Here is a 142,940-nt window from a genome sequence, read left to right on the forward strand (position 1 = left end):
AATTTCTTGCATTAAAATGTTGAGCTTCTCCTAAACTACTTGTGCTGGGATTGACATCACATGCTTAGGGCTATTTAATCTGTTTTAAAGCCTTGTCTATATGTGGAGGGGAGACATTTTTAAGTTAAAACAAGTCCTCACTTTATTCTTTTCTGAGTGACCACATTTTATTCCCTCATTAAGCGAACTGAATGACCCATAGCAACACATGTGGATGTGGGAGTTGGGATGGCATTTACTTTTCATGGGATTCCATGAAGACTTTTGCCGAACACTTTTGCTATTCCCTAAATGGAATGACTGGGTAATTAAGCAATTTTTTGGAGAAAAAATTGAGTCTCTTAGGAGAATCTTGAGGATATCTAATGTGGATATGAACTTGTTAGAGGGATATGAGAAGATTACATAGAAATAACAGTAAAGAACAGATACAAACATGGCTGAGATCCTAATAGGTTATTATATACCTGGACATGCCAAGCTATATACCTGGAGGAGAAAAATTGAGAAACAAGCTTGGGCTAATAGTTATTTTGTTACTATAACAGTTTCAATGTTACTTTTTTATGTTTTCAATTCTGAATAGTATTCCCTCAGAGAGCTCCTAATATGATTCCCTACTATTTACTTTATTTCTTACGGTTATCTTCATTTTCATCCAAAGCAATGTTATTTTCTCAGATTCAGTCTAAACACAAACATGACATAGCTTTACTGAATCTGCAGATTTATGTCAAATTAATCACAGATGGAAGAGCATCCCATGGATGGCATCTAATTCCTGTATTCTCCAGGCAAATTACTATGTAATTATAAATGCATGATTTTTTAAATTTCCTGATTGTATTTATCAGGATAAATTATTCCATTTTAGGAAGTTTTGGATTCTAAAGCTGATTCGAGTATCTTTTAACAACTTCAGAGGTTTATTCTGTTTCCATAATGTGGTTTGTTCATTTCGGCTAAAATGATTTAGTTCTTTGAAAACATATCAAGTATGAATTATGAATATTGAATGATCCTTTTGTTTTGTTTTGTTATGTTGTTAAATTCTGTATGAGCTATTACTTTTAGTTCAACAATTTAAGAAATATTGAATGGAGGGCACTGTGCCAGACCCTGCAGGGAGATTTAAGGGCAGATGTCATTTCAGTTTATGGGTATGGTGGAACATGAATAATTTATTTCTCATTTTTGTTTTTTTTTATATTTTTAATTATTATTTTTAATATGTTGTCCGGGATAGATACTAGTTGCACATAGTACAAAATTCAAAAGATACATAGGTAAAAAGTAAGACAAATTCCCTTTCCCTGTCCATCAGGTACCCAGTTTATCTCCCTGGAGGCAACTACTTTCTCCTTTCCATGCCCTCAAACATGCACGTATATGTGTGTTCTCACCTTCGTACAAAAGATATCATACCATATTATGCTGCTTTGTACCCCCCTTTTTTCTTTAACTTACGAATATGTCTTAGAAATCTTGCCATATCTGGATATGTAGAGATGTCTCAATTTTTCTAACAACTGCAAAACATTTTGTTGCATGATGATGTCATACTTGAATTAACCAGCCTCTGATGGCATTTAGGTTTTTCTGGTCTTGTGCTATTATAAACAGGTGGCTGTGAGTTCTTTTGGAAATACATTATTTTTCCCTATACTTAACTTATTTTACATACAATGTCATATAAAACTGTATCTATATTCCTTAAAAATTTCCACAAATAAACACTGGACCAACTCAGAATTTCTTTTCACTCTTTTGGTTTTTTTTTTTTTTTTTTTTTTAACGGTTATTTATTTTTGAGACAGAGAGAGACAGAGCATGAACGGGGAAGGGTCAGAGAGAGAGGGAGACACAGAATCTGAAACAGGCTCCAGGCTCTGAGCTGTCAGCACAGAGCCCAACATGGGGCTTGAACTCACAGACCATGAGATCATGACTTAAGTCCTCACTCTTTTGGTTTTAAAAAATTTTAGCTTCTCAGTTTCCATGCACACAGATATTTTATTGAATTCTTTTTTCTTTTTTCTTTTTTTTTTTGGTTTTGAATACTTTGGAAGTTTAACTCTAGTATTTTGAAATTCTGGAAACCCTAGAGTGTATCAGAATATGGACATCTAACCAATAGCTTTGCAGGCCAGTGGTTCTCAAACTATCTGTGGTGAAGGACCAGTTCTTTTTCTTTCTTTTATTATTATTATTATTTAAAAACTCTCCAATCCATTATAGACCAGTAACCACTATGTTCCTCGCACCACATTCAATCAGGCCTCCACCTTGTCCCAAGAGACAAATTGCTAATCACATGCTTGGATGCTGTATCCATGTTAAAATTTCTAGCTAACACTCTTAAATTTCCTTTGTAGCACTGTCGTAGGACCCAAGATTCAATTCCTTCCAATCATGGTTTTTCCCAGCCTCTAGCAGAAAAACACTGTTTTGATGGAAGAACATCTTTCTTGAATAGGCAAAAGCAACAGTGAATAAAGAACAAATTTTGTTTTCATTGTCTTAAATGTACTCTTACCTGGCACTTCATTCTCTAAAAATTATGTTCACTGGGAAAAGTCCCTTGGTCAAATATATATTCATGATGATGATCATTAAAGCTTCTTATTCTATCTTTAAACAAACTCAGAATTGTGATTGGTCACAGAAAGATATGGAGACTGAGTACTGTTCTTTATTTTTTTCTTTCCTTCCTTCCTTCCTTCTTCCCTCCCTCCCTCTTTTTCTTTCTCTTTCTTTCTTTCTTTCTTTCTTTCTTTCTTTCTTTCTTTCTCTTCTCCTTTCTTTTTTTCTTTTCTTTCTGTGTGTGTGTGTGTGTGTGTGTGTGTGTGTGTGTGTGTTTTGCCACTCAGAGGCCAAAGGCCAGATTCTCATAATTTTCTGACTTGTCTGCCTCCATCTCCAGCAGGGGATGACTTTTTGCCACTTGACTCTTTACACAAAACTGCTCAGTGGGAGTCTTTCCCCCAACGGAGAAACAGAGTTGTTAGAGCTGGAATATATGTATCTACAATTACTTTAAACTTCTAAATGTATACTCTTCTGAAAGACTTTTCTTGGAAGGTAATTTTTTTTTGAGGAAAGGAATTTTAAAACATTGGATAAAATCCAATGCTTGAAGAAAAATAAGGAAAATTGGGGTGGGGAGGGAATTATGCCTTTTTGAGAGGCATAAGTAAATCAAAGATATATCTACCACACGAGTTTCAGGAGTGAAAAACCACCTATCTACTAATCTAGACAGTAATCTGGATGCAGAAAGGCGTGAGCTGGTAGTAATTGTCCAGTAGCCTGTCCAGAGCTGGGCATTGGACCAACCTGGACTTTTTGCCCCAGGATCAGTCTGTTGCTCAGTTGGAGGCTAATGAGGCTTCACTCTGAATTCCTAGCACCTAGGACATTACCTGGCTCATAACAGGCACTCTTGACTTTTGAAGGAATGGTCACAAGTCTTCCCTTGTCTTTTCTCTTACCATTCAGTTATTTGGCCCAGTGGATGGAAAGTGCATTCATTTTTGCTCCTGCTAATCACCAGCATGGTGATGACTCCTGACCCTCTATTTCCATTTGCTCTTTCAGTTGAGTCCCACATCTCCAGCTACTTACTAGGAATTTCTGTTAGGATATTTTACATTTGCTTCAAACTCAACATCTCTAAAGGAATTAATCTTCTTCCCCAAACCAGCCCTGCCTCTTCAAATTTCCATTGATGGAATATTACTGTCCTAGTTATTCAAGTGTGAAATTTTGTAAATGGATAAATCTCTGAATCCAACCAGTCACCAAATCCCTGAAGGTGTCTATCATCCATTCTTTCCTCTGAAGTTTTGTCACCACACTAGTTAATTTTCTTACCTCCTCATTCTAAAATTCTTGCCATTGTTTCTTCCTGCTCCTTTCCAACTAGCGTTGATGCCAAATGTATCTTTTTATTGTTGACATCACAGCTCTTACCTGCCCCAAATCCATTGTCATGATGTTCTACAGTATTGAATTAAATTTTTTCCTGCTGGCTTTCAAGATCCTCCATTTATTATTTCCCAAAATATAGATACCTTTAATTCTAGGCAAACTGACTTCCTCATCAACCATTGTGATATTGTGACTTATAATAAGAAATATATATTTGGTCTTCAACCCCTAGCACAGAGCTCCTAAAACCCTTGAAATTTCCAAACTGATGAAAGCAATCACGGTGTCTTTTGTTATGTTAATGAAGCGACTTTTGGAAGAAACCTAAGGGTGGGGCCTGGTTGCTAGGGAACCAATCTGGGGATTTAGTCCCTCACTCTGGACCTCCAGGGAAGGGAGGGGGGCTGGTGGTTGAATCAATTTCCAGTGGCAAATGATTTAAACAATCTTGTCTGCATAACAAAGCCTCCTTCATTAAAACCTGAAAGGATGGGGTTCAGAGAGCCTCCCAGTTGTTGCTAGGAGTATGTTGTTCTTAAAAAGAACACGGAAGCTCCTTTTCCCACTCCTTGCTTCCATCTAGCAGTTCCTGAGTTTTATCCTTTTCTAATAAACTGGTGCTCTACTACATAAAATGTTTCTCTGAATTCTGAGAGCTGCTCTAGCAAGTTAATCAAATCTGAGGAGGGGTTGTGGGAACCTCTGATGTATAGCTGGTTCATCAAAAGTACAGGTGACAACCTGAATTTGAGATTGGCATCTGCAGTTGCAGAGGGGATAATCTTGTAGGACTGAACCCTTAACCGGTGGTATCTGACTATAACTCCAGGCAGACAGTGTCAGAATTGAGTTGGATTGTAGAACACCTAGCTGGTATTGGAGCATTGCTTGTTGATATGGGGAACGTCCTACCCTGTCCTATGGTAGAATTGGGTGTGAGTCCCTCTTAACCATCCTAACCATCCCAGAACCTTCTCTGGTCCTGTCATTATACATAATCTCTTTTTTATTTGATTTCTCACCCATTGTATGTATCCAAATGGCACACATCCTCAAACTCCTGCTCAGATTCTTCTTCCTCCAGGGAGCTTTGTTCTCCACTCTGTCATATTTCCCTCTTTTTTATTTTTAATATTAAAAAAAATATTTATTTATTTTTGGGGCGCCTGGGTGGCTCAGTTGGTTGGGCTTCTGACTTCGGCTAGGGTCATGATCTTGCGGCTCGTGGGTTCAGGCCCTGCATTGGGCTCTGTGCTGGCAGCTTGGAGCCTGGAGCCTGCTTCAGACTCTGTCTCTGTCTCTCTGCCCCTCCCCTACTCATGCTCTGTCTCTCTTAAATATAAATAAAACATAAAAAAATAAAATATTTATTTTTGAGAGAGAGAGAGAGAGTCAACAGGGGAGGGGAAGAGAGAGAGAGACATAGAATCCGAAGCAGGCTTTGCCCACAAAGAGCCTGATGTGGGGCTCAAACTCACAAACCGTGAGATCATGACCTGAGCCAGTCAGTTGCTTAACCGACTGAGCCACCCAGTTGCCCCTCATGTTTCCTTCTTCTTGTGGGCATGTTGAGAGGTGAGACAAGGACAGTGAAGGAAATGGAGATTGTATATGGCAGCCACAACATTTTTTGGGAGCTAAAGGGATCACAGAGTGCTTCCTTTTACATTTTTTCTTATTTAATTTCTTAAAGGCTAGTCAAAGGAATTGGGAATATTTGGCTGAAAGAAAAGATGACTTTGTTTGGGGTCATGAGAGTTATTCTTAGTTTTTATGAGGACTATCATGCAGAGAAATTCTTATTCTGGGTACTTTAGAACCCCAGTCCTATGTGTAATCAGGATTATGTGGGTTAGGTTACCAAAAGGCAGAAACTTCATGTAATGTCTAGCAAGGTGGAACTATTTTTTTTTTTTAATTTTTTTTAACATTTATTTATTTTTGAGACAGAGAGAGACAGAGCATGAATGGGGGACGGTCAGAGAGAAAGAGGGAGACACAGAATCTGAAACAGGCTCCGGGCTCTGAGCTGTCAGCACAGAGCCCGACACGGGGCTTGAACTCACGGACAGCGAGATCATGACCTGAGCGGAAGTCGGACGCTTAACCAACTGAGCCACCCAGGTGCCCCGGTGGAACTATTTTTTGACAGAGAAACTGGACATGGGGAAATTTTCAAATGATTGAAAGCTGTTAGAGGGGAAAAAGTGGTCCTGAGATAGACCCAGTGTCAGGAAAGGTCATCAGCAAGACGGCTAAAATAAACTCACTATGAGGATCAAAAGAGATGAGATCAGAGGGGTGACCCTCGCATAGGTGGTCAAAAGGGAGAAGTTCTTTTGAGACCATGACGGGTGGCTAGCTCGACCTGTCCTGCACTGGCCATTCAGCTGTCGGGCTCGTACTCGTGGGTATGGAAGAGCAGCATCGTCACTTTGGTGGGGTACATCTTGATAGTCTATGTTTGCAGGACTTTTGCAAGATTGAGCTGTGCTCCATGGCAGTGTGGGGTGATGTGACCAGAGCTGGTGACATGATGCATGTGGCAGTGGTGGTGAGTAGAATTCCATTCTAGACTACTTGAGTATCAGTTGTGACCAGTGCAGAGCTCAGAATTTCCACATGGAAGGGGTTTGGGACAATCATCTCATTGAAGGGTGGTGTGTGTGTGTGTGTGTGTGTGTGTGTGTGTGTGACTGAATAGTATCTTATATGATATTAAGAGAATGTCTATAGTCTCTGTGAAAGCATGGGGGTATGAATAGAGATTATGGGACCACTGTGAGTCTCCCATCCCACCTCCCAAGGCCTCCATGGCTGGAATGACAGGGTCCTGGCTGGCGGGAACAAGTAGAACCTGCCCTTTAGCTGTGACCAGTGGCAATGACACTGGTCAGGTAGTGGTGAAGAGGTACTATTGTAGTTATGATAAGCTAAGCTGCTGTGACAAATGAGACTCCAAGTTAGCATGGCTGCAATGCTGCAGGAGTTTATTTCTTACTCACATAGCAGTCTAACATGGCTGTTCCTGGTTGGTGGGTATCTCTCCTTTGGGCAATGATTCAGAAATCAAGGTGTCTTTCACTAGATGCCCAGAGACATTGGCATTTAGGTAGGAGGGAACAGAAAGAGAAAAGAGGCACTGCTTTATAAAGCCTGGCCCTGAAATGGTACACATCATTCCTCCTCCTATTCTATTGGTGAAAATTAGTCTTATGTCCATATAACTGCAAGAAAGTCTGAGAAATGCGGGCTAGTCTTGTGACTGTTAGGTCCTGTGACTAAGGAAGGAGAGAAGGTTTGGATACATGCCTGGCAGTGTTTGCGTGGGTTTACACTGGGCTTCTGGTGCATCTGGGCTTGTGGTGGGATTTCCAGTGCAGTAGGGGTCACAACTGGGATGTGGAGTACAGCACGGATCATCCAAACTCCGAAGCTTGGTGATCCAGACATTCCAAGAACATTCTGCTCACAGTTCGCACATGCAGAAATAGGCTGTGGGTTGCTTTGGCACGTGTGGGGTTCCCCCTAACTGGAGATATGAAATATATGGATGCAGCCAGGATCAGATGGTTGGACATGAAGACTTCTAAGGTCCTCCGAGCACTGACTCTCTGATCCTGTAATCCTGTGTATTTGTAAACGTATAATATAATGCACACTTACTGTTATACTGATTTGTATTGTTCATTTTGGTGGCAGCCTAGTGTAACAGAAAGAACACTTGCCTAAGAAGTATGGTAGGAACCTGATGTCTAGTCCAAACTCATGGTTCTGGGCAAGTCATTTACCTCCTGTGCTTTAATGTCCTCATCTACAGAGGGTGGCTATGTTAGAAGAGCTCCCTGAAAATGTCTACTTCCTAATCCCTGGAACCCACGAACATGTTATCTTACGTGACAAAAGGGACTTTGCAGGTGTGATTAAATTAATAATCCTGAGAGCAGGAGATTATCCTGGATGACATGGGTGAGATCAGTGTAATCACAAGCACCCTTAGAGAGGAGACAGGAGGATCAGAATCAAAGGCTGGACATGTGATAGTGGAAGTGGAGGTTGAAACGATGCCCTTTGAAGGTGGAAAAATGGGCTTTATTGGCCTGAGGAATGCAGGTGGCCTACTGGGGCTGGAAGAGGTGAGGAAATAGATTGATTCTCCCCTAGAGCCTCCAGAAGAAAGGCAGCTGTAGCATGACCTTGAGTTTAGCTCAGATGAACCATTGCAGACTTCCTGCCTCCAGAACTGTAAGATAATAAATAAATGGCATGGTCTTTTTAATTTATTTTAAAATTTTTTTAATGTTTATTTTTGAGAGAAATGGAGAGAAACAGAGCATGAGCAGGGGAGGGGCAGAGAGAGAGAGGGAGACACAGAATCAGAGGCAGGTTCCAGGCTCTGAGCTGTCAGCACAGAGCCCAATGCGGGGCTCGAACTCATGAACCGTGAGATCATGACCTGAGCCAAAGTCGGGACACTGAACCGACTGAGCCACCCAGGGGCTCCCCTAAGTGGCATAGTCTTAAGCCACTAAGTTTGTGGTAATTTGTTACCATGGCAGTAAGAAACTAGTACAAACTCTAAGATTCTTTCTAGAACTAAAATATTGTAATTCTCGATTTCATGTATATTACTTACATGTCTTTGACTAGAATGAACTTTGAAGGCAAGGACTGCTTCTAAGAGTTAATCTTCTGTAACTCTGGCACATAGTTAAAGGGGCTTAATAATCATTGATTTTTTTTTTTTTTTAGTTTTACTGAGGTATAACTGACAAAATTGTAAGATATTTCAAATGTGTAATGTAATGACTTGATATAATTTACATTCTGAAAGGGTTTCCCCCCACCCCCCATCTGGTTAATTAACATATTCATCACCACACATAGTATTTCTTTTTTGGGAGGTGAGAAAATTTCAGTTCTACTCTGTTTGCAAATTTCAATTGTATAATACAGTGTTATCAATCATAGTTGTCATGTGATACATTAGATCCTCAGACCTAATTCATCTTATAGCTGGATGTTTATGTCCTTTTATCACTCCCAATTTCCTCCTATTTCCTCCATCCCTCACCCCCTGGCAACCACTTTTCTACTCGCTGTGTCTAGGAGTTAAGCTTTTTTTCTTTTTCAGTTGATATTTATTTATTTATTTATTTTTAACGTTCATGCATTTTTGAGATAGATAAAGAGAGAGAGAAAGAGAGAGAGAAAGAGAGAGAGAGTGCGAGCAGGGGAGGGGCAGAGAGAGGGAGACACAGAATCTGAAGCAGGCTCCGGGCTATGAGCTCTCAGCACAGAACCTGACCTGGGGCTTGAACTGACAGAATGCAAGATCATGATGTGAGCTGAAGTAGGATGCTTAACTGACTGAGCCACTCAGGTGTCCCTCAGTTGATTTTTTAAAAGTTTCTGGGGAAGGGTGCCTGGGTGGCTCAGTTGGTTGAGTGTCAGACTTTGGCTCAGGTCATGATCTCGCAGTCGGTGAGTTCGAGCCCCACGTCAGCCTCTGTGTTGACAGCTCAGAGCCTGGAGCCTGCTTCAGATTCTGTGTCTCCTTCTCTTTCTGTCCCTCCCCCACTCATGCTCTGTCTCTCTCTCTTTCAAAAATGAATAAAAACAAAAAAATTAAAAAAATATAAAGTATCTGGGGAAAGCAGAGAAGCCATGGTGACTATCAAGACTTTGGAGGTGGTCAGAAGCCATATGGACAACAGAGGGCTCTTCCAGATACCTCTTGATCTCTCATCGCTGGCCAAGCAATTATGTCTTTCTTTCCCACATCTTCTGGGGCCTCACATTTATAGGCTCACTTCTGCCCTATTCTCTGTAGCTGGCCCCAACTCTCAACACTGAGGCCCTGTCCAGTGTGGAGGATACATCCTTAGATCATCTTGGCCACCAATATGGCTCCTACATGTATTCTGGTAGCTGGACACTTGCCTCTGTGGTATAATGCACAGTGTTGGGTCTTTGTCCCTTGTTTCTGACACATAGCTTCTAAAACCCTTGGAATCTCCTGAGTGATAAGCATGTCCTTGCTGTGCTAAGGAGACAACTCTTGGCTGGGGGGCTGCTAGCTTTAGGATGGGGACTGGTTGCCAGAGAAGCCATCCAAGATTAGAAGCTTGGAACTTTCAACCCAACCTCACGAACTCCAGGGAGAGAAGAGAACCTAGAGATTGAGCTCATCACCAATGGCCACAATCACACCTATGTATTGAACCCCCCCTAATTGATGAGGTTCAGGGAGCTTCTGAGTTGGTGAACACATCCACATTCTGGGAGAGTGGTGTACCCCAACTCCATGGGGACAGAGGCTCCTGTGATACCTCTTCATCTGGCTATTCATTTGTACTTTTATAATAAACCATTATAGTAAGTATAACATTTCCCCAAGTTCTGTGAGTTATTCTAGAGAATGATCAAGACTGAGGGTCAGACCCAGGAGGGGATTGTGGGAGCCCCTGACTTTGTAGCCAAGTGAGACAGAGTGCAGGTAACCTGGGGACTGGTTTCTGAAGTGAGGGCAGTCTTCTGGGACAGAGGCTTTCACCTGTAAGGTCTGAGGCTGACTCCAGAGTGTCAGAACTGAATTGAATTGTAGGACACCCAGTTGGAGAATTAGGGAATTGGTTGATGTGAAGAAAAAACCTAACAGGCCTTATCTGTAGATGCAGTCTTCACCCTGAACTCTAGTTCTGGTGCCTGAACCTCTTGCCCAAGTCCAGGTTTGGTTAACTTGCCCAGATCATGGCCCCTGCACCCTTGGGCTTCTGCCTTGTTCCTGCCACTTCCTCTAGGACCTGAGGTCTTCATTTTGACCATCAGCCCAGTGTCTGTGTCCCTGTTGCCTGAGCCTGGCTCCTGATTGGTCTCTAAGCACTGTCTACTATCCAATTTCCTGCCATTGTCCTGTGTTCACATTAGCAGGGTAACTTTTCCCTCTGTTAGAACTACTTAATGCTGCCTGTCTGTCACATCTTTACTCCTCTGCCCCCAGACAGCTCAGTTTTCCAGAGAGGACTTCTAGCACTTAAGGAAGGGTTGTCCCACTGGAGCCTAGCTCTCTAGCGCACAAGGTCATCTCCTGGTTCTTGACTCTAACACTGTGTCCTAAGGCATTGCAGCCAGCAGAGTTATGCCCCAGGGGATTTTGAGAAATGACGTCAGCAGTGAACTTGGCCATCCCAGGACCTAATTAAATTAAGCTGTTTAGTGCCAGGGCTTGGCACATGTTTTAGCTTGGAAGTTAACAGGGCTGTCCCTGCAAGTCTAAGATGTAGGTAGAAAGAGATAGGAAGTCAGAGGAAAAATAAAGAGATTAAGAGGTAAGTGATGGAGCACACCACAGGGAGTGCCACAAACTTGACTTCTGGTACCTTCCCTGGCCTATTTTACTACACCAGCACGCTGAACAACAGGCTGTCATTGGAACAGGAGCACCACATACTCAGCTACAGGCAAAGTGCTGTTCTCAGAAAGCAAGAACACAATTGCATATGGAATCTAGTGGCCTCTTCAGCAAATGGGGTGGAATGGTGGAGAGAACATGGGGTTTGGCTTCAAACAAACCTGAGTTTGCATCTCAGTTCTGCTCCTTTTGAACTGAATAAACTCGGGCAAGCTAGCTTGACCTTCCAAAGGCTCAGTTTTCTCATTTCTGGTATGGGGATAACAGCACCAATTTCAAATGAGATAATGCAGGTAAAAACACCTAGTGATGTGCTTGACATAAAACAGGTGCTCAATAGATGGTGACTCTGCCCTTTCTTCCTTGTCACTGTTCCTTGTCACAGCACCGAGGCAAAATAGTCTTGGTGGCTTTGTGGAAACGTTTGTTGCTTTTCCTGGATACTGACTTAAAGCAGCAGATTTCTGCAAGCTGCCTGGTATCCAGGTGTCCTAAGGCCAGCCTGCATGCAGCTGCTATAATTGGCTCAGTTGCCTAAATGTCTCTTAGAGGAGGCAATTGCATGCAAACATGCTTATCAGGGTGGGTGGGCATATTTAAATCCTTGTGGGTATCTAACATCCAGGGCATTGTCATTGGAACTGCTGTAAAAATGGAGAAGCAAGGAGCTCCCATATTTGCCCCCTGCCCTTCTAAACCTAGGGAAGCTTTCTGGAAATCAGGTGGGTCTTTCCATGAGGAGTAAGTATTGCAAGCGTTGCAGGTTACGTTGCAAGCTTTTGCATGCACACATGTGCACACCAAAACCCAAGAAATATTTATTGGACTTCTGCTACATGCCAACCACTGTGTGAGCGATGCAATGGTGAGCAAGACACACATCATTCTCTCCTCTAATAGGGAAACACCAAGAGCGAGGATAGTCTGTCTACATATTAAAGCCTAGAGTCAGATGAAGAGCTTTCAGATATAGAATGAAAAACAGATTATGACTTGTTAATTGAGCACCTTTTGTTTTGCTCCTTGCTGACATAGCATACCTTTTTCAGAATTAATTTTCTCATTACATGATGTGTGATCAAAAGACAATTAGTAATTTGAACTGGAGGCAAATAAGCAATTGTCTACTGGTGAGAACTTGTACAGTTCTTGTTTGGAGAGATCTACAAAGCAAATGCATAGGCCGGTCCCAGGGGAGCACTGCAGACAGGGAAGGGTGCTGCTCTGGTATGGGGGGCTCCAGCGGGACTAGACTTTGAACTTTTGGCCTTTTGGGTGTAAAAGGAAGGAAAGTAATGTGGTTGCTGTCACCAGGAGAGACCCTCATCTAATGGCTAAAACACAGTCGTGGGATTTAGCTCTCATAAATTCTAACTCTCCTCTGCCAATGACCTGATGTGGGGCTTAAGCCAACCTCATCCTGCCTTAGTTCCCCCTTTCTATAAAATCAGAGAGCCAACCAAAGACTAAAGAGTCAGAAAACATGTATCCCAATCCTGGCTCCACCATGGACAGTTGAGAGAAGTTTGATTTTTGAAACCTCTGTTTCCTTCTGAAGGAATTCCTTCCTCCTTTTCCTTCCACTGTAGTCTGTCTGCTGGTTTGCAGTTCTTGAAATCAGAAACAAGACTTACTTTTTCGGCCCCTTGTAGAATAAGCCCCCAAATCATGCTTGCTGAATAAATGAATGAACCACAGCACTGAAGTTTGACTTCATCTACTGTCTTGGGGACCTTGGAGCTATACCTGTATGGACCTGCTAATAGCCTTTAAAGGCACCACTTGGGTTCCTTACAATGATGGGCATGTCAGTGAGGTTGGATGCTTTTTGGGGAGAGTGTACACGCTTAGTTCTTATTTATTTCATATGGACTATCTTCCTCTCTCAAAGGCCCTTTTTTAACCTGGTTTCCTCATCTTGTGGATCCCACTCCACTCCTGGATTCCACCCGGGGGGCATAACCAGGTGTGTTTTCTCTACCAAAGGACTGAGCCAGATTGGAAACTTTCTTTGCTACTGGTCATCTATGTGACTTTGAATGAGTTACCACCTCTCTTAGAATCTCAGTTTTCCATCTGCTCCATAGGGAGTATATTCCTATGTTGCTTCTATTTCCCCCAATGCAGGGTAGTAGTGAGAATCAAATGAGATGATTTTCTTGTGAATAGAGTTGGAAAACCAGAAGTGGTGATAGGAACCAAAGGCGAAATTTTTGTAATTGCCACTTACCAGCATCACCAACAACTTGGTTGTTTTTGTCTTCCCCACCACATCAGAGATGCCCACTGATGCCATGTAAAGAAAAATAAGGAAGCAGAGAACTAAAAATGCCTCTGTGGAATCGTAGAAAGTTTAAAGTTAATATACACCATTTCATATTCATTCATTCATTCATTTATTCATATTTCCATCCAGAAAGTAATTATTGAACATTAACTGTATACAAAGATAAATCAAACATGGTTCTGATCTTGTGGTTCCTTCAAAATGGTAAGAGAAGTAGTGCTCTTATCTTAAAAACCAATAATGCAAAGTAGAAAATGAAGGTATTCCTCTGATAACAGAAATATAGTTTGGTGCTATGATTGCACTGAAGGGGAGAGAGAATTTATCACCAAGGGGCAGGAAGGCTTATTATGAGAGATGGTTTCTGGCTGAGACTTGGATAATGGGGAGGATTTGAACCTACAGAATGGGATCGGGGAGGGAGGGCATCCAAGCAGAGAAATGGCTGGAGTAAACAGGTGCATTCTGAATAGCAGGCTTCTCTGTGACTTTGAAGTCCCCTTGGCCCCCAACCTGGGTTGTGCTTGAAGTCCCCTTGACCCCCAACCTGGGTCGTGCTCCTGGTTCGAGGCTTGCTTGTTTTCATTTTCTGTTGTTTTTAATTGTTTCCTTTGATCTTTCTTCAGTTGCTAAAAAATGGTCTGCTATCTCACCATGCAGTAGATTTGAGCATGAGAAACTCATGGTCCTTACTAGTATAACCTTGGCTCCACGTTATGTAAAAAGTCCATCAAAAATTCTTCTGAAATGTGAGGTTCGCTTCAAAGCGCTCTTCTGTTGACCAAGCCTTAGGAGGTGTCATGTCCAATCATCACTTCTCAGTTACTGGGCTTCCCCCCTCCTTGCTCTGAGATCAAAGGAAAGGAGAGTTCCATCATGCAAGTGAAAAGGAGTTTCACTGAGGTAACTGATGGGGAGCAGAAATTAAACGAAAGGGGTCAAGAAACTGCTAGTTCAGGGTGTGGGAAGAATCCGCAACTTGTTTGAGATACCAAGACAAGGTGGAAAACAAAGTGAGGCCACCACCGCATTCCAGATGATCAAACTTTGCTTTAGTGTGAATGCTTGAGAGATTATCATTTACAGGATTCATTGTGCTAGAAGCTGGGACCAATCCTCTTAAATTATACTGTGTGGCTCTTTCCTCCCACCACATTCAAGTAGCAAAATAAGCAGAGCAGGCATTTATAGAGTCTTAACCTGCATGTATATTGATGTATAAATTGGGCCACCTTAGAATATAAGAGGATTATTTTTAGATTTTGGATTTTGTGGTTGATAAATTTAAAAAAATGCATTCAACATAGAATTCTTAACTTTTTATTTGCCAAATCAAGGACATTAGACAAAAAGGACCTTGATAACTGCAAGCTGATTGTCATTATTTTAAAAAGAAAGAATACGGTGCGAATTGTTGGGAAGGGCGTAACCTCAGACTAAAGGGCAGTCCTTCCTAAAAAAGTACAGTGGGTAATCTTCCACCTATGCTTTTGTTCTAAAGTGTTTCAAATTGCCTCATGGTGAGCCCAGGTCATGGGTCTAGTCTTCGGGGACCCGTGTATCAGACTAGATCTGGCTTCATTAGTTTAAATGGGTTGAGGAATTTCATGGGTGCATGGATGGTTTTGAATACAGTCACATCAATCCCAAAAAGGTTTATTTTGTACTGGCATCACATTTCCTGGCACTTGGTGAGATGATGGTGTAGCCAGTTCACTTTTATTCTGACTCATTTGTGGGAAGGGAAATTTAATTCTCTGGGAACCCATGTTTGTATTAGTGTTAAATCATTTGTCTGCTGTTTAATGATTTATATACACAGTGCAAAGAGGTCCCAGAATTGCCTTCCTGATTGTTCCACACCCAACCTCCTCTTACCCGCTCCCCACCTTCATTCCACTCCAGGTTAGAGAAATAATTTAGTCTTGTGCCTTAGGGAATCTGTCTGAGACACTATTCTTCAGCTTACTCATTCCATATATATATATACATATTTATACTCTATTGATATTGGGCTTTTAGATGAATACAAAGACTTCTTGAGGGTGTTTAGATAGGTACTATGTGATATTTTGTACTAATAACATGCTGAACTGCTTCGCCTTCTTAACTCAGCAATTGGTCTCCTCCCAAACTTGATGCACCCCTTTTGGATTGTAAATTTTGATCCTCTGATTTATTCCCCTCCAGTTCATATGCCTAATGTGCACAGGGCCTTGGTGCTCATTAAAACAGAGACTTTTATTTGAAGGGTTGCTCTGACAGTGTGCTGATGGGACCTCATATATTACACTTCTCCACACTGGCCATCTATAATTTAGTATAGTGCTCCTATTCATGTAATGTTCAGCATTTGCCATGCTTATGAGTAATTGACAGTATACAATGGTATCAATAAATCAGATGGGCTAGGCCCTGTCCTTTATGATCAGTTTCCTTGTCTACCATGGAGGAAAGCTGAAAATCAGTGGCTGCCATTAACTGGGAGCTTTTCAGATCATAAAGTCAGAGAAAGCACATTTGTTGGCTTTTATTATTAATACATTTTGAGTGGCTGTTTCAAATAGATCTCCCTGGTTGGATAAAGAGACATGAAAAAAAAAAAAGATTCCCCTTGTTGTTTTTTTTTTAACTTATCTCAGTTCATTTCAAAGGAATGACTTATTTTGACAAAGTGAGTGAATTTGAGTTGTAATATCTATAATAGGCCAAATGATACAGGAGCTCTTGGGTTGTGTGATGTGGGGTGTATGTCACAGAACCAGCAAAACTAGGATTTATTTTCTTTAAATGCAAATCTGGAACAAGGTGGCTCGGGAATCACTGCACAGCAGTACCTAATAGTGTGTATGTAGCATGTCACTTACGGTAGCATGTCACAAAGTGCACTAGCATCTCTGGAATGCTCTTGTAGATGTTACATTGCCTAGGGATAGTTCTGGGAGTATATGTTTTTAAGAGAGGCATACCTCAAATTTCCATTGTTGGTCATGAGTACCCTACATGAGCTCAAAACTGGGTATTGTCTCTTCATAATAATTCTTCCTGACATTGGGAGAAAGATGTAGGGGTCAAAAGTTTGCAGGAGGAAATGCTTAGCAGTCTCCAAGGAAAAGGTACCCTCTGGTGCTTGAAAATTCCAGTGCTGTGAATTACAAATCTTTACGAAGATGAGTTAGATGGGATTAGAATGCATGAGGCAGTTCAGCCTCTGGATTTTATTTCCTGGCTATGCTATTATGTACCAGTAACATGATCTTGGGCAAGTTACTTCATCTTTTAGAATCTTAGTCTCCTTGTCTCTAAAACGGGGAGGAAATTCTTGCCTCATAAGGATGTGTTAAAGATGAGATGATTTGATACACACAAAATACCTGGATAAGTGCTGAATAACTTTAATTTTTCCTCTCCTATACTTCTGAAGAAGAAGTGGAGTCATCCAGCAGCTTCTGACTCTATAGACTCAAATCTCTTAGCATCCCTGAAAAGCAGTGTTATGGTTACAGATTAAAGATGGAACTCTGTATTCTGTGTCAGAAAGAATGCTGAGCAATTTAATTAGGGCTATGGCTGGCAAGGGTATTTTTTTATATCAACCTTGATATAAAATCATTTGTAACTGTAGGTAAAAATAAAATAAATTCTATAGGTAAATTTGATTTTTCACCTCTTGTTTTTCAGGTCAGAGACACTTTCTTGTATTGATATATGAAATGAAGTCATGGAGTCCTACTCAAGCTGGTAACACCTGTCTTTAACCTAAAAATATAAAGTTAACCCAACTTTACTTGGGAGTGCATAAGTGGGAATTCAGGTGTGTGTGGTCCTCACCTGTAACATAAGACAATAATGATTATTGTTTTCTTTTTTTTTCATGCTTATTTATTTTTGAGAGAGAGAGAGACAGAGTGTGAGTGGGGTAGGAGCAGAGAGAGAGGGAGACACAGAATCCAAAGCAGGGTCCAGGCTCTGAGCACAGAGCCTGAGGTGGGGCTCGAACCCACGAACTGTGAGATCATGACCTAAGCCAAAGTCAGATGCTCAACTGAACTGAGCCACCCAGGCACCCCAATGATTATTGTTTTCTAAGTAGTCAGTGCATGCTAAAAGCAGGAGGCTTTGGCTCCATTATTTTGACATTTTGATTCTTCCACATCTTTCACTTTGTTCTTTGCTCTAAAACTGCTAAGGTCTAAATGTTTATGTCCCCTGAAATTTGTATGTGGAAAACCTAACTCCCAAAGGTGTTGATATTAAGAAGTGGGTCCTTTGGGAGGTTCTTGTCATGAAGGTGGAACCTTCATGAACGGAATTAGTGTTCCTATTAAAGGGCTTCAGAGAGCTATCTCACTCCTTCCAGCATGTGAAGACAAAGCCAGAAATTAAGAGTCTGCACCCAGCGGGGACTTCACTAGAACCTACCCTACTGGCACTTTGATCATGAACGTCTAGCCTTCAGAACTGTGAGAAATGAATTTCTGTTGTTTATAAGCCACCCACCCTGTGGTGTTTTGTTATAGCAGCCTGAACAGACTAAGACAGAGACCAGTAGAAACTGTTGTTGTTTTTTTCTTTTTAAATCCAATTCATAATATTTTGACACACGTAAGCAATGCAAAACAAAACAAAACAATCGGCTAGCTAAAGAATCACTCTGACTTAAAGAACAACATCTGGGGGCGCCTGGGTGGCGCAGTCGGTTGGGCGTCCGACTTCAGCCAGGTCACGATCTCGCGGTCTGTGAGTTCGAGCCCCGCGTCAGGCTCTGGGCTGATGGCTCGGAGCCTGGAGCCTGTTTCCGATTCTGTGTCTCCTTCTCTCTCTGCCCCTCCCCCGTTCATGCTCTGTCTCTCTCTGTCCCAAAAATAAATAAAAAACGTTGAAAAAAAAAAAATTTAAAAAAAAAAAAAATAAAATAAAAAAAAAAAAAAAAAAAAAAAAAAAAAGAACAACATCTGGGTAGTTACATAGAAAACTGCAAAAACTGACCTGGGGCAAATTTGCCTGGGTAGTAATAATCAACACAAAATTTAAAAAGGCAGTGGCTAAAATCACACATGGTAATTTTTTGATTGAACAATTATGATGGAAAAATGAAATATTTGTGGAAAAATCTGGATCTGAGAAGCCTGAGGTAGAAAAATTGGATTTGGCAAAAATATCGGCCACAGGAAGACAAAACAAAATAACAACATGTCACAATGGCAGGTGCTACATTTTATAAAATTTAATACATGGATACAAAACTAATCAATGAGGGGTGCCTGGGTGGCTCAGTCAGTTAAGTGTCTGACTCTTGATTTCTGTTCAGGTCATGGGTCATGATCTCAAGGTTCTTGAGTTTGAGCCCATATTGGGCTCCACACTGACAATGTGGAGTCTGTTTGGAATTCTCTCTTTTTGTCCCTCCCCTGCATGCATGCACTCATGTGCTCTCTCTCTCTCTCCCTCTCTCTCTCAAAATAAATAAATAAACTTAAAAAAAACTAACCAGTGAACTAAATTTATGCTGTAAGTTTTATAAGAAAAATAATTAATTCCAATGAAAAGAAGTTTAGTAAAATAAAAATGAATATGGTAAAAAAAAAAAATATCATTTAACTAATCCAGGAATTAAATTCACTTAATGGAGTTCACTCTTTAAAGTACATCTTTATAAAGAGGTATTACTGTTGGTGCTACTCAGGCCTCCTATCTGTACATCAGGCTCCAGGGATATTGTGTCAGCTCAAGTTCCAAGTCCTTGCTATGACCTTGGCCCTCCATGGCCTGGCCCTTGGCCCCCAGTGCTCTCATTTTCTCCACCCAGCCCTGTGCCCTGTGCTCCAGGCTGCAGCTGCACTGGTCTCCTTGCTGTTTGTCCCACAGGCTAAGAATGTGTTCCTTGGGCCTTGGGCCTTGCCCTTTCCTCTGCTTGGAATGTTCTTCCTGTAGATATCACCAAGCACATTCTGCCACTTCCTGGTGGCCCCTACTCAACCATCACTCCTCAGGGAGAACTTGTGCTACCCACTCACTCTCTACTCTCTTACCCTGCTTTCTTTTTTCTCATAGTAATTGGTATTTCTATCCATTCATCTACCTATTTGGCCAGAATGTTAGCTCAGTCTGCAGGGTCTCAAAGACAGCGTGGCATATAGGATGCCCAACAAATATTGGTTGAACAAATTCTGCATCAAAATGTTTGTAGTTGTTAACACACACTGATGTTTTTTCTGAATCAGACTCGAGGTCCAGGTTGTCCATTGAGTCAAAATTGGAGGAGACAAGTGGTAAGATCCAAATATCCTGCATCACCAGAGCCTGTGCTCAGCATGTGTGGCCAACATTAGTGCTGCTGCTAACAGTTCTGATTTTCAAACTTCTGGGTATATGGGCAGGTTGAACTTCTCTCCCTCTTGCAGATGGGTGTGGCCATAGCACTGGAGTTGGCCAGTGAAATGTGAGCAGAAGGGACATGTGTCACCTCCAGCTGGAAGCCTTTCAGAGCTAAGTGTATAACTTTACAAGTTCATTCTTCCTGCTGTGGTGAATGGTGACGCTCCAGGCCATGGTGGCTTTGTTAGCTTTGGTCCTGGAGTGAGGATGGCATGGATTGGAGCAGGAGGCAGTCATCATTATTCCTACTTATCACCGTGGAAATTGAACTCACAGAGGTTAAGTAATTTCCCCAAAGTCACACAGCTACTAAGTGGCAGAACTAAAATTCCAGTTCAATTCTGGCTTTGTCCATGATCTGAGCTCTTAAGCATAGGCTTGTCCAACTTCTCAGTACCTTATTGAACGTGTGATAGTCCATATGGGCAAAAGCATGCTCCTAAGAGCTTTGGGAGCCTCATTCAAAACTAGAGAAGCATTGAAATCCTCTCAAAAGCAAGTGACACATCAGTGACCCAGAGAGAAGATCATTGGAATTGTAGGTATTGTGTTTTCTCTGTCAGCACATACAATGAACTAAATATTAAAACCCGCTTGAAAGTAATTTGAGTTTGATGACTTTGAAAGGGGGCTGAAATAATTCCCACCTGGGTAAGATTTTATTTATTTCACCTATCTCTATTTAGGAATTTCAAAAACCCCACTGGCTCTGCATTAAAACAAAACTGATTGAAAAAACAAACTGATCAACAAACCTATTTTAGGAAACTTGGCATATTCTCTCCCTATGTGTGAACTTAGAGGAAACTAGACTTTCTGAAGGTCATGGGAAGGCATGGACCAGGGCAAGGTGCAGCAGGAATATGCCTCAGATGCAGGTGGCTTCAGGCTTCAGGCTTCAGGGCTTGTAATGGTGATAAACTGACCCTGAAAACACAGTACAGACCTGGTGTAGGTGGGGGTAAGTAACATTCCTGCTTCTGAGTCCCTGTTATTGACACCCCCTTTTCTTTTTTTTTTAATTTTTTTTTAACGTTTATTTATTTTTGAGACAGAGAAAGACAGAGCATGAACGGGGGAGGGGCAGAGAGAGAGGGAGTCACAGAATCGGAAACAGCCTCCAGGCTCTGAGCCATCTGCCCAGAGCCTGACGCGGGGCTCGAACTCACGGACCGCGAGATCGTGACCTGAGCCGAAGTCGGACGCTTAACCGACTGAGCCACCCAGGCGCCCCTACACCCCCTTTTCTTTTAATGAGACAGGAGTTAGGCTTGTCATGGCTGGGTTCTGTTTCTCCAACAGTTTTTTTGTATTTCTACTCAGATGAATTATGATCTGAATTCAATTTCCAAGGCAGGGGAGGAGGGCTTCTTACTACTTACTCCATAGAGGACTATCCAGGCAAGCAGAGAAGTACTCAAACATGAAGAAAACTGCTTTTACAAATTTGGAATGCTATAGTTATTTCATTTGCATAAAAAAATGTGCTGTAATGACTTTACTTTGTGATATCAGCTGTAATGTGTGTATGAATGGGGTCTAACTAAGGATTGCTGAGTCCCTTCTTACGGGGCTGTGCAGTTAGATCATGGTTGTGAACAAGTTGATATGTGGACGATTTTTTATTTCCCCCATGTCTCGGAGCAGGATAGGACAGGGGAAGGCAGACACCCCTCCCCACCAGAGAAGGGTCAGAATATGACCCTTTAAAGGACTAGCCTGTCATAATGTAGTGTATCTCATGTTAGCATGGGGACATTCACAACCTGGGCCTGTAGCTCTGTTTCTCTTTCAGGTTGGACCTGCAAAATGCAGGCTAGTCTTTCAGCTACAGACTTGCACCCCTTGATTGAAATCCAGACTGTTAGAAGAGGTCTGCATGGCATGTCTTTGGACTCATGGTCCTCTGGACTGATGGTCCTAAAACAATGTAAGGTGAGCTGAGGAATTCCATGAGAGCCTCTTGGAATTCCATGAGCACCAAAGACAAAAATAAGGATCCTTCTTCTAACAAATCTCATTCTAAAGAAAGCCATCAGGACAAAAAGCAATTGGGGACACTAATAAAAAGCCGAGAGAAGAGAAAATCAATAATCTCTCATGTGTGGCTCTGTGGTCAGGAATCAGGTGGCTCTATCAAGTGTGCACATGTGAATGTGTGTGAGTGTACACACTAATGTAGCAGGAGAGTAGAGACAAGGGCAGAGAGATTGAGGAAGTTCTTGCCAAACTGTGTGTGACTGAAAGAGTCTTGTTAGGAAGTTGTGCCCTGAGAGGAGGAGGTGGTGGATTTGCTTTGAAGGGGTGAAGGGGTTGAGACTGGAAGGAGAGACAGTCCTAGAGCCTTGAGGTGACTCAAGTAGGGCTTGAGTAGGGGTGACTCTAGCACTTCCAGGATCCAATGGCAAGTGTTGTGGGGTCGAATGGTGTTCTCCCTCCAAATATGTCCCAAGTCCTCACCCCCAGTACTTGTGAATGTGGTTCTATTTGGAAATGGGGTCTTTGCAGACATAATCAAGTTCAGATGAGATCCTACTGGATTAGTGTGGGCTCTAATTCAGTGACTGGTGTCCTTATGAAAAGAGGGAGGGCATGATGTGACAGAGGCAGAGATGGAAATGATGCAAACACAAACTGAGAACAGGAATCAGGGAATCCCAGCAACCACCAGACACCAGGAAGAGGCATGGGAGGATTCTTCCCCCGACCCTTTGCGGGGGAGTGTGCCTCTGCCTATACCTTGACTTCAGACTTCTGACCTCCAGAATTGTGAAAGCACACATTTCTATTGCCAGAAATCACTTCATTTGTGATTTTGGTATGGCAGCCCTAGGAAATTAGGACAGCAAGTGATGGGCTGTTGGCTTCAGCCTCAGGGCAGCGGGTGATGGTGAGCACACCTCAGACTACAGGTGGACAGTGAAGCCTCAGAGATGCTGGAAAGGGAGGCAGTTGATGGTGGCAGTGGGTGCATGCTGGGAAGGGTTTGCTGATTAGTTCTCTCTGATTTCTTTTTCAATGAGACTAGGGGTTGGTTGGTTTGGCTGGTTGCAGGAGCAGTTAGCGCTAAGGTATTCAGGTAAGGCCTGATTTCTCAACCCCTGACCTCCATCACTCTTTGTGACAGATTGCATTTTCCAAAAGTGGCCACAGTCATAGCTCCCATCCCTTTGGAAACTTGCTACTCCCCATGACACAGTGAGGTCTAATTCCCCTCTCCTGAATCTGGGCAAACCTATGACTCCCTTGTAACTAATAGAATGTGGTCAATATGATGTGGCATGATTTTGAGGCTAGGTAATGAGAGGCAATGCTGCTTACGTCTGGTGCTCTGGATGTGGACTTGATCCTGAACCTGGAACCACCTCATAAGTAGCCCAGCTTCTCTTTAGCTGCCATGTTGTGAGGAAGGTCAAACTAGCCTACATGGAGAGACCACATGGAGAAGCTTCAAGACCCCATGAAGAGAGATTGCTGCTGGGCCATTTTCAAGCTACTCTTGGTCCCTTTCCCCTCAACTTACACTCTTCTCCCTTCAGCCACCATCTGATCCTGAGCTAAAGCCACCGACTACATTCTTCCTAAATTCCTGATGTGCATAAACTGTGAACAATAATAATTGTTGTTTTAAGCCACTAAGTTTTAGGGTGACTTGTTATGCAACAATAGTAACTAGAACCTCTTCCAATCTTTGTTCAAGGGCCACTTCCCATCTGAGAGCTTCTCTGATTCTAGATATCATGAATTCCTTCCTTAAAACTCTCCTTTCCCACACAGCTACTAGCTATTCCAGTTCTCAGCCTTTCCCTCCATCCAGAGCTCAGTTTTGCTGGTGCCAATCTCCATTTTCTTCAGTTTCCCTGGGAAGCCTCATACTTTCCATCCCTTTATTATTCAGAATTTGTTGTATCCCACTGTCTACCTCTATCCCTCGTACCACACCCATCTCAGCTCTCTCAGTAACAAAGAAGCCTCTAGGGACCAGATCTCACCCTTCATAAGGGGCATAAGGGGTTTGAGCTCCAGCAATGCTGATGAGGTTTCTCATATAACAAGAAAACATTATTTCAGTTAATCATGAACTCAAATGATAAGCACATCTGTCTTACCCACTGGAGGCTGTGTCTTATTCATCTTTGTACCCCTAGGGTTAGTTTATAGCTTGACAGAGTCTCTTGATGGAAGGAAGGATGGATGGATGGATGAGTAGGTGGATGAATGAAATGGATGGATGGATAAATGGATGAATGGAGAGAAATGCTTGTAAAACATAAAGTGGAATTTGCAAACTTGGGGCATATGTGCTACCATTTGCAAACTCTGTGCCCATGGAAGTCATGGTTAATAGATTTTAGCACTCTTTCAGGGGATTAGAAAGGCTGCCTTACACTGTTTTTGAACTATAAATAGAAGCTAGCAATCAACCATATTTTGTACTCTAGAGGACTAAAAGCATAAAGACTCTTTTTTGGAACTTCAATTTTTTAGAAATATTGTTAAGAAAGAAGTCAAAATTCTGTATACAACTGACTTTCTTCTGAGGTTTAAGCAAAGTTCATTAAACGAATATGCGTGTTCCTGTGCTTTTAATATGCATAGATTTCACATTAAGAAGAAAATGTTCTGACACTTTATGGCCTTTGCTGTTGACTGGAATGTGGTAGTCTTTAAGTAAAGAATCCATCTCAAAAGGGGACCAAATAATAAAGCAAAGTGTGGGATTCTGGAAGTCAATATGGTCAATAATGCTGTGTTGTTTACAACCAATCACTTACCAGGATGGACAGGGCCAATGGAGAAAGGAAATTACCCACCCACCCACATAATTGCACCAATTGCTAGAATCGGTTAATAGGCCATAGAAAAAATCAATCCAAGAGAAGCATAAAGAAATACATATGAGAGTAGAACTTCGTTTTTATTGGTCTTCATTCACAGCCACATTTGAGCACCTTACTCCTTATTAGCAAGATGACAGTTCTGACAAATTATCCTGTCAGTCTCTGCTTTGGTGCCCTGTTTTTATTGGGAGTGAGTTTTTTCTTTTCTTTACTTTCTGTGTTTTGATTTTCATAGCACTGTGCCTGGATTCTGTGGAATGGGAGGGGGTGTTATTAGGGAAAGAAAAGAAGCTTTTGTTGTGCAGTGACCAGTACCAGGGAGAGTGTCAAATTCCTTATGGAACTTGTCTCATCCGATAAACCTCCCACCGGCCACCAAGAAGTAGTTATGATTGTGACCTTCCCTCTACAGAGGAGGAAAGTGATGTTCTGAGAAGTTAAGTCGCTTGCTATACAACAAGAGAGGGGATTCAGATTCAGGTCTGGCTGTCTGAGCCAAAAGTCTTGCTATTTCTATTGAACAAGTCCTTGATTTCTTATCCAACGTGTTTGGGGCCAGATGTGTGTTGAAATTCAGTAGGGTCCAGAATGGGGACGTGATACATATCCCACATATTACTTACTACTCCTGGTGGGGATCTGGAACAACACCCTGTAGTCAAACCCACTCATATTTTAGCAGTGAAACATCAACAATGGAACTAAATAGGATAAATAAAAAGTAAAAATAGCCTTATTTTTTGGTTGCCAAATGATTCTGCACCTATCTTATAAAATTTTTGATTTTCAGAGCTTTGGGATTTCATAATTTTGGATGAGGGACTGTATTATACTGGCTCCCAGGAAAGAGTTTCCACACATTTGTCCTCTCTGTCAGGGAACTCTGAAATGGAGCAAGCTGGAGTTAAAAAACAAAACCAGAACCAGAAACCTGCTGCTGTTGGTCAGTGGCCGAATTTATTTGGCACAAGAAAGGAAAATGGCTTGGAGAACAAATTGGTAGCAGAACTACAATAGTCCTTCACTGGCCTCCCGGATACAGAGAAGTGGGGGTTCAGGGGTCTCCCATGAACTAATCGCATCCAGGTCCTTTTGACCTGTAATTCTAAACTGCAGTCTACACAGAGCAGCCATTTGGACCTCTCATGAAAGGAGACTCTGCTTCTCTTTTCATCCCCCTCTCTTGCCACCCCTTTCAGATATCTCCTCTGAGGACTGACGGGCTCTCAGAAAGCCACTGGTGTTTGTCCGGAGTAATTGGATTGACCCTTTGAAGAGAGGGTTAGTTCAGATGAAATGAAATTTTCAAGTGAAGGGCCAGATTCTCATCCTGGAACATCTGTAGTTCACTTGAAGGGTGGGTTTTCAGCCCTTGTTCTATTATTTCATTATTATCTCTGATATTAGGTACACTTATCAACATTTCTCCCACCCCCCATCTGAACTCCATCTCTTTTGCTGATATCATTTGACCACCTTCCCTGCCACCCTATAGTCACAGCTTGTTGGGCCAAGTGGGACCAATCTCATTTTACTCTCTTAGATTTTAAACATAAGACACAGAAGCTGAGTAAATCAGGTGGTTAAGGACTCTGGGTTTGTAAGGTCACATTGGGTTAGGCCAGAATCGTGGCCTCAGGACCCTGCCCTCACCTTCTCCTCATCCTGTCATGGTATAAAGGAACAGAAAAAAAGAAGATGATCCTCATAAAAGAGATTTTAATGAAGTTTATCCCAAAACAAGTGGAGAGGAAGAGAGAGAAGGGGAGAGAGAGAGCAAGAGGGAAAGAGTAAAAAAAAAATTAGTATTTAGGTTCTGTTAGCACTTGGTTTATTGACACTGTCTGGGTTCTCCAGAGAAACAGAACCAATAGAGGATCTATCTATCTATCATCTATCTATCTATCTATCTATCTATCTATCATATATCTATCATCTATCTATCTATCTATCTATCTATCTATCTATCTATCATCTATCTATCTATATCTTTACTATAAGGAATTGGCTCCTGTGATTATGGAGGCTGAGAATTCCAAAATCTGCAGCCAGTAAGCTGGGGACTACCATGGTATATAGTTCTACTTTGAGTCCAAAGGCCTGAGAACCAGTAGTGCTGATGGTGTAAGTTACAGTCTGAGTCTGAGTCTAAAGGCAGGAGAAGATGGATGTTTTGACTCAAAGAAAGTCAGGCAGAAATAAGTCTTTTTTAATCAGGCTTTTTTTTAATGCAGGACTTCAATAGATTGGATGAGGCCCACCCACACTGGGGAAAACAGTCTACTTTACTTGGCCTACCAATTCAAATAATAATCTCATCCAGAAACACCCTCACAGACACACCTGGAAATAATGTTTAGCCAAATATCTGGACTCCCCATGGCCCAGCGAAGTGGACACATAAAGTTAATCATCACAATTCTTGTAACAAATCTTTCTTCAGGGCAGGGTGCACCAAGTTTATCTAAAAGATCCAGAGATCAGGGATTGGTGAGAACCATAGGTTGAGAGTTCCTGGAAATGTCCTATCATAGTCCTCAGACATCATTCTTGGAGAAGCTGCTGGAGAACTTATCAGACCCCACTCTTCTCAACAATCCTCCCTTCCAAGCCAGTGTCCCTTCCCTGGAGGAAGTTTAGCAGTGGAGTGAAGCTCCTTACCTTTTACACATTTATTTTTTATTTTATTTTTTAAGTCAAAATCATAGTTATATTTTATTTATTTTTTTAATATGAAATTTATTGTCAAATTGGTTTCCATACAACACCCAGTGCTCATCCCAACAGGTGCCCTCCTCAATGCCCATCACCCACTCTCCCCTCCCTCCCACCCCCCATCAACCCTCAGTTTGTTCTCAGTTTTTAAGAGTCTCTTATTGTTTGGCTCCCTCCCTCTCTAACTTTTTTTTTCCTTCCCCTCCCCCATGGTCTTCTGTTAAGTTTCTCAGGATCCACATAAGAGTGAAAACATATGGTGTCTGTCTTTCTCTGTATGGCTTATTTCACTTAGCATAACACTCTCCAGTTCCATCCACGTTGCTACAAAAGGCCATATTTCATTCTTTCTCATTGCCAAGTAGTATTCCATTGTGTATATAAACCACAATTTCTTTATCCATTCACCAGTTGATGGACATTCAGGCTCTTTCCATAATTTGGCTATTGTTGAGAGTGCTGCTATAAACATTGGGGTACAAGTGCCCCTATGCATCAGCACTCCTGTACCTTTACTTGGGTAAATTCCTAGCAGTGCTATTGATGGGTCATAGGGTAGGTCTATTTTTAATTTTTTGAGGAACCTCCACATTGTTTTCTAGAGCAGCTGCACCAGTTTGATTCCCACCAACAGTGCAAGAGGGTTCCTATTTCTCCACATCCTCGCTAGCATCTATAATCTCCTGATTGTTCATTTTAGCCACTCTGACTGGCCTGATGTGGTATCTGAGTGTGGTTTTGATTTGTATTTCCCTGATGAGGAGTGATGTTGAGCATCTTTTCAGGTGCCTGTTGGCCATCTGGATGTCTTCTTTATAGAAGTGTCTATTCATGTCTTCTGCCCATTTCTTCACTGGATTATTTGTTTCTCAGGTGTGGAGTTTGGTGAGTTCTTTATGGATTTTGGATACCAGCCCTTTGTCTGATATGTCATTTGCAAATATCTTTTCCCATTCCGTCGGTTGCCTTTTAGTTTTGCTAATTGTTTCCTGTGCAGTGCAGAAGCTTTTATCTTCATGAGGTCCCTGTAGTTAATTTTTGCTTTTAATTCCCTTGCCTTTGGAGATGTGTCAAGTAAGAAATTGCTGTGGCTGAGGTCAGAGAGGTTTTTTCCTGCTTTCTCCTCTAGGGTTTTGATAGTTTCCTGTCTCAAATTCAGGTCCTTCATCCATTTTGAGTTTATTTTTGTGAATAGTGTAAGAAAGTGGTCTAGTTTCATTCTTCTGCATGTTGCTGTCCAGTTCTCCCAGCACCGTTTGTTAAAGAGACTGTCTTTTTTCCATTGAATATTCTTTCTTGCTTTGTCAAAGATTAGTTGGCCATACTTTTGTGGGTCCAGTTCTGGAGTCTCTATTCTATTCCATTGGTCTATGTGTCTGTTTTTGTGCCAATACACATGTGCCAAGACAGCATGCTGTCTTGATGATTATAGCTTTGTAGTAGACGCTGGGATTGTGATGCCCCCCGCTTTGGTTTTGTTCTTCAATATTACTTTGGCTATTCGGGATCTTTTGTGGTTCCATACATATTTTAGGATTGCTTGTTCTAGATTTGAGAAGAATGCTGGTGCAATTTTGATTGGGATTGCATTGACTGCATAGATTGCTTTGGATAGTATTGACATTTTAACAATATTTATTCTTCCAACCCATGAGCCCAGAATATTTTTCCATTTCTTTATATCTTCTTCAATTTCCTTCATAAACTTTCTATAGTTTTCAGCATACAGATCTTTTACATCTTTGGTTAGGTTTATTCCTATGTATTTTATGATTCTTGGTACAATTGTGAATGGGATCAGTTTCTTTATTTGTCTTTCTGTTGCTTCATTGTTAGTGTATAAGAATGCAACTGATTTCTGTACATTGATTTTTGTATCCTGCAACTTTGCTGAATTCATGTATCAGTTCTAGCAGACTTTTGGTGGAGTCTATCAGGTTTTCCATATATAATATCATGTCATCTGCAAAAAGTGAAAGCTTGGCTTCATCTTTGCCAATTCTGATGCCTTTGATTTCCTTTTGTTGTCTGATTGCTGATGCTAGAACTTCCAACACTATGTTAAACAACAGTGGTGTGAGTGGACATCCCTGTTGTGTTCCTGATCTCAGGGGGAAAGCTCTCAGTTTTTCCCTATTGAGATGATATTAGCTGTGGGCTTTTCATAAATGGCTTCTATGATGTTTGAGTATGTTCCTTCTATCCCTACTTTCTCGAGGGTTTTTATTAAGAAAGAATGCTGAATTTTGTCAAATGCTTTTTCTGCATTGATTGACAGGATCATACGGTTCTTACATTTTCTTTTATTAATGTGATGTATCACATTGATTGATTTGCGAATGTTGAACCAGCCCTGCAGCCCAGGAATGAATCCCACTTGATCCTGGTGAATAATTTTTTTTATATGCTGTTGAATTCGATTTGCTAGTATCTTGTTGAGAATTTTGGCATCCATATTCATCAGGGATATTGGCCTGTAGTTCTCTTTTTTTGCTGGGTCTCGGTCTGGTTTGGGAATCAAAGTAATGCTGGCTTCATAGAATGAGTCTGGAAGTTTTCCTTCCCTTTCTATTTTTTGGAACCGCTTGAGAAGGATAGGTATTATCTCTGCTTTAAATGTCTGGTAGAATTCCCCAGGGAAGCCATTTAATCCTGGACTCTTATTTCTTGGAGATTTTTGATAACTGATTCAATTTCTTCACTGGTGATGGGTCTGTTCAAGTTTTCTATTTCTTCTTGTTTGAGTTTTGGAAGTGTGTGGGTGCTTAGGAATTTGTCCATTTCTTCCAGGTTGTCCAGTTTGTTGGCATACAGTTTTTCATAGTATTCCCTGATAATTGCTTGTATTTCTGAGGGACTGGTTGTAATAATTCCCTTTTCATTCATGATTTTATCTATTTGGGTCATCTCCCTTTTCTTTTTGAGAAGCCTGGCTAGACGTTTATCAATTTTGTTTATTTTTTCAAAAAACCAACTCTTGGTTTCATTGATCTGCTCTACAGTTTTTTTAGATTCTATATTGTTTATTTCTGCTCTGATCTTTATTATTTCTCTTCTTCTGCTGGGTTTGGGGTGTCTTTGCTGTGCTACTTATATTTCCTTCAGGTGTGCTGTTAGATTTCGTAGTTGGGATTTTTCTTGTTTCTTGAGATAGGCCTGGATTACAATGTATTTTCCTCTCAGGACTGCCTTCACTACATCCCAAAGTGTTTGGATTGTTGTATTTTCATTTTCATTTGTTTCCATATATTTTTTAATTTCTTCTCTAATTGCCTCATTGACCCATTCATTCTTTAGTAGGGTGTTCTTTAGCCTCCATGCTTTTGGAAGAAAAAGTTTTCCAGACTTTTTCCTGTGGTTGATTTCAAGTTTCATAGCATTGTGTTCTGAAAGTGTGCATGGTATGAGCTCAATTCTTTTATACTTGTTAAGGGCTGTTTTGTGACCCAGTATGTGATCTATCTTGGAGAATGTTCCATGTGCACTCAAGAAGAAAGTATATTCTGTTGCTTTGGGATGCAGAGTTCTAAATATATCTATCAAGTCCATCTGATCCAATGTATCATTCAGGGCCCTTGTTTCTTTATTGATCCTGTGTCTAGATGATCTATCCATTGTTGTAAGTGGGGTATTAAAGTCCCCTGCAATTACCACATTCTTATCAATAAGGTTGCTTATGTTTGTGATTAATTGTTTTATATATTTGGGGGCTCCCGTATTCAGCATATAGACATTTATAATTGTTAGCTCTTCCTGATGGATAGACCCTGTAATTATTATATAATGCCCTTCTTCATCTCTTGTTACAACCTTTAATTTAAAGTCTAGTTTGATATAAGTATGGCTACTTCAGCTTTCTTTTGACTTCCAGTAGCATGATAGATAATTCTCCATCCCCTCACTTTCAATCTGAAGGTGTTCTCAGGTTAAAATGAGTCTCTTGTAGACAGCAAATAGATGGGTCTTGTTCTTTTATCCATTCTGATACCCTATGTCTTTTGGTTGGAGCATTTAGTCCATTTACATTCAGTGTTATTATTGAAAGATATGGGTTTAGAGTCATTGTGATGTCTGTAGGTTTCATGCTTGTAGTGGTCTCTGGTACTTTGTGGTCCTTGCAACATTTCACTCACAGAATTCCCCTTAGGATCTCTTGTAGGGCTGGTTTAGTGGTGATGAATTCCTTCAGTTTTTGTTTGTTTGGGAAGACCTTTATCTTTCCTTCTATTCTGAGTGACAGACTTGCTGGATAAAGGATTCTTGGCTGCCTATTTTTCCTGTTCATCACACTGAAGATTTCCTGCCATTCCTTTCTGGCCTGCCAAGTTTCAGTAGATAGGTCTGCCACTACTCTTATATTTCTATCTTTGTAAGTTATAGCCTGTTTATCCCTAGCTGCTTTCAGAATTTCCTCTTTATCCTTGTATTTTGCCAGTTTCACTATGATATGTCATGCAGAAGATCGATTCAAGTTATGTCTGAAGGGAGTTCTCTGTGCCTCTTGGATTTCAATGCCTTTTTCCTTCCCCAGATCAGGGAAGTTCTCAGCTATGATTTGTTCAAGTACACCTTCACCCCTTTCTCTCTTCTTCTTCTGGATTCCTATGATACGGATATTGTTCTGTTTGATTGCATCACTTAGTTCTCTAATTCTCCCCTCGTACTCCTGGATTTTTTTAATCTTTTTCTCAGCTTCCTCTTTTTCCATAATTTTATCTTCCATTTCATCTATTCTCTCCTCTGCCTCTTCAATCTATGCTATGGCTGCCTCTATTTTATTTTGCACCTCATTTATAGCATTTTTTAGCTCCTCATGACTATTTATTTCTTAGTCCCTTGATCTCTGTAGCAATAGATTCTCTGCTGTCCTCTATGCTTTTTTCAAGCCCAGAAATTAATTTTATGACTATTATTCTAAATTCTTGTTGTGCTATATTGCTTAAATCAGTTTTTTAAAAATTATTTATTTTTTTTAATGTTTATTCATCTTTGAGAGAGAGAGACAGACAGAGCATGAGTGGGGCAGGAGCAGAGAGAGAGAGGAGACACAGAATCCGAAGCAGGCTCCAGGCTCTGAGCTGTCAGTACAGAGCCCGATGCGGGGCTTGAACCCACGAACCGTGAGATCATGACCTGAGCCAAAGTCGGAAGCTCAACCAACTGAGCCACCCAGGTGCCCCTGCTTAAATCAGTTTTGATCCATTCATTAGCTGTCACTACTTCTTGGAGTTTCTTTTGAGGAGAATTCTTCCATTTCGTCATTTTGGGTAGTCCCTGCCGTGGCTCCAAACTGCAGGGCACCTCCCCTGTGCTGGCCGGAGTAACTTGTGTTGGTGGGCAGGGCCGCAGTCAGACCTGATGTCTGCCCCCAGCCCACTGCTGGGGCCACAGTCAGACTGGTGTGTACCTTATCTTCCCCTCTCCCAAGGGCAAGACTCACTGTGGAGTGGTGTGGCCCCTGTCTGGGCTACTTGCACACTGCCAGGCTTGTGGTGCTGCTTCGATGGGATCTGGCGTATTAGCTGGGGTGGATCCACAAGGTGCACAGGGGTGGGAGGGGCAGGCTTAGCTCACTTTGCCTTCGGTGGTCCCCTGCGGGAGGGGCCCTGCAGCACCAGGAGGGAGGCAGACCCGTCGGGGGGATGGATCCACAGAAGCACAGCCTTGGGTGTTTGCGCGGTAGAAGAAAGTTCAGTGATGGGAACTGGTTCCCTTTGGAATTTCAGCTGGGGGATGGGAGAGGGAGATGGCACTTACCAACACCTTTGTTCCCCGCCAAGCTGAGCTCTGTCTTCCGTGGCTCAACAACTCTTTCTCCCGGCATCCTCTCACCCTCCCCACTCTCCAAGAGCAGAGCTGTTGACTTTTAACATTCCAGAGGTTAAGTCCCACTGGCTGTCAGAACTCATGGAGTCCCACCCCTCTGCTTTTGCAAGCCAGACTTCGGGGGCTCTGCCTTGTAGGGCGGGCTGCCCCTCCACTGCCCTGGCTCCCTCCGGCCAGTCTGTGTAGCATGCACCTCCTCTCCACCCTTCCTACCCTCTTCCGTGGGCCTCTTGTCTACGCTTGGCTCCGGAGAGTCCATTCTGCTAGTCTTCTGGTGGTTTTCTGGGTTATTTAGGCAGATGTGGGTGGAATCTAAGTGATCAGCAGGACGAGGTGAGCCCAGCATCCTCCTACGCTGCAATCTTCCCAGGTCTCCACCTTTTACACATTTAAAGTGAGGTTGCACCGGATCAATGTTTCCCACAATATGGTCTGTGTACTACTGTTAGTGTACAAGATAATTTTAAAAAGTGCATGAGGAAACATTTCTTTTACCATTTGGGTATCTTCATGTGTATTAGACAAACCTGTAATGTATATGCTACATTAGTCAGGGTAAGTTAGGCCATGCTGTGTAACAAATAGGTCATTTTATAGTAAAAGATTAACTCAGCAGGTCTGGGTGGTTCAAACTCTAAACATTCCAAGGAAAGGTTTGATTGTTTCCTAGTTCTTGGGAGACAACCTCTAAGCCCTTGAAACAACCTGTCTTTTGAGAGTGTCTTTGTTTACCTGAGGTCTTGTGCCATGTCAGATAGTTTATATTCACAGTGTGATTTATGGTGGGGGTCATGGGCCACACAGTATCAGTTTGATCTCTGAAGGAAATGGAACGAGGGTCAGACACATGGGTGATCAACGCCCTGGACACAAGGCTTAGATGAATTTCCTTGGTTGGCAGTACTTCATGCATGTTGTCACTCTCAGTACTGGGAGAATTAGGTGATGTTCACATGACTGGATTGGGAGAAGATAACTGGATGCTTGTGCCTGGTCTCTCCTGGACTCTGCCCCGTGTGCCTCTGCCTTTTCTGATTTCTCTATCCTTCCACTATAATGACCTCTGTATGACAGCTTTCTAAGTTCTGTGAGTCGTTCAGTTGAATCACTGGATCCAGGGGTGATTTTGGGGACTCCCAGGCACAACTGAAAAATCTCAATAGCTCAATAAAAGAAAATGTTTTTGTTTTGTTTTGTTTTGTTTTTTGGCTGTTCATGTAAAGTCTGGTGCAGACCTGGATGCTCTTATGGCCAACACTCCTCTGAGCAGTTAGGGTGCTGGATGCTGCCATTTCAGAATACATTGTCTCTAGTCACACAAGTGGCAGAATGAGAGCAAGAGAAAGCAAGCAGGATGTTTTAGCGACCAGCTTTGTAAGTGTTTCCCTTCTGCCCAGATTGCATTGGCCAGAATCCAGTCATGTGGGGCCAACCTAACACAGGGAGGTTGGGAAGGGCAGTCTTCCTGTGTCACTAAGAACAGGAAATTAAATTGGTGAGCATCTAAGTAGTCATTATCATATACACCAAGTCCTTGACTCTATGGATATTAATGCTTAAGGCAAAGTCAATTTTACATAAGTATACAAAGTATGTTGGTCTATAGAAAGATACTGTAAACAAATATGCAGGTAATGCACAATATGACAAAAATCCTGAAGTTTGAGTAACACTAGACCAGATAACGGCCATGGGGACATTTTGATTACAATGCACTTCTATGATGATACCAACTTATGGACACCACAGTGTTCTACAAAGTTCTTGGGTCTGGCAGTTTACGATTTTAAGAGTTTGAAATTTTAAGTCAATTTCTCTTGAAATCTAGGAGAGGAAAAATTAATGGAAAGAAAACTTCGTTTTAAATATTCTGCTACGTCAAAATTGAAAGAACATTTAATTTTCATTCAAAATGTCCTTCTTAGGAGTGACTACAAGAAAAACTCTTTTCCAGTCTAAGTATATTATTTTTCTTTTTTTAAAGGAAGTTCCATCCCGGCCGAGGATAGAATATTCTCTTTTAAACTTCTGGCTTACTGCTGGTGTATGATTTAAATGGCTTAGTGAACATTTTCTTGTCAAAAGTAAAGAAGGATGTTTGAAAGCCCAGGGAAAACTTTTGACAGCTGACAAATCTTCTGAATGCAGTGAACTTATCAAAAGCATCTTTCTGGGTAAACTTTAGTTCACCTTGTAAGGCTAAAATAGAACAAAGACAAACAATGCAATAAATAAAATATTACAGGAGAGCTGTATTAGAAAATTAGTATTCTACACTGCCCACAATCACCTTGCTTGGAAATAACTTCATAAGACAGCAAAATAATTTAAGTATATCCAGGCATATAGAGGTCCCATAGGAGCCTGATCTTACAGAATTCTGTAATTTTGGAATCTGTGGAATTCAAGGGGCAACTTGTTCGTCCCCTCTGCCTTTGCCAGGGTTGCCTGAAAACAACCTATTTCAGGAGCTGATTGACCAGTTGTGAGTCCTTTTTCTCAGCAGCACCTCTTATCAGTCAATGTGTAGATATGTGTCACAACAACTTTAGAAGTGGAGGAGTAATGTTTAGCCAATGTTGTAGCCAGTTACATTTGATTTGTGGTTAGGTCTGCTATTTTGAAACAAAATGGCAGCTTTAAAAGTGTTGAAACAATTGAATTTCCTACACTTATTAAACAGCTCGTGGTGAGTTTGTGAGAGTATGGGGAAGTTTGCTGTGAGTGGCGGCCCTACTTAGTTCACAGTGCAATTACTCTACCATATCTTTAAAAATCTTGAAAAAAAACCACTCCAAAACTTGTGTCAGCTGTAGGTGGTATATGAGGGTACCAGTGAGATGCTCATCAATAACCCAGAAATAAGGTGGATTAATTAAATAGAAATAAATTAGACTAATTAAATAAAATTAAAAGGGAGGAGTTGGCCCATGGGAGTCTAGAAATAAGATTGCAGAATTAAGTAGAAATAAATTAGACTGCTCAAATAAAATTAAATGGGAGGTGTCAGCCCATGGGAACAGCAGCTCGACTTGTAATTTAACCAGTATTATTAATATAGTACAAGAAAGAGCAGATTTATTATAGCATAAAAAGTGGATTTAGGAGAAGAAAACTCTGCCAATACACGTATATCACTGTCTAGGGTAGAACACCTATTCAGGGGAAATCATAGCGAGGTACTCTTATAAACAATTATTATCTGGTTTGCATAAAACACCCCTTAGTACTGTCTACTCACACTGTATACTCTATATATGATCTTCTAATTACTAATCTGGCTTCCTAGGATATTGAAAATAACAAAACCCATTCCAGCTAAATTACACAGAAATGAAGTTTATTATAGGATCTGGGATAGCTCACATCCTCTCTGGGGGGTCCAGAGGATTGTGCTCGGGTGCTCTGGGGCCTGAAGCAGACCTCGTGATGGGATAGCTCCAGGGACAATCTCACTGTTGTCACCATGGTTAAAGATATGGGAGAGTGCACAGTTAATGGCTAGAAGGCAGATACTAAGTCATTGGCCACTGCTGCCTGAAAAGCACCCTCGATGTCATCCTCGTAAAAAAATCAGATTCTGCTCAGTGTTAGATCAAAATCTCGTGTGTGTGTGTGTGTGTCTGATTGGAAAAGTCTAGGTCATATGGCTTTTCTTTAGCTTCAAGGGAGTCTAGGAAAGCTTACTTTTGGATTCTACCTTGGAAGATGCCACTCACGAAGAGAAAAGTCTCCAAATATGGGAAGAGTAACAAAAATCCATCACATGGGAAAAGCCAGATAGGTGGGTTAGCCTTGTGGTCATGGGAATGCCATGTTCTCCATTGTAATGAACACACTGTTGGTTTCAATACTGGAGCATCTTCAATATATCCTCTGGGAGTAGTGGAAAAGCCCCAGTTTCCAGACCTGCAAAGCTGTGGAATAAACTTGAGACATGGTAAACTCCTCAATATAATGCCATGCTAAGTGAAACCCTCCACTGCCAGCCAACCAGCCAGCTTACTCTTGGCAACACCTTCTTGTAAGTTTCAACAACGCCTTAGATTGCATATAAACCAATCCCAAGGCCAAACGGCCTGATGTGAAAAGAAGCATGGGAACAGCTTCATCAACAAATGCTCTTTTGATTAACATGCATCTCTTCTTTCAATGCGCTAAGGTTGGGAATTGGGGACCATGATGGCTGGATTGATTGGTGGGTAAGGGGCCCACATAGAGGGGTATTGTGGGTAGAAGTGGTCTGCCTTGGGTGCGGCAATATCTGCAGAGAATTTTAAAGCAATAAAAGCAACTAAAAGCGGTTTGCTTTTTTCGCAGTTGGGCAGTTCTAAACCATGTCAGTGATAAAATACTCCTGTCCAAAAAAAAAAAAAAAAATCTTTTTGTTTGTCTGCATTCTAAAATGATTGTTAAGATTACTGTTGAGATTTAATAATACATATGTCAGCTTCAAATTAGCATGATTTTGTTTCTTACTCTTTAGTAAGGACTGTATTCTTCACGGAAGTTAATTTGGATTATATAATGGATCTCCAATGGGCATGGACTCAGTTACATGTTCATTTTGAGAATAAATGTGTAACAGTCTGGAGTTGTTCAAGCTGTTTTTGGGCATTGTATGTGTCTCCAACCCCTGTGATAGTGCATAGTCTGTATTTTTTTTTTTATTAAAAAAAATTTTTTTTAAATGTTTACTCAGTTTTGAGAGAGAGAGAGAGAGAGCACAAGCAAGGAGGAACAGAGAAAGAGAGGGAGACACAGAATCCGAAGCAGGCTCCAGGCTCTGAGCTGTCAGCACAGAGCCCGACGCTGGGCTTGAACCCACGGACCGTGAGATCACGACCTGAGCTGGACGCTTAACTGACTGAGCACCCCTCATAGTCTGTATTTAAATAGAAGATTCAAAATAAACAATGATAGCCCAGTGAACTAAAGATGAAAACTCAGAGCCCAAGTTATTTTAATTGTTAACCCATGGGAGTACTTGGAGATTTGGGGTTTAAAATTCAAAACAGTAACTGAAAAGCATAACACTTTTGTGCAGTAAGTCCAGATATTAGTTCTTAAATGAAAGATTTTACTAAATTTTGAATAACATCCTTAAAATAGCAATTTCTTCTTTTTAAATTAATCGTTCTACAACTAAAGAACAAATACATCAAAAAATGATGGTTATTACTCATACAACATGAGTATAACTGAAACTAATTTTGTTTCGTGGAGAAGAAGGTGTTAAAAAACTATCTGCTCCAAGCATCAAATATAGTAGGTTCTCTGTGAGGGGTGTCTTAGGTCGCTGCGAGTTGGAGTAATAATGCTATTTTCAGCATGACAGAGTGAATAATGAGTGAGATGCGTTCAACATTGGCCCTGTGGCACTCTTTCCAGCATTATTGCAAATATTATGCCTTAAACAAACAAACGAACAGAAAGTAAAAATAACAACAACAAATCATAGCTTCTGTGTTAAGGCAAAGAACTAACTGCAAAATTGATAATAGTAATACCAAAACATAGTGGCTGGAGGAAGTCACTCATTCACTTAGATCCTGGTCTGTTACCATCACCCCCAGGTTCCTACTTCAGTGAACAGTTCCCTTTTCTCGGTACCACCTCTGGGCTAGGCCCTGTATCGCTCACATGCAATCCTCCTAAGGAAGATCCTGGGGTCATCCTATTTAGCAGATGAAGAAACTCAGCAACAGAGAGACTAAGCCATTTGTCTGAAGGCTCAGAGTTAGCAAGTAGAAGGCATCCGGAGTGAAGCCTGTCTTTCTGGTTTCAAAGGCAGGTTTTTTTTCCCTCTCCATTGTGCTACTTTTATAGAACAGAAACACACCCCACATTGTCCAATGATCATTTATAGAATTTGCTGAAATCTTAATCTTGTGCCTATTATTCTTTTTTCTCGGAGCCCAAGGCTGCTTTGAACAGTGGTCACAGAGAGCGGTGAAGCAGAACAATACCCCAGCTCCGCCCCTCCTCCAGGCAATTTGCTGGGTGCTGTCTCTGCTGCCCTCAATGGGTCCTTCCCATGCCAGCTTCTTGGAGGAGGAAAGCAAAGCTCCAAGAGGAGAGGCGTTGCCTTAAGTTTCTGACCACAGATCAGCCGCTCTTTTTTTTTTTTTAATTTTTTTAAACATTTATTCATTTTTGAGAGAGAGAGAGAGAGAGAGAGAGAGAGAGAGAGAGAGAGAATGCGTGGGGAAGGGGCAGAGAGAGGGAAACACAGAATCTGAAGCAGGTTCCAGGCTCTGAGCCATCAGCACGCCATCGAGCCATCAGCCATCAGCTCGAGCACGCGGGGCTCGAGCCCACAAACTGTGAGATCATGCCCTGAGCCGAAGTCAGACACTTAGACTGAGCCACCCAGGTGTCCCAAGATCAGCCGCTCTTAACTGGTCTGCTTCACAAACCCTCGGGCACTTCTCCCTGCCAAGTGCTTCTATTCTTGTCTTGACCGAAAGGTTTAGACTTTCTTTGCTTTGAGGTTTCCAGTTTGGGGCTTACTTATTATTGTTCCTAGGGCCAGACAGCTGTCACAGCCTCAACTTCTGCTGAGCCCTGAGATGTCCCAGTGACTTTAAGGGAGGGAAGGGAAAAGGCAGGAGGCAGGATTAGAGGGAAGGAGGTTGGATCTCTCCTCCTCCTTCTTTCCCAGTCTGATGAAAGACCTGTGGGACTTCTGCTGCCTGCCATTTTTTAAATGTTTATTTATTTTTGAGAGAGGCAGAGCATGAGTGGGGGAGGGTCAGAGAGAGCTGGAGACACAGAATCCAAAGCAGGCTCCAGGCTTTGAGCTGTCGGCACAGAGCCTCATGACCATTGAGAGCATGACCTGAGCTGAAGTCGGATGCTTAACCGACTGAGCCACCCAGGCATCCCTGCCATGTTTTTGTTGTTTTTAGTTTATTTATTTATTTTGAGAGAGAGAGAGAGCAAGAGCAAGCATGAGTGCGCGCAAGCTGAGGAGGGGCAGAGAGAGAGGGAGAGAGAGAATCTCCAGCAGGCTCCGTGCTGTCAGTGCAGAGCTGCTGGCTGCCATTTAAATAATTTTTGTAGTTTCTCATTCTCTCATGTCATTGTTTAGATAGGCAACACGTTCGCATGGTTCAAATATCAAAAGGCATAAAAAGGCAGCCAAGGAAGTGTCTCTCTTCTCCTCTGTCTCACCCCCAGCTCTGCATCACACCCCAGGTAAGCACTGTTGCATTGCCGGTATGTACTTCCAGACTGGTTGTATGGGCATCCACGAAAATACAGGCAATTACAACGGATGTTGATGCCCAGCCCTTTTACAAAAGAATGGTGGCATTCTATACCACACTTTTAATTTAATCCTTCACTTTTAATGTAATGAGCTTTTCCATGAAGGGATGGGCTGGTGGGGAGATGAGGAGTATCTGACAGCTGTCCAGGGGATTTGCACAAATTACTCAATGAATTTATAGAGCAGTGAATCCGGGGAATGTCCACTAGTTCAGACTAGTAAGAATGTGCTGGACTTCTTTCTTTCTCATGTTTTAAATTCTTTTTCTCCTTCCCTCTTTCCCTCCCCTGCTGTATTCCTTCCTTCCTTCCTTCCTTCCTTCCTTCCTTCCTTCCTTCCTTTCTTTCTTTCTTTCTTTCCTCTCTTTCATTTTCTCTCTCTTTTCCCCCTCTTCCCTCCTACCTTCCTTTTATTTCAGTGTTGGTAAATTCTCTAGGTATTTGCTACTATCTTGATCTGTTCAAACATTGTCAATCTTTGCTGCTGAGCCATAATGTTCTCACTGAACAACTACCAGAAATTTGGTCTTATTGTACAATTCTTATGCCAAACAGAGATGGGTCTCTGCTGGCAGATGTCTTGCCTCAAAATGTGCAGATATGTTCCTGTTAGCTTTAGTGAGAGATTCAAAGTAAAGTTTGCCTCTTGGAATGAATCTGCCTATCAAGTGTAATTGTGCTTGGGTAAATATTCAGCAAATAAACTATTTCCGCTTCACTACTCCTGGGAACGTGAACTTCTGTGATGCCAGTTCAGAGGGGCCCTTTGAACTGCTCTTGTAAAAACACCATGTGGAGATTCTCCTGCCAGGCCAGCATTACCCAGCATTGCCAATTCTTACTCAATATTTTAATAAACATGTTGAGTGGAAGTCAATTGGCTAAACAAATTGAGGAGCGTGATCAATGTAGCAAGGCGAGGACAGGTCACGAACTCCCCCCCAAGTACCTGTAGACAGGGCACCCCTCTTCCCTCTGCCTAATGGACTGGTTCTGCCTGATTCAAGCATGGCAGACACCTGACTGTAGGGGGTGCTAGGAATAAATCTATTTTTAGTCCATCCATCCATTTGAAAATACTGTGGCAATAGTCTGAACAAATTTCTCGGAGGAGATTAACTTTTACATGGTAGTCCTTTGAATCTCCCGTCTGTGGGTAGGGCCTCTGGTAGAGCATTTGTAGACTTTCAGTCATGTTCAGATTATTGTGGCTGAGAGAGAAATGTGGGTGCCCAGGTCTCTTCCCTGCCTGCAGCAGCTCTTATATTTCTGAGCAATTTCTGGCTTTGGGTGGTTATGAGTGGAAAATGTTGGAGGAAGGGGGGACTTTAGCTTTCAGTGTATTATTCAGGAGTATTCCCCCTTTCCACAAGTGTGTTATGGTGAAAAATAACTTGATGTAGCAGGCTTCCACAGGAAGTAGTCTCCCTCACATGGGTCTTTACACTGTGGTGTTGCTGGGGAAGAGAGGGGGGGCTGTATTTAGTAGCACAGTTGGTGACGGTAAGACAAATGGTTCACCCCTAGGATTTCCTCTGCAATCCTCTTAGAGAGATGTGTGGGCCAGCTCTGTAACTCACCAGGGGTGATCCATCATGGTGGTGGATGGGTTTCAGGCTACAGTCTAGACAGAGAGAAAGAGAGCCAACGAGAGGGAAGCAGATTCTCTCTTGGATAAAGGCAGAAAGGCAGATGTTAATGATTAGCTTTCTTGTGGGTTCTGTGTCTCTGTGTGCACGTGAGAACTCAGGTTCCTAGGCATCCTTCCCTCCATGAGCTTTGGGGCCTCTTTGGTTTTGCCCCAGAAGGAAGGAAAAAGGCCTTTTTTCTGATGAGGTCAGGCTTTAGGTCGGGGTGGGGAATGGAGGGGAATCTGTCTTTTTCTTCCAAGGAGTGAATATCAAGTTTTAGAGTCTCAGGGGTTGGCTTGACAATTTGTTCTCTTTCCTCTACCTCTGCACTGAGGTCTGAAGGGCCCATGTAGAGCAGAGGGCTGTCAGCTCAGGGCCCTACCCTTTAAGGAAAGCAAGTTACTTTTTTTCTGGGGGCATCCATTGTCCAATCTTTTTCTACTTCCTGGAATTCTTACCACCATCTGAACCACAATAATCTGAACATGCCTGAAAGTCTACAAATGCTTTATCAGACACCCTATCCACAAAAGGGAGACTCAAAGAGCCACCTTAGCTTCTGGTGACATTGTGTCCTCAGGCAACTCAGGTCCCCATTTTTTGTACTATTTAAAGTCAAATGGAGCCAAGTCTTGCCTCGTCACTGCTTCTCTCTTCCTTCTGTGCCTTAGTCCTCATGACCTCTTGTGTCTCACTGGGGTTCAGACTTAAATCCATGTCATGTGGATGTCCTGGTTGCAGATGCCCCCTTGAAGATTTTTCATGTCTATTTCAGCCTTTCATGTATGTTCTGGAGCTGCTGCGGGACCCAGAGTTCCTGTTGTCACAGTCAGGTCACCCTGATATTCCTGGTTTAAAATGTGGAAGACTGTCCTTAATGGTTATAGTGGTTCATTTTTTGTTTTTTGGTTTCACCTGAGGCTGGGAGAACAGCATGCTAGAACAGAAGGAGCACTGGATTTGGAGCCCAACAGACGAGGATTTGAATGCTAGCTCCTGCACTTACTAGAAGTAGATCTTGGGGAGTTTCAGAATCTCAGGGCTTCTGTCTGTAACATGGGAGAATGATATCCACCTCTCAGAGTTATGATGGAAGTTCAGTGAACTAATGTACATCATCCGCTGGCACAAAGGAGACATGTGATGATGTTAGTTCATTTTTCCCTCCCTTTCTTTTCACCCATCCCTGCCCCCTTTTGCTACCACATTTTCACTGGCCTTCTCTATAGTTAGGATTTAACACTAGAATTAGAGGGTACTCTCTGTCTTTAGAATTAGAGACAACACTGCTGTTTTCCCCTGAGAGCTGTGACCCACTTTTCCTACACAATTTACACAAGTTGTGGTATAACCTCAGGGAGTATTAGGGTTTAGCATGTACGTTAAAAAATGTCTCCTATAGAAACAACAACTGTTGGTGAGGATGTGGAGAAAAAGGAACACTTCTGCACTGTTGGTGGGAATATAAACTGGTGCAGCCACTCTTAAAAACAGTATGGAGGTTCCTCAAAAAATAGAATTGGACTACCACACGATCCAGTAATTGCACTACTGGATATTTACCCAAAGAATATGAAAACACTAAATCAAAAAGATATATGCATCCCTATGTTTATTACAGCATTATTTGCAGTAGCCAAGATATGGAAGCAGCCCACATGTCCATTGAAGGATGATAGAGAAGACATGACATATATACATATATATATATATATATATATATATATATATGTACACACACACACATATGAATATGCACACACATACACACACATATGTATATGCACACACATACACACACACATACTGGAATATTACTCAGAAAGAAAAAGAATGAAATCTTGCCATTTGCAACAACATGGATGGATCCAGAGAGTATGATGCTAAGCAACATAAATCAGTCAGAGAAAGACAAATACCGTATGATTTCACTCATAGGTGGAATTTAAGAAACAAACAAATGAACAAAGGAAAAAAAAGAGACAAACCAAAAAACAGACTCTTAACTATAGAGAACAAACAGATGGTTACCAGAGGGAAAAGGGGGGGGGATGGGTGAAATAGGTGAAGGGGGTTAAGAGTACACTTACGACGAGCGCTGAGAAATGTGTAGAATTGTTGAATCACTATATTGTACACTGAAACTAATATAAAGCTGTATGTTAATTATACTGGAATTAAAAAAAGATCTCCTATAGATGTTTTGCCTTATGCAGTGATGGAAAGCCCATTTGTCTCTAGGCAATATGAAGGAGGCTTGGCTTCTGAACACACATAGGGATATCCTGGCAAGTACCATAGCTGACTTACTTGAATGAGGCAGGACATTCACATTCACTGTCCTTTGTGGTTATAGGATAGTGAGGTGGTAGAAAGTACAAAGGAATTTCAGGCCATACAGTCAGTCATGGCTTGGGATGCAGGAGTGGGGGTGCAATGATCTGATCGCCTTCCTGTTGTTTTTCTCCAGACTGGTCCTTTGTGCCTTAGACCTACAGCTTCTGCTTGGAGGGATTTGTGATGGAGACAGACGTGTGGATGCTTGGACAGGTCTGTAGGCATAGTCTAAAACGTGCATTCTTTTTAAAAATTTTTTTTAAATGTTTATATATTTATTTTGAGAGAGAGTGAGCAAGCAGGGGAGGTGCAGAGAGAGGGAGAGAGAATCCCAAGCCGGCTCTGCATTGTCAGTGCAGAGCCCAATGTGGGGTTCAAACCCACAAAACATTAGCTGACCTGAGCTGAAACCAAAAATTGGATGCTTAACCAAAGAAGCCACCCAGGTGCCCCTAAGCATGCATTCTTAATAGGGGTCATATCACTCCCAACAGCATGCAAAATGCTTCTTGGGGAACAAAAAATTTCCTTTCTGTGTATAAAGCCCAGGTATGCATACAATATATAAACTGCCATACTGTATATCTGTGATATTAAAATTTCATGAGGACTATTTAGAGGGAAAATGTCTAAAAACTCTCCTTAAGGGGGCGCCTGGGTGGCTTAGTCCGCTAAGCGGCAGATTGGTTTTTGGCTCAGGTCATGATCTCATCGTCGTGAGATTGAGCCCTGCATCGGCCTCTGTGCTGACAGCGTGGAGCCTGTTTGGGATTCTCTCTCTCTCTCTCTCTCTCTCTCTGCCCCTGCCCCTCTCCCCTCACATGCTCTTTCTCCCCCTTTCTCAATGAATAAATAAAATAAAATTAAAGAAACCTCTTCTTAAGGGGGAAATAATGAAAAAAAGTTTGAAAAACACTGGTCTAAGTTAGTGGTTCTCAACTTTGGTTGCACAGTAGAATTATCAGACAGGCTTTAAAAATCGCAATGCTTGGACTGCACCCCAGACCAATCAAAAAAGAATCATCTGGGTTCATCTAAAGCATTAGTATTTTTTAAACACTCCACATAATTCCAATGTGCAACCAAGTGTGACAACCCCTGCTGTGGATCCTTGATACTCAAAATGGACCAGCATGGTCCATGTCACCTGGGAGCTTGTTGGAAATGCAGACTCTCAGACCTCCAGGTGATTCTTGAGTTTATTGAAGTTTGAGAATCTCTCGGATAGATAAATATTTATCGCTAACAAAACCTCGGAGCACTTCAATGCAGCTGCATTCATGCAACGTCAGCATGTTTCCATCTGTTTCAGGACCTCATCGTTGGCCTTTGGAATGAGAGGCCTGGTATATCAGGAGTGGCCCACAGCTACATTTGTACTCTGACGCGTTGGGAAGCCCCCATGATCTGCGAAGAGAGCTATTCACAGCTCATTTCCAGGAAGGGGACCTATGTGAGCAAAGGGGTCAAGTCCAGTCAGCTGGAACTAAGTGAGGTAGGATCTCATTATTAAACCAGTGATGGGTAGTTCTTGGGCAAGAGGCTGATGTGTGGAAAGTCATGTTTGGGGCCAGATTAACTTGTCAAGTCTGTGGGACATAGAAGAGCAGAGAAAGTCTGGGAAGTTTGGTAAAACTGGGATTTTGTTCAGGTATCTCAGTGAAGTCTGCCATTCATGTCTTTGCTCATTCGTTCAGCAAATGTTTGTTGAGTAGTCACTATTTGGACTTGACCTGGCATTGTTGTTATGGGGAAAAAAGGAAGGATAAACACGGTAGACCTTGAAGGGAGAGCTTTGGAAGTAAGATCCAAAGGAAAAAAATACATGTTAAGAATCAGCCAGCCTTGACTAACTTAAAAAATACTGGCTTATTTACTGAAATCTACAGACACAAAAGTCTTTTTATTTTTTTTAAATTTTTTTTTTTCAACGTTTTTTATTTATTTTTGGGACAGAGAGAGACAGAGCATGAACGGGGGAGGGGCAGAGAGAGAGGGAGACACAGAATCTGAAACAGGCTCCAGGCTCCGAGCCATCAGCCCAGAGCCTGACGCGGGGCTCGAACTCACGGACCGCGAGATCTGACCTGGCTGAAGTCGGATGCTTAACCGACTGCGCCACCCAGGCGCCCCACAAAAGTCTTTTTAAAACCCAGGGATTACGGAATAGTTTTGCAGATGGATGGCTTGCAATGTAAGTAAAGACTTTAATATCATCTTTTTCATAATTTAAGCAAACAGACAAAATTTCTGGGGTATTTTCACTTCCTGATTTAGATGGACACAAGTTTGGATTAGGATCTCCCAATTTTTCTTTGCTTATCGCCACAAACTCTTCCTTGATGCATTGTGAAATGTTATTAGAGGGACGTAGTTTTGGTGGCTGTATCACTACTCAGGCTGACTCAGGTTGTAAGCTGATATATTACCGTGCCAAGCTGTCTGCTTCTTGGGGTTTCTGCATCTACTTGACTACTGCGGGGATAATTATTCTTAATTGTAGTTTCATAATTTAACCAATTTAAGGTTACCAGAATAAAGCCTTTGAAGCTATTATATGGCTAATGGTTTAGACATTTTCATATCTCTGTCTTTTGGGTGATAAATGTATAATGTGCTTAACTCTTCCACCAACATTAACTTCTCACATTTAAAATGTTGAATTAAACAATTTAGTGTCCCTGACAGTGTAATAGATTATGTTTAATAGGCAATGTCTAAAGCTGGACCTAATTCACCTCATTTTAGTTAATGTAATTTTCCCACAAGGGGTGTTCAGTGTAAATCTATCAGACACGTATGGATCTGTGTGACCTCGTAACAACCCCCCTGGAGGTTACACAGACTCACTCATCTCGCCATTTCAAGCTGGGTGGTAAGGGTGATGGGAAGTGGTGAGAATGAGGCAAGGGTATTTCACTCATTTCTTCCCTTAATCTTCGAAAACAAGGTATATTCAACATTCATAAAGAAACACACAATGGGCCTTAAATGCTGATACCGGGAACCATCTTTAATTATTCTTCAGTGCTGTGTATTTACAAGGTTTCGTAAAATGCTCCTTAAATTTTCTTCTCAGCACCATTGTGAGATTGGTCAGGTTTTTCCCCTCCTACTCATCTTTCAAACCACATACAGAACACCCAGAAAGAGTGGAGAAAAGAGGAGCATGGTCAGGCCTCTTCTTAGGTGGACATTCTCCTACCCTGGGCTTTCTATTATGAGTGTAGAGCAGTCACTCTGTGGTTAGATCCCTTAGGTTGGATACCAGCTCTGCCACTTACTAGATATTTGTTTCATTCATTCATTTGCTCATCCAATACACATTTGTTTGAGCACCACCTTCCAGGAGCCGTGAACTAGATGCATGCTAACTATTGACCTCATGTGGTCTACAATTGCCTCCAGTGGGTGTATTGATATACATGGATACAATGGATGCATCTCTTACCTGTCAAATAAGATAATAATACCAAACTCTTGGGATTGAGGTGAGGCATAAATGAGCTGGCAGTTACTCAATAAACAGTAACTGTTTGGGAGCCTTTAGCAGGAACTACTTAATACCATATGGATAGACAATGCTCCCAATGTAGGATTTGATGATATATTCTTCTTTGGGCTATGAGAAAGAATGGTGGTAAGTTTAAGGAATAAGAAGACAAACGTGTTTCCTGAGGCTTCGAATAAGGAAACTTTATTTTACAGAATAGAGTTTACAGAATAAACTTCCCAGAGCATCTTGGGAACACTGCCCACAAAAAAGCACTCAACAAACTTCTGCTGATGAAGAATTTCATTCCTTCAATGGTGAATACACTGGGGACCCAATAAGAAGCTTTGACTTTGTTTGCTCTGCAAGGGTTCAATGAACTAAAAGCAATATAGGATGCCTGTGCTTGCCATTTGGGCCATGTTTTTATTCAGAGTGGTAAGTTGGCAGGAAACAAGAATGCAAAGTATGTTGGGCTAATATCAGGAGATAAGGTTGGAAAGGTGGGCCTCAAATAACATGCTGAAGAGCCACTGAGGAGTAATAAACAAGGGGATGACATAATGAGATTTGTGTTTTAGAAGTAGCTCTTTAGGTGTAGTAGAAGGAGGCTTGGGGGCAGGCAGAGGTAGATTAACCAGAGTGGTGATAGGGGAAACATAGGACCCTGGTCAAGAACTCAGGTGAGCCATAATGGCCTAATATAGGAGCAGAGAGATTGGGGGGAGAGGGCAGATATTAGCGACATAAGGAATGGGGAACTAGGGGTTGGTGACTGATTTCATGTGGGGGTAAGTGAGAGGCTAAACTCTCTAGTGACTTCTAGGTCTCTCCTCTTAATGCATAGGTAGATAACAGATTGGATTCTATTAATTAAAAGATTGAGGTAGAGTAGGTTTTGAGAGAAAGATGATAAACTGAGATGTGCCTTTGGGACCTTGAGCAGGCTGTTGATGTGTGTGGCGGAGGGTTGAAACCGTTGAGATCAGGTGTGTCAAAAGAGAAGCAACAAAGGTCAAATTAAGAACCCCAGGGAATACATTTTAGCATTAAGAAGAGGAGGTGGGGGCAGAAGAGGACTTCATAAGAAGCTCTGTTCCTCCTTTGGCGTCCCCAATCTTGATGAATGGTACCCAGTCATTCAAGCCAGAGATCCAGATGCCATATTTGACTTCATTTTTTCCCAATCCCATAAAAACTAAACCTTGTGAAGTCAACCTTCGTAATTGTCCTATATCCATTTCTCTCTTCCATCCCACTGACAACTTCAGCTTATCTAAACATGAGTCTCTCTAAACGTGAGAACATTTAATTCTCATATAATTCCGTAGGTTGGGGGTAAAGGCTGTGATTCTGCATTTCTAACAAGCAGAATTTCCCCCAACAATATCTGATTAGGAAAGGTTTAAAGGAGTGGCTTAGAGGGGTCCTGGTACCCTGATGGTGCACATGATAAATGACTTGGATTTGTTTTTTTAGCAAGTGTTAACCACATTCCCCTTTAGTTGGTTTAGTGGCTCGGTGTTAGGGATGCTGAGTTACTTACTCAATTGGCCTTCTAGGCTTGCCAGCTGGACAGATGAATTTAATCTCTCCCTGGGGTGGTGAAATTGTCCTCAACTCAGCTTTGGGAGTGACTTGTTTTTACAAGTCCATTAAACCATTTTTCTTTTAATGTGCTGCACAAATGAAAGGGGTACCGATAGTTTCACAGAATAATTTCCTGAGATGGCATGTATTATAAATGTTTATGCTAAATGGAATTGTAATCTCAATGCACAGTTTTGAACTGGCTACTCGAAGAAATTCAATGGGGATTCTGTTTGGACAGCAAAACAACCTCTTGCATGAAATCAGCTGGGTTCCCATCTATGTATGCCCAGAAGTGGGATTACTGAGTCATATGGTGGTTCTATTTTTAATTATTTGAGGACTCTCCATTTTGTTTTCCATAATGGCTGTACCATTTACATTCCCACCAATAGCGCACAAGGCCTTTTCTTCACACCTTCACCAACTCTTGCCTGTTGTCTCTTTGATAATAGCCATTCTAACAGGTGTGAGGTGATATCTCACTGTGGTTTTGATTTGCAATTCTATGATGGTTAGTTGAGAGGTTTTTCATATATCTGTTAGCCGTTTGTATGTCTTTTTTTTTTTTTTTTTTTGAAAAATGTCTATGCATGTTCTTTACTCATTTTTAAAATTGGGTTGTTTCTTAGCTATTGAGTTTTCAAAGTTCCTTATATATTTTAGATATTCATCTCTTTTTTTTTTTTTTTTTTTTATTTATTTTTGGGACAGAGAGAGACAGAGCATGAACGGGGGAGGGGCAGAGAGAGAGGGAGACACAGAATCGGAAACAGGCTCCAGACTCCGAGCCATCAGCCCAGAGCCTGACGCGGGGCTCGAACTCACGGACCGCGAGATCGTGACCTGGCTGAAGTCGGACGCTTAACCGACTGCGCCATCCAGGCGCCCCTAGATATTCATCTCTTATCAGATACATGGTTTGCAAATTATTTCTCCCATTCTGTAGGTTGCCTTTTCGTTTTGTTGATCATTTCTTTTGCTGTGCCAAGCCTTTTAGTTTGATACTGTTCACTTGTTTATTTTTGCTTTTGTGTTGCCTGTGTTTTTGATGTCATACTGCCCCTAAATCGTTCAAGACCAATGCCAAGGGGTTTTCTCCCTATGTTTTCTTCCAGGAGTTTTATGGTTTCATGTCTTCATTAGGGTTTTGATATGCATTTCCTCATGACTAATGATGTTCAGCATCTTTTCATTGCATACTGGCTATGGGCTTGTCTTCTTTGAAAGTATGTTTAAATCTTTTGTCCATCAAAATAAATTGGACTGTGTGTCCTATTATTAATGAATTATAATACACATATTCATAAATATATACTCAATATAGATATAGTAAATATTCCCTCTGATTCTGACTTGCCTTTTATTTTCTTAAAGCATTTTTAATTAAGTTTTTATTTTAATTCCAGTATAGTTAACATATGGTGTTGTAGTATATGTATAATATAGTGCCTTTTTATTTTCTTAAAGGTGTCTTTTATAGAGCAAAACTTTTAAATTTTGATAAAGTACAATGTATCAATATTTCTTTTATAATTTGTGCTTTTTAAAGAAACCTTTGTCTACCCTAAATGTAAAGATTTTCTCCTATTTTTCATCTAGAACTTTTATAGTTTTACCTTTTAATTTAGATCTATGACCCGTACCAACTTAATTTTTGTGTATGCTTAAAGAAAAAGTTGAGACTTTTTTTCCTCTCTGAATGAGTATCTAGTTGTCCCAGGCTCCAGTATAGCTTCTTAAAGTGTTTTTTTAAGAAGCTTTTAAATGATGACCTTCAATTCTTGCAATTGCGAGGTCATACAATTACTAAATACGTGCAACCATTTACTTCCTGTGAACGAGAATGCATTGCATTTACTAGGTCTTTTTTTCATATTCAGTTTTCCTGGGCACACTTACTAACCCTTTGCAGTCAGGCAATTCTATCTAATTAAATATGAGTAGAAATACATGTGTTATTTTTGTCTGAGGCAGTGAGAAACCCCTGCATGACATTCCAACTTTCTCTCGCTCTGCATTGGCAATTAAGAAAGCCTTGTGTTGGAGGGCAGAGCCACAAGATTAAAGAGAAGTCGCCACTTGAAGAACCACTTTAAGTGTCACTCCAGGCCCACAGTGGCATTTGTGTGAGTGACAAGTACATTTTTATGTTTTAAGCCTCTAAGATTTCAGGATTAATGTTACTGCAGCATAGCTTACCCTATACTAACTGATATACATCATTCCCCCCACCTTTTTAGAAAAATAAATTTCATGAAGCAACTTCTCTAACAGCTTAACCAGCATTTATTGAAAAATTTCAGGCTAATGTAGTTTTGCCAAAAATAAGACAACTGAAGGAGTACCTCCATGATATGAGAGAATTTATAAGGACTAGTATAAAATGACTATTTGTCTGAAGGATGATTTTGGGAGAAAAACCTCACTGCATATTTGGCAATAGATCATTTGAATGTACAATAATATAATTGTAAACCTTGATTCATTAGGGGCACAATGCTATAGCTAAGGGATGGAAATATGTTGATGCTATGCCTAAATCTAATAGAGATACCAGGTAATATTAGATTAGATACCAGGTATATTTAGATATACCTATTAGATACCAGGTAATATCTCTATTAGATACCAGGTAATATTTCCTTTTCATAAATTACATTTGCTGCAATAGATGTTCATAGGAGATTCAGGCCTCAAGTATTTTCTGTATGTCTGAGGGCATAGCTGGAAGAAATCCTACAGAAGACTCCTATAGCTCCTAAAGTATACACTGTGAGCTCTTAATCTAGTATGTTGTAAAAGTCAAGTATAAAGTCTATCTTGATGCTCTGCCATTATCTCTAACATAAAACAGTGGAGTTAAGGAGAACCTCCTCTCACACACCCCCCCCCCCCAAAACCTTTCCCTTTTTCTGTTTTCTAAACAACAGGTTCATTCTGGTTTATTTCAAGACTGGCAGCGTGAATGGACAGAGTCCTGGATGGAAAGTTAAGAGTCATGGGCTCTGGGGCCAACAGTGAGTCCAGGGCAAATTGCTAACTCCTCTTTGGAACTTGGTTTCCTCATTTGTAAATCAAAGACTCTGTCTATATTAGTAATTCCCAATGGGGCTTACAAGGGGATACTCACATTATTTATGTTTCAAAAAGTCTAGCAAAAACATTACCTATTTTCTGATGAGGTTGCACAGGCTTAGTAAAACATTACATTTCTTGGCATTTTGGCTCTGAATTTTTGAACTCCACAGAGTAGCATTAGTTATCTCTTGCTGATCTAAAACTTAGTTTGAAAATTATGTATGTCTTTAATACCAAAAGTAGCTAACATTTATTGAGTGCTCACAGTGTGCTGAGTAGTGGTGTAAATATTAGGCCCAAGGGAAATCTTATTAAATTCCCCACAGCAGACACTAGTTTGGCCACATTCTCTGTCCTTTGGTTGCTAATTTCTACCTTTACTGTATTGAGGTCATCTGTCAGACCTGGCTTTCAAGTAGTTCCAAATAATGTAAGTGAAGTAGGGCACATATAAAAGTCACATTTCCTTTTTGTAAGAAGTCATTGTGAAGATGATAATGGAAATATTTTTTTTAATGTTTTTATTTATTTTTGAAGGAGAGAGAGAGAGAGACAGAGCATGAGCAGGGGAGGGGCAGAGAGAGAGGGAGACACAGAATCTGAAACAGGCTCCAGGCTCTGAGCTGTCAGCACAGAGCCTGACGCGGGGCTCGAACCCACAAACCGTGAGATCATGACCTGAGCCGAAGCCGGACGCTCAATCGACTGAGCCACCCAGGCACCCCAATAATGGAAATATTAAACCCATGAACTTTATACAGTGATCCTCTCTAAATATATATAGGAAATTGGCAAATTAAATCAGTTTTTTTTTCACTTGAAGTGACTTCGTTCACTATACAAATGAGGACCCTTCCTAGATGTTTAATAAAACAGGAAGAGATAGATGAAAATATACTTATTCCAGAAACCTGGAAACCTAGGTTTATCTTTGGTGCATAGCAAGGTGTTTGGTGGATAAGAGTGAAGGTAAGTGTGGGGAAGGAATAGTTAAAATGAAAATAAAATAAAATAAAATAAAATAAAATAAAATAAAATAAAACAAAATAAAACCCAGTCATCATAAAAGCAAGTCATAAAGGTCAGCCCAGATTGAAAGAGGAGAGAATTGGACTCTACCTCTCAATGGCAGAAGGAGTGAAAAATGTGTGGCCATCTTCAATTTACCATAGTGTTCACATCACAAACAGTGGAAACAACTAGCAAGAGAGCATTTATATGACTCCTGACAAATACATGTAAGAGCCCATGGTGCAGGCTATGGTCACGATGTGCTGAAGGTATGCAGAGTCAAGTAAGATATCACCAAAGGAGCTCTGGAAAGATTCCTTGTTCCCTGGGCTCTGTGTTAGAGCATCTGTGATTCTTTGTGTTTCCTGGTACTATCCTTAGTCTTTGAAAGGTTTGTAATTCATGGCACAGCAACTCCCAAGTGGATGGTGCTAAAATAATTATATAGCCTTCACAATTTTCCACCCTCCTTGCCCATTCTCCCAGAGAAGCACGTTGGAAAGTCACCAAATGAAACCAGTTACCGTTTTTACTTGTCAGTGTTAAGTGTTGCTTGGCTAGGGCAGCTGGGCAGTGGCTGTTTCCATGCCTATGTTACTGACACACTTCAGAGGCTGCTGACACTAGCATTAGCCAGAAACCACATGGGCTCATGTAGAATGCCATTGAATTGACCAACCAGGAGACAATGTCCATTAACTACAACAGGGTTTAGGGGGACATTCCCTTGTTCAAACAAGCCATTTCCCACCATCACCAGCTGGGCTACAGTTTCTACGGAGAAAAGCTTCAGAAAGGTATTTCCCAGAAGGTGGTGGCAGATAGACAGCTGACATTTGCTCACCAGCTTCCCTTCTCTCATGTTCATTTCTACTCTACCACCACACTCAGCCTCCTAAGGAATATATCCTCTCTTTCAAGGTCTGGTCTTTTTCTTCTGTATTCTTTTTTTTTTTTTAATTTTTAAATGTTTGTATTTATTTTTGAGACAGAGAGAGACAGAGCATGAGCAGGGGAGGGGGCAGAGAGAGAGGGAGACACAGAATCCCAAGCAAGCTCCAGGCTCTGAGCTGTCAGCACAGAGCCTGACACGGGGCTTGAACTCATGGACTGTGAGATCATGACCTGAGCTGAAGTCGGATGCTTAACGGACTGAGCCACCCAGGCGCCCCTTTCTTCTGTATTCTTAAGGTTAGCTGATATAGATCAACATCTTTTTTTTTTAATTTTTAAAAAATATTTATTTTGAGAGAGAGAGAGAGAAAGCATGAGCAGGGGATGAGCTGAGAGAGAGGGAGACACAGAATCAAAAGGAGGCTCCAGGCCCTGAGCTGTCAGCACAGAGCCTGACGCGGGGTTTCAACTCACGAACTATGAGATCATGACCTGAGCGAAAGTCGGACGCTTAACTGACTGAGCCACCCAGGCGCCCCTAGATCAACATCTTCTAAACAAACCTTATTAAAGAGCATAAAGCAAGAAGAAATCACCCTAGGAAATATGAATCATACAACCAACCCCAAGTTCAAAGGTATAGTCAGTTTACTAAGCCTCCAGACCAGCCTATCACCATCTGAATACCACCAAGTAGCCTGGAACATGGAGGTAAAGAATCACCCAGCCATACCCTGCCCTAATTACTGACCCACAAAATCATATGGTGTCATAATGGTTGCCACTTAACCTACTGAGTTTTGAGATAGTTCATTACATAGCAGTAAATAACCAGAACAACTGTTTAATCAACTGTAAGTTCCTAGACATTATTGGATTTTCTTTTCTTTTCTTTTCATTTTAACTGTTCTTTCCCCACAGTTACTAAGATAACTATAGTTTAGCTCCAGAAGGCTGGATTCAAGCTCCAACCTGCTGTTTTGTTCCTTCTTTAACTTGTTTTTCTGATTCTCAGAAAATGTGCTTATGTACCACCTTATTTGGTTCTCTGGACAAATGTAATAGAGACACATGAATGTTAACAATACTTCCCCTTTGATTTGACTTTAACTCCCATGTTGTGTGTTGCCCTCTCATCCATTGCTGCGTTAATCGCCAGGGGCAGGGCTGTTGAGTAGCTAGATATAGCAGGCCCAAGCTACTCGATACAGCTTTGAATTATTCTGTGACTCACTAAAGAGACATCTTCCCTGGTTCCCAGGATGTTGTAGGTACACAGGGTTTAGCTTGGTCATTGGAAGTGGGGGGTCTGGATTCAGATTACCTTTCTACTTGATTCTAGCTATATGACTTTTGAGCCTTAATTTCTCCTCTGTAAATGATGATGGTAATAATACATATTTCATAGGGTTGTTGTGAGTATTGAGTAGTTAGGTACAGTAGAGGGTACTTGAGAACAATTCTTGCCACAAACTCTTAGAGAATGTTAGTTGCAATGATGATGAGTACAGAATGCCTTGACTATGGCTGTAACTAAAGTATATGGTATAATAATGGCTTTTTGGACATGATCTTAGAGAAGGCCAGAGCTTTTATTCCTCCAGAGAGTAGCCATTTCTCCTTGCTTTTCAAATGTAGACAGTGGGGAAGGGGCAGTTTCAAATAGTATATAGCAAACTCTCTGCCGTGTGAGGGGGATGGGAAGCTGGAGGGTAAGGAGAGGGAAGAAGGAAGTTGACATTTAGAGTACCTGCTTTGTGCTGAGTCTTATGATCTATATTCTATGTCTTATATATAAAATTTATACACACACACACACACACTGAGGCACAGAAAGTTTGAGGAACTTGCACAAGTCATGTAACCAGTAATGATGGGGCCAGGATTCTAACCCAGGAATGTCTGACTGAAAATTCTGTGTTTTTCCTCCCCACCATATGGGACAGCAGGGTTCTCCAGTGCAGTGTGGAGAGGAAGAGGGCCCTGATGTCTACCCTTATCTAGCTGGGAAAATTTTCAAACTCTCAGAATAAAGATGATTATGAGAGACAAAACAAAACCCAGAACAAAACACCAAAAGTCTCCTCCAAACACACACACAAAACAACTCTATTTACATTCTAGTCTATCTTATGCTGTGCTGTGTTATAAGAGACTAGAATGTGAGTAGATTTTTTTGTCAAGTCCACAAGTCCACTCCACATTTGGAGTGTAGCTACATTTTTAAAAAGATGGATTCTGGAATGTCTCTTTGGTTAAAATTCACCATTTCTTTGACTAAAAATGATGTTGACAGAGTCGAACTTCAACCTGGTGGGGATGAGCCAGGAGTACTATTTTTCTAAGTGAAGGTATTTTTTGTTTGGGAGAGTCTTTTCGTGTTTTGTTCTGCTTTGTTTTGTCTTGTTTCCTTAACTATAAAGGGCGGAAAGGCGTACATAATGCCTCACACTCTCCTTGAGACAATTCCATAAGATTCCAGAGAGAGTTTGCCTCTCTATCTCTCTCTCCCCCAGATTTTGCAGCTCTCCTTGGAGGTTTTACCACTCAGATGTTGTGATCCTTTTTTCTCCCGATTTTACCCAACAAGATCCAAAGCTATTTATTTTTCCAGAAAATAAATGTGTGTCCAGAAGCGCCTGACCTTTTGTTCAGACTTTGGATATTTTGACAACCTTTGCTGCCAGCTGGTTTTAGCACAGAGATTTGGTGCATTTTCTCCCCTATATTGCTAGAAAATGTGACAAGAACAGCCTAGTGTCATCCTAGAGAGCTTATTCACCAGGACCCTGTATCAGAAGAGACCTGGGGCAGGGACATGATACTTGACAATATTAAGCCTCCAGAAAAATCTGTCTCTTCCTCTGTTCACCTGGTTCATATTCTGCTTCTGGTCATTGGAAGCCTGCCTCTTCTTTAGATACCTTCTTCTCTGCCTTCCTCTGTCAGCAGCAGACAGCAGAGGGTGGGATACTGCTTACCCATTAGTGAAAAACCTAAACATTCTCCTCTGGACCTTCATTAACAGATGAATGTACTCCTGGAGTAGGGTAAAGAGGATGGGATTTATAATTAGAGAATCTAAGTTTGAATCTTGCCTTTTTACAGATTGAATTCCTTGACAGTTTCAATAAACCAGGATTTTTGTATGAAGTGAAATATACTTTTGTTAGCACGTTATCTTAGTTGGAACAACCTTCTGGTCTACCTGGCAAATTCCTTTCCATTTGCCAGTGGCCCAGAGCCACTCTCCCTGCCTTTGTGACTCTATCCTGGACTCTGTACAAAACCCTATTTTCTGACCTGCTTACTGCCTATTCATTGACACTAGTAATATCCATCCTAACAGAAGTGATATTCCCCCCTAGCCACATGGCAAGCCTTGCCCTGTGCCTTCAGCAAAACAGCCATGTTAGGTAAAAACTCCCTAAGCCTAACTGTTGAACAAGAAACAGGGATTAGAAATAGGCTAGGGTTGTTACTTAAAAATCAAATCTCAAATTCTAAGCAGTTACCAGGGATATGTGTGCTGGATAGTATGTGGATTTTTGGCAAGCAGCGTTAAGCACTCACTCTGCAGCAGATGCCTCTTATGTCCCGCATCACATCCTCTTGGCCTATCTTTGATTTCATCCATAGTTCTGGATGAGTTCGAAAATGCCCCACTTCAAGAACATTCCCAGGGCTTTCTCTGATATCCTGGCAGCCTCCTCAGCCAGCATGAAAATGCATCCTGGAAGTGAGGCTGATATTCTCCAACACAACCCACAATCAAACTGGGGAGGAGGCCAGGAAGTAAATGCCCCAGCCCTCCATTGCTCAGGTAGGCGATTCTCGGGGCATTTGCTAGGTGAATCAGGTCCTGGCAGAATCAGTGCCCTGTTGCTCCCAGTTATGACTTTGCTGACACACTCTTACCTTGGCTTTTCTTCCTTCCTGGCTCTCTACTCTCTCTCCCATTCCTGCTTCCTAGGATCACCTCCTTTGGTAGGTGGAATAATGGTCCCCATGTACCTCCATGGCCCAATCCCAGATACCTGTGAATATGTTACTAGAACCTGTGAATATGGCAGAGGAATTTTGCAGATGTGGTTTTAAGTTAAGGATTCTGGGTTATCCAGATGGTCCAAGGTAATCACAAGGGTCCTTATAAGAGGAAGCATGTCCTTATAGGAGGGAAGCAGGACAATGAAAGCAGAGAGAGGAGTGATGTGGCCATGAGCCAAGGAATGCAGGAAGCCTCTAGAACTTGGAAAAGGGAGAGGATGGATTCTTTCCTAGATTGTCCAGAAGGAATGCAGCACTACCGACACTTTGATTTCAGCCCCATGCATTAGTCTCCTAGGGCTGCTGGAACAAAATAGTATAATTTAGGTGACTTAAAACAACATACATTTATTGCCTCCCTGTTCTGGAGGCTGCAAATACAAAATTAAAGTGTATGACTCATTTCAGACTTCTGACCTTTAGAACTGTAAGATAAATTTGTGTCATAAGCCCCTGAATTTGTGGTAATTTGTTACAGCAGCAATACAAAACTAATGCACTTTCTAAACTACCTGCACCTGAACCCTTATCTCTGACTGACTGCTTTCAAGTATCCCTGTATATGAGGGTTGGGAGCCTGGAAACCACATTTCCTACAATCCCATGCCACCGACATTCTGGAAGCCACTTAAGTTCTCCCTCTGAGGTATATTTGCATGGATTTGCAAATTTTCAAAAATTTCCATTTTTGAAAAATGGAAGACAGATAAAAAGCCTCGTTCTTCTCCTCTGGCAGGGATGGCTTCCCCAGATGTGAGGTTGTGCAGCAGCCTGTGGGATCCCCTGGCATTCACCTGTCTCAGGGATTTGGTAGAGCCAATAATTAGCAGCAGTTACTTTAGCATCCTGAACACTGGATGGTAGTAGTTATTTGACCCTGTGGTGGTTCTCTTGATTTTCTTTTTCTTTTGTCTTCTTTTTTTTAATTCTTTTGAACATTTGACTTTATTTTCTTAACATTTCCAATCAAGTTTTTTTTTACTTATTGAATTATATGAACTTTTTAAAAATAAACTTAAGGAAATCAGCTTTTTATTAGTCATAAATATTGCAAATATTTTCTCTTTTTTTTTTGCAGAAAGAACATTTGACAAGAGATATCCTCTTAACAACATTTTGAGTATATAATACCTTATCCTTAACAGTAGGCACTATGTTTTACAGCGGACTTCTGGAACGTACTTATCTCATATACTCATCTGTGTACCCATTGAAAAACAGCTCCCAACTCCCCCCCCTTTCCCCCATCTCTTGGTAACCACCATACTGTTGTCCACATCTGTATGTTTGACAATTTTAGATGCCTCATATAAGAAGAGTCATGCAGTATTTGTTCTTTTATGACTGACTTACTTCATTTAGTGTAATGTTTTTCAGGTCAATCTGTGTTGGTGAAAATGGTAGGATTTCCTTCTTTTTCAAGGCTAAAGAATATTTCATTATATATATATATATATATATATATATATATATATATATATATAATTGGGATATATAATTAGATTTAATATATATCATATATATATATATATATGTGTGTATATATATATATATATATATATATGCCCACACATATACACCACATTTTCCTTATCCATTTATCTGTTGGTGGACATTTGGATAGTTTCCATACTTTGGCTATTGTCAATCATGCCACCATAAACATGGGAGTGCAGATAGATCCTGATTTCGATTCTTTTGCATGTATACCCACAAGAAGATTTGCTGGGTCATGTGGTATTTCTCTTTTTAATTTTTTGAGGAAATTCTATCTTTTCCATGATGGCTGCATCATTTCACATTCCCACCAACTGCACAAGGGTTCTGATTTCTCCACAGCCTCTCCAGCAATGTTTGTCTTTTGTTGTTTTGATAACAACCATCCTAACAGGTGTGAGGTGATATCTAATTGTGGTTCTGACTCGCATTTCCCTGATGACTATTGAAGTTGAGCATCTTTTCATATACCTGTTGGCCAGTTGTATGTCTTCTCTGGCGAAATGTCTGTTCAAGTCCTTTACCTATTTTAAAATCAGGTTGCTTTTTTGCTATTAAGTTTTAGACGTTCCCAATATATTTTGGATATTAATCTCTTATCAGATTATGGTTTGCAAATATTTTCTCCCATTTCTATCGGTTTCTCCCTTTCACTCTCGATTGTTTCCTTGCTGTACAGAAGAAGTTTTTGGTTTGGAGTTGTCCACTTGTTTATTTTTGCTTTTGTTGTCCCTGCTTTTGGGGTCATCCTCAAGAAATCATTGCTGAGACCAATGTCAAGAGGCTTTTCTCCTATGTTTTCTTCTAGTAGTTTTAAGATTTCAGATCTTACATTTTAGTCTTTAATCATTTTGAGTTAACTTTGGTATATTGCGGTAAGATAATAGTCCAATTTCATTTTTTCATATGAGGATATCCAGTTTTCCCAGCGCCATTTTTTGAAGACACTATCTTTTTTCCATTGTGTGTTCTTGGAAGTCTTGTTGAAGATAATTTTCCTGTATAGGAATGGGTTTATTTCTGGGCTATTGTGTTGCACTGGCGTATGTCTATTTTTATGCCAGTATCATACTGTTTTGGTTACTGTAGCTTTGTAACATATTTTGAAATCAGGAAGTGTTCTCCAGCTTTGCTCTTCTTGCTCAAAATTGCTTCTGATAGTTGGGATCTTTTGTGGTTCCAAATGATTTTTAGAGTGTTTTTTTCTATTTCCATAAAAAATGTCTGGGATTTTGATAGGAGTGGATCATTTTGGGTAGCATGGCCTTATTTTTTTTAAGATTTTATTTTATTTTGAGAGAGAGAGAGAGCATGTGTGTGAGCAGAGGAGGGGCAGAGGGAGATGGAGGCAGAGAATCTCAAGCTGAGCCGAAATCAAGAGTCAGACACTCAACCAGCTGACCCACCCATGAGCTGTGGGTAGTATGGCCATTTTAACAATATCAATCATTCCAATCCATGAATGGATAAATTCCCATTTATCTGTGGCTGCTTTAATTTCTTTTGTCAGTGTTTTATAGTTTTCTTTTTGGTACTATTGTAAATGTGATTGTTTTCTTAATTTTCTTTTCAGTTAGTTTGTTGTTAGTGTTTAGAAATGCAACTAATTTTTGTATGTTGATTGTCAATCCTGCAACTTAACTGAATTTGTTTATTATTTCTAACAGTGGTTTTGTTTTGTTTTGTTTTGTTTTGGAGTGGGTAGAATCTTCAGGGTTTTCTATGAAAAAGTTCATGTCACCAGCAGACAGAGATGATTGTATTTTTTTTCCCATTTGGATTTTTAAAAAAAGTTTATTAATTTACTTTTGAGAGAGAGAGAGAGAGAGAGAGAAGGAGTAAGGGAGAGGCAGAGAGAGACAGAGAGAGAGAATCCCAAGCAGGCTCTGCAGTGTCAACACAGAGCCTGATGCAGGCTCTATTCAAACTCACAAACCATGAGATCATGACCTGAACTGAAACCAAGAGTTGGATGCTTAACTGACTGAGCCACTCAGGCACCCCTATTTGGATGTTTCTTATTTCTTTCCTTTGACTATTATTGCTCTGGCTAGGACTTCCAGTACTATGTTGAACAGGGTGGCTAGAGTGGGCATCCTTGCTTTGTTCCAGATCTTTTTAGATCTTAGAGAAAAAGCTGTAAGTTTTTCACCATTGAGCATGATGTTATTTTGGGCTTGTATATATGGCTTTTGTTGTGTTGAGGTAAGTTCCTTTTATACCTTATTTGTTGAGTGTTCTTATCATGAAAGGGTACTGAATTTTGTCAGATGCTCTTTTTTTTGCATTTTTTTTGCAATGATACAATTTTGTCTTCTGTTAATGTGGTATATCATATTTACTGATTTAGTGGTATGTTGAACCAGTTTTGTATCCCAGGATAAATCCCACTTGGTCATGGTGTATGATCCTTTCCATGTGCCATTTATTTTGTTTGTTAATATTTTGTTGAGGATTTTTGCCTCTGTGTTCCTCAGAGATATTGGCCTGTAGTTTTCTTTTCTTGTGGTGTCTTTGTGTGACTTTGGTGTCAGGGTGATGCTGGACTCACAAAATGAGTTTGGAAGTGTTCCTTCTTATTTTTTGGAAAAGTTTAGGAAGGATTAGTATTAATCCTTAATTGTATAGTAGAATTCGCCTGTGAAGACTTTTGATTTTAGGTTTTTCTTTGTTGGGAGGTTTTTGATTACTTTTTCAATCTCCATATTTGTTATGGGCATGTTCAGTCTTTCTTTTTCTTCTTCTTCTTTTTTAAAATTTTTTATTGTTTATTTTTGAGAGAGAGAGAGAGACAGAGCACGAGCAAGCGGGCGGTGGGGGAGGAGCAAAGAGAGAGGGAGGGACACAGAATCCAAAGCAGGCTCCAGGTTCCACGCTGTCAGCACAGAGCCCCACGCGGGGCTCGAACCCACAAACCATGATATCATGACCTGAGCTGAAGTCGGATGCCTAACTGAGCCACCCAGGCGCCCCAAAGCTTTCTCTTTCTTCTTGATTCAGTCTTGGTAGGTTGTATGTTTCTAGGAATGCATCCATTTCTTCTAAGTTGTCTGTGTATGATTGTTTGTAATAGGATCTTATGATCTTTTTTATTTCTGTGGTATCAGTTGTATCTCCTCTTTCCATTTGGATTTGACTTATTTGAATCTTCTTTTTTTCCTTAGTTTAGCTAAGGGTTTGTTGATTTTGTTTACATTTTTGAAACATCAACTCTTAGTATTATCTAGTTTTTCTCTTGTTTTTCTGTTCTCTGTTTCATTTATTTCTGCTCTAATCTTTATTACTCTTTCTTCTGCAAACTTGAGGCTTTTTTTCCGCTAGTTCCTTGAGGTATAAAATTAGGTTGTTTATTTGAGATCTTTCTTGTTTTTTAATGAAGGCATTTATCACTATAAACTTCCCTTTTAGTACCGCTTTTGCTGTGTCTCATAAGTTTTGCTGTGTTGTGTTGTGTTTTTTTTTCTTTCTTTCTTTTTTTTTTTTTTTGCCTTGAGTAGTTTTAAATTTCTCTTTTGATTTCTCCTTTGGCCCAATGGTTTTTTGAAAGTGTGTTATTGAACTTCCATTTACTTGAGGTTTCCCAACTTTCTTTTGTTATTGTCCCCTCCTCTCCCCTTGCCCTCCTTTTATTCTGCTTCTAAGCTGTCCCTGGTGATCTAGCCAGGCCAGTTCCCCCACTATTTTGCATGAGGCAAGACAGAAGTGGGCTTCTGTGGCAGAGCTCTGGAATGCTGGGGAAGTTGCAGGTCTACCTTGTTCTCTCCCCCAACGGAGAAATCAGAGAAATCGTAGCAGAGGGTATCCTCCTTGGGGCTGCACTGTGTGGGCTTGGGGGAGGGGCAATGTAGACAAAGTTGTTAGAGACCTAAAAGAGTGAGATCTCTGATTCTAGCGACCAAGAGGCTTCTGTTTCTGAAGATCCAATATGTCCTTCCTTTATCTCAGGCTGCCATGAGTTCAGTTGTATTTGTCAGGGAGGGTAGGGGCTGTGCAGGCGTGATTCAACTCTGGCAGCTGGGCTTTTGCTCAAGGTGATGTTGTCTCTGTTTCATTGCCCTCTCAGTCTATGTATGGTTGGCTGGGAGATCTTAAGACCTGAGAAAGGAAAGCAACATGGGGACACGGCATTGGTTTTGAAACTTTTGTTTTTAGTAACAGGACACTTAAGAAAAATAGAGCATGTGAGGGGTGCGTGGGTGGCTTAGTTGGTTGAGGGTCTGACTTTATTTATTTATTTATTTATTTATTTTCACATCCAAGTTAGTTAGCATATAGTGCAATAATGATTTCAGGAATAGAATCCAGTGAGTCATCTCCTACATATAACACCCAGTGCTCATCCCAAGTATTCTCCTTAATGCCCCTTGCTCATTTAGCCCATCCCCCCGCCAACCCCTGCAGCAACCCTCGGTTTGTCCTCCGTATTTAAGAGTCTCTTATGTTTCATCCCCCTCCCTGTTTTTATATTATTTTTGCTTCCCTTCCCTTGTGTTAACCTGTTTCGTATCTTAAATTCCACATATGAGTGAAGTCATATGATATTTGTCTTTCTCTGACTGACTAATTTCACTTAGCATAATATACTCTAGTTCCACCCACGTTGCTGCAAATGGCAAGATTTCACTCTTTTTGATTGCCAAGTAATATTCTGTTGTATATATATACCACATCTTCTTTATCCATTCATTCATCGATGGATGGGCTCTTTCCATACTTTGGCTATTGTTGATAGTGCTGCTGTAAACATTGGGTTGCACGTGCCTCTTTGAAACAACACACCTATATCCTTTGGATAAATACCTAGTAGTGCAATTGGTGGGTCATGAGGTAATTCTATTTTTAATTTTTTGAGGAACCTCCATAGTGTTTTCCAGAGTGGCTGCACCAGTTTGCATTCCCACCAGCAGTGCAGAAATGTTCCTCTTTCTCTGCATCTTCGCCAACATCTGTTGTTGCCTAAGTTATTAGCGTTAGCCATTCTGACAGGTGTGAAGTGGTATCTCATTGTGGTTTTGATTTGTATTTGAGGGTCTGACTCTTGATTTTGGCTTAGGTCATGATCCCAGGGTTGTGGAAACCATGCTGAGAGTGGAGCCTGCTTAAGATTCTCTTTCTCCCTCTGCCCCTCTGCTGCTCGTATGCATTTGTGCTCTCTCTCTCTCTTTCTGAAAAGAAAATAATAATAATAAAAAAGAACAAAATAGAGAATGTGAAATACCAACATAGAAAACAGATAAAGGTAAAACTGCTTTGGTTGTAATCAGGGAATGTGTGTGCTCAGTATGCACTGCTGTGCAGAAAACAGATTTGGTACAAACGCCAGATACCATTTCCTTACTTTGAGGGCTTGGGCAAATGTCTTTACCTCTCTGAGCCTCAGTTTACACTTTTATAATGGGCATAATCCATAGCTCCTGTTTCTGGAAGATCATGAGTGTTGAGCATAGCACATGTAAAGCTCTTAGCGTGACCCTTGAAACATATTAGGAGCTTTAAAAATGGTAACTCTTATTTATCATTTATTATTAATTTTTATAATTTATTTTTTCATACGTTAATATTATATTATCTCTCATTGAATTTTATTATTTATTTACTATCATATATTATTATCAGATGATAGGGCAGCTTAGCCCCTAGGCAGTCAGGAATAAGTAAGGTTTGGTAAAAGGAGGACAACAGAATCTCAGGGATTCTATCAGTTGACTATGCCCCCAGCAGTGCCGCGTAACAAATCGTCTCAAGACCCAGTGGCTAAGGCAGCAATCGGTTATTGTCCATGGACCTGCATTCAGCTAACCCTGGTTGAACTCTGCTTCTAGGGTCTCTTTGGCACCAGCAGGTTGACTCTCCTGGGACCAGTGGGCTAGCCTGGGCATATTCTTGTGATGGCAGTAACAGAGGCACAGGAGGGCAAGCCCAATCACCCAAGAAACATTTGATCTTGTCATGTACTAATTTTTTATTTGTCCAAACAAGGCACATGCCTGACCCAAACTTGGTGATCAGGGAAATAGACTCCCCTTCTTCCGTAGGAAGAATTTCAAAGACACGTGGCAAAGAGTATGTGTACAGGGTGGGGTGAATGATCAGGCCGTTAATGCACTTTCTCTCGGGGAGCATCTGGGTTTAAGGTGTCAGTAGGAGAGGAGAGGGGGATCTCATGAAGACCTGAGGAGTAAACAGAGATGTTGGAAGGGACCAGAATACTGCAGAGTTAGGGAAGCATTTGGAGAAGGGATATTCAAGAAGTGTCGGGTGCTTCAGAGAAGACCCACAAGGTAAGGTCAGAGAAGAGGGAGGAAATTGTTAATGTCAAAGGGAAATTGTTTATGACCTTGAGAGACTATCGAAACACACAGGCCAATTAATCCTTTAATAGCCAGGCTGTGCTGGCTGACCTGCTCCTATCCAGAATGAATAGGAAAGGTTTATTGTTTTCTTCATCAAAGGGGACAAAGAAAACTGGCAAATTATAATATTGACTATTCAGGATTTTTGTGTGCATTTTTAACGCATCTATAGTAAGACCTTGGATTGTGAACAACTTGTTTTGTGAGTGTTCTGTGAAACGAGCAAACATTTCTAAATATATTTTAACTTGATAAACAAGTGATGTCTTGCAATAAGAGTAGTAATAGGAGTAGTATATGAGGCCGGATGTCACATGATCACAGCTGGGCCAATGGTCTTGAAATTCACTTTGACTGATATACAAGTGCTTTGGATTACAAGCGTGTTTCCAGAATGAATTATGTTCCCAAACCAAGGTTTTACTGTATATGTTTTTCTGTGTAAACTGGTGCATTGAGCAACAATAAGCAGTTGGGCAAGGAGTAAAGTAGTATTTACTTCTTCAGCATGGGTGGTTTCCTAGCACATGCATATATGTATCTATATATATCCATATGTGTATTCTTTTACTTTTTTAAATGTTTATTTACTTTTGAAAGAGAGAGAGAGAGAGAGGCAGAGAGAGAGGGAGACACAAAATCTGAGGGAGGCTCCAGGCTCTAGCTGTCAGTGCAGGGCCCAATGTGAGGCGTGAACTCACAGACCATGAGATCATGACCTGAGCTGAAGTTAGACGCTGAACTGACTGAGCCACCCAGGCGCCCCTAGCACGTGCCCATATAGAAAGTGAAACTCGGTTCTGAAATCCACACTTAATTCAACTAAAAAAATTAGGAAAACACAATTATTGATGAACTCAGTGAGCAAGCCCAGTGCACACATCATGCCAAAAAGATATTACCCAGGACCATCTGCACCAGTGGTGTGCTTGCAGTCACAAAGCAGGCGTGGATTTTGAGGATTTGGTAATCAGATTGAGTTGATCGAGGGAAAATTCTGTGATTTCACACTCGCAGAGTCTCTTAAATTAGAATTGTAGTTGGCAATCACATGGCTACTTTTCTTCGCAGTCCCCATGCCAGAAGAACTTTTCCTACTTTGATCCAGGACTCGGAGTATCTGATTTGGGAATGCAATCTGCTTACAGGATTTTGTGGCTTTGCTTTTATGATAAAAACTAAACCTTGTTTCAGCTAGAGAAGAAAAGTCTTGATAAGATCTTAAGGGGTCTTGGAACCCATTTTTTCACTTTTCTTGACCGTTTTCTTGAAGACTCCTTGGGTTGCCATAAAATTTGTATTTTCACATCTTGAGTGACTTGTACAACTTTTATCAACCAGAGTGGGTAGAAATGACCAGAGTACAAATAAATGAAGAAAGGGACATACAGGAAAGTAAACAACACACATGAGACAGCACATAAAACTCTGAAGAGCAAGAGGCTGTACTCACTGGCTGCAGGAACTCACAGTGTGGGACACAATCCCCCATTGGTCAAGAGTGAGAGTCGGAAATGAGCCACCTTAGCTCTTTGGTGAGAGCTATGAACGGCATTCAGATTGTGAAAAATAAATGATGTGTTGTAGTGGACTGAATTTTATATTATATATGCACATGGCATATAATATAAACCTATCTATGTACATTAATATTTTTTTAATGTTTATTTATTTATGAGAGGGGGGGGGAGAGGGAGACTCAGAGTGAGAGTGGGAGGAGGGGCAGAGAGAGACAGAGACATAGAATTGGAAGCAGGTTCCAGGCTCTGAGCTGTCAGCACAGAGCCAGACGCAGGGCTTGAACTCATGAATCACGGGATCATAACCTGAGCTGAAGTCGGATGCTTAACTGACTGAGCCACCCAGGGGCCCCTATCTATGTATATTTAAAAACAGATGCCTTTGTGGGGCGCCTGGGTGGTTCAGTCAGTTAAACATCTGAGCGTCCGACTTCGGCTCAGGTCATGATCTCATGGTTTGTGGGTTCAAGCCCCATGTCAGGCTCTGTGCAGAGCCTGGAGCCTGCTTCAGATTCTGTCTCTGTCTCTCTGCCTCTCCCCTGCTCGTGCTCCGTCTCTGTCTCTCTCTCTCCTAAATATAAAATAAAAAAACAACAAAAAAATAGATACTTTTTTAAATATGTCATATGAACTTTTTAAAGAAAGAAATGATTTCAAAGACAAATAGTATTTTAACAAACCATTAGGGTAGGTGTAGATAGCTTTTCCCTCCTTAGGGTACTGCAATTTTGCATTTTCAACTGTGTTTTGTCACTAATCCTAAATTCTTGACTGCTGTCAGTTTAAGAGGAACACTTGCAGATAAGCTTGCAAAAACATCCAGACAAGACCCATTTTAAGTAGGGCAAGGGAGCTGAGTTGTAACAAATCGGGAACAAAACAAGGAAGAACTGACAGGCTCACTTTATGCTTGTGACTGACTTTGGGGGAGGAGGATTAACAGGGAGAGAGCAATGGTCACAACTTCCTGATTTATCCAGATCTGCACAGGAGGTACTCTGTTGTCATTCATTTTTGTTTACTTATTGGTTTAAAAAAAGTCATGTCAGAAAGCTCTGGAGATCATTTAACATGAATGCGATTAGCAAATAGGCTGCCTCAAACTGTTTAGATTCTGTCCTTCGAATTCCTTTACACTGGGCTTCTCTTTTTTGATAGAATTCAAATGCAAATGAGCTAATTTTTGTTGGCTAATGATTGGAGAGTAATGGAAAGGGATGTGGGGAAGCTTTCTGGACTTCATATTCTCAGCTCTGCCTCCATTGTCCAAAGTAGCAGTTACCCCTAGCTTATCTGAACACATGGTTTAGAATCCCTATGCTGCACTCTGTTTTTATGGTAATGAAGAGTGACCCAGGGTAGCCACTCACACCACTGCTATCTTGTTTTGCTTCTGGCACTTTGTCTTTTTTTTTTTTTTTTTTAAATGTTCATTTATTACTGAGAGACAGAGACAGAGCATGAGCAGGGGAGGGACAGAGAGAGGGGGAGACACAGAATCTGAAGCAGGCTCCAGGCTCTGAGCTGTCAGCACAGAGCCGGGGCGCGGGGCTCGAACCCACAAACCGCGATATTATGACCTGAGCCCAACTCAGACGCTCAACCGACTGAGGCACCCAGGCTCCCCTTGCTACTGGCACTTTGTATCTCGGAGCCACAAGATACTGGCTTGGGCCAGCAGCAAAGTACTGGGACAGCATCCCCTGCAGATGATCCCCTTTTATGTTTTGCTTTCCTTTGGTTTTAGAGTAAGCCATTACTTGGAAAAATTCTAGCTCCTTCTTAGTGGAATTAAGGAGAAAGCTTTCTGTGGTGGGGAGAACATGGAGGGATTCAGCACAAGGGCTAGGAGTCCTTACCTTCCAGCTTCCTGGTTTAGAGCAGGGAGACTGGATGGACAGACCACCCCATCTTGTGAGGAGTGGGTGGTAATGGGGAGAGCCTGGTGTACTGACCCTTCCTCACGTGAAGTTTTCCTGTATGTTGGTAATTTAATGATGATCACTTAACATTGGTTATAAAAAAAGAAGCCATTCTTCCTCAGATCTTTTTCCTGTAGCTGGTTTCTTGGGAAAATAAGGCAGCTTGTGATATTTCTGTATTGGAGCAGATTCATTCAGGCTAATTGAGGCGAGTTGCAGCTACTTTCGGGAGAATCTTTCGTTCTGTACCTGTCCCTGCCCCCCTTCATGATTGTTGATAAAGTACAATATTTAAAGAGTTAAAAACATGATTTCCATACAAATAGATCATTAAGCCGTCATAAAAGATTTAGGATACTGACAGGATGACAAAGCAGATACAAAGGTAGGCCTGAGGGGCTCCTGGGTGGCTCGGTTAAGCGTCCAACTTCAGCTCGGGTCAGGATCTCGGGCGTTCCCGAGTTCTAGCCCCGCCATCCGGTCGGGCTCTGTACTGACAGTGCAGAGCCTGGAGCCTACTTCAGATTCTGTGTCTCCCTCTCTCACTGCCCTTACCCCTCTTGCATTCTGTCTGTCTCTCTCTCTCAAAAAATATATATAAACATTTTTAAAAAAGGAAGATCTGAGAAACTGGTATTTCCATCTATATGTCTATCTGTACCTGTATGTACTACCTACATATATATGTAGTGGGAGGGGAAAGAGATCACTGGTGCAGGACTATGCACAATTAATACACAACTGGAGAGCATCCTGCCTGTAAGTGCGGAAATTGTGGTCTTTCCCAGACAAATTGTCATTTATCAGCGTACAGGTTAACAAGTACTTTTACCCAGTCTGGGACTTTATCCTAGTAAATGGGGAGTCAACCTTACGTGCCGGAGGGCAAGGCTGCTCTGGGTAGCCTAGGGTTACAGCCGAGCCCTTTCATTTAGCCTTGCCTCTGGCTGTTTTCACTCCGCTGTGGCAGACTGAGTGGTTGTGACAGGGACCACATGACCTGCAAAGCTGAAAATACTTACTGCTTGGCTCTTTACAGAAAGTTTTCTGACCCCTGGTCTAGAAACAGAGTCCAGTGAACTTTAAGTAAGCTTGAGAAATACTCTAGAATGAACCGGAACAGCGTTCCGGCTCTCCGATTGCTGTTATTCAAAATATATTCAGAGACAGTGACAGGACAGTGCTGAACCAAGTGCACTGTGCCACCGCCCAGCCTGCACAGCAGTGACGCTGCCTTGGCCCCACTCTCTGGAATGATCTCCCTGTTGTGTTCACCTCTGCACCCCAAGCACACGGAACATCTGATGCATGGTAGGCACTGGCCAAGTGCATTTGTGGAATGCCGTTCATTAGTTAACAGATTCTGTAACCAAGTGACTCCTCTGAAAATTTCACTTTTGAAAATTCTATTTTCGAAAACATCTATTGCATAACAAATTAGTAGGCACATATTTATGTGTATGAGCAGGTTATATTGTATGTTCAGTATATCTACTTTTCAGTGAATGTTCCCTTTCTTCATCCTTTTTTCTTTCTGCTCCGCAGACTCGATCATTTCAACCGTCCAGTTTTCACGTCGGCTGCTTCTTTCTCCTGCCTGCTCAGATCTGCTGTTGAACCCCTCTGTGGCTATTGCTGTTCTGGGCGAGGCAGGATCTTCATGCCCTGATACTGCTTATGGTTGTGTCCCTTGTATCCCCATGAGTCATGTTCTTTGGGGCCCCTTTGCTGGACACAGCCATTTCTTCTGGACCTTTCTGTCTGGGCCTGCTCACGGCACTGCCCTTGCACAACACAGGCTGCCACTTCTCTCTTCCTCTGCTTCTGCCGGAAGCTACCCCTCCTCCTGGTATAGATACCCCAAACTTCCCAGCAGGATGACATTCTGTGGAAAGGTGGGAGAGGAGAGCCAGCTTCCTTCCCATCACATTTGTTAGAGAATACCAAAGCTGTGTGTGTGTCTCAGGTCTCAGGGTCTTAGAGCACCCTGTGCAGCACCATTTGCAGGGTTTACCTTTGCTGACTTTCCCTTCTCACCCACACTCTTACATACCACATACATTTCAGACACAGATTAAGGTTCAGACATTATCTCTGTAACAATAGTAGGCTTTTCTGCCAGCTCAAGCTTGCCTCAATGTCCTTTTCTTAAGAATTCTTTTCCCACAAAGCTTTTTAGGCCTTCATGGGATAGAGTTTTCTGGAAGGCCACACCCTGCTGGCTTATCAGACAGGCTCAGACAGTTCTCCCCAGCACAAAACAGGCTGACTACACTTTCCCTGTTGTTCCATCCATCTCAGCTCCCTGACATCTAAGGACATACCTTGTTTTCCCTTAGTTTCCATCGAACTTTATTCAGACCATCTGGGAGCATCAGGGACTCAGTACAACGTAGAGTCTGTTTGTATTGTAATTAACCAAACTTATTTAACATGTTTTGATGTATTCAAGGTTTCATGTCGTTGCCGTGTTTGCTCAGAGACCATATTTAGGAACATAGCATATCTGTGTATGCGTATTATGTCATATTTGTCATGCACCAGGGTCATATTGGCTAGAAGAAGACAGAACAGCAGATCATGTTTAGGCAAAGATTTGGTTCCAGGCCATCAGCCACACAGTTGCAGGGGGGGAAAAGTGCCCATAAATAAGTACCAATAGGTTATGAATTTTAATCCATGATGATTAATCTACAGATTTTACATTTAAAAAGCAAAAAAGACCCCATATCAAAAATAAATGTTAGCTAAAACCTCTGACAGGGTTTTCAAAAGACTTTCGGAAAGAAAAGTTAACAATTCCACCTTAAAGCCAACACTGTTAACAACAGTATTTATACAGCATTTACCATGTGCCATGCACTGCTTTGAGCACATTGCAGTATAAACTCATTGAATCCCCAGAACAATCCTTGATGTAGGTACCGTTGGGCATTGTTCCCTAGGTCACATCTAGACAGGCTTTCCTGCTTTTTTGCAAATTTCTCCTGTTTGGAGAAATGAGCCATGCCATTTATTTTCCATTAAACTATATGTATAATTTTAAAATATGCCTGCAGGTCATGATTTTTATCCATCAGCAATCAGTAAATTAATGCAATATTTTTCTAATCATGATTTGCAAACCCATGGATTATTTACATAATAGTTCTCATAAGTTTCCCAGAAAATTTAAAGGGTTTATAAAATAATTTTATATTTATCTTAGAGAAGAGCAAATATAAGGATAATCTATCATTTTTTTTTTTAGATTAACGGAGCTGATGAAGAGAGTTGACATCAATTAAATAAGCAATTGGAAAGAGAGCAGAATCAACTTAGTGACTTTCAATTAGTTGACTTCTCAAAACCTGTTCACGTACACTGGCCAGCTGAAAGACGCAAACCATCCCATGTATTCATACATTATTCATATGCATCATTCTTTATATATAGTTAATGGCATGCATATGGCCTGGAATTTTTGGTTTGCTAACCATTCTGCCCTCATAAATATACCCATGATTGTTAAACCACATACCCTGATTTTTGTTTCAGAAGCTGTGGCCACTATATGATAGAACAAATGCCCATAACCACTATTAGGTGTCAGGATAATCAAAACTAGAAAGGTTTTCCCCAGTAAGCATTAAGTTGCACTAATTTTTTTCAAAACATGAAACATGAATCAAAATCTGCTTTGAAACCAAGCCACAATATGTGGAATATTTAGAGTCAATATTTCTGAAATAGGACCCTTAGGGGCACCAGAAGATGTCCCCTGGTAAGGATAGAGGGACAGGGGGATGAGAGGTAAGCAGGTGCATGCTTCATGAGTCTGAAGTTTCTTGGCACTTAAGGCAGCGTGTATGAGGCTGCTTTTGTGTTTAAAAGAAAATCTGGTACGTTTTTCAGATTTACTTCTTATCTTCTTTTTGGACGTCAAATATCTTTGGCAATTCCACAAATACATCTCCTGCAAGATAAAACATTAAAGTGCCACAAAGAACAAAAACAAGCACAGGAACAGAGATATTCTGGAAGCAAGTATCATTGGACACTTTGATTTTCATCTCTGTTCACCTGGTAAGCCAGGTGGTATAAATATGCATTTACCGCTTTACATATTATCAACAGGAAAGAGGAAGTGGAGAGTGTAGGGAAGGCAGGTGGAGATGGGCTTGAGTTCTGACTCCACCAGATCATCAGCCTTGGTTCACTGGGTCACCCATATGTTATTAAAAAACCCACAAATAGCCGAGAGAAGGAGAGGTAGGAAGCAGGGAGCCGCCCCCTCCTAAGCCCCTTTTAGAATAGGCCTTTTCAGTAACTGTAAGCTAGTACGTGAATGTGGTCATTGCTAGGCCGGGATGCATTCCTTGCTTTGGGAAGCAGGGGGACTGTAAGCCATGTGGAGAGTAATAACCAAATGTGGAGTACTCCCAAAGTGCCAGGCACTGTTCTAAGTGCCTTACATAGACCCATTCCTGACAACAGGCTATTAAGGTAGGGACTATTTTCATTAACTTTGTTTTGTAGATGAGGAAATGGAGACACTTGTGGCAAAATAAGTTGCCTGTAGCAATGCAGCCGAGGTCACAGAGTGGGCATTTGAACACACAGAAGTTCGGTTTCAGCACTGGTGTGATAAACATCTTATATCTCCCTAGGAGAAGGACACCGAGGGTGATGCCTCTCTGGGCTTCCTACCCACCTGCCAGGGGGGTCCCAGAACGCCTCTCTTACAGGTGAACCAGGGGAGCTGACAGCGGCCCTAACGACTGTTAGGGGAAATGACCAAAAGAATGTCTACTGGATGTCTGCACAGTCTTGCTGACCAGTGAGATAGAGAAGAGGAAAAAGCTCTTGAGTTACCACGAGATACCCCGTGAGATGTTAAAGTTCATGAGTTGAATTAAATTCTGTAGCAAAACCCAGAAGTTTCCAAATCTAGAATCTCTTTGCCTAGTTAAACTATGCTTTCTTCTTTTTATAGTCCTCAATATAAATTGCCTTGTGATTTTTTCTGATCCTTAAAGTAAAAAATTTTCATTGTAAAAAAAAAAGATAATCAAAAAAACGTAAAGAAGAAAGGGAAAATTCCCTGTAATCTCCCACTGAGAGAACACAGCTTTGAAAACATCATTGTTTATCCTCTTGGACTCCCCCCCACCCCCGCCATGCATTTATAGGCATATACAAATATACATACTAGATTAAAGTTTGGGGGAAAATGGGCCAGGATATACAAATCCTGTTTACCTGCATTTTTTTCACTTAATGTAATGTGGACATTTTTGCATGTGAGTAGATCTGGTTTTATACCTCCTTACTTTTAATCATCACAAAGTACTTCATTGTGCTTATGTTTCATAATTTACCTAAAAGTGCCACTACTAAATGATATGTTGGTTGACTTGTTTATTGATTTTGATTTATTGCTCTTTATTTTTTGATTTATTGCTATCATAAACAAGCCTGGAAGAGTTGAAGGCATATCTATGTAAATGTGACCCTCGAACAACATGCGTTTGAATTACATGGGTTCACAGATTATTTTTTGATAAATACCTTTCCATTCCATACTGTTAGTGTATTTTCTCTTCCTTATGGTTTTCTCAAGAACATTTCCTTTTTTCTAGCTTACTGTATTGTAAGAATATAGTCTATAGTACATATAGCATACAACATCTGCGTTAATTGTTTATGTTATCAGTAAGACTTCTGGTTTATGTTATCAGTAAGCCATTAGTTAAATTTGGGGGGAGTTAAAGTTATATGTACATTTTTGACTGCATGGGGGATGGGCTCCTAACCCTCCGTGTTGTTCAAGGGTTGACTGTACTTCTGTTTATTTCCTCAGAATAAATTCCTGGAAATAAAATCCTTTGATCAAAGAATATGTCCATTTTTAAGGATTTTAATGTAGTGTGTCAATTTCCATCTCCCTCCTATCCCCAGGCCCCTAGAAATTGTATTGGTTTTACCCTGGCCAGCCTGATGTTTCCCCACATAGTTGTCAATAGTTTGCTTCAATAACACTGGCTATTTACTCGAATTTTTACCAGTGCAATAAGTAAGATAAACAAACAAATAAATAAAATGGTATTTCATTGTTTTAATTTGCATTTCCTTGTTTAATAACACAGTTGCACTTTTTCTTAGGTCTGTTTACTAGTCACTTGTGTTTCTTCCTTTGGGAATTGACTGATCATGCCCATTTCCCATTTTCCTTTTATTTTTGGATATATGCTTTTTATATATTAAGAACAGGAACTCTTTGTCATGGACTATGTTAAAACTGTTTTTCCTATTTGTTGTCTTAGACTTACTTATGATTTTTCTAACCATATAAATATTTACAATATGTCAGTCTTTCCCTTCGGCTTCTGAACTCAAGCTTATGAATTTCTTCTCCATGTTAATATTATAAAAGCATTTACCTGTATTAATTTTACCTTAAAAATTTAATCCACCTGGGGGCGCCTGGGTGGCTCAGTCAGTTAAGCATCCGACTCTTGATGTTGGCTCAGGTCATGATGATCTCATGATTTGCGAGACGGAGTCCCACATGGGGCTCTGCGCTGACAGTGGGGATCCTGCTTGGGATTCTCTCTCTGCGTCTCTCTCAAAATAAATAAACTTAAAAAAATATTTAATCTATCTGGAATTTATTTTGGTATATGACATAAAGAACTGATCTAGCTAGTCCAGTTACCTTTTCACTGGTTAATCCATATTTTTTGTGTGTGCTTTGGAAATGTTTAAATTTTTTTAGGTGAGGATGGAAAAACCAGGATGTTATAGTTTCCGGGTAAGAATGAAGTCAAGGACCATTCATAGCGTCAGAACCACATGCTGTTTTCCTATCGGCGGTGCTGAATTCCCGAACTGTCCATCCTGTTCTTGTCTGCCTTGTCACCAAGGCCGCCTTTCTCTAAAATCTGGAAAGGTTTTCTTCTTTGACCGAAGCCTTGATGTGGACCGGGGGAACATCATGCTCTACCCTAACAATTAACTTGATGTGTCTTTGGCACCAGTGACAAAAAAGGAAGAGAGCAGAAAATCTTTCTTCTGAGTCCCATAGAAATGAAGCAACCAAGCAGATAATTGGCCCTAACCCAAGTTGAAAAGCCTTGTGGGAAGGGGAGCCAAGCAGGCTGTAGAGAGTGATGGAGGCTGTCTTGGTGCCACATCGTTGTACACACCTCATTAACTATCACGGCAGCAAGTTGGGTGGATCTCAGCCTGTCGCACAGCCCGTATCAAGTTCAGGATGTCTGGAAATATCAAACTTGGAAGGAGAGCACACAGATCCCCGCCTGATGTAATGGAGTGGCAACCCTTGTCAGGAAATTCTCACATCTAGCTGACTTAGGGTCATTGAATTTAGTTGGGTCGCCTCTGAACACTGGTGCCTGCAGCTTGCTCTTCTCCGCACTGTGGGCTGCATCAAACATTGCCCGCTGTGATTCTCATCTTTCACAAGAGTTCTCTTTATTTGGATAAAATGACCTCATGATCTGAACTGATTATAAAAATTAACAATGAGAGGGACAAACAGGATGTGGCATTGGACTTTCCAAAGATCCAAAGGATCCAAAGATCCTGGCAAGACCTTTCCTTTCTTTTCGAATAGAGGCTAGTTAAGGACATCGAATGTGGGGCACCTGAGCAGCTCAGTTGGTTAAACGTCCGACTTTTGATTTCGGCCCAGGTTGTGATCTCACGGTTCATGAGTTCAAGCCCCACCGTCAGGCTCTGTGCTGACACTGTGGAGCCTGTTTGGGATGCTCTCTCTCCCTCTCTCTAGGTCCCTTCCCTGCATGGGCATGTGCTCTCTCTCTCTCAAAAATAAATAAATATTTAAGAACAAATAAACAAAAACCCCTATAGAATTTGCTGTATTTTTTTCTTGTCTCTGTTTAACAGATAGAACCTTGTTGATTAATTAAATTCTATTCTAAATTCTGTTGCAGAAGAATGTACATTTCTCTCTACTTGGTATTCATTTATGCAGCTTTCGATTTGATTGATGTTTAATGAGCACATGCTATGTGAAAGAACAGAAACTAGGATTTGGGTCTGCCAGATACTGTTCTAGGTGCTTTTAAGCTACTTCCCCATGTAATTTGCATGAGAATTTTGTGAGAGGTATTACTCTACCCATGTGACATGTGGAGAAACCAAGGCCCAGAGAGGTTAAGTGCCTTGTCCAAGGACACCCAGCAGGCATGTGCTGAACCTGATTTCAATGTGTGTGTCTCAAGAGTTTATGGCCCATTTGTTCCGCCTACTCTAGCAAAGACTCTTCTTTTGAAAATAATCTTCTTATTTCTAATTTAATTGCTTTATTGTTGGAGAACATGACCTGTGTGATAGTCATTCTTTGAATTTGTTGAGGCCTCCTCTGTGACCTAGTACATGGTCTGTTTCTATAAATTCTCCGTGTTTACTTGAAGAGATGGTTGTTCTCTGCTATTGCAGGGTTACATGTATCCGTTAGACCAAGCTTGTTAACTTGGTTGTTTAAGTCTTCTGTATCTTTACTGACCTTTGGTATACTTGATCTATCAGCGTCTGTTAGAATTGTTAAAATCTCCCACCATGAGCATATATTTGCCAAATTCTTGTCATTTTTTTAGTGTTGCTTTATATATGTATTTTTGGCTCTACTCTTAGTTGCATACAAATTCGTGATTTTTACATTTCTCTGATAGACTGTTTTAGTCATTATTTTTTTTTTAAAAACTTTTAATGTTTATTTATTTTTGAGAGAGAGAGAGACAGAGCACGAGCGAGGGAGGGGCAGAGAGAGAGGGAGACATAGAATCCGAGGCAGGCTCCAGGCTCCGAGCTGTCTGCACAGAGCCTGATGTGGGGCTTGAACCCACGAACCATGAGATCATGACCTGAGCCGAAGTCGGAGACTCTGAACCGACTGAGCCACCTGGGGAACCCCCCGTAGAGAGAGACAGAGCATGAGCAGGGGAGGAGCAGAGAGAGAGGGAGACACAGAATTTAAAGCAGACTCCAGGCTCTGAGCTGTCAGCACAGAGCCCGACATGGGGCTTGAACTCACAAACTGCAAGATCATGACCTGAGCCGAAGTTGGACACCCAACCAACTGAGCCACCCAGGTGTCCCAAATGCTGTCCTCTAATAGCAAGTTTCACTGTGAGCACTGTTGGGCTGGACTTAGTTTTTGCCACCTTATTTCATGCTGTTTGACATTCTTTTACTTCATTTCTTTTTTCTCCTTCCCTGTACCTGATGGGCTGATAAACTTTCCTATATTCCCCTTTGACTTCTCTGCTTGTTTAGAAGCTAAAGATTGTATTTCCATTCTTTGAGTGGTTACCCTTAACATTTGAACATACATTCGACCATACAGCTTCCTAATAACATGGCAAATGTTGTTGTGTTTCTGTCCCCCTGCCCGACATGACAAGAAGCTCCAGGTGCTGGAGCAGCTCAGTAACTATCAGCCCAGGAGGTATTTTGTCTGAGTTTTGGCTTTACCTTTTGTACTGTCTCCATCTGTACGTCTCCTCACGGTCCATCTCTCTCTGTTTACCACCGAGTTTTCTCTCCCTCTTCTCGCCCACTCCTTTGCCATGGCTCCGTCTCTGCTCATCAGTTTGTACTTGTCGTCTGTTTCTGGTCCACAGACGTGTTTGTCCTGTGTTGGTATCTGGCTGTGACTTCTTTGCTTTACTTTAAAACAAACAAACAAAAAACTACCCCTGTTATGTAGTAGCAAAGGTGTGTCAGAACTTGAAGTCACAGAGCCATCCCGGGTGGAATTCTCCAGCATAATGCCTGCTGGTCTTAGGAGGAGCCCTCTGACTAAAAAGTGGAAGTCTTCTGTTGTTTTTCTTTTATGTGAATGACTCCCAATTCTATAGTCCTTTATGTCCACCTACGACCGTAGGCTGTTTACCATCAGGGACGTCTTTAGCACAGACCACACCTTTGTAAAAAGTCCAACCAGATGCCCAGGTAACTGCAGCCCTGTAGCGTGCAAGGGAGGGTCAGACTGCACTTCAGTCTCTACTCACCACTTCAGCAGGTGCCTTTGTGTGACACGTAAACTGAATCCCCCATACGGTGGTTCTGTTTATCAGCAACCTTACTAAGTAAATTATTAAGGGTTGCTAATAGTTGTAACAGTGCTTATAAACCACGATCACCACGTTGTTAGAACTTACTGATGTCACTTTCGGAATTCTTACCCCAAAGCCTGGTTGCTGTGTATTAATGCAGGGTTTTTCCTGTTCCTGTGCATGTACCGACCATCAAAATTCCCCTGGCACTTGGGTTCTGGTCAGAGAAGCTGGATATTTATTGTAGTAGATTATACTCTGTATTTTAGGCAGAATTCCGGAGGGATCCCAGATCTCTTACCATAACTTTTGTTATGCCATAAAAGTGGATCTAGGTAGAAGCATCAGGATAACCTGATTATTTTCATGGAAGCTAATAATGAAAACCAATAATCAAGAAAACTGCAGAATGCTAACAGATATTAATAGATATGTACTGGTATGTGTCTAACAATTGGTTTTCTGAAAAGAAAAAGCCTGATTTGTCGTATTTTCCCAATTTCAGTAGTACAGATACTTCCACTGTGACAGATTTCAAGCTATTACTGCACGGATAGCACTGAACATGGAGTTGGGAAAAGATACATAGGACATTGTCTCCAGCACCCCACTGGAGCATGTTACATGAACATTGCATGACATAAAGTAGGTCATTGATATTTGTATTCAAATTTTTAGTGATAATTTTGAAACCGGATTTTCATAGTTCAAAGAATAATCAGTCCAAAAAAGTATCCAGTAGGCAAACAATGGCCATAAACTTGAAGTCTAATGTTGAGCATGGACTAGTCCCAGAGAGTCAGTGGCTGCAGGAAAGAGCATATCTGAAGGGCAGCTGACAAAGCCTGTCTATAAATTCTTTTATCTGCAGCCACAAAAGATGAGTGGCTCCTACTCTGGACATATTCTTTGGAAGAGAATATCTAACTTGTATTTAGAAAATTGTAAGTGGTTTTCAAAGATACTATTGTGGGCACTGCATGTTCTCCATTTTTCCAATGTGCAGTGTCCTTTGTCCATTGGAATTTGGGGTATCTTTGCTTTGGTTATCTTACTTCCACCCGGCATTTGCTTGCCTTTCAAGAGTTGATCTGTAACCAAGTAGATTCCATTTTCGTGGTTCATATATTTGCGATAACTTGTAATCTGGTATACTACTTTGGGATTCATGGCTACCTTAACTCATCAATGTATTCTTTTTGGAGTTATGATGGCACGATGACTTTTACTTTCTTCTTTTCATTTGAGAATGTTACAGCATTTTCCTGAACTGAGCTGAACTGAGCATTGATGTTATTGACAGTATTTTGTGTCACTTAACGAAGTGGCAGACTAGAACACATTATTTACGCCACTGAATTTTATATGACTAGCAAAAATTTGGAGAAAGATAAATGTGAGGTCCTTTTCTGCACTCCTGCTTTCCTTTAGAATGTTTGGCTCTTTACCTAACAGAGGCGGGGACCTGGCAAAACTCTGCATCGAGCTGAATATATTTGTGAACTCTTACAATTTTACCTTGAATAATTAATATTTATCTTGAATATTTTAATAATTCCTTAGCACGTCTCTCTTCCTTTCTCCCCTCTTCCCCCACCTTTTTTTTTTTTTTTTTAACAGGTTGCCACAGTGACTACCCTGGGGTGGTTGGGTTTTTTTTCCCCCCTATATTGCAATGTTCCAGATTGAATTATGCTAAAAATATAAATATGGAATTTGCCTTCGTGCAAAGGTAAACCACTTCCGGTAGCGATGTTTTGTTTAGTTTTCAATGTTGGCGTAAAACATGCATTTTCATTGATTCCATACACCAGTCTTCACAAAAATACACAAATTGGAGCAGACATCAGAATTTAAGTCACCATTTTCCCAAATGGTAGTCCTCAGAATATTCATCTAGAGACTTTAATAGCTCCGGAATAAAAAAAGTGTTCTAGGATCAAATACGTTTGGAAAATACAGCATATTCTATTTTCTCTTGACAATTTACAGTACTTATTTACCTATGAAAGTTGGCAGTCTGCTAGTTAAAAGACAAAAACTAACAAGTCATGCAAACATACACACACGCGCCCACACACCATTTGTTTAACCCAATGTTTACCAAATATATTGAGAGGAATTGTTTTTCCCATACTCTATCTGTAAGTACCTTTGAAAGGAAGGTCTGTGGAATACCAGTTTGGGAAGCTTGCTCTAAACCCATCTGCCAATACTGACCGTATGTAGACTCCTCTGGGTTTTATTGTTGTATTTATGACGGAAATGTGGAGCATTCATTCTTACACTGTTTAGGCAAGAGGCCCTGAATGGAAAGCGCAAAACAAAGACTGAAACACAAAACTGAGAGTGAATCAAATTATTCTTGGATTCATTCATTTTGTTCACCTTGCATTCATCAAATTATTCTTGAACACTTGGGCAAATGTAGCTAAATCAAGAGCAGTTTTGCCTCTTACGAACCATTTCACGTGTATGCGAGAGGAGAAAGTTTTACATGTGTTTGTTTCATAGTCGATAAGAATTGTGGAATCTGCCAACGAAGTCTTGCCCTTGTTATTGTATATTGCTGTTTATCCAAAAAGTTATTAGCATTGCAACTTTATATATGCATCTATATAGTCTTTCAGAAGAGACTTAGCTGAGGACTTATAACTTGTGAATACACACTGCACAAGGCTAGAAACATCTAATCAGAGGGCTGAAATTCCTTGGGAATTAAAGCACTCTTCATGATCTTCATCTGGATAAAAAAAACAAATGAAAAGATTATAGCCCTTAGAACAGCTAAAGCCGGAAGAAATATCACTTCAACTAATTTAATGTTTGTTTAATCGTTTGTCAGTGAAAGTTTTGATGATATAGAAAATTATCCAGAAAACAATAAAATCTACCTAGAGTTACAACACCTAAATACAAATAGCATCAATATTTTGGGGGTTATTTCCTTTCAGTCTTTTTCCATGCATTAGTTTTTGTTCATTTTGTTTTGTGTTCAGACAGAGTGCAGAACCGTGTTTACTGTGAAAGTAATAAAGCTTTAACTTCCGAGTCACTCAGCTGCCAAAATATCCTTTGAGGCCTGGGGAGCCACCGCAATGTGCTAAAGTGGGCACACATTTTGGTAAATTTGGCAAAAGTGAGATAAATGAAGTGAAATTCATAAGTTTGCTGCTTTATTTCCACTCAGATTTCCATCCATCACACTTCTCACATCAGGTGGTGATGAAGGGGCAGCGGGGATTTGGGGGACTTGGCTAAGGGAAGTTGAATTGTGGATGCATTTACTCGGGGTTAGTTGGGGCAGGTTCAAATGGTTCACAGTGACTTTTGTAGAAGCGATATCCAGAAATATCCTTCTCTGTTGTCCTTTCTAGTATTTTGACTTGATATTTCAGGGCCAGAAGTTATATCAGATGTTTCCTATGGTGCCCAGCACAGGAAGGGTGCGAGTAATGGAGGAGAAACAAAATTTCCTATTTTTGGAGCCAAAAGTTAGTGTATGGGAGAGTCTTCAATCGGCAGACATGAACACGATTAAATTTTGATGCCTAATCTAAAGGAAGTTCTCTCTTTTCAGAGATATACTCAGTAATATAGCACATGCACTTACATGGTACAGTTTTGGGAGTTATATATTTTAATTTTATTCTTTAGTGATTATCGTAAAAAGATATAACCTGTATCCTTCACTTCAGAAGCCTAAGAGTCATCAAAATACCGATTTTCAAAAATAAAAAGCCCATGACCCATTAATCTAAATCTTGCTCTCCCATCTTCCATGGTTTTTGTTGTTGTGGTGGTGGTTGTTCCAGTTTATTCCATGTCTTTGTTCCATGTCTGTTTTAATTTCAAATTGTTTGTAAAACTGCCATCTGCAATTATCATCATCATTGGAATTACAAAGATATCTTACCAATTTTTTTTTCCTAAGAATGCTTCTTGTATCCGCATTTATTTCTCAGTTCAACTTTCTTTTTGCTGAGATATCTTTTTTTTTTCAACGTTTATTTATTTATTTTTTTTATTTTTGGGACAGAGAGAGACAGAGCATGAACGGGGGAGGGGCAGAGAGACAGGGAGACACAGAATCGGAAACGGGCTCCAGGCTCCGAGCCATCAGCCCAGAGCCTGACGCGGGGCTCGAACTCACGGACCGCGAGATCGTGACCTGGCTGAAGTCGGAAGCTTAACCGACTGCGCCACCCAGGCGCCCCTGCTGAGATATCTTTTAATCATCTTCCATTCTTGGTGCAGAAGTAGTGAATTATCTTGATCTTTATGTTTCTGAATATGTTTTTAGTTTTATTATTTTATTTAATTTTTTATTTTTTTGAGAGAGAGAGAGAGAGAGAAACCAAGCAGGGGAGGAGCAGAGGGAGAGAGAGAGATAGAGATAGAGAGAGAAAGAGAGAAATAGAGACAGGCACAGAGAAAGAAAGAGAATCTTCAGCAGCCTCTACACTTAGCTTGGAGCCCGATGTGGGGTTTGATCCCACGACCCTGGGATCATGACCTGCACGGAAATCAAGAGTCAGACACTTAACCGACTAAACCACCCAGGTGCCCCCTGAATATGTTTTTATTTTCCCTTCTCTCTGGATTGAGGGACTCATACTTGGACACGTTATTTTCCTTCAGCTTTTTTAAGAGATTACTCAATTGTTGTCTGCTGTTTATGGTTGCTGATGCGAAGCCCAAAGACAGTCTGATTTTTTTTTTTAGGTTATATTTTCTTTTTGGAAGTTTCTAAAATGTAAAACAAATGTTTCCGTTCTGTGATTGTACTATGATGTGTTCATACGTGGATTTGTGCAGTAAATTTTTTTTATTTCATTTTTAATTTAATAGACTTTAGAGAAGTCTGACATTTACAAAACAACTGAGCAGATAGTACAGAGTTCCCCCATACTTACTCTCTCTCCCGCCCCTCATAGGTTCCCCTATTATTAATTAATATCTTATGTTAGTATTTATAATTGATGAACCAATATTGATAAATTATTATTAAAGTCCATGGTTTACATTAGGATTCACTTTTTGTGTTGTACAGTTTTATGACTTTTGATAAACATAAAATGCCAAGAGCCTCCATTACAATATCATACAGAATAGTTTCATTGCCCTAAAAATCCTCTGTGCTCCACCTTTTCATCCCTCCTCCCTGCCCCAGACCCCTGGTAACTGCTGACCTTGTACTGTCCTTAGTTTTGCCTTTTCCAGAATGTCATGCTTTTTTATTTTCCCTTAGCAATATGCGTTTAAGTTTCCTCTGTGTGTTTTCGTGGCTCATTTCTTTTTAGAAGCAAGTACCATTCCATTGTCTGGATGGACCCCAGTTTGTTTATCCATTCACCTACTGAAGGACATCTCGGTTGCTTCCAAGTTTTGGCAGTTGTGAATAAAGCTGCTATAAACATCTATGTACAGATTTTTTTTGTGGACGTAAGTTTTCAGCTAATTTGGGTAAATGCCCAGGAGTGTAGTTGCTGGGAAGAAAAAAAAAAAAAAAAGGAGTACAGTTGCTGGATTGTATGGCAAGATTTTAGCTCTGTAGGAAACTACTAAACTGTCTTCTGCAGTTCACCATCCTGCATTTCCAGCAGCAGTGAATGACAGTTCCTGTTACTCCATATCCACACCCACATTTGGTGTTATTAGGTTTGGGATTTTAGCCACACCGACAGGTATGTAGTCCTACCTCATTGTTCCAGTTTGCAATCCCTTGTTGACAAATAATGATGAGCACATTTCAAATGCTTATTTGCCATGTGTATGTATTCTTCTGTGAGATGTCTGTTCAGACGTTTTTGCCCATTTTAAAATTGTGTTCCTGATTTTCTTATTGTTGAATTGTAAGAGTTCCTTGAATATTTTGAACTCAGGTCCCTTATCAGACATGTGTTCTGAAAAATGCTGTCTTCCTGGCTGTATCTTGTCTTTTGACTCTCTTATCAGTGTCTTTTGAGTATGGGACGTTTTTAATTTTATGGAGTTCAAATTTACCAGTTTTTTCTTTCAGGTACTGTGTTTTTTAAAGTTGTATGAAAAAAATCATCCCCAAACCCAAAGTTACCTAGATTTTCCTTTATGTTTTCTTTTAGAAGTTTTGTAGAATTACATTTTATAGTTAGGTCTATGATCCATTTTGAGTCGATTCTTATGAAAAGTGTAAGTTCTGTGTTTGAATTGTTTTTTGTTGCTGTTATTACATATGGAAATCCAATCATTCTAGCAACATTTGTTGAAAGACTATCCTTTCTCAGGGGCCCTGAGGGGCTCAGTCAGTTGAGCGTCGGACTCTTGATTTTGGCTAAGGTCATGATCCCAGGATTGTGGGATCGAATCCCACGCTGGGCTCCACGCTGACTGTGGGACCTGCTGAAGACTCCCTTTCTGCTTCTGCACCTCTTCCCTCATTTGTGCTCTCTCTCTCTCTCTCTCTCTCTCTTAAAAAAAAAAAAAACAAAAACAAAAAACTATCCTTCTCTATTGAGTTGCTTTTGCATCTTTGGTAAAAGCACTCAACAATATTTGTGTGGGTGTACTTCTAGGCTCTCTATTCTGATCTGTTGATTTATGTGTCTATTCTTTCACCGGTAACAACACTGTCTTAATTACTATAGTCATGTAGTACATCTTGAAGTTGGGTAGTGTCAGTCGTCTGACTTTGTTCTTAATCAGTGTTGTGTTGTCTACTCTGGGTCTTTTGCTTTTCCTTATAAACTTTCAGAATCAGTTGGTTGATGTTCACAGAATAGCTTGCTGAGATTTTGATTGCAGTCATACTGAATTTATAGATCAAGTTAGAAAGAATTCACATAATAATATTGTCGTTCAATCCATGGCACAGAATATTTCCCCTTTATTTAAATCTTCTTTAACTTCCGTGATCAAGGTGTTTTGGTTTTTTGCTTGTAGATCCTGTGCATATTTTGTTAGATTTATATCAAACTCTTTCTTTCTTTCTTTTGGTGCTATTGTAGATGGTATTGTGTTTTATTGAAGAGTGATGAGAAGGTGCATTCTTGCCTTGTTTCCAGTATTAGGGAGAAAGTATCAGTTTCACGCCATTAAGTATGGTATCAGCTGGAGGTTTTTGTAAATGTTCTTTGTCAAGTTTTATTATGAGTTGGCTGAGAATTTTTTTTTTAAGTTTATTTATTTTCTTGAGACAGAGAGAGACAGAGCATGAATGGGGGAGGGTCAGAGAGAGAGGGAGACACAGAATCGGAAGCAGGCTCCAGGCTCTGAGCCATCACCCCAGAGCCCGACGCGGGGCTCAAACACACGGACCGCGAGATCGTGACCTGAGCCGAAGTCAGACGTTTAATTGACTGAGCCACTCAGGCGCCCCCTTTTTTTTTAAATCACGAATAGTTGTTGGATGTTGTCAAATATTTTTTCAATGCCAATTGACATTATAATATGATTTTTTCCTTTAATATGCTCATGTAGTAGGTTACATTAATTGGTTTTTATGTTGAGTCAACCTTGCATACCTAGAATAAATCCTACTTGGTCATTGTGTATAATTCTTTGTATACGTTGTTGGATTTAATTTACTAATGTTTTTTTTTTTTTTTTCCAACGTTTTTTTATTTTTATTTTTGGGACAGAGAGAGACAGAGCATGAACGGGGGAGGGACAGAGAGAGAGGGAGACACAGAATCGGAAACAGGCTCCAGGCTCCGAGCCATCAGCCCAGAGCCTGACGCGGGGCTCAAACTCACGGACCGCGAGATCGTGACCTGGCTGAAGTCGGACGCTTAACCGACTGCGCCACCCAGGCGCCCCTAATTTACTAATGTTTTGTTGAGGATTTTTGCATGTATGCTCATGTAGCTTCCTTTTTTTGTAATATCTTTACCTGGTTTTGGTATTAGGATACTGTTGGCTTCATTGAGTGAGGCCTCTATTCTCTGACAGAGATTGTAGAGAATTGCTATAATTACTTTCTTAAATTTCTTTATTCTCTTTGCTTTTGGTTTAAATGGCTCTTATTTCTTTAAATGCAACAATAATATTTCATAATATTCTTTTATCATTCTTTTAATTTCCATAGAAACAGTGGTGATGACCTCTTTCATTTCTGATATTTGTAATTTGTGTTCACCCTTTTTTATCCCTTGGTTCATGTGGCTAGAGATTTATCAATTTTTGTGATCATTTCAATCAAGCAGCTTTTCTTTCAATATGAAATTTATTGTCAAATTGGTTTCCATACAACACCCAGTGCTCATCCAAAAAGGTGCCCTCCTCAATGCCCATCACCCACTTTCCCCTCCCTCCCACCCCCATAAACTCTCAGTTTATTCTCAGTTTTTAAGAGTCTCTTATGGTTTGCCTCCTTCCCTCTCTAACTTTTTTTTCCCTTCCCCTCCCCCATGGTCTTCTGTTAAGTTTCTCAGGATCCACATAAGAGTGAAAACATATGGTGTCTGTCTTTCTCTGTATGGCTTATTTCACTTAGCATCACACTCTCCAGTTCCATCCACGTTGCTACAAAAGGCCATATTTCATTCTTTCTCATTGCCAAGTAGTATTCCATTGTGTATATAAACCACAATTTCTTTATCCATTCATCAGTTGATGGACATTTAGGCTCTTTCCATAATTTGGCTATTGTTGAGAGTGCTGCTGTAAACATTGGGGTACAAGTGCCCCTATGCATCAGTACTCCTGTATCCCTTGGGTAAATTCCTAGCAGTGCTATTGCTGGGTCATAGGGTAGGTCTATTTTTAATTTTTTGAGGAACCTCCACACTGTTTTCCAGAGCAGCTGCACCAGTTTGCATTCCCACCAACAGTGAAAGAGGGTTCCCGTTTCTCCACATCCTCTCCAGCATCTACAGTCTCCTGATATGTTCATTTTAGCCACTCTGACTGGCGTGAGGTGATATCTCAGTGTGGTTTTGATCTGTATTTCCCTGATGAGGAGCGACGTTGAGCATCTTTTCATGTGCCTGTTGGCCTTCTGGATGTCTTCTTTATAGAAGTGTCTATTCATGTCTTCTGCCCATTTCTTCACTGGATTATTTGTTTCTCAGGTGTGGAGTTTGGTGAGTTCTTTATAGATTTTGGATACTAGTCCTTTGTCTGATATGTCATTTGCAAATATCTTTTCCTATTCCGTTGGTTGCCTTTTAGTTTTGTTGATTGTTTCCTTTGCAGTGCAGAAGCTTTTTATCTTCATGAGGTCCCAATAGTTCACTTTTGCTTTTAATTCCCTTGCCTTTGGAGATGTGTCAAGTAAGAAATTGCTGTGGCTGAGGTAAGAGAGGTTTTTTTTTCCTGCTTTCTCCTCTAGGGTTTTGATGGTTTCCTGTCTCACATTCAGGTCCTTCATCCATTTTGAGTTTATTTTTGTGAATGGTGCAAGAAAGTGGTCTAGGTTCATTCTTCTGCATGTTGCTGTCCAGTTCTCCCAGCACCATTTGATAAAGAGACTGTCATTTTTCCATTGGATATTCTTTCCTGCTGTGTCAAAGATTAGTTGGCCATACTTTTGTGGGTCCAATTCTGGAGTCTCTATTCTATTCCGTTGGCCTATGTGTCTGTTTTTGTGCCAATACCATGCTGTCTTGATGATTATAGCTTTGTAGTAGAGGCTAAAGTCTGGGATTGTGATGCCTCCTGCTTTGGTCTTCTTCTTCAATATTACTTTGGCTATTCGGGGCGCTATTTGCAGATGACATGGTATTATACATGGAAAACCCGATAGACTCCACCAAAAGTCTGCTAGAACTGATACATGAATTCAGCAAAGTCGCAGCATACAAAATTAATGTACAGAAATCAGTTTCATTCTTATACACTAATAATGAAGCAACAGAGAGACAAATAAAGAAACTGATCCCATTCACAATTGCACCAAGAATTATAAAGTACCTAGGAATAAACGTAACCAAAGATGTAAAAGATCTGTATGCTGAAAACTATAGAAAGCTTATGAAGGAAATTGGAGAAGATACAAAGAAATGGAAAAACATTCCATGCTCATGGATTGGAAGAGTAAATATTATTAAAATGTCAATACTACCCAAAGAAATCTACACATTCAATGCAATCCCAATCAAAGTTGCACCAGCATTCTTCTCGAAGCTAGAACAAGCAATCCTAAAATTTGTATGGAACCACAATAAAGCAGCTTTTTATTTCATTGATTTTCTCAATTTCTTTTAAATTTCATTCATTTCTACCTTAATTTATATTATTTCTTTTCTTCTGTTTGCTTTTGGTTTAAATTGCTCTTATTTTTGTAGTTTATTAAGGTGGAACATTAGATTATTGATTTTAGATTTATCTTCTTTTTTATACGTGTACTTAATGCTATCAATTGCCCTTTATGCACTGTTTGCTACATTTTTCAAGCTTTGTAAGTTTTATTTTCATTTTCATTTAGTTCAAAATATTTTAAAATTTCTCGAGATTTATTCTATGACTCATGTATTATTTAATAGTGTTTTGTTTAATCTACAAATATTTAATCTCCAAAGATGATTTTCAGCTATCTTTTCGTTATTGCTTTTTAGTTTAATTCCACTGTGATCTGAGAATATACTTTGCATGATTTCTATTCTTTCAAATTTGCCCAAGTGCCGTTTGTGGCCTGGAATGTGCTCTATCATAGCGAATATATCATGTAAGCTTGAAAATGCATACTCTGCTATTGTTAGATGAAATATTTTTTAGGTTTATTTATTTATTTTGAGAGAGAGAGGTAGAGAAAGAGAGAGAACAGGGAGGAAGGGCAGAGGGAGAGAATCTTTTTCAGGCTCCAAGCTCAGTGCAGATCCCGACAGAGTGCTCAACCTCACCACCATGAAATCATGACCTGAGCCGAAATCAAGATTCAGACACTTAACCAACTGAGCCACCCAGGTGCCCCTGGACGAAATATTTTATAATACAACTAGAACCAGTTGATTGATGGTACTTTTCAGGTCAACTACACCCTTACTGATTTTCTCCCTGTTTGACCTATCAATTATGAAAGAGGGATGTTAAAGTTCAAAGTGGATTTGTCTATTTCTTCTTGCAGTTCTGTCACTTTTTGCCTTATGTATTATGATGCTTTGTTGTTAGATACATACACATTAAGCATTACTGAATCTTCTTAAAAAATTGATCGCTTTTTCATTATGCAATGCTCCTCTTTATCCATGTAATTTTCTTTCTTTCTGAAGTCTGTTTTATCTGAAATCAATATAGCTATTACTATATATGGTGTCTATTCTTTATTTAACTTCTTTTGTGATGTTTCTTTCCTCTTTATATTAGTTCCATGCTGGTGTCCACCATTGAATGGTGGAAGTTTTCTTAGAGCAGCTGTTTGCAGAACAAAAGTACAGGGATAAGCTGGGATAAACTGGGAGAAGAGGAACGTTTGTAAGTTGCTTTGAATACTTGTCGTAGTACTCTACCTGGTTGGTGTGATTCTGCCTCTGGCTGGAGGAAATCATTCTCACTTCTTGGTCACGTGTTCTTATTTGGCAATTTAAACATTACTCATCTTCAGGTCATCAAAGCTGCAGCTCTGTGAGCCACCTGGGTTTATTCTAAATCCAGACTCACCGATAGCCTATTTCTTGCAAAAATAAGTCCTCTGCCTCTCTATGGAAAGTTCACCTGGCTTGTTCACACACCCTGACTTTCCTGCTCCAATCAGGGCACCTTTGTTACCCCTCTGGTGAATCATCTAGTCTAGACAACATGTTATCTCAGGGTCTGCAGAGCTCAGACTTCTCTTTCTGAATCTCTCTTTCCCTGGACACAGTTTCCAGTGCACTTGGTAGCCCTACTTCATAACCTGTGGTTCAAGGTTGAGGTGTTTCCTGGTTACACTTGTTAGTTTTAGTTACTTTAGGGGAGAGGAGTGAATAGAGACTTCTTTTCTGTACTATCTCAAATAAGAAATTAGCATAATACTAGAGAAAAAAATAGTCAAGTTTGACAACCATCATGTCAACATTATGAGGTAGGTTAACTGATCACAGTACTTAAGTGATCAGATACATTTCTCCTTTTTGTTTGTTTGTTTACTACTTTGGAGCTTAGATTTTTTTTCTAATTAAATCTAACAACCCAAAAGCTAATAATAAGGTTGACAAGCAAAGCTAATTCTTTGAGGTGTGTCCAGTGTCTAAATCAGAAAAGTCACCAGCCAGTAAATGTCAGTGTTGCTTTGCCTACTCCACCTTATCAATTCCTTTACTTTTTTTTTCAGGAATGATTTGTTTTTTACTTCAAAGATTAACTGTAAACATTTAGAATACATTTTTTTTTTCTTGGATTTACCCTCATGGAAATCAATTGTTAGATGAAGATAATTGTGTCTAAATAATAAAAACTAATTGAGGGTGCCTGGGTGGCTCAGTAGGTTAAGCATCCGTGTTGATTTTGGCTCAGGTTGAGATGATTCTCTTGAGATCAGGTTGTGCTGATTCTCTTGGGATTCTCTGTCTCCCTCCCTCTCTGTCCCTTCCCTGCTCTCTCTCTCTCTCAAAATAAACAAGCAAGCTTTAAAAAATGATAAAAACTAATTGATATGGAGCAGTTACTTTGATACTACCTATTGGTCTGTTTAAACTATTAACCTGAAAATAAGTGACACTTAGGGTGTATTTCTTTGCCAAGCATCTGAACCACCCAGGCTCTAGGGGATCCAATGATATAAAGTAGCACATTTTATAATAGCTACTGGGATTTTCATTGACACTTCCATATGATCAGTTCATGGTTGTCACCTTGCGTAGGTTGATCAACCTATTATGTATGTGCAATATTGTAATTACATTTCTTTTTGACAAGGATGCATTAAGTGTGGCCGTGATATGGGAACCCCTTTCAGCTTTCATTAATTCAATATAAATCCACAGTTTGCAGATTCAGCAGGATGGTGTCTAGTGGCTTAATTGGAATTGCTGGTCAAGCACATTGATTCTGCTTCACTCAGGTAAAGATGAAAGTAGCTGCAACAATAGATACTGCGTTTGAAGGTCATTGAGTTGTAGCGAGGCAAGGGGAGCAAGAGAGTAAGACACACACACAAAGTAATGGAATTTTTATTTGGTATCTGGGAAGCCTTGAGTGACACAGTACGAGCTGACCTTGAAATTTCATACTTTTGTGACTCATAGCATTTGCTTTTATATTCCAGAAAAATGCGATGATGCTTTAAAGGGAAATTAGTATAGCCAGTTTTACTCTCTGGAAGCTTACACCGGGTATGATTTATTTGTTGACTTTATGATAATATGGAAAATGAAGACCTGGTTAATTTCAGGTGAATCTGACATAAAAGGTAAAATCATTCTTTCATTAACCTCCTCTTGCTCTTAAGTACATACATAACGGGCAGGCAGCTCCAAATTCTTCATTTCCAACCACTATCTAGTGGATGCAACACTGCCCTGAGGTGTTCCCGCCGAGCACAGTGTCAGGAAGTGACGCACCACACACCCAATCCCTGCCCGACCATCCAATTCTTTCCCTTCACACAGTTCCAATACTCCCATCTGAGCACACTCTTAGTGGAACATCAAATTTAAGTACCAAAGCTGTGTTTTAGTTATTTAAAAAAGGAAGAGAACATCAGCTGTTTCAAATTTTAGACTCCAACTTAGGCAAAAAGAGAATTGTCACATCGTCTATTGTGTAGTCCTTTTCTGCAGAAATAACATCCGTAGGGGAGGAACAGTGAGTGTCCAGCGATGTAACATCAGTCTATAAATGGGAAGATTGACACCAAAAACATCAGATTACAAACATCTCACCAAAACCCCTCAGCCTGTAGAGAGCTCTTTATGGAGGTGGAATATGAATCTTTTCTCTTCTTTCTGCCCCTACATTCACGCTGATCTCAGAAATTCATTGCTGCTCCCTTTGTGCAGAGGTCTGTAAAATCAGAGGGTTCCCATTGCTAGAGCTTGAAAAGACAAGTAGAAATTAGCTTTAGCATATTTAACTCGTCTCGGCCCCTCCTTCTGACACCAAGGGTAACACGAGCATCTTACAGTTCGTCCTCTGGGGGCTGGCTTATGCCTGCTCCTGTTTTTTTGGCAGTGACTTGAAACAACCAAATTCTTATTACAATCCTCAGATTTAAAATTAAGTTCTGATCACGTCTTCTCAGGGCACACCTAAGAGGCGCTGTTTATCCCCAGCCAAATCAACTGTTTTCCCAAGTGGCCCATTCCTAGAAATGTTATTGTGCCTAATAACCAGCTCAAATATGTATTTTCATTTAATCTTTCCTTTTACCTCCATCTCACATGTGTTGCTGTATGTCACAAAGTCTCTATGAAGATCTGCTGTTACATCATTGTGTGAAGTACGAGCTGGGGTTTGTTTTAATTAAAAAATTACTTTTACTCAGATAGTGGCTGGGCTTGGAAATGTTCTCGGTTGCCCTGCGAAAGCCCCAGTGGAATGTGTGTGTGTATCTTTTTGCTTTTTGAGGATTTCCTATTTTGTGAGAGAACCCATTGCCTCTTTTTCTTCATGTGACAAATTGGTTTAGGCAGGTGGAGTCAAAGCGGGAAGAAGAAATTTCCAAAGGTGTTTCCTGCGTGCAAAAGTAAGCACAGGCTATCCCTCTGGGCACAAAGGCCAAGGGTGCATCAGAGTGACCTCCCTTTGCCCCTCTGACCAGCATACAAGAGTCTAGTAGCTTCATCTGAATGACAAATATCAAAGGGGAAGACGGCAGCCTCCATTTCGGAGCTTTTATAAACTTGGAGAATAAACAGGGGTATTTTGTAGTGTTTTATAATAAAGGGTCCTTTGGTGCTGATTCCGGGTTTTATTACATCTGTGTTATGTCCTACAAATAGTAACAGACATTTTCCTTTGCTGTACAACGTGGTGAGCCACTGGCCTAGACCAGAGGCAAATCTGCACTGCTTTTCAAATATCATTCTCCCTCTCAACCGCAGGAACTCTTTGGTTTCTATTATATTTCCGCCCTTTCATATCCCTGATGATACATCTGATGAAACTCAGTGGCCAGGTGTGTGAACATGGTTGAAAAGACCCATACGGGACCAGCGACGTCTCCCCACAGCGTGGGATGCTCCCCTCCCGAGATGTCCCACAGTCAGCAAGACTGGTACTGAGTTGTTTTCCCAACAGAGAAGATGGGTCATATGACCCCTTAGTACTTTTGGTCCTACTCCCTTTTTAACTAACCACACACACTGCATGATCTCAGGCCGGGGTGCATGACCGAGGGCAGAGTTTCCCTGCGTAGATTTTTCCACAGTAGACCTTTGCACGGAGCTGTCGGAATAGAAGAGTCACAGCCACCATTTTTTCCCCATTGCAATGGGATTATCTGGGCATATACTTCAGGGAACACGTGTGGGATTCCAGAGTAGGCCGGGCGGCCTCCGAACACATTCCCTGTCCTGTACTGGACACCAGGAACTGCATCCCGTCTGCTCCTGTAACAGCTCCTCACCATTTGCTCCACTATTCTGCTGCCTCTGCAGATTGCCATGGCTGAGAAGCAGCCCCAAGGAGTTGAGCATGGTGGAAATCCTTAGAGAAACAAGTACATCAGCAGTAGAGGCAGAGGAGGTGAGAGCTTTTGTTTTTCTCAAAAAAACAAAGAAACAAATAATGATGAGGGTTCCATATTAGAAGAGAAGGGACTTCTTGCAAGTTCAGGAGGCTGTATAAATGATACCTGTGTATCAATCCTTTTAGGGGCAGTATAATTTCAAGTGAATCTGCTTGGAAGATTGCATATCTCGTGAAGAAAAGGAATCTGACTTTTAGGAGCAGTGATAGTCTGTCACATAAAACATGCGTAGCGAAGAAGATCGAACCTGACATGGATCATGACCATGGTCGGGACCAGAGAAATGGTATCCCCGGGTCTCTCCAGCTCTCTGATCCATGCAGAAGTGAGTATAATTTTTAGAATACTTTCTCTTATTTCTGGGTTTAGATTCCCTCTCCCTTTTCTTTAGACCCAGGTTAAGGTTTCCAGTAGGAGATGGGTGTGGAAAGTTATGTGACCAGTGAGTAACTTAAGAAGGGATTTGGAAGAAGAGTCAAGAAAACTGACACTATCTTGTGAGCCAGGAAAATCATGGAAAGTTATCATTAAGCAACTACCATGATTTAACCTCACTCTTCCCCACCCTGCAAAGTGAGGCATATCATTCAAGTTGAGGAACCAGGGTTCCGAGAGGCTAGTAAATGGCAGGCTTGGATTTGAATCAAAGCACCACCCTCCGTCAGCCTTGCTTTGGTCCCACACTGTAAGTGGCTGCACATGGGAGCCTTGACCGTCTGGATGAGGCGTTTGAATCTCCCATAGCAAGCAGAACTTCATAAGAAGGCAGAAGCTAAATTTCCATGACCTTGAATTAAATATAGTACTTAAGCAGGAATTATGTCTCCCCTACTTTTTTCTTTACTGATGGAAGGGGAGAATAGAGAAGAGAAGGTGACTAGGTGCTTTTGGTGCTAAAATAGGACATGAGAACTCATGCTTCCGCTGACATCCTAAGATAGAAGACACGAAGTGAGGCATCAGACCGAGATGAACATGTTCAAAACAGGTGGCTGAGACCTGGGTGGGGTTCCCCTTCCCCCACAGGGAGTGAGGATGCAGAAAGGGATTTGGAAGGAAGTGTCTTCGGTGAAAATCATTGCTTTGCTATGAGTCCCCCCCTGCCACACCCTAAGAGGAAAGGTTGAGGAGAGATGCCTCTCCCTCCCCCTCAAACAAGTGGAGGGACATTGAGTCCACTCAGTGAACTTGATGTCAGTCTCAGCCACTGAATAGACAAGTGTCTGATTTAGAGCTGAAGAAGCAGAAAGCTTGCTTCCTGCTCTGATGGTGGATATGAAGGAGGGCTGCTCCTGCCCTGGGTACTTCCTCCCAGAATTTGTGGGGGCAAAGAGTGCGTGAGCATCTCCAGGACCAGATGCAGCCACACCAGAGGAAGGGCTGGCGTTTTAGACCTTGTCCAAGACGGGCCATTATAAAAGGGAGCAGACTATTTCTTGCCTCAGGTGGGGGGCACACAGGTTCACTCACTTAGAGACTTTTCAAGTGGTGCACTTATGTATATGTTATACTTCAGTCAAAACACCTTTTAAGAAAAGAATAAAGAAGCCTCATCAGAGAGAAGTGAAAGTATTGCTGGATTCCTCTTGGCTGAAGAAAGAGTCAACAGAAAGTTGGAGGAGAACGTATCAACCACACCAAAGAAGTTTCCGGTGAGTGGCCCTTAGGAAAGAGGGAGGCTTTGAAAGACCTCCCAGAATCTGTGTGAGAGGAAGAGGCAACTCTACGCACTGCCAGGGCCCAGGGAACCCACAGCCTGTTCTCAAGGGCACCACACCTCCCTCCAAGTCTGCTCTCCCATACTGGAGGAATCAGAAACCTGATTGGCAAGTTGGGGAAGAGTGACAGGGGAGGACAGAAGAATGCAACGACCCTGCCCCCTTCACTGACTGCAGCATTTTTTTCCCCTCTTCTTTTAACAACACATTCTGTCTAGAGAAGGGTGAGTCCTTGAAACTTGGAATGAACCTGGAAGCTTTTCTTAGTATGCGTGTTAGAAATTCGAAGTAGACATTCCAAGTTGTGTGTTGGGAATCAGTTGACTCTAAGATGTCCTATTCTGTAAGAGTGGCCAGAAAGGCAAGTTTCATCCAGGGGCAGGGGAAAACTAACACTGCTGAGCAAGTTAAAGGAACAGTGGGAGAAGAAAATAAGGCTGTTTTATTCTTACATACAAGATATCCATTTGTTCAATTTACTGGTTGCAGTAGTGTGAAAGGAAGACTGATATTGCTCCGAAGCAGTAACTAACAAAAGCCAACCATTGGAGATGCGGTGCCATACAACAGATCTATCATGCAAACCATAGACGTGGTTTAAAAATTTCTGGTAGTCACATTAAAATAGTGAAACAGACAGGTGATATTGATATTAATAACACATTTTTACTTAACCCAATGTTTCTAAAGTATTATCAGTTCAATGTGTAATCAATAGAACAATTTTTAAATAAGATAGTTTGCATTCCTTTTTAAGGATGATATTTTAAAATGTTTATTTGTTTTTGAGAGACAGGGAGACAGACCGTGAGCAGGGGAGGGACAGAGAGAGAGGGAGACACAGAATCGGAAGCAGGCTCCAGGCTCTGAGCTGTCAGCACAGAGCCTGATGTGGGGCTCGAACTCATGGAGTTCGAGATCATGACCTGAGCCGAAGTTGGATGCTCAACCGACTGAGCCACCCAGGTGCCCCATACATTCCTTTTTAATTTTTGCACTTACTCTTTGAAATCTGGGTATATCTTACACTTTCGGCATATCTTAGTTGGGGCTCGCTACAGGTCAAGAGCTCCATAGCTGCATGTGGCTAGTGTTTGCCAAATTCCATGTGCAGTTGTGGGATGTCTGATGGGGCGGAGAATGATCTCAGACAGTGGGTGAGAAGACTCCATGCTCTGGTGATGAAGAGGTTGAGGCAGGGTCTCCCAAGTGGGCAAGAGGATCATTCAAAATTCTGTCTGCACTTGTGTTGGGTCTGATGAGAAAGGATGGGAAGGAGACTGGGCAGAGCGGTAATGGGAGATGGAGAGCTGAAAATGAGACCTGCGTGGGCTGTGACTCTGCCATCACGTTGCCATTGGAAACTGATCGAAATCAGCCGGGAAGGGAGGAAACTGAGAGAATGTCTGAACCAAGGGAAGTCAAAATAAATTCAGCACCACTTTTCTGAAGTAATAACTATGGAATTTAAGTATTCATTAAAATGAGCTCAACGTGCCCCCATAGGGGCTGTTACTGGTTGTTGCACAAACCAGCGTGCTTGTCTGAAATAATATGTATCAGGCAGGGTGCTTATCATCACAGGCAGGGTAAGCATTGCCGTTGTTCTGGTTTTGCTGATGAGGGGAGTGAGACTTCAATAAAAGGAAGAAAACAATCAACTTCTTGCTGTAGAAAATTATCGCCGAGGGAACCCTGGAAACCACTGGGTACAGAAGTCTGCCTTCAGGGAGAGGAAATCTGCTGGGGGCAGTGGGGGTCAAGTTGCTTAGAGGTGCATGGGTAACCAGGGAGAGGTCCTCCGGTCTAGGTCCGCACATCTGCCGGGATATCAGCCTGTGATTGCAGGAGCCCCAGGATGGATCCCCTGTCTCTCCAAAGAATCTGCTGCAGAGCAGAAATAATGATGAGGTTTTGTGTTTTGTGTTTTGTTTATTTGTTTTATGAGATGTCAAGCCTTTAACTGTATGGAGAGTGAAAGGCCTTCTTGCAGTGGTGAGTTGGCTGGGAGTGAGGTCACGAGGATCTGTCCCGTGTAAGCCTCAGGATGTCTTCGATGGAAGAACGGGGTGAGTGTGGAGGAGCAGGGTCTTAGCAGTGAGGGCAGGAGAAGTGGAGGTGGGAAGAAAAGAAGGGAAGGTCAGAGGAACTGGAGGATGAGAACACTGGCCATTTGTGGAGGGCGCTGAGAAATTGGTACAGTGTTCATTTTGGTTGGCTCAGGAGAGTTGTTAGAAGAGAAATGTAGGGGGTGCCGAGGGAGTCCTTGGTAATATAAAGAGTTAGACTCAGGGGAAATCAAAAAGGAAAAAAAAAAAAACAACAGCAAAATTAGTGGTTTGAAATGGATGTCTGATAATCATCAAATGTTATTTAGAACTGTGGTTTTGAATGCAAGGAATTCAGAGAGTTTGTGGACCAGCGTCATTCAGCAGAAATATAATGCAAGCCACATGTGCAATTAAAAATTTTCTAGTAGCTGCATTTAAAAAAGTAAAAAGAAACAGGTGAAATTGATTTTGATGATTTATTTTATTTAAAGCAGTATATCTAAAATATTACCATTTCAACAAGTCTTCAATATAAAAGGATTAATGAGATAGTTCACATTCCTTCTCTCATACTAAACTATGTCTTCAAAAACTCATGTATGTTTTACTCTCCCAGCGCATCCCAATTTGGACTGGTCACACTTCAAGTACTAATAGCCACATACGGTTGGTGGCTACTATATTGGACAGTGTGGCTTAAAAAAATTTTTTTTTAACATTTATTTATTTTTGAGAGAGAGACAGAGACAGAGACAGAGACAGAGAGACAAAGTATGAGTGGGGGAGGGGCAGAGAGAGAGGGAGACACAGAATCCGAAGCAGGCTCCAGGCTCTGAGCTGTCAGCACCAAGCCCAATGTGGGACTTGAACTCACGGACTGTGAGATCATGACCTGAGCCAAAGTCAAACACTCAACTGACTGAGCCACCCAGGTGCCTCTGGACAGTGTAGTTTTAGATAGCTTCTTTCTGCATTGTCACCTTTTTGTCCTTTATTTAATAAACTTTTTAAAAGTATGATTATTTCTGTGTGAAATTTCAAAATAAGCAAAAATAAAAGTGTATTGCTTAGAAATGGGTAAGCAGGTGATAGACTAAAGCACAGGGGGATGATTATCACAAAAGTGCCGATAATAATTTTTTTTTTATTCCAAGAGAAATGCATGATAGAATTAGAAAAAAACATGAAAGAGAAGAAAACAAAATCTCCACAAATTATTCCACCAGTTAGAGATGGGTGCTACTTTTCCCCCCACCTTTTAAAGAGAGCAACAACCTGCAACTAACTGAATGATGACTGTGGATGCATCCGGGGTGGGGCAGGGTAGAGCCTGCTGCATCATGGGCCTCAGGCATTGCCTGCCAAATGAAGTTTTCTAAGTCAGGCACACGACTACAGAGTCTTCTAACAATAGGAAGAGGGAACATTTGCAACATTAAAGAAAGGCAGACAATGTTGGACTCTTGGCCAAGTCTGATGATGCCCATTCCCACGAGAGGACACCCTAAAAGATGAGAGAGCAATTAAGGACATTGACTATTTTTTTTCCTCTCTAAGGCACGAACTTAACCAATTTACTGGAATTTTTAAAAGAATTTACTAGAAAAAACACAAGCCAATAACCTCATAAACCATTAGGTACTCGGTGTTTCTGGAAGGGCAGCTGTAAGTGCATAGTCTATGTCCAATTTTGCTGTCATCTTGGAATGGGAAGAACATTGGAATGACAAGTTAGATTGAAAAGCTGTTAAAAGCCAGAAAAATAACGAGTGCCTAATCCATAAATGGAAAACTGTCAGTCCCTTATGTCTTTATACGACTGGGTTTGATGGTAATTCAAGCAAAACTTCTGGGTTTTCAACCAGCCCTTAATGGCAAAGAAAATAAACCATCCAGAGAAAAGGAGTCATAAGAGGAACGGCGTACCTCAGTAGAGTGTGGAGAGGAAATTTGGGTAATATAATTTATTTAGGAAGAGAGGAAATCTGAACAGAGAGAAGATGTGAAGCCGCAGATGTGAAACCTGGCTGGTGATTTTGGAGGTGAAACCTCTCTTGGTTTACGACCATGACCTTCAATGACCTTGCTCTGGCCACTGTACTGGAATGCCTATGGCAGATAACAAGGCTGAGGGGGAGGCTGGTTACCACCCTGCTTCCTCTATTCAGCCTGCTCTGCTGCTCAGTCATCACGGGTTTGTCTCTGCGTGATTGGTCTCCTAGGCTAAGAGAGCAGTTTCAAAGCTGGGGTTTCCAGGGCTTTCCTTTCTCCCTGCTGAGATCTGGGAACCCCCATGAAGTCTAAATGGCAGCTGGAGGTTGTTGGTTACATCAGGGGAAAGCCTCAGAAAAACACATATTGTGTAAAAGCCACTGCACCATGGAAGCCCGTGGACACCCTCTGATTCCCGGCTCCAGCTCTGTGGGAGCCCCTCTGTTATGCCATAAAAATGACTGCAAACAGCAAGCCTGGGGATGCGGATGTGCATCGGCAGCTCACAGCGGTCCTAGGAACGTGGGCTTTTGATGTCTTGGGAAATGGGTCTTGCTGAGCAGTTTGGAGTGTTACCCCAAGTAGATCAGAGAGCTGTTTTCTTCTCCATTTATTTCAATGCAGCCTTGACCATGTAGCTGGGGATTGTTAGATCCTCAGAAATTAGGTGGGCTCCATCAAGTTTGCTGAGGCTCTGCTCCATGTATCCTCCCCCTGCTGGCCATCCCAGCTTCTTTTATTGCTGCCCATGTGGAGGGGCTCAAAAGACACAGACACTTGTCTGCTGCAAAGGTATTCACAGCTCCCAGAAAACCAAGTTAGAAGAGCATACAGTGGTGATGTTGAAAACAGGATTGGTGAGGGGCTCTGAGACAGGGCTCTGATCTTGACTGTTCTATGACCTTGGGGAAGTTCCATCACTTTTTTAAAAATTTTTTAACGTTTATTTATTTTTGAGAGAAAGAGACAGAGACAGAGTGTGAGTGGGCAAGGGGCAGAGAGAGAGAGGGAGACACAGAATCCGAAGCAGGCTCCAGGCTCTGAGCTGTCAGCACAGAGTCTGATATGGGGCTCGAACTCACAAACCATGAGATTATGACCTGAGCCGAAGTTGGACGATTAACCGACTGAGCCACCCAGGTGCCCCCAGCCACTTCTTAGGGGTTCAGAGAGACCAGGGTGAGCTAGCACTGATGGCTTTCAAACTGGGCTCTGGGGAGTCTACTCAAGGGTTGTGGAAAGTGGAGGTGAGAACTGAGAGAGGAGCCTTCTAGTATCTTCTATTTACCCCAGCCGAGGCAGGTCCACTTTTATCTGTTGACTGTTTTACATACGGGGGTCCCCCAGAAACTTATTTAAAGAAAGAGTTACAAAACTTAAAATATTTCAAAACCACTTAACTAGATAATCTCTCACCTGTAAAATTTTGATTTTGTGATTTTTCCAGTGTTCTTTAGATTGAACATTTTGAAAGTGTTTGTTGATGGCTGATACAGCAGATTCCTTATCGACTTTTGTATCCTTCTATGCAGTATATTAAAGACTATAAAGAGACATATAATGGCTTTTTGTTCTTTCTTCTAGAGGGATGATTGTTGCCTTAATGATTACAGCAGTGGCTGCCAATTCACTAATGGTCGGAACATGTAATTAGAACTTGAGAACTTAACTCTAGTCATGACTATGCCAATTACCATGGCTTTGAGCACGCTCTTCACTCTCTTGGGAGGGAGGTACCATATTTTGTGATTAGGAGCTTGAGATGTGGAGTCAGACTGCCTGGGTTCAAATCCTAACTCCACAACTTATGAGCTAAATGTTTTTGGGTAAGTTGTCTTATGTCTCTGTGTTTTAGTTTTGTCATCTCTAAAATGGGGATAATAATACTACCTACCTCACTGAGGTGTTATGAGTGTTCATAACACTCATAAGTGTGTTATGAAATAAGTTCATTTATGCAAAGTGTTTAAACCAGAGCCCGGGACAAATTACATTCCCAGTAAACATTAGCTGTGATTATCTTTTCTTTTTTTCTTGTTTTCCCTTGTGACTATGAAGGGGTTGGATTGGATGATGGTTAAATCATCAACTAATTTGTTACACTGTACACCTTGGGGCCTGCGACAGTGCCTGGCACACAACGGCTACTCAACATATGCTTGTTGACTGAATGGCTGAGGTTTTCCATTTCACCGGATGGGAATTTTATGAGAACCTGTTTTGGGACATCTGTCATGCAGACATGTTACCTCATGAAATTAAAAATCTCCAGAGTGTTAAGATGAATAAATTAAGAACATGAACGATTTATGGAGAACTAACTCTTGCAGTCAGAGTCCAATCAGGGAAACGAATGAGCTCACACCGTAGTTCAATAGAGGCCACTGAACACAAGGGACAAAGGCGTGAACAGAACTGGAAAGCCATCGGGATAGTGAGGCAGCTTGGAGAGTGGCCAGGAGGAGGAGATGATGCTACTGGAGCTTGAGCTGAGGCAGCCACCAAGCAGGAGCTGAGAGCTGGGGTTGTGGAGGAACAGGTTGTCTAGTGGAACAAGCCAATGCTTGTTCAGGTTGAATGGAGAATTCCCCATTCTCAATGCCTCCCATTGGCTGGATCCATCCAGAAGCCAGCTGGCAGAGAAAGATGGGAACTGAATTTTGTAGAGGTGCTCGTGAGGCCTGTGAACGGATGCGAGGGGAAGCAGGCCAGGTCCAGCACCCTAACCAGACTGTGGCCAGGCTGACCCTCAGGTCAAATCTACCAGCTGCCTGGTTTTGTAAATAAAGTTTTATTGGAACAAAGCCACACCCACTCATTTACACATTGCCTATGGCTGTTTTGATGCTACGTCTGCAGAGGTGAGTCCTTGTGAAAAAGACCATATGACCTTTTACAAAAAGTTGCTTATCCTGGTGCTAGACTGTGTCTAACCCATACAACCACTGGCCTGGTAAGTATTTCTACCCTTCTTTTGCAAATGGGGAAACAGGCTTGTGAAACAGATCTGACTTGCCTGAGGCTGAGTGCACCAGGCCTGAATGAAACTTGCATTTGACCTCCATCTAGTTGTTACCAAATTCCAAGTACCTTCACTGCACCCCCAGGTCCCTCAGGCCCCACTGGGCCACCTCAGCGCCTGGTCTTCTGCTGAAACAAAATGGCACCTTGGGTTGGTATCTCTCCATGGCACGTCTCTGCCTGTTGTTGCCTCACCAACAAGTTCATGGTAGCTGAGAGGTCAGGGGTTGTCTGAGCTGGAATGGACCAGGACTTCACAGGAGAGAATTCAAATGTCTGGGGCTTGAAGCTCTCTGTTGTCTGATTGTCCTTTCCAGGGAGACAGCTGGCCCTTAAGAAGCTCTTCCCCCTGCCTCATAGTCTGCACAGTCATCACAACTAAGCAAGAAGACCAAAAGATTTGGGAGAACATCTCTGACATAAAGGAAATCAATGTTAAAATGAGATTTGCTTTATAAAATGTACAATATAGCCAACTCCTTTTAGGAATGCTTCTCCTGTGAAGCTAAGTACACCTGTCTGATGAAAAAACAAAAATCTCAAAACAAAATATGATTGCCAACTTTCTCCACATCGCTTGGGGATTCCTCTTAAGTAATAGCATTTATGAGTCCAGCTGGGTGGCCTTGGTGCACATGACAACAGCAGGACGAAATCTCCCGAAACACGGGACAATTTTTGTTTGTGGAGGATTCCAAGTGATTGTGAGGTAGCCGCTGCTTGCATTTGCTTTGCTTGCACAGATGATGAGAAATTGCATCTCTGGGAAGAACTTAAAGGGGCGAACTGAATGCATGTGAGATTAAAGTAATCAAGATTTGCATGTGATGACACACAAAAAGGGCAGAGCTGTGGCTGTGGCATTATTTGGCTTAGCATTTAGCCAACACGGATATTTTTATAATGTATTAAGCACGCTTTCCTGCCTCCATGAAAATGATACTCCTGACCACTCCTCATATGGCCACTGACACCAGTTGTGCTTTTAAAGCCATGACGAAGCTCAGGTGACCACCTGAACCCTTCACTCTCTCCTCTGACTATCAGACGTTTGGAATGACTTAGCCTGTTTCCTCGAGCTGGCGCAGGGCTGCGGCCAGAGGAGGCATTGAGCTGTCTCCATCATCCCTGGTGCAGGCAGCAGGCAGCAGGCAGCAAGCAGCAGGCACTTGCTTCTGAGTGGCTCTGGGGCTCAAGAATCTATTTCCATCTTGGGGATCCTGGGTAAATTTGTAACCCCTTGGATCCAGAAGTTCACTACCATTTAATGGGAGGCAATATGATTGTGTGAGGAAAGCTGGGGCTCCAGAGGTGAAAACACCCAGATTTAAATCCTCTATTTATTAGCTCATCCTCTCATGAATCTGATCCTCTCTCTAAGCCTGAGAAGCAGCTGAGGATGTCTCTGTGGTAGGCTGTATAGCGGTCCCCAAAGATACCCAGGTCCTAATCCTTGGAATCCTGGGGAGTTACCTTATATGGAAAGAGGATCTATGCAGATATGATGAATTTAAGGATCTAGAGATGGGGAGATTATCCTGGATTATCTGGGTGGGCCCTAAATGCCATCACAAGTGTCCTTATAAGAAGCAGGCAGAGGGATTTCTGATGCACAAGAGGAAGAAGGCAGTGTCACAAGGATGGAAGCTGAGGGAGATTTGAAGATGCTACACTACTGGCTGTGGAGACAGAGGAAGGGACCACAAGCCAAGGACGGCAAGGAGTCTCGGCAGCCGCTAGAAGTTAGAGAAGACAGAGAAGCCGATCTTCTCCTAGAGCCTCCAGAAGGAGCATAGCCCTGCTGACACCATTCTCTTCAGCCCAGTGAAACTGATTTTGGACTTCTGGCCTCCAGAACTATAAGACAAAAAATGTGTGTTTTAAGCTGCCATGTTTGTGGTATTTGTTACAGCAGCCACGGGATGCTAATAGAGCTTCCTGCCGTGGTTGTGGTATGTAAGAGTCATGGTTGAGAAAGATGCTAAATCAAGTCAGGAAATCATGCCCAAAGCAAGGGGGAGGGATCTGAGGTAAGTTAGGAGTATCTGAGGTGACTCTGGGGACAAGTGCAGTAACTGTGAGAGTAAACCCTCTTGCTCTTCAAGCTTAGACTACAATATAAGAATCTATCCCTGGAAGTGACACATGTCTCTGGCATGGATCTGGCCCACTGTCCCCTATGCTCTGGACCCTTGCCATTCTTCTTTGGCCATCCTGATATCCCATCCTGCCTACCTGATAAGCCATGTCACTCACATCAACCTGTAGCTCAGATTCCGGGATGGTGGTGAGGGCATGGCTTCTGAATCCCACGTCCCTGATCACAAACTGACTACTCAGTCTGCCCTTTCCCTGCTGTGGAGTGTAGATTAGAGTTTGTGGGTGGGAGATGGCTGAATAACTTTCAGTGGGGAGACCCACCAGGAGAACTGAGAACCCAGGGGAAGGAAGAAGCTGTAATGGAGGAAAAGGCTCCATGGTCAACCCATTTGACCTCAAGCTCGGGCTATTGCCTTTGAGCTAAAGACAGCTGCTGCTGTCCTCCTCACCCAAGGGCTTCAAAGCTGTTTCCACAGAATCCAATGGATCCTTGTTTGGGACAATAGCTCCCCTGCAAGTTGGCAAGTGAGAGGCCTCATGGTGATTTAGATTCCCATATGGGTGGTCTAGACAGATGGCCAATGCTAAGACTGACTTACAGAGTTCTTGGGGGAATTGGAGGAAGGTAACACACACACACACACACACACACACACCTCAGGACTGCTTAGTGTATAAACTTCAGTATCCCTAGGAACAGAATACTAGAGAATCATCAGTGTGGTTAAAAACAATGGCCACCACCAAAGCAGCAATAATCATAAGAAAAGGGTTCATTTTTCTGCCTTCCAAGAAATGTGGGAGTAAAGAACCCTCTGGTCATCTGTGTGCATGGGGAGATAAGGAGCAGCCCTGGAGAGAAGGTAGCCCAAAGTCAGGTGGAGTCTGGCAAACAAAGTCCCCGAACTTGGGGCCAGTCTAAGAGTAGCATACAGCTTGAAGCCCAGTTGTTTCCTGGGCCGCCCTGGAAATAGCAGCTGGAGTAAGGATGAGTTAGGATGAATGTACCACCTCCTTCCTGCCCCTCTATTATAGAAACAAAGGTAATGTCCCTTCTAAGATGTCTGAAGAAGATCATTACAGCTAGTCCTGTGGTTCTTCTAAGTCTGATCTGAGACAGCAAAATGACTCTTAGCCCAAGGATGAAAGAGTTGTCATTCATAAGTCATCATGACCGTGCTGTTTGGACACTGAGCTCTCCTCAGATCAGGCTCATATCAGGTGGTGAATCTGAGAACAATGAATCATCCCAGGGCCAGGTACCAGACAAGTCAGGACAGCCCCTACATCCCAGATCCCATGAAAGTTATTCAAATTAGCTAAACTGAAGCCTGTTCACACTGTCCTGCCTGCTCCTCCCAGTGGAAACCACAACAGAGGCTCTCACTCATTATGTCTGCTCACCCCTCTGCCTCCTGATGCCTCCCGGTGCTCCTTTGTGTGGCCCCATGTGGCATCGTGTGCCCCCTCCTCTTGAAAACGGTGAGTAGCAAGCTATCTTTCCCATGGTAGTCCTCTCCTGATACCGTTGGCCTCACCAGACCTGAATAATAATCAAGCCTTCATTTTGAAACAATACATGCCCATATTAACCCCTGGACTGGTACGGCCTGGGAAGCTCAGCTTACGTGTCAACTCTTAGCCCTGCACTGAGCCCCTTGGAGGAGTTCTGGAAATTGCTGGCCTCATTCCTCCCTTTCCCTCCCTTCCTTGCCTGTGACCTCATTGACTTGCTCTAGATGCTCTAATCTTTCCCAGCAGCCCCATTGCTTACACCTCGCAGTTTATGCTGGCATTGTTCCTCCTCCCAGACAGCTGCCTAAGCAATCCTCTGCTCCTGTTGTCCCACTTTAAGAGGCTGAGGGTGAGGTCACAGCGTGGCTGGTGCATCAGTGTTTGCATTGCTCAGGCGGGGCTGTAGGAGCCTGAGCTTGCACGCCTGTCATCCACTTACACTCAGCGACCTGTCAATACACTGATCCTGGAGGCAGTGTGCTCATCCTCTTGAACTTGCTCCAGACATTGTACAGATGAGCTCTTACAGGGCACTTTACAGCCTTCACTGGGGAAGCTCTGGGGGATGATCCAATTCTCTTATTTTGGTTATCTACTCCCATCTCACCTCCCCATCCCCTTTGCTCAGTCTAGAACTTACCTCTTGGGTTTGTCATTCCACATTAGCACTTCCTCCAGGAAAGGTGTCCCCGAGAGAGGGTTTGTCTTAGGTGGTTTCCCCTAACAGTCGAGCCTGGGTTGGGTAGTTTATCTGGGAGTGATTCCTGGAAGCTGGAGTGTGGGAGTGAGGCGTGAAACAGATAAGGAGAAAAATCCAACAAAGGAGGTGCAATTGAACTGTTTCCACTACGGGCATCTGAGGTTCAGTTCCCTGGGGATCTCTGAGGACCTGGGTGTAATGCTTCTCCAATTCCTCCTTCTGAAAGTTAGGAGCCTGGGCACATTTATCTGCCATCTCCTGTGACCCAATGGCAAAGGATTTCTCTGGGGGTATTAACTCCTCCTTATTCCTGGCCTGAGCTTCAGGCTGAGAGGTTTTCCAGGGCTGAGGAGAAAGGCAGGGAGGCATAAGAGCAGGGAGATCTTTGAGATGAGGCTCGAGATGGAAAGAAGGCAGCAGGGGCAGAACTGTCCACCTCAGGTGTGCGAAAATCAGTGGGCTTATCAAAGTGTCCTAACAGAGGGTGAAATTTAAATCAGTCAGCAGTAGCTTAAGAGAAGGATTTGATACTCAGGGTTTACAATCGATGACCTAAACCGATGGTTTCAAAATCACCTGTAGATCTTACCTGCCAGTGTTGTTTCTTTCCTCCTACATTCAGGTGAGGACTCGACCTGGTTACCACCCATGATTCCTTTAGGATGTATGATTAATACTTGATCGGTCACTTACCTTTGCCTAGATACCCTTGTGTTGTTACTCCTTCTCTAATTTGATCAATCAATTAACACATTCATCCCCAAAATGAGACTGGTTCTTATTTTGAGATGTGAATGCATGTGATTTTGCCTTTCTTCCATCTGAGTAGGTCCTGGCTATACTTCATTGTCTCAGAGAAGGTTCCCCTTAGGACTAAAGCAGTGGAAGCCAGCAAGGATTTCTAGCTTTTGTTTTCTCAGGGAGATTTACAGAGGAGGCAAAGGGGTGAAGGACACTTGATGTTCTAGTTTGTCTTGGAGAAGGTCCCCCACCCCTAGAAGAGGAGATGGCCCTTGACTGAGGGGAAAAAGAGGCAAGAGAAAGAGAGAGCCAGAGGGTGCCTGTGGTCCAGGAGAAGTGGGCCCCCAGGATGGGTCCTCCAGGATAATACAAGTCTCCAGAGGAGAATGGTTGGGTAATACAGCTAATTCCTACATCCCATACCAGGCGCAGAAGCACCAAAAGAGGCTGTAGGTAGAGACAACCAAATACCTTAGTAGCAACCAGGGCGGACAAGTAATCGAGCCTCCTACCCATAGTAGTTTGGCACAGCGTAAGATCTTGGATTTTGAACCTCAGGAAGGGGGCAAGAAAACTAGGGAAGGACTGAGGGTAAATTTCTTGCCAGCATGGGAAAGGAGGTTTGAAATTAGTAAGCCTCCATTGATTTATTTAAAATAAGTTTTTGGACTTAGATGCCTACTCACCACACAAATATGTATTGAGTTTTTACTCTGTGGCAGGCATATGCTTGTCATTGAGAATGTAAATATGATGAATACATAGCTTCTTGCTGCAAAGGTATGCACATACAGTCAAGGGGGCACACATATAAGATGGTGATGATTCAAACACGAATGCAGCATGTGTATATAATAATAGGTATCTACAGGTTTTATGGAGTCTAAGAAACAGGGGTGAAAGGAAGAGTTTAGAGAAAGTTCTTGAAAGATAAGATGTTTAAATTGAGCCTTGAAATGTGGGTAGGAATTCTCTGTCTAGAGAATGGATGGGAGTGGGTGGGAAGCTGTATGGTCATTGGGAAGAGTGAGGAGTCACAGGGGTGTGTATTAGTTTTCCATTCTGCATAACAAATCACTGCAAATTTAGTAGCTTAAAACAACACATGTATTTATTACCTCACCGTGTCTGTGGGTCAGGGCTCTGGACTCTGCTTAGTTGGATTCTCTGCTCCAGGGTGTCACCCTCCAGCAAAACATAATAAAACAATTTTCATGGTTCAGTGGTGACGCTATTGTTAAGGAAAAAGAACTCTCCTGTAATACATAGTCTCTGCAGCCCATTTGATAAATATACTGGTTAATTTACTCCTCCCCTCTGCCCCCCACCAAAACTGTGGTTCAGTGTCACTTTCTGTTTTGGAAGGAGGTAAACTTTTACTGAAACGCATGACTCTGACCTTGGAGACTGCATTATCATTAATTTCTCCTTTTCGTGAGTTTTTAAACGTTTCCATCTGAACACTAATCATGTGAACACGATGTTGACACTCTTCCAAGAAATGGCCAATACCAACATAGCTCAAGAATGCAGATTTTGACAAGGCTGGATTGGATGATTTGCACATTCTGAGAAACTGTTGGAATTTCCAAGTAAGGCGTTGGAATCAGGAGGACCCAGCTTTCAGGATTTACCTGAAAGTTATTTATTACCTGTCCAGCATACTGATTCCAAAGGGACTCAACATCCCCATAGGCTGTTATTTTCTCAGATTCTTTAAATTAATCTGCCCCCAACTAGTTTTGGAATCAAGGTTTCCAGTAAGATTCAATGTGATGTTCTAGTCTTGGACCCACTTATCCCAATATTGGATTTACACATTACATAGTACACAGTGTTTAAGAGTATTGGGGTCATTACTCCTCTGGAGCTGTTTACCTTGGAATTTCTCTGAAGCCTCTGTGCATTTCTTGGCCCTAGAAGGTATTACGCTTTCTTGCGTTAGAAGTTCTATTCTGAAAGAGGACTTTGAATCACATTCTCAGTCCCTCCATTCTAACTGCAATAGCCAAGTTTTCTATTGAACCTTTGCTAGGAAAGTACCCATTCTAAGTTTTCAAGCTCATTGCCATCAAATGGTATAGGATATTATTCTCTTTTGGTGATTTTTGTCCATTCTGTATTTGTGGTTATGTCTCATTTCTCATTCCTAATTTAACATATTTTTTTTTCTCTTTTCTTCATCAAGCTTACAAAGGTTTATCTTTTTCTGTTGGTCTTTTTAAAGAAAGAGATTTTGATTTTATTTCCCCTTTCTCCTTTGTTTTTTAAAAAAATGTTTCTTACTTTATTCATTTTTGAGAGACAGAGAAAGACACAGCACAGTGGGGGAGGGGCAGAGAGAGAATGAGACACAGAATCGGAAGCAAGCTCCAGGCTCCGAGCTGTCAGCACAGAGCTCGACGTGGGGCTTGAACTCACAAACTGTGAAATCATGACCTGAGCCGAAGTAGGACGCTTAACAGACTGAGCCACCCAGGCACCCCTATCATCTCTCCTTTCTTTTCTATTTTCTAACCCTCTTTCTTTCTAGCTGCACTTAATGCTATTATTCCTTTTCTAATTTATTATGACGAACCTAAGTATCCTTAATTTTAGGCTTTGAAGCCATTTAAGACTACAATTTATTTTCTAAGTGCAGCTTTTGCTGTGTCTCACAGTTTTTATTATAAAGTAGTCTCATTTTAAAGGCTTTCTAGATAGTTTAAAATTTCAGTTTCATCTTTGATGTAAGGACTGGATAGAACTGTTTCTCAATTTACAAGTAGTTGAAATTATTATTATTAAGCTTATGATCTCACAGTTCATGAGCTCGAGCCCCGCGTTGGGCTCTGTGCTGACAGCTCAGAGCCTGGAGCCTGCTTCAGATTCTGTGTCTCCCTCTCTCTGCCCCTCCCCACTTGCATTCTGTCTCTCTCTCTCTCTCAAAAATAATAAATAAACATAAAAAAATAATTTCTGAATTTTCTTTTTTGACTAAGGATTTGATTTATTTTGGACATAAAGTAAACACATTTTCCTATTCAGGGATGTCAGTTCTTATATATGGATGAATTACTCTATATCCTGACTTACTTTTTGCCTTCAAGATGTGCTCCAAAAGAGGTACAGTAAGAAGCCCACTATTTGCATTTCTGATAGTTTTTGACTTCCATATCTAGCATCCATGTTATATGCAGTTTGAAACACTTCAAGCAAATAATTTACAGAAACAAGGCCATGACTTTATTATAATCCAAGATGCTTGGCAGAAACAAATGCATATTTCTGGGCTAACGTGCCTCTAACCCAGGCCTCAAGGACTCCACATCTATAAATCCAAGGAACTTGAGCTCAAGGAAACAAAGCATCGTGAATAAAAGCAGGAACCAAGACTACTGGACCCAAAAGGCAGAGTAAGTGTGATTACTATTTACTTATTAAATGCTACATAAGGGATAAATAGGTAAACAAGATGAAAAATAAACATAAGACAGGGATAGAAAATGTGGAGCAGGTTTAAGATGTTAGTGAAGATGCAAGAAGGATAGAAAAGGGGGAATGAAAGAGAAGCAGCATTCAAAGACAAGATTGGCTTAGTATTTCGAAAATTGAAAGGCACCAATTCTCAGCTTAAGGAAGCCTAAGAAATCCTAAGTGGGATAAATAAAGAAAAATCTATATCTAGAAACAACAGAGAGAAATTGCAGGATACCATAGGCAAGGAAAAAACAATCAAAAGAAGTTAGAAAGAAAAGACAAATCAGCTACAAAGGAATGACAGTTCCGTTTGTAGCTGACTTCATAATAGCATCAAGGAAGCCAAAAGGCCATAAAATAATATTTATAGGTGCTGAATCTATATCTAGTGCCTATCTATTCACTATATTCCATATCTAATTAAAATGGCTTTCAGTTAAAAAATAAGTTATTTTCAGGTAAACAAAAATTGTGTTTCTAACCCAAATATGTCTGTAGAGGAAATTTGGAAATGTCTATTTCAGGGAAAATAAAAATGATCCCAGATAGAAGATCTGGAAGGAAGGGAAAACATATAAATTGGTGAATATAAGAGTCCATAGAAACACAGTTTTGGGCAAAAACACTGATAATGATGTCTGATTTGTGGATTAAAACAATAAAACATAAAAACTGATTAAGACTAGCATATAAACCATTGTAGAGGTGATTATAGTTTGTATTCTGGAATTCTTGGATTCTTTATGATAAAGATTAAGATAGTGACCAGTTTTGGATTTCTTAGGTTAAATTTTTATGTTAAAGTATTTAGGAAAACCACCACTCTGAAAGAAGAAAAAAGAAGGAAAGAAAGATTGAAAGGAAGGAAGGAAGGAAAAAGGAAAGAAGAAAGGAAGGAAGAAAGAGAGAGAGAAAGAAAGAAAGAAATCATGTATAATTTCCAAATTACTAGAGTAATTTGGAAAATTATAAATGAGAAATTATTTAATAATTGGAATTATTTAATAATTAGAAAAATTGGAATGAGAAAAAATGGAGTAAAAAAGTAAATACAAAAAAATTACTTTAATAACTATACTTTACTATATATTTTAATAAAAAAATTAAGCCAAGAAAGAAAGGAAAGAGTGAGAGAGACAGAGAGACAAAGAGAGACAGAGAGAAAAGAAAAATCAGAATAGGCAGCACAAAACCAAATGATAGAAATAAATCCAAACATCAGTAATCCCAACCAACGTCAATGAAAAACCAATCTGATCAAAAACAAAGATTATCAGGTTGGATTAAAAATCTTTATGCCGTCTATTAATAAAAACATTAAAATAAGGACAAAGAAAGGTTGAAAATAGAGGGAAGAAAAAAACATGTACCAGGTAGGTAGCACCAAATAAGAGCTGGCATAATTATATTCATGAAATAGACCTGCAACAATATTTAGCAGAAATGAAATGAATCACTATATAAATATAAAAGAGTCAGTTATGTGGAAGAGTGGAAGTTCTAAACGTGGCTATTTAATAAAATAGCCACAACATATCTAAAGCAAAAGCTGATACAAGTACAAGAAGTAAAACACAAGTTGGTCATGGCAGTGGGAAATTTTCACTCGCCAAATTTAGTGTTAGGACACATTTCTAAAAAGCCAATAAACATATAGAATGTTTGAATGGCACAACTAAACTTGATCAAATGGATGTGTTTATAATTAACTCTAAAAAACACATTCTTACTACACACATGTGAATCATTTATGAAAAAGAATCACTTGTTAAGCCACAAAGCACATCTTAACAAATTTTAAAGGACTGACAACTTGTAGAGCATGCCATGTGGCCACAAAATAACTGCTTTTGTTTTCTGTTTAATTTTTTTTAACACTTATTTATTTTTGAGAGACAGAGAGAGGCAGCGCATGAGCAGGGGAGGGGGAGAGAGAAAGAGAGAGACAGAATCTGAAGCAGGCTCCAGGCTCTGAGCTGTTTGTTAGCACAGAGCCTGACACGGGGTTCAAACTCGTGAACTGCGAGACCATGACTTGAGCTGAAGTCGGTTGCTCAACCAACTGAGGCATCCAGGCATCCCTTGTTTTCTGTTTATACTCAAAAAAGATGAATAGAAAAATTCATCAGTGTGGATTATAAAAATATATTTACTGATTAATCAATGTGTAAAAAGGAAATCATAATATACATAAGAATGTGTATGGAACCAAACCTTTCTAAAGACATTGAAACTTGTGAGGTGCAGCTAACCTAGGATTTGGTGGAAAATTTGGAGCCATACATTTGAATTGAAGACAAAAAAAAAAGACTAAAAATTAATGAGGTAAGCATCCAATTTAAGGAATTGGGAAAAGAACAATAGAAAAACCTAATGGTAGTAGAAATATAAGTTGAAAACACAGACAGATATGGAGAATTAGTAAAGCCAGGAGAGAGGTCTTTGTAAACACCAATATGATTGACAAAACTCTGGCAAGAGAAAAGATAAACATAAATAAGCCAAATAAGATATGAATGAAGGAGATAGTGACAGATGTGTCAGATTTCAAATGATGAGAAAATATCATAAACTAGCTTATGACAAAAGAAGTTAAAAAGTTAGCTGAAGTGGAGAAATTTCTGAAAAAAAATAATTGCAATGCTATCTAAAGTAACAATTATTGCAAATGATTCAAGAAGAAATGGAAAGCCAGAATAGTCCTAGAACTGTTCATTAATAGCCTTAAAATCTTTCCTTAAAGAAAGCAGCATGCCTGGGTGAGTGTACAAGTTAAGTTGCCTTTAACACTTGACAAACAGAAAATTTCAGTCTTAACGTAAGTTTTTCCAAAGAATATGGAAATGGGAGCACTTCTCAACTCATTGAAAGAGACTAGCATAGTTTTGATGCCAAATCAGAAAAGCAAATGAAAAGAAATGAAAATCACAGGCCAATCTAATCTCTGAATATAGATTTTCAAATCCTTTGCAAACTACCAGCAAATTGAATTCAACATATATATAAACACAATATCTCATTCCCCAAGCTTGGTGTGATAGAGATGAAAGCTTGGTTTAACATTCTTATGTTATCTTTATATATATAATTAAATTGATTAATGTAATTCACTTCATTAATAGGAAGGGTAAAACTATTTGGTTACCTCCACAGACATAGAAAAAAAAGCACTTGACAAAATTTAACATTCATGATAGAAAGAAACCTTTAGCAAACAAGCAACAGGCTGAAACTTTCTCTATCTGATAGTAGGTAAGTACAGAAATGCTTTCAGCAAATATTGTAATGCTGAAGAAAAGAAGAATGTAATGGTGAAGAAAAGAAGAAGAAAGAGTGCATGCAATTATACTTCTTTTCTCTACTGTACTTAGCTAGAGTAGAAAAGTAATATAAAGAAGTTAAATGTATAATGAATAGAAAGGAAGAAAAAATGTAGGATTGTCTCCATCATGCAACCAAAAATAAACCAAAAATAAATGTACTTGGCCTATTTGAGCAATGTTACTCTGATTGTTTTTTCTTCCTTGTTTACTTAGGACGTTAACCCTAGAGCAGGGTTTCTTGACCTTGTCACTAGGACATTTTAAACTGGATAATTCTTTATTGTGTGGGCTGTCTTGTGCATTGTAGGATGTTTAGTAGCATTCTTGGCTTTTTAACCACCAGTCGTCCACTGTGAAGGCTGAGGCAAAAGAGTTTCTGTTGTGGGAAAGTTTCTACTCACAACTACCTGATGCAGCTAATTTATTCTTTGCACCCTTCTGTGTGTCTGGCTCATGGGAAGGACTCCACAAGAGGAAATTCATGCGTAAGCCTAGTCTTTATAACCCAGAGAAGCTTCTATGAGTTCTCCCTTGTCTCCAGGTGAGATAGTTAGAATTAGACTCTCAGAACCCGTTTGAACAAAGAAGGAGAAATGGAGGCTTCAATCCTCTGGAGTCAGGGGCTGAGGGGGGATAGTGTGGTGTGACAGGATAGAACCATTGGAAGTTAGGAAACTCATCCTGAAGTAGGGAGGAATGGTTGGGGTATGTGTCCCATATTGGAGGCAGGTTTGGCATGAGTTAAAAATATTAAAAATCAGATGTAAGACCATGTCATGCTAGAGATACCAGACCACCCCCATTTCAGTTCCCAGGGAGCTTGGCATAAGTTTCTCAATAGCTGCGTAAGAAAACAAGAGCAAACAATTGTTCATTAACAACTACCATGTACCAAACCTTTGAAGGAGCAACTAGTTCTTTGACCAGTTGGGACTCTTATTGCAAGCAACAGAAAGCTCAAGTGGTTTAAGCCATAAGAGAATTTGTTGTCTCACGTAACTGTAAAGTCCTGAGGCATGTGTGTGGGGAGGTGGTTTGTTCTCCAGGCTCACAAGTTCATCAGGGCTGGGGCTTGGTCTATGTGCATCTCTTAGTCCTGCCCTCCTCAGGGTGGCTGCCTCCTTCTCAGGCTGGCAGCCAAATCTCTGCTGTCAGTTCCTGGGGCCACATGTTTCCTCATCTGAAGCTTATCTTTTCTTCCCTTGTAGCACAAATACCCATTTGGGACAATGGCTTTGCCCTGAATTAGTCACTCTTAGGGTGATGCCATGCTCTGACCACCTAGACCAGTGTTGTGTGCTCCCCCTTCCCCCAGTCACTGTAGTGGGGGGTGTAGGCAGAGCCAAACAAGACCTGAGCTTAGAGCCAAGATGGAGATATTCCATCCTTCCTAGACCATTGGGCTTCTCCACAGGGTGTTGGGGGGGTATGTTCTGGGGAGTCAACTATGATACCCATCACCCCTCAGACTCTGAGGTTGAAGAAACTTGATTAACGGAGCTGACACACTGTGGAACAGAGCCTCCGTGGACTTCTGCCACTTTTAGCAGAGGGTCTGTGGTGGAGCTTGAGGTAGGAGTCGGAGCAGCCCCACCCAGTGAGGCAGAACTCAAATACTAACGTGGTTGTAACCTCTGCTGCTCTGGGCCTGTTTTCCCTCATACCTTTCCCTCATTCTTCTCCTGCTCTTCATTGCAAGAAGACAGACATCCAACTGCCTTTCCCACACTCTGAGGTCAGTTGGCTTCTAGCTGGGTTTTGCCAATGGGAGGGACTGGTGGATACAGGGGGTGGTAAGGAAAAGAGAGATGTCAGGGTATGTCACCCACCGTGTGCCCCAGGCAACATCCAGCAGTGCATGTTTCCTCGGAGTCCATGGCTCCAAGTCCCCGTGCACAGGCCTGGTGTGGTTCCAGAATCCTCCTAACATCTGTGCCCCAAGGGTCCTGGTCCCACTTCATCTTCCTTCTGTCCTTCCAGCCAATATGTGGCCGATGTCTGGTTTGCATCTCTGTGTCTCCTGTTTGGCTTCTCAGCTCTTCCATTCACCTCCATCCCCTGTATTACCAGCTCCTAGCGCTAACTTTCCTCTGGTTTACATACTCACAGAGTTTTGTCTTTGCCCAGTTGTTCCACACCTAAGCCTTGGATCTTTTTTTTTTCCAGCCTGGTGTGGCCTGGAGAAGCAAGGGTTACACGTTGAACCAAATTAAGCTGGGACCTCCAGGGTGTGACTGACCCAACCTCTACACCTCAGTTAGCAGCTCTCTGTTCGAAATTAAAATACCTCTCCTTTATTCTCCCCCTACATCTCTGGAGTCAGGGGCTGAGGGGATGGTGTCCTTGGGGATGAAGTATTGTGATTGTCAATAGCAGTAATGACAATTGATGGAATGTTTAGTTCTGATTTACAAGCAATGCTGGATTTGCATTAGCGTAGTAGGTTTAAAATAACATCCATGCATTAGACGATATTCAGATTTAATGGAAAAATAATGACTGCATTAAATCAGGTTTTATTGTTATGGAGGGTTTTAATTTGGCAGGACCACTTTCCTTTTGTGATCTAGAAAGGGCTCAGTTGAGGAAGGTGGGGCTTCCTTGCTGATTCTTGACCTATATCCATTCTGCATTCACCCAGAAATGATTGCACCTTTAAAGCAGGTTAACCTTTCTGGTTCCTTTTTGTTTTGTTTTTCCTCAGAAGGTGGTTTTCACTTCTTAAAACCTTACAGATTAATTTAAAAGTAATAAAAATTAAACAGAAGTCATTGTTCTTCCCTGCTTTATGAAATGGCGTTTCCATTGTGGGTTGTTTTTTTTTAAAAGAGGAAATGCATCATTAAAGTCGTTGCATTATTTATCAGAGAAGCTAATGAAATCATAACTACAGTAACTGAATACACGCAGTACGGCACTGGTTTGAATCACTGCCTATGAAATCCTAGTTAATCACTGTGGGACCGGTGCCTTTTATACCTCAGCTCATGAAACCAAAAGCATTGCAGTCTTTGTGGAAAGGCTTCAAAATTCTCAACTCTCACCAAAGTAAGAAAGTCAGTTATGGGGTGACAATGAAATTTGGTAAGAATTTGCTAGCAGAGGCAGGATCAACAGCAGATTTTCACGGGTCCTCAAAAGACATTTAAAAGATTGCTTCGCATCTTGTGTGTCCTTTGCTGCAATGTTACCTGTTAACTTATTGATCTTTCCACCTGCCTAGGTCAGCTGTTCTCACACGGATGAAAGCTATGACTGAAGAGAGAGGAAATCATGGAAAACTCACAGACTAGTCCGCAAGTTTACAAAGGGAGAAGTTGAAGCTAAGGATGTAAGTGACTTGCTAGAGCAGGATGAAAACCCAGATCCTTCCTGGTTACCTCACTGCCTGCCTCTTAGTGGCATGACTGGCCTTGGGGCCTGGGCATAGAGGTTCTGAAAGGGTTGGGAGTCACATGGCTAAAGAAGTGATGTTCTCCTAGACCTCCCCTGCTCTTGGGCCTCTCTTTCTCCTGAGCCTCACCATACCTGGGCCAGCAGTGAGTCCATATTCTCTGTATTCCATGCCAACAACCCCCCTGCCTCCATTGTCCCCCCTCCATGTCCCTGCATCCTGCTTTTCCTCTCTCCTTCACTCATTGTCTCTGTTGCCAATATCCCCTCACATTGAGAAACTTGAGGCCTGGCAGGTGGGCTGTTATGGGCATGGGTACAAAATCTTGACATCTGGGATGGCCCCTTAGGTGAGCACTGAAGGGCTGTCTAACATCCCACTGAGGCTATTGGTGGCCTTGGCTGGGGTGTGTGCTGGAGTCTCAGTATACCCCATCCAGCATTATGGAAGGTTTGATAGAAGTGACAGAGACAAGTTCAAGCCTTTAACATTTCTTTACTCCACCTCACAGGACTGGCCTGTTAGGCCGGAATGCACCCAATCCTACATAATCTCTTAGCTTTTGTTTTGTCCACTGGTAGCTCTTTGCTGACTCCTCCAGGAAACCCTTGACCTTCAGGATTGTGCACCCAGAAACTTCCCACCTGGTCTCCCTCCTTCACACTCTCCTGGTTACAACACCCTACAGTCCTGGGTTGAACACCTGACCCTAGCTGGGCCAAGGAGGACCTTTGTTGGTCATTTGGACTTGGGGCTCATTTTAGGATTCATCTCTCTTCAGGTGGTGAGTGAACTGTAGGTATAACATTTGCAAGCTGTTGCAGACCTTGTCTAGAAAGCCAACGGAATGAAAAAAGAATGAAGTTAATCTGTGGAAACCAATAGAGCTGAGAGATGGTCCAAGTGCCGTTAGTTCTCTTTGCTCCGGAGGCTCTGCAAACAGCACTCTGCTGAGTGCAGCCTGGGGTGTGACATTCCTTGGATTCCGGATCAAAACCAATACAGTGCCTTTTATGCTCTAGATCTAACTGGGTGTCCGTCACTGCAACCACAAAGGGCCTTACTCTTCCATCTCTATCGACTGATTGATCGCTTCATTCACACATGAGTGTCAGGGCACATTCAGAAATATTATTAGTACCCATTAAGCGGTGCTTTTTTGTGGGCTCTCACTTCCTTATCTTGTTTACATTATCCATTTGCTCATATTTTCCTCTTTACTGCGCAGTTTTTCCATGTCAGATAGATGGGGAAAAGAAGATTTTTAAAAAATATTTATTTTGAGGGAGAGAGAGTGCCCAAGCCAGGGAGGGGCAGAGAGAGAAAGAGAGAGAATCCCAAGCAGGCTCCATGCTGTCAGCGCAAAGCCTGTCACGGGGCTTGATCTCACGAACTATGAGATCATGACCTGAGCCAAGATCAAGGGTCATATGCTTAACCGATTGAGCCACCCTGGCACCCTGGAAAAGATGATTTTTAAGAGCTATGTTAGTTTAGATGGCTGGGAAAGAAGGACCAGCAGGGGGGATTCTGGGTGTGAGTTTATGATGGGCCTTAGGAGGTAGGAGTCTGCCATGGCTTTATGAACATATGGTTAAGCCATCCATCACCCAATGCCATGGCATATTTATTATTCACTGGAATCTACCAAAGGAAGAGAAGACATACATACTCTTTGTTCTTGAGATGCTCACAGTGGAGGCGCTGGGGAAAGAGCAAGATAAATGTGAAGCACTTGCAAATAAGGAGGGGAGATACATGGAACGGGAAATAGGACGCTCCAGTGTAAGGGAAGCTGGCCTGCTCTTGCTAAGATCAATTGGCACTTTCAGAACACTTCTCGTTCAGAGATCTCAGGTATGTGATAAACACTAGCTCACTGTGGCTCACCAGCTCCTTGGGAACCAGAGATTTAGAACAGGGAATATCCCAGGGCCAAAAGGGACAGGAAACATGCTTAATAGATGTTCCAGGGGGAGTTAAGGAAGTAGAATATAATTACGGGTACTGGAACTATGCCATACTACTAGTAAGAACGAGTTCTCAGACTTCTGATCAAGGTGATAAAACCACTGTCAGCTTATGCTTAGTTTCATTACTCATATCACCACATAGATTTCTCATGCTACAATGCATGAAAATGTTTTATTTTAAAATTCCTCAAAATTATCTTTCCAATCGAGATACTTCCTGCAAAGCCTGTGTCCTGTCCACCTCTCCTACATCATCTGCAGACATCCTTCCACTTGCCTATAACTCCTGACCTTTCACTCGGAGCCTGAATAAGTGATAAGCAAAGGGATCTGCTCCCTTGGGACTTCCGAGAAGACAGACAATGACACCTTCCTCTTCCTCCTTCCCATTTCCTTCCTTGCCTCATTTCCTACTTGGACTTTTCATAACTTTTCCAGGTGCCGCCTCATTCCATGTCTGTTCCCATCTCTGCGTTGCCCACAGTAAGACTCTCAGAAGACCTGAGCGGTGCAGGTTGATCAGAACGGCCAATCCCGGGGCGCCTGGGTGGCTCAGCAGGTTAAGCATCAGATCATGATCTCGCAGTTCGAGTTCGAGCCCCGCTTCAGGCTCTGTGGTGACAGCTCAGAGCCTGGAGCCTTCTTTGGATTCTGTGTCTCCCTCTCTCTCTGTCCCTCCCCCATTCGTGCTCTGTCTCTCTGTCTCTGTCTCTGTCTCTCTGTCTCTCAAAAATAAACATTAAAAAAAGAAAATAAAATAAAAAAGAAAGGCTAGTCCTGACTGGATTGCCCTCAGGCCTAGTTCTTTTACGTAAAACTGACTCAGATGGATGCTGACTGTGCCATTCTCAAGTTCACATATATAATGGAGTATTTTTTCAGGAAGAAAATTTTTATCTCCGGCCTTGAGCATCCACTTCTCATAATATAGAAAATGGGTTCTTTTCACTCACAGGTAAGTTCAGTGAATTTTCATAATTTCTCAGTCACCTCGGGTTAAACATTTAACCACATGTGGGATTTTTTTTTCCTCTTTTACGAAATCCATGCCCCTCAGGTTGATGTTAAGGTCTAGGAAGGGGGCTGTTTACTCAAGTAGCACTTGGCTGTTTCTTGAGGTCTACCTGACAGTGCTCTCTGCTGCCAGCCCTTGATATGTGCCTGGTGTCACCTGGTCCTTAGACTGACCTGCTGAACTGCAGCCTTGTGCTTCTCATATCCTTGGTGGGTGGTTGAAAGGGAGACGAGTCCAGTCCTGAGTCACACATCTACTTTTTAATACTGTCTTTTTGTACCTGAGACCCTAGCTTTTGAGCTTTACACTGAAGAATATGATGTCTTCGTTCTGTTTCCTTTCTGACCCGCTAAACCCTCCTTCCCCCACCCCTGGAAAAACTATAGATGCATGTTTGCAGCCCAAGAGAAGGACAGTAAAGAGGAAAGGGAAAGAACATTCTAGTTAATATCTCAAAGTATCATGTCTCCAAATAAGCCAGTTCTTCCACCGTGTGTATTTTGAATGCAAATTGAAAAACTAAGGACTTGGTAGAAATCTTTTCTGTTAGTCAAACATTTGAAAAAGTCATAGTATAGAATCTCCCATTAAAAAAATTTTTTTAGGGGCGCCTCGGTTGAGTGACCGACTTTGGCCCAGATCATGATCTCACGGTTCGTGAATTCGAGCCCCTTGTCGGGCTTGGTGCTGACAGCCCAGGGCCTGGAGCCTGCTTCTGTTTCTGTCTCCCTCTCTCTCTGCCCCTCCCCCATTCATGCTCTGTCTCTCTCTGTCTCAGAAATAAATAAACATTAAAAAATTAAAAAAAAAAAAATTTAAATGTGGGGCTCGAACTCACGAACCGAGAGATCATGACCTGGGCCAAAGTCGGAAGCTCAACCGACTGAGCCCCCCAGGTGCCCCTCGGAACCTCCCATTTTCTAATAAGAACCATCAGGTGGATAAGTTGAAGTTACCCGATATGTATTGATGAGAGGGGCTATGCTCAGAAACCAAAAGTTTTTTATTTTATTTTATTTTATTTATTTTTATTATTATTTTTTTTAGTTTACAAACAGACAATCCCATTTCCTCCGTTATTAGTCCATTATCACAAGCGAGATGCTAGACCAAGATAGCACAATTAACAACATGGAAACTTATCAGATTTAATGACGGTGTATTTTGAAACAGAGGTCCAGAGGTCACCCACGCTAGGAAAAAAAAAGTCAAATTCACCCTCAAGATATGATGTTATTAGGTAGAAATATATTAGATTGTTTTCACCAACTAGGAAAGGAGAAAAAATACATCTGCAGTGCTAGCATTTATATCTACTTGCATGCTTGTGTCTTTCAGTTCCTTGTCAGTGATGCTGGAGGAGTCGAACTCCAGTGGCTACTCAGGTGGTCCATTTGAATGTGGTTCTTGCTACTAGAAAACTTTGTGTGACATATTTTATTTTGAACTTCAACATTCAAAAAAATGTAACAGTTTCAAGTCTTCTGTTGGCTGGAAACATCTTTGTGTTGCACGATTATTATTTCTTTTTAGTCTTTCAGTTCACATCAAAACTCACACTGCTTAGCCCTAAGACAGGGTGGGTCTGTTTAAGATAAAGGTGGATACTAAATAGATGAGGTGTGGGGAGGGTCAGGGAAGAGGAGTCATGATCAAATCAGAGGAACTGAGATGTGACAGTGAAATTAGAGATGAAATTCTTTGAGGCTTTTTTTTCATGAACTTCATACATGGTAGTAAATTGCTTTTAGAAGCTGTATTAATATGTCTGGTCAAGGAAGTAAAGGCATGCCAATTCACTATATTATTAGCTAATGCAGCATATTCCAAAGTTGTTCTCTCCCAGATGTTAAAGGACAAGTCATAGTGAAATTCTTATTTACAGGCGACAGAGGCTAACCCTGGATGACTTAAATAGGAAGAGAAGAGTACTTGAATTCAGAGCCCTGATGGAAGACTGGAGAACAGGTTGAGACAAGTTCAGGAGCCAAGGGAGAGGTAGGTGGCTGGAATCACAGCCAAAATCATGCCCTGGGGACCACCTGGTAGGACATCACTGTCACCACCTGTAGATACTTCACACTTTCCTTGCACCCCCCATGGCCCTGACCTCTGAACCTTGTGCCCATCATAGACACCGGAAGGAGTTTGCACTGCCCCTGCTTCTCTGCCACTTCCTCCAGAGTCAAAGTCCCAGGAGGCAGCAGCCAACTGGCCCTGAGGGCATGTGATACCCAGGTTCCCATGAAGTTCCCAGAGGGCACCATCTGCCTTTTTACCTGCCGAAGGGAGAGGTGGGCCTTGCCTCCCAGGAAGATTTGCATACAGTTGGGGACTCCCTAAGCATAAGAAGCTACTTCAGATGCCAGCCAGCCAGCCAAAAAAAAAAAAAAAAAAAAGATAAATGACAACAGGATGTAACATAGGAAAAGGTTCCACACTCAATTAATTTTGGAAGATGCCAGGTTTAACAGATTTCTTTACTATAGGGCTTTTCATGTGACTGCATGCATGGTGAATCTCCAGGAGGGATTATAAGAACCCCCCCCCCCTTCATCATCCGATGTGAGTGCTCCACGGAAAACATTGCATGAATCACTACTTTGAAGCAATCAGCAACACTGTATTTTCTCACACTTAACCTCAGCAAACTGGTCTCTTTACTGACACATGCCATATTTCTAGGCATGCAAATTAGAACTGCGGTTCTGGAAACTTCCAGGCTGTACTGCTGTCTCATGGTTGGGTTATTTTTCAGGAGGAAGGTAATATTACTATTACATGTTTGCAGCACCCACCATGGCTTTCGTTTCTTGGGGGTGCAGGCTTGGTTTAATCACCTAGATATATCCCTGCTGTGCCCTTTTCCTTACTGAAGCATCTCCATTTGGTCTTGGCATGTTGTCCAACTTGCCTGAAGCAGTTAATGTTGCTTCAGAAAAATGTCTACGGGCGTAGCTTATGTCTGAAAGACCCTGGCTCTACATATAGCAGAGGTAGGAGCTGCCAAGATTAAAATTCTCTGATAACTCAAAACAAATGTCCTGCTTATTTTTATAGTGTGACAAGGTAAAAGCACGGAATCCAACAACCAAACAGCCAGTGACCTCGAAGCCATAGGCAGCATAGGAAACCGTTCCTATCTGTGTTCATGGATGACGCCTAAACTTTAGGTCGGAGTCATATTTAATTTGAAAAGATTGGGAAGCTGAAGACCATATCTTCACGTGCAAATCCCAGCCTTAGCTCTCTGGCCAATAGAGGTAAATACAAGTCACATGCTTGACTGAAATCAGCACTGAAGTTGAGCTTTCTAAAAAGTTTCATTATTTAATGTTTCTTTTTTCAAGCTTCCGTACTTATGACTTTCTTGTTATCCTTCAACATTTGTAAAATACAAAGCTAACACCATGAGATAGAGACATTCATTGAAACAAAAATCTTTTTGGGGTCTACCGTGTGAAAGGCCTGTGCTAGATATAAGGGGTAAACTCATGAGTTAGATGTATTTCGTGCCTTCAAGAGCTTTTACCTAGACTGTGAATTGGTTTATTTATTTAAAAGACTTTTTTCCAGGCCGACTATGATCTAGGCACTGTGCTAGGAGCTCAGATAAAGCTGTGCACAAGAAAATAAAAGTTTCTATTCTTTGGCACATAGATGCAGTGGGGGAGCCCGATATTAAATCACACAGCACATATTTATTCATTGAATCATTCTTGCGATCAGAGCCACAAAGGCTTAGACCAGCATAAGCCTGTGAGGATATGATGGAACGCGTTCTCTCGGGAAGTGGCCTGTGAGCTGTGCTCTGAAGGATGAACAGGAATAAACGTTATGGAGATATGGTTGGAGGGAGCGAGAAGAGAAATAAGAGTTTTAGAACAGGAGAGAGTTTTGCTGGTACCAGAGGAAGGGTGGCCTGACCAAGCAGGGCCTTGGAGACCGTGGGAAAGTTTCAGTCTTCATGCTAAATGCAATGGGAAGACATGGGGCAGATTTCCTCAGGGAAGGAATGTAATCAGACATGCACTCTAGAAAGGTTACTCTGGCCATGCATATTGAATGGCTTGCAAGGGCAGTAATGGAGGCAGAAATACCAGCTAGAAGGTTGGTCTAGTAATTCAAGGGGAAAATGCTGGTAGGTTCAACTAGGGTAGGTGTGGGAGAATGATGCTGAGAGGTATATAGATACAAGAGATATAAATGAGTCCCAAACAACAGAACTTGATGCTTAATTGGATGTGGGAGTTATTTAGGAGAAAGTCAGGTAAATTGCCAAATGCAATACGGTATGCTAAATGCTCTAAGAGACTATAGAGGCATCTGGCCTGTTGCTGGGTATAAGCAAATGTATATGCAGAAAACCCCACAAAGGACCTCAAGTCATATATAATGTATCTGAAGAGGCTAGATGTAAATGCTGAAAAGTTAGCTCATAATCAAGGCACTAAATGCCAGTCATCACAGGTGTGATACAGGCACTATGGTTTGTTGGTGTTCCCAGGTCAGTTGTGGATAGAGGTAGCCAGGGAAAGCTTCATGCAATAGACGGAATGAGCTGGGCTTGGGCAAAGAAAGAAAGAACAATCCTGGTGGAGAGAACACACAGAAGAGGGGGAGGAGGAAGTAAGGATAGACATAACATATTTAGAGAGTACCAAATAGACCAGTTGTATCAAAATGGGAGATTTGGGGGGAAAGAAAAATTTGGAAAAGATAAAATTGGAAGTATAGGTTAGGGGAAGCAAGGGGTTGCAGAATTATATGCAAAATTCATAAATACTGATTCACACCTGGATTGTCACGAGTAAGCCTAAATCTCCGGCACTAGGAAGAGCTCAAGTTCTCGGGCTCCTTGTACCTTTTCTACAATGAAATCTCCGTTCCCCTGCCCCGCCCCAGCTTTATTGAGATGTGATTGACATACAGCATCGTGCGACTTGAATGGGCAAAACATGTTGATCTGATGCTGGATCAACTGGAACTGGCTAGCCAACACCCTCATCAGGTCACATAACTAATGTTTCTTTTTTGCGGTGAGAACATTTAAAATTCACTCTCTTAGCAACTTTCAGATGTATACTACCCATTGAGTATTCTTGGCTCCCCTGTCAAATATTACTTGACTATACATGCAAGGATTTATTTCTGGGCTCTTGATTTTGTTCGATCCATCTATGTGTTTATTTTTATGCCACTATTATACTGTTTTGATTGCTATGGATGTGTTGTTGAATTCAGTTTGCTTATATTTTGTCGAGAATTTTTGTATCTATTCATCAGGGATATTGGCCTTAAGTTTCTTATTCCTTGTGGTGTTCTTGTCTGGCTTTGGTTTTACAGTAATGCTATAAAATGAGTTTGGGAGTGTTCCCTCCTCTTCAATTTTTTGGAAGATTTTGAGATGAATTGGTTTTAATTCTTCCTTAAAAGTTTGATAGAATTCATCAGTGAAACCATCTGGTCCTGGGCTTTTCTTTATTGGGAGGTTTTTGATTATTGATGATTGAATCTCTTTATTCATTATTGGTTCATTCAGATTTTTAAAGATTTCATCCTGATTCAGTCTCGGTAGGTTGTATATTTCCAGTAATTCACCCATTTCTTCTAGGTTGTCCAATTTGTAGGTGTACGATTGTTCACAATAGTCTCATGGTCCTTTGTATTTCTGTGGGATCAGTTATAATGTCTGCTTGTCATTTCTGATTATATTTATTTACATCCTCTTTCTTTTTTTCTTAGTCTAGCTAAAGGTTTGTTAGTTTTGCTTATCTTTTTTTTTTAAATTTTTTTTTTTTTTAACGTTTGTTTTATTTTTGAGACAGAGATAGACAGAGCATGAACAGGGGAGGGGCAGGGAGAGAGGGAGACACAGAATCCGAAACAGGCTTCAGGCTCTGAGCTGTCAGCACAGAGCCCGATGCGGGGCTCGAACTCACAGACCGTGAGATCATGACCTGAGCCGAAGTCGGACACCCAACCGACCGAGCCACCCAGGCGCCCCTTGCTTATCTTTTTTAAAAAACCCTTTCTTACTTTTGTTTGAAATGCCACATCCTCAGAGAAGCCATCCGTGGCCATCAGTCCTGGAATTGCCTTTCCTTCTATTATTTTATTATGATGTATCAGATGCTCCTGTGTATTTACCTCCCACTGTTAATCAACACCTGCAAATATTCACTTGTTTAACCGTCTGTCTTACCCAATAGGACACAAGCTCCACGTGTGATGGTTTGTATGCTGTCCCTCTGTAACCTTGACCCTTAGTGTGGTGCCCAGTTGACTTCTTGCAAAGTGGGTATTGTGTGGGCAGGAGTGCAAGAGTTTAGATCCAAAATGAAGGTAGATCCTGACACATTCAATGAAGGAAAATGGGGCCCACTTTGGGTTTGCCAGACAATTCCTGAGCTCTGCTCAAAAACAAGCACATGGAAAACAACACACTAGTCTTTTTATAGCCTTTAAAAGTTTGAAACCTCCTCATTGAGACTCCTCTTGGAATAAAGTTCTGCAAATATTTGGGATGTTCCAAGTGTGAATATTTACAATGTTTAAAATACTCTTCTAACTAACCATTTTATGAGAATGTCTTTACTTTCATGCTCAACTTTTTCCGCTTATCTTTTAGTTCATGTCTTAAATAACTCTTCCGGTTGACTTTCTGAAGAAAGCATTGCTAGTTAATACTGAGTCTAAAATTGGATTTTACTGAACACTGTAAATATGAGGAGATTACATCCTGGTCTGCAGGGTCCAGGAGGAAACACAGGGCTGCTTCCGTCTAGGGTTGCAGCTTCCTGTTCTTTTAGGATGGAAATTTCCTGGTGACCCTGCTCCAGGGGCATCTCTTGGGCTCTGGGGTCCTCCATACTGGAGAGAAAGAGGGAGTTCTACTTTCAAGATCAGATGCTACTCCACCTCTAAAGTGATCCTGCCACAGGGTCGAGGGGTTGCCTGAGCCTCAGAATATCTTGTAAGTGCTGCAAAGACACAAACTCTTGCTGAGAAGTAGACACCAGAGACCCCATGAGCTTGTTGATTAAGCCTACGGACTGTGGAGCCAGACTGCCTGGGTTTCGATCTCAGCTCTTCTGTTTGCTAATTGGATGACTTAGCAAATTACTCAACCTCTCTGTGCCTTGATTTCTTCACCTGACACAGGGGGATGCAGATTAGTCTACCTACTTCAGGGAACTGTGTTGTGAGGAAGCAATGAGTTAATATGAGTTAATATGCATAAAGCCCTAAGAAAAGTATCTGTTTTTTTTTCTATGTTCATTTGTTTTGTTTCTTAAATTCCACATATGAGTGAGATCATATGGTGTTTGTCTTTCTCTGACTTACTTCGCTTAACATCGTACCCTCTAGATCACTATATTGTACACTTGAAGCTAACTTAACACTGTATGTTAGCCACACTGTAATTAAGATTTTTAAAGAAATGTCTGGCACATAGTAAATGCTTAATAAATGTTATCAATTATTGTATACTGAGGGTATGGGGATCTTTGTTCCTATGCAACCCTTTTAACAGAGCCTGTTTCACCCATTAAAACCCACGTTTTGACAATTAGCATTCAGATTTCACCCAGTTCCTGTGATCTGTCCACTTCTTTTCCTCTCCTCAGAAGTGTTGTTTGGCCTACCGTCACGGGGCTTCCATACCCTGCCCTCAGCTGACAATTTTGCTTGACCGGCTTTCTTGCCTATGACCTTGAATGGTCTTTCTGGAACATTACTTTCCTTTTTAATGTTTATTTATTTTTTTTGAGAGCGAGCGAGCGAGCGTGTGCGTGTGAGTGGGGGAGGGCCCGAGAGGAAGAAAGAGAATCCTAAGCAGGCGTGAGATCATGACCTGAGCCAAAATCAAGAGTCAGACACTTAACCAGTTAAGCTACCCAGGTACCAAAGGGATATTTCTTTTTATATCACAGGCAAGAGACACTGCACTTCTGCACCCTCTCTGGCCCCAATTAGTGAGGAGTGGTGACGGAGGACCCTTGTCCTCTGCCTACAAGTGAGCTTTCATCAATTCCTAGATCTTTAGCATTGAGCTGAAATAAAATGCTAGCAGCACCATACGTTGGGGTGGGCAATGATGTGGCCTTATCTCGAAGAGGACGCCCAGACATCCAGGTGGTTATCAAGAGGAGGAAAGGGGACGAGGTTTATTTTTCAGCATAGCCCCTTACAGTCTTAGCACATTTCTTTCTCCAAGTCTCCGTCTGCCTCACTGTTGATGGTGTTTGGGAGGGTGGCCTTGCCTGAGGCTGACCCAGTAGATTCTTATACATAATTGGAAGCAGATGAAAATATAGACTTTTTGCCCTTGGTCCAGCACACAGCAAATGACTCCCTATTCATGCAGTGCTACGTGAATCCAGAAGATAATCAGGCATGTCCTGAGGCCCCGGAGGGTAACCTCTCTGGTTTTCTCCCAGGCAGTTATTCTGTCCTTTGCTGTTGAGATGGTCTTCGTTGTTTTTCAGTTATTTCCAAGCATCTTCTTTCTGTCTTGTAGTTCCATTTAAAAATTCACATTTTTCCACGAGAATAACCCTCAACTGATCATTTTGGTTGCCAGTGGCTGGCGATAAACTAACACAGCTGAAGTTCCCAGATAATTTGTCATTGTGTGGTGGGGACACACCATGGATAAAAGATTATTGAGACCTCTGAGCTCTCTCAGAAATGTCACTAATCTACACATGAAGTTAGGATTATGAGGACAAGGAGGATGAGTTTCATCCACGTGAGGCTCCATACAACGTGTTCAGATAATAAATTTCTGGTTCACTGTCTCACCCTGGCTCTGTGAAAACTCTTAGCTTGAAAGCTGCCACTATTCTTTTACAAATTCCCTGGCAGTCCTGGAAGCCAGGAAAGTTTTACTCTCAAACAAGAATTTTGGTGTTTGTATCTGTTAAGTCCTTTATTTAATTACAATAACACATTGTTTAAATTAAGTTTCCTTTGGAAAAAAAGAAGGGTTTAAAGGAAGAAGAAAACATTATGTCAAACTAGACAAAGTTTGGAGAGACTGAAAACTCGGTTTTTCAAAAAAAAAAAAAAATCTAAAACCTTCTGGAATTCTCTTCCCCATGGCCAATTTGCTCAACTCTTTGGCCTTCATCTAAAAGTGGTTTGCTACCCCTTCACCTGAGTTAGGTCTAAGAGAGAAGTATTTTCATAAAGGCAAGCCGGGCCTCAAATCAGGGTCCTACACGTCTCTGGCAGGCCTTCTAGGAACATTAGAGTTGAGTATTTAACTTCATAACTGGGCAGTATCTGTTTCCTTCTTTAAAGATGCCAGTTTCAGCGGATATATTAAGCATATCCTCACCGTCGGGGTGAAAATTTGTGGTAGTTAGCTGTATACCAGCAAATGATGGACAAACTGACCAGAATTGAAGAGGTGTTGGTTGTAAGTACACGTGGCTGGCTAGATTCTGTCCTCTCTCCGTCCTTCCCCCCTCCCTCCTTTCCTTGCTTCCCCTATTCCCTCCTTCCTTCCTTTGCACGTTGGAAGTCTTTCTCTGGATGGGAGGGGTTGGGAGACTTTCTAATAGATCTGGGGAGTAAAAGAAAAAACACCTTAGATGTCGATTATATTTCGAGAAAACAAAAAGCGAAGAAAAGCCACTCTTGTGTACTCCCAGAACACTTCTGACACCGCACGTGTGGGTTCTGCCACACCAAGCCAATTGTGGGTGGCCACCAGTTGGGAGTCTTTGGGTTTAACTGAACGCTGTCACTAACTGCCTGCACGGGTGAAGGGCTCAGCCCAAGACGGCCCTGCCTTCAGATGCCAACCCCAGGTGGTCACGTCTACTTCGGACCAACTTGTTCTGAATAAGGGAATCCCTCCTTGGGTCTGCTAATTTGCTAGGACTGCTTACAAAACTCAGGGGAACACTGATTTATGCTTATCATAAAGCATATTACAAAGGATGTGGGTGACAAGTTGGATGGAGCAGTGCACAGGGCAAGGAGTAGGGGAGGGGTGTGGAGCTTCCACTTTCTCTCTAGACGTGTCACCCTCCCAGCACCTCCCTGTGGTGCCTCTGGGTTTTCTCTGAAACCCAGAGTTTGAGGGTTTTCTGATGGAGGTTTCCCCATGTAGGCATGATTGACTATTACCTCATTCTCCAGCCCCTCTCAGCTCCCAGAAGGATGGGGCAGGGCTTGAAGTTCCAAGCTACCAATCATATTTGGTCTTTCTGGTGACCGGCCCTCCTCCAACCCCGTCCAGGAGCCCCCAGAGTCTCCTCATTGGAACAAAAGACGGTCCTATCACCCAGGCTATTACAAGGGTTTTAGGAACTCTGAGTCAGAAACGGGGGTCAAAGACCAAATATTAGGACAAAAGATGCTCCTAGCACCCCTCTCACTCAGGACATTACAAGGGTTTGGGGAGCTCGGTGTCAGGATCAGTATACATATTTGATCTGGGGGCAGAGACCAATATTTCTATTTCTTATTATGTCACAGTGACGCCGAGGGCTAAACTTTATTCTGCAATTCTCTTTGTCGCGAGCACAGTCGAAGCAGGGCAACAGAAATGAGTGCCGGTTGTCCTCAAAGTATGAGTTAATCCCAGGCTTGATTTATTCAGGTCGTGGAGTGGGCACTAGAGCAGGTGGCTCCCACCAGGCCCAGGAGCCACCAGACTGGGTTCAGAGCTGGGTGAAGTGCTTCTGACTTCACAGCTCAGCCTTGCTTCCCGTAGAGAGGCTGTGGGGCCGGGAAGCGGGGCAACGGAACCAAATGATTGCCACAAAATCCATCTTTATTACTGCTTTCCTTATAGGGCTGCTATTTAGAATTTACTGAGTGATCACACCAGATTTTACAGTTTCGGTGTGTGCCAGCTAGCTGTCGTGGGTAGTCTTTCTAGTCCAGAACGTTCAGCAAATCCTCACAGACTGTCTGTGTGGAAAGGCCACGCTGGAGCTTTGGATAGTAAAGAGGTGAGGTAGGAAATGGAGCCTGCCCACAAGCAGCTTCTAACTTGGTGCAGGGTGAAATAAATATCTCTCCAAGATGACGGAGAGTGGTATGTGCCTCAAGAGAAGAGCAGAGGTAGGGTCGCATGGGTGGCTCAGTCGGTTGAGCGTCTGGCTTCAGTTCAGGTCATAATCTATCAGTTTGTAAGTTTGAGCCCCGCATTGGGCTCTGTGTTGACAGCTCAGAGCCTGGAGCCTGCTTTGGATTCTGTGTCTCCCTCTCTCTCTGCCCCTCTTCTGCTTGTGCTCTCTCTCTGTGTCTCATAAATAAATGTTAAAAAAATTTTCAAGAGAAGAGCAGAGGGGCACCCAAGTGGCTCAGTGTCTGACTTTGGCTCAGATCATGGTCTCACATTCAGGAGTTCAAGCCCCACGTCGGGCCTACTGCTGTCAGCACGGAGCCCTCTTTGGATAGTCTGTCCCCCTCTCTTTCTGCCCCTCTCCTCTCCCACTTGTGCCCTCTCTCTCTCAAAAATTAATAAACATTAAAAAAAGGAGAGAAGAGCAGAGAAAAGATTGTGGGATATTAATGGAGAGCAAGGAAGAATTGACTTTAATGGGAAGTACCAGGAAAAAAGCCCTTTAAAAGGTGGTGGTTAAACCAGCCCCACACACGAAGTGGATTGTGGGCTGGACGTGGGCACAGAGGACACACAGGAGTCGGAAAGTGGGAGCAGACAGTCTGGTCTGACTGGCGAGGAGAGACACAATTGGTTGGGGAGGGCATTTGGGGCAGATGGGGCTGGGCCTCGGTTGTCAGGTGAAGGAGTTGAGACCACGTGAACGCCAGGAAAGGAGTTTGGGTAACTTCAGGCAGCCTGGGAAAGGGGACTCACGCTGAGCTGTGTGGATTTGTGTTCCTGAGCAAAACCTGTCATCTCCATCTTGTGAGGAACCAAAACTGCCCCCTCAGGTACTGTTTTGTTGTAACTATCTTCTAATTGTATTTGGCCAGGCTCTTCTCGGAGCCTTTGCATCTAGTTCTGTGACTGTCAGGTTTGCTATCGTATTTAAGGAATAACAGCCCGCAGTGGCTGAGAGTCTGTCACCTGCCAGGCACCTTGGTGAGTGTGTCACATGTCTTATTTCTTTTAATTCTCTTGAAAGCCTAAGGTGGGACATGTTTCTCCTACTTTTCAGACAAAGAAACTGAGTCCCAGCGTGTTTCCGTATGTCCTAAGGCTACCCAGCTTCCAGGAGGCAGAAAAACGATCTGTTTCCATTGCCTTCCATTCATTCTCCTACCCGAGCACCCAGAGCTTTTAGTGTTGACAAAGAACGAGAGCTGACAATGGGTGTGCTCAACACATCACATGCATTAACTCACAGAAGTGACGTAAGGAAAGTCCATGCAGTTTGCCCACGGTTGCAAAGTGACCGGGCGGCAAAACCAGACTCCAAGCACATGGTTTTAACCAATTATCAGCCCTGTGGTGCAGGGATTAGGGTCTGGCACAAGCAGCTAGTGGCCACTTAGGTGAATGTTTTTGTTTTGTTTTGTTTATTAATTTTTTTAAGGTTTATTTATTTTTGAGACAGAGAGAGACAGAGCATGAACGGGGGAGGGGCAGAGAGAGAGAGAGACACAGAATCTGAAGCAGGCTCCAGGCTCTGAGCCATCAGCCCAGAGCCCGACGGGGGCTCGAACTCACGGACCGCGAGATCGTGACCTGAGCTGAGGTCAGACGCTTAACCGACTGAGCCACCCAGGCGCCCCAGGTGAATGTTTTTGAATGTTTTATGAGTGAAATTAAGCAAACAAATGAGAGGGTGGAATAAAGAATGAATGACTCATGTATATGACACCAAGCCTTAGTTCTTGATTTTCTCCTGGACACTGAGCTAGGACATTGGTGAGCCTCTCCCAAGAGAATGGATGGTTTGACTTGGCCATGACTGTGTGGTCCAGACAGCCGGGCACCCCACAGATGTGGAAATGGGGTCAACTGTTGAACACTACACTTCTCAGTCAACTGGGCTTTGTCTAGAGAAATGAATCTTCTCTCCTGTGTCCTAGTGCTACACTAGGTACATAGCAGGCTTTAATAGTAATAATTCCGTTAAGAGGAAAATCACAAATACGTCGGGGCGTTTTGGTAGTCCTTGTTTTTAACTAAACTTACTTCCTTATCTGTTATGACCACTAATATTTTTAAAAAATCCACTTTTATTTTTTAGAAAAGTGTTAGATTTATAGAAAATCTGCAAAGATAGTACAGAGAGTTTCCACACAGCCCTCAGCCAGACTCCTCTGCTGTTGACAGCTCACACTGCTGTGGTACATCGGCATAACTAAGGAAACAACATCGATAGGTACTTTAATATGAACTAGACTCCACACTCTACTCAGATTTCATGAGTTTCCCCCCAATGTCCTTTTTCCATTCCAGGATCCCATCCAGGACACCACATTATATTTACCTGTCATATCTCCTTGGGCCCCTCTGGCTTGTATCAGTTTCTTGGACTTCCTTTGTCATTCATGATCTTGACAACACTGAGGAGTACTGGTCAGGTGTCTTGTAGAATGTTCCTGAATTTGGATTTGTCCGATGTTTTTCTCATAGTCAGCGTGGGGTTGTGAGTTTCGGGAGGAAGACCACAGAGATGAAGTACCGTTATCATTACATGCTATCAAGACGAGCACTAAATTTTTAAAGCGAAATCTTTAATTCTTCTACTTTTGATGCCTGTAGCTCTACATTCTTCCCTTTCCTGTTTTTCTGGTGGCCTTGCTGATTCTATTGGAGACAGTAAGCTTTCCTGCAGGCTTACTAGGTCCTAGCTAAGTCTTAATAGCAAAGCATTTTTCGGGGAATTCTGCTGGCCCGGTTTTGCCTAGCCTGGATGAGACAATCTTGGTTTACTAGTCAGGTGAGTTTCTCCTGGTTGAGATGTAGAGCACTTTTTTCGTGACTGCTGATAGGTAAATGGAAGCATTCTAGTTCTTAATGGTGCTGCTGTCACCCAAGAAAAGCACTAATCATTTGATGGGATAGATGAAATTGAGTTTACAAGGGCAAAGCATAGGAGAAAATACAAATATGTGTTTACAACCATGTTTTTCATAGATGGATGCCAAATTCCATGTTTTGCTTGTTTTCTTTTTTTTTTTCTAAATATAAAACTATTGGTAAAGATGATCTTGAATTTGTTTGGAAGCATCCACTGCGCCCTGAGCACAAAAGCCAGCCTGTCTCACTGGCTTGACCTCACTCAAGCTTCCCAGTCTCTTTTCCTGAGAGGGTCCAGCAAAGCTACATCCATTATCAGGAACTTAACATCCATTATCTCCATTTAAAACTACTTTGCTCTTGGGTTTCAACCATGTTTTATCCATACTTGTTAAACATGAAAGGCTTATACATTTCAGGAAAGCCGCGAGGCTTAGACAAATAGAAAACATTAAGCCAATTTCAGATGACAACAATCCTTATTGCTCTTCTGGAAGCGAAAGGGAACAGATTTGAACTGGAGTTTGTGTCACTGAATTTTATTTTGTTTATTTTCTTTCTTTATTATTTTTGGTGTATGTCTCTCTACACTTTTAGGCAGAACAGCACTCCTGCAAGGCAGGATAGCATCAGACTGTTTGTTGTAGACCTTGGCTTGAGGTGCAGATGTTTTGGCTCAGTTAATAATAAGCCATTCTTGAACCTATTTTTAATTTTAGTTCATGAAGTAACAGGAAAATATAGCAACTTTTTGAATGTGCTCCTAGGGAGAGCAGAGAAGAGCGAGTGAGAGAGGGAAAGCTAATTAGAGGTAGATGGTTCTAGTTCAGTCCTAGGCTGGCTTAAGATATTGCCATGAAAACGTCCTGTTCTCCTTTCCCATCATCACCTCTGTCTTGACTTTCCCCATTTAATCCCTCATCATCTTTTTTTTTTTTAATGTTTATTTATTTATTTCGAGACAGAGAGAGAGAGAGAGAGAGCACAAGTGGAGGGGCAGAGACAGAGGGAGACACAGCAGACTCCAGGCTCTGAGCTATCAGCACAGAGCTGGACCCGGGGCTTGAACCCACGAACCATGAGGTCATGACCTGAGCCGACGTGAGACACTTAACTGACTGAGCCACCCAGGCTTAACTGACCAGCCACTCTTTCAGCTCCTTGATCCCTTTCCCTGGTGTGGACACTGCTCCAGTCTGGGACATGCTTTGCTGGCTGACATCTACATCTTTCTCTCCAATGTCAGGCCTTAGGATGAGGGGTGCCACACATCTCTGCCTGCCTGGCTATCCCTGATGGAGCCCCAGAGATTTCGAGCTTAGCATTAACCCAACCTCTCTCCAAAGTGAGAACTGTTTGCTCTGATTCCTGGAAATGCTCACGAATAGACTCCATGTGCAGGGAGAAGGGGCTGTGGAAGGGAGCCAATCAACCCAGACACCCTCCCAACCCGTAGGGCCTCTGCTGGAGCCCGTGTCTGGAGCAGGCAGGACGCAAGGCAGCCCAGGGCAGGGCTTTCAGGGTAGTGGCAGGTTGCTACCAATGGGCTAACGGGCCCTCACCTACTTCTGACAGGTGGGGACACACAAAACTCTTTTTGGTTCTTTTAATCTTACAGAACCAGGTAACCACATGCACGGTCTCAAGTCTGGCTCCTGGTTATTATATGTGGTGCCAACCGTGACTGAGAATAGGAGACGATGGTGTTGGCCCTTTTGCCTCTGGCCTTCTCTGGGGCCCGCAGCTGCCCAACTAGAGGCCCAGGGCCGCGGGCTCAGCCGACTACCGTGGGCTCTGCGTCAAACCAACAGTTTGCAGGTGGTAGCGCCTTGGCACGAGAGGTGGCCGCCAGGTGGCAGAGGGGCCACAGCTGCTTACAGATGCTCGGTGCCGCCATCTACAGCGGTTCAGCGTGCGCACGGGGATCGACTTCCTGTCTGTGACCGCCACTGCCAGGGTCGTGCTTGACCCCCCCCCCCCCGTGGATGTTTCTGTGCACCAGAGCAAGCTGCACATGGGGGGCTTCTGGAGCCTGAAAGAGGCTTTAAGATGTCAGCTAAGGGCCTGGAATCTATCCCAGTCCCCAACCTTGGTGGGGCGTTCTGCCTGGGGAATGAGAGGTGCGCAGGGAAGAGCAGGGCAAAGGGAAACAGGTGCTACAACCCTGGAGGTCGGAGACTGCCGTGCAGGGGATGCAAAGCTGTCACCCCAGCCCAGGAAGTGCCACTTCTGCCAGACCATCAGCTAAATGGTGGCTTCGTGTGTGCTGAAGGCCCAGCAGGCCCCCAGCTCACAGGGAAAGACAGCCTACTTTCTGGTGGAAGGAGAAGAGGAGATCCATAGCCCTGCCCTGCTCCTATGCATTCGTGTGCCTGTCTGTACACACATGGGTGTTGTTTTTTTTTTTTTTGCCAACACATGTGTTTTTGTGCTTATGTACGTGTGTGTATGAATGGGTACGCATGAATGCATGTGTGATTTGACAGTGCAGGGAAAATACAGCTGGGAAAGGATCTTGGTAACAATTAAAGCTTGATGTTTAAATCACGGGCACACATTTTTTATAGAATCTGCTACCTTGTAGTCCCGATTACATGACTGGGGATCCCAGAGCAGGGCCAGGGGGAGTGAGGCATGCTGCATCGGACCTGTGCCTGCTTTCTGCCGCCCATATGCCACTTCACAGGGTTCTAACTCCTGGGTACTTCAGCTACATTTTCCTCGGTTGGGCTAATTTTCTTATTTGGGGACACTGCATTTCCTGAGTAAATTCAAATACATCGCTTTAAGTTGATTTCGATTCTTTTGCATTTGATTCAAATGCACCCTTTTCCAGGGCCGTCCTGGTAAACACAACCAGGCCTTGAGAAACCATTGTAAAGCTATATGAGGTCACAATAGGGTAGAGGCCTCATGATTCCACTGTGGGTTTAAGAAATGTCAAGTGGCAGAAACCTAAATACTCTTCATTTTCCAGAGCCGGGAGAATGCGATTATAATATGACTCACTATTTCACGGGTTCATATATGTCCTCGTGTGCATGTGTGTGGATCATGGGCTCTTCAGCACGTCAGTAAACATTTATACTGGGTGCTGGGACATGCATATCCATTAGGAGCCTCTTGAGGGCAAGGCACAAAGTATTAGTTGGGGAATAAGACTGGGGAGTGCTGGGAGCAGAGGACCGGATGGGGGTGAGTATTTTATCACTGGCATGGTTTAGAATTGCTGGTGCTTTTTATCACCAGCAGATGCACTTCTAGTTGGTTTTATTACTGTTTTTAAATTCCCTGCAGACCACACACCCCCTTACTGCCCACACCCACGTAGATTGCCCCTCCACGTGGTACCCCCTACTCGGCATGCTGCCCACCCAACTTGGTAATACCGCTGCAAAACACCCAGCGAAACAATGAGAAAAATTCTGTTTCTAATGAAATAAATTCTGGAGTCAGCTGGTTTCAGGGTTGCTTTGGCAGCTTAATGGTATCATCTAGGGTCTTTCTATTTGTCACTCCTCTTTCAGTATCCTTATAAGACACCCGCCTTGCTTCAAATGGCCCAGGATGGCATTGGGTGGAGATAAGGCAATGTCCAGCCCAAGAAGTGGAGTGTTTCCTCTTGTTTCCTCTGATATGGGAGGACAAATGAAGAGGACACGTTTCCCGGAAACCACTCTGGAAAACTTTGCCACAGATTCCATGGCCATGAACTAGTTCAGGGATTGGCAAATCTGGCCAGCCACCTACTCATGTTTAGCCCACAAGCTAAGAATGGTTTTTATATTTTTATATTTATTGGTTTTTATTTATTTATATTTATTTATTTATTTTATTTATTTATATTTATTTATTTTTTATATTTTTATATTGAATGGTTTTTATATTTTTGAATCGTTGAAACAAAACATCAAAAGTGGGGCACCTGGGTGGCCCAGTCAGTTGAGCATCTGACTTCAGCTCAGGTCATCAGGTAGCGGTTCGTGAGTTCGAACCCCACATTGGGCTCACTGCTGTCAGCCTGTCAGCGTAGAGCCCACTTGAGACCTTCTGTCCGCCTCTCTCTGCCCCTCCCCTGCTTGCTCTCTCCCAAGAATAAGTTAAAAAAAAAGAAAAGAAAAAGCAAAAGCAAAATAACATTTTATGACATGAAAATTAAACACAATTCCAATTTCAATGTCCATAAATAAAAGTGTTGTTAGAATACAGCCATGTCCAATTGTTTATGTATTGACTAGGGCTATTTCACGCTACAGTGGCAGAGGTCACTGTACAGAGACCAAATGTTCTGCAAAGCTGAAATATTTACTCTTTTGTCCTTTACAGAAAGAGTTTGCTGACCCCTGAACTAGCTGAGTAGATGGCTGGGGTTTCTGGCATTTCCAGCCCCTATGGTGTGCAGCTTGGAGAAGTTTAGGTGAGTTAACTAAGGTCACTCGGCAAGTGTCACAGAATCCGAGCACAGATCTGTTTGGTTTCTCACCCTGTGCTGTCCATCAGCTGAACCTTGAACCATGAGATGAACGTGTTCTGTAGGGGCAGCATGAGTGGAGCACAGGGTTTAGAAGACACACAGGAGGGCTGAGTCTGATGAAGCTGGAAAAAGATACTGCAGGAGGTTAGGTGAGGGCCAGACTGTGGGGGCTTTGAATGCTGAGCTAAAAAAGAAGAACTTTAGGCTTTTGAAGTGGAAGTCTTTTGAGGAGGATATGAGCAGTTCTGAGATGACAGCTCTGACGAAGAAGTAACAGATGGAATAAACGTCTGGTACGATACAGCTGATTTTTGATAGCGGTTAGCCCCTTCAGCTAACACCGTCATTATAAAGGGATCCCACCAATCTTGCTATACAGCCCAGAGAGGTGCAATGTGGCAGAATGGGCTTGAAGGTGAGTTTTGTTTGGCTTCACTGGTTTTTTTTTTTTTAAGGGAGTAAACCACTAAACTTAAGACTCCATATAAAAATAAGGGTGTCTGGCATCTCTCAAATAAATTGGAACATCTGGCAACTGGTTCCACATTTCCACATGACAAAAATTGGCTGGAGTTGAGTTGGGACTGATGTTTTTATATTCTCCGTAGTCTTTACCCCTGCTTATTACTCTTTCGACGCTGAGGTCAAGAGTGAGTTCCTGTATCAGTTAGGGTTACATGAGACGCTGTAACAAGTAAACTCTGACATTCCAGTGACTCGATAATCTATAGAAGTATATCATGTTACCCATGTAACAATCCAGTGCGGGTGTCTCAGGGAGTGGATAGCTCTCCTTCACACAATGAATCATTCAGGGACTCAGGTTCCTCCTATCTCATGGGCATAGCCATCTGAGCCTTGGAGTCTTCTGTATGCAAGTGGTGGATAGGGAAAAGAAGGTAGAGAAGGGTCAGATTTCACATTGATCAGAAGCCCTTATGGCAATTGGATTTTTGACCTCTGACCTTATAGCCAATACATTGGTTTAGAACAACAATTTAATGTATATAAAGGGTCTGGTTGGGAAGCTCTGATGAATTTGTACTGGTATTTGCTCACTATGTCTGCATATTGACTCCATCGGCTTCCTCCTTGTTAAATACTGGACCTTTTTTTTTTTTTTTTTAATTTGTTAATTTTTGTCATGTAACAGACTACTTCAGGGTTTCATGGTATGGCAACGCCCAATCCTTTTGTTTCGCTCATTGATTCTGTGGATCAGGAATTTGGGCAAGCAAGGCAAAAATGACTTGGCTCTGCTCCTCAGTGACTGGAGACTCAACTGGGAGGGCTTGAACATCTGGGGTCCTACTTAAATGGCTGGAGGGTGGAATCATCTGAAGTTTCCTTCACTCACAGGAAGTGAGTATTTGGGCTATTTGGGACAGTCAAGGGGGAGCTACACCTGGCTTCCTCATGTTTTTTGGGCTTCCTTGCAGCATGGCAGCCTCAGGGCAGGTTTCTTACATGGTGGCTTGGACCTTCAAAAGCAAGTATTTTTGGCAAGCAAGGCCTGAGCTCCATAATATTTTATAACTTAACTTTGGAGGTCATGTAGCTTCACTTCTATAGTATGCTATGGGCCAAACAGTCATAAGTCAATCTTAATTCAAAGGGAGGGGAGATAGATTGCCACCTCTTGATGCGAAGAAGGTAAAAAGAAAGACACACACACAAAACTGGAGGCCATATTTTAAAACTGATACAGATCGGCACCTTAACTGACATCTTTGTGCATGTAGCATAAAGCAGGCCATTCACAGCTAAAGGAGTCAAGTTTCTCAAAAGCTC

At 41.8% G+C, this 142,940-nt stretch overlaps 1 long non-coding RNA gene across 1 annotated transcript; it reads left to right on the forward strand.

Annotated features, from left to right (window-relative positions):
• Window positions 1–44,752: 44,752 nt before the first annotated feature.
• On the forward strand, window positions 44,753–107,464 carry LOC109251708 (uncharacterized). Its single transcript, XR_002073656.2, has 5 exons — window positions 44,753–44,844; window positions 45,944–46,126; window positions 95,836–99,497; window positions 103,056–103,297; window positions 103,530–107,464. It is a non-coding gene; the product is annotated as an uncharacterized LOC109251708 (long non-coding RNA).
• The last annotated feature ends 35,476 nt before the right edge of the window (window positions 107,465–142,940 follow it).

This window comes from Panthera pardus, unplaced genomic scaffold, assembly GCF_024362965.1.
Source record: "Panthera pardus isolate Hobbes unplaced genomic scaffold, ASM2436296v1 HiC_scaffold_20, whole genome shotgun sequence".
NCBI lineage: Eukaryota > Metazoa > Chordata > Mammalia > Carnivora > Felidae > Panthera > Panthera pardus.